Below are 144,179 nucleotides of genomic sequence, written 5' to 3' on the forward strand. Positions count from 1 at the left end.
ACACACACACACACTTTTGGTGAGCCTTATTTGCAGTCAGAGATTTTTCTCAAAGCACAAAGCACTTTGCTTGGGAGCATGGCCCAGAACCCTCTCTGACAGTTGGCTACAATTTGTCATACTCTGTGGCTCTTCCACAGGGGGATCTTTCAGCACCACAGAAAGGGCAGGTAGCAGTTTAGCTTGGCCAGTATGTGGGAACCCAGGAGCACAGCATGGCTGAGGATATCTGCTCCGTTCATATTTCTTATAATGCATTCCTGTAGGGGCCAGCAGAGCATCAGAGAACTGTGCCATGAAGCAGCCGAGAGAATTCTTTCCAGCTCTAAAGACCAGAGAGAGGCTTCCTGCCTCTCAAGGGTCCTTTTGCTGTTTTGCAACAAGCTCCTGATCTCTCCTCCTTGCATCTGATCAACTTCCACACTTCCTGTCAGTCTGCTTTATGTATCCTTTCTCCTGTACAATGTACAAGCACCTTGCCTTCAGATCTATCTTCTGCCAGGGTTCAGTGGGGCACTCTATGCTGGTTCCTTTTTCTTCACAGTACTTGATGTGTGTGACCCTTTCCCCCATCCAACAGGTGCTTTTGGTTTTGTGGCAGGATAATAAGGCAGGAAGGGAAAGGTATGAAGATTATCATGTGGGAGAAAGCAATGGTAGAGAAAGGACAGCCAAGGGCTAACCAAGAGCCATGCGTAAAGACAGAGCAGGAGAAAGGCTCATCTGTGAGTGAGCATGAGTGACCCATAAAGGGTTGAGACTCTAGTGAACCAGAGCCAGCGGGCTTCTAAACCTCTGGGTTCTGGCCTACATTCTAGAGTGTACCTTTCCTTTCCTTAATAAATAAGCTGTCTATTTCTGCCTCTATCTATACATCCTTCACCCAGTAAGAACTTGGAAGTTGCAGCATGTGCCTTCCAGGCTCTGATCCATGCTTCTGACATTTCATATTTACCTTTGTCTTCTTTTCTCACCTTCCCTGGATCTGGTGGATGTTTCCCGTTGTTCCCCAAAGTCAGCTGCCTAATGAACATGCATGGCTTCCCTATGCAAAGATACCAAGGAAAGCTTTGCTGGCTGGCTGATTCTGCTAGGGATGGGAGTACTTACCTACCAACTGAGCTGTGGATTACACATCCAACACACCACACACACACACACACACACACACACATACACACACACACACACACACTAAAGTAGCCCTCATCAATACTGAGAACAAAAACAAAATAGTGAACTGGAATCGAGTTCTGATCCCAGGGATACAATCACAGTTTCAGGATTCCAAATAGACACTGCAGACTATAGAACCATTCAGTTGGTGGTGTCCAATTGGCCATGAGAGAGTGTGCTTCTTCTCCAGTGGCTGACAGGACTGATACTTCAAGAAGGAGGCAAGCACTCACTCACTCTCATGATAGCTTTGGACAGAGTAAGAGACTAATTCTAACTTTAGCTTCCTTCAGAGCACAGGATTGAGGATGGAAGAGTTTGGGACGCAGAACACCGCACTTCTGCTGTGGTTGTGCAGCCTTTGTGGGAGGTGATTCTGCCAGGGGGGGTCCTACCTGCTTATTGCTGCCACTCTGGAGGAGGCTTCACAGTGTGCAAGTTCTGTTTCAGCGCAGGAAAGAGAATTATTTTCACTGCTGACTTTGTAACTGGTTTTGTAACATGGCTTTGTGACTGTGGGCAAAAGTCTTCATGGATATAAATCACTCTCCAGAGGATGAGACCTACCAGAGAAGGAAGGAAGGGGGAAAAAAAGGAAGGGAAGGAGGAATGGAGGGAAGAGGAGTGAGGGAGGAATGGAGGGAGGGAGGGAAGGAAGGAAGAGGTTTGCTCACAGACCCCGTATTGTTAGCACCAGGAGCACTCCAGCTTGCTCTTGACCTCCCTCCCCCCACAGTTACCACTCCCCTCCCATTCTCCCTCTCCCCTTCTGCCCTTGAGAGACACTGTAGTTGTGTGGGTGGGTGGTCGGACAAGTGGGTGGATAGACAGACGGAAGAGGGAGTTTCCTTCTTGGGATTCTTGTAATTGGTATGTGGTTTACATTCCATTCATCTGGAAGACTGTGATATTAATCGGAAACAGCTTGAGCTCGGCTTGCCTGTCATAAGGATGCTGAACTCAGGCAGAGGTCTCTGTTTCCCTTCCTACAGGTCAACCCCCTCTTCAAGTGTCTGTCAGCTTCAGTAACTAGCATACGTGGCTGTCATCTGCACCAAAAGTAACATTACACACAGTTCAAAACACAAACAAAAGCAAACCCAAGCAGTGCAAAGAAATGTCCAGTGGGGCTAGAAAGATGTCTCAGAAGTCTGGACTGCTGGCTGTTCTTCCAGAGGACCTGGGTTTGATTCACAGCACTTGGGTGGTGGTTCACAGCTATTAACTCCAGTTCCAAGAGATCCAATGCCCTTTTCTGGCTTTCACTGGCATCAGGCATGTGTGGTACACAGACATACATTCAGACAAAGCACCCGTACACATACAATTAAATTAAGTTTAAAAATAAATGTACAATGAAGTTACTGGTGGTCCTCCCCTGAAGAAATATTAATAATTGTATGCTTGTAAAAAAAAGTCTGCTTTTCAACCAGTAAAGATTATGTATATTTTATTTACATAAAAATAATTTTTCTATACCCATAGCTTGAGCCCTTCATAATTTTACTTACTACATATTAAAGGTCTAGTTCATTCTATTGCACTGCATTCTACGCTGAATTCACATATACTGATAGCTGTAGTTCAAGCTCTGTAAAAAATACGACAGACTGGGTAGCTTTATGAACAGCAACTCAGTTTTCATAGTTCTGTAGGGTGGGGTATGAAAGACCAAGCTCCTGTCAGACTGAGGGTCTAACAAGGACCCACTTCTTGGTTCCTCGGTCTTGCTAATCCTTCACGTGTCTCTTCCTACAAGCCTCTGATCCCTTTGTGGCATAATCACCTTCCCCAAATCTGTTCTCCTAAAACCATCACAATAAAGAATAGGAATTGAACATGGATTAAGAACCATTCAGTCAATGCTGTAGTGTTTGGGGAAACTGTTGTCTTAACATGGCATAATTGCTGCCATCTTGAAATCAAAGTGACTGCCCTCATGAAACCCTCACAAGACTCCCTCCTGCAATGTATGGCTGATCCACAGGCTGCTTGTGTCCTTCACTTTCTAGGATATCTAAGTAGCTAACAGTTGCTGAAGGAGGAAGGGACTCTGGCGGTATAGCTGCCTTAGCTGCCTTTAAGTTACCCATGATCCTGTGGGAAGCCTCTCACACATACTCTTGTGTGCTATCTTACGTAAACTCATTGTTTCACTGAGCCGAACTTGGATGGAATTACTTGTTTGGTGTATTTTTGCCCTCTCTACCTGGAGTAAACAGACATAGACTCCCCAGGAAGTCATGCAGCACTTGCTACCTGGACACGAACACACCAGAATGAGAGATGACTGGGAAGAACAAATGCATGGCTCTTGCTATGTGTGGTAAGACACACAGCTGAGGCCAAGCATCTGAGGGTGGCCTATCTATGGACTGATCTCACTATGGGCCCCCTGCCTCCTGTGGTTATGGTGGTGTGACTTCTTACTGTGGCCACAGTTGTGAGGTCCCTGCTACTATCAGGTAGTAAGGCTGAACTGTCTGAATGCAGAATACACTAGGGGGAAATCCTAGATGGTTGTCTTCTCCTATAAGGTATGAAGTGACACTCCTCCTTGACACATGGGGTCCTCTGTGTGAAGACGGTGAATGGTATACTATGTGTGAATCAAAAACTGGGTCAAGAGTTAAGGATGGCACTGTAATCTCTAGAAGTAGAACAGATTGTGTGGGATCATAAGTAGGCTACAGCAGCCCTTTGTGGTCTCTGCTATGGCAGTATAACATGCAACTGAGCTGCCTCTCCAAAAGGAACCCACCCATGGAAAGGGAGAAATTTCATGGAAGACATCATCCTCCTCATTAGCCTCTGGCTTGGTAGAGGGTATTGGACAGCAAGGAGAGAGATAATGATGTGCAAATAAAGGAGAACACCACTAAAGTCACATCCTCAACATAGAGAAGGGGAGAATCCATGATTCAGCATGTAGACAGGACCTCAGTCATAGTCCAGGAAACCAATAATTAGGGAATACTTTACCACTGAACTGCTTGAATTGGAAACAGCTTTTAAACAAGAATTGAAAGAGGCTCTTAGAACCTGGCTAGAGAAGTGCAGATAGAATCAGCCAAGTGTCAGGAAAGCAGAGAAGTGCAGTAACCTAATTCCTTCCTCACCTTTCCTTGAGACAAGGGTGTCAGGACCTGAAGTGCTGTGGGAAATCAGCCCCTATGAACTGTCCCAGACAGGCCATTTGGGATCCTTGGTTATTTCCAGCTGAGGTCCCCAAAAATTTCAGACTGGAAGACATGATTAAGGGAGCTGGGCATAAAACAGACAGCATTTGATTCTCAGTTTGGGACCAGATAGCACCATGATCATCAGACAGTTAAAAAAGAAGTTAATTTACAAGAGACCTCAGACAGCAAAGTCATATAGGGCAGTATGGGAGTTTAGTGGCCTTGTTGATTCTCATGGCAGGCCGTGGTCTTTTTGAGGTAGAAAAGGGTATGGAAGGTCTGAGAAACAGACCAGCAGGTTAGGTTAGGCCTAGTGGCACACACCTTTAATCAATACTCAAGAGATAGAAACAGGTAGATCTCTGTGACTTTGAGGATTGCCTGGTCTACACAAGTTCCAGGATGTGGGGCAAGTGAACCGTGCCACCAGACAGAAGAACTGGTAAGGCTGAGCTGTCTCAGACCCCTGGGAATCTCAAATTGATTCCCTACCTGTCTCTATTTGCTCTGGAACATGTAACCACAATGCCTCACTGAAGACCATGGGCACTGACTGGGTCACACAGCATAAAAACCTGGAGTTTTCTCTGCTAATGATGTATCTAGATAGAGCAATGAGCTTCCCTTCCTGGGCATTCCTTCCCCAAAAGGTATTTAATCCCCGGTTCATCTTGACTAAGGTGTATGCATTCACAACTGCCATCAAAAAACAGTTTGGATCTTCATCAAGGATCCTCACGGCTGGGGTGGGAGGGACGGGGGGGGGGGGGATGGAAGGGGGGGAGGGGAGAGGGGGGAGGTGTCACTCCGAAACAAACCGTTCTGCCCCCAGGCTCAGTCTTCCCCTTTCTGCCTGGTGGTAGAGGTGCCCTTCCCTGAGGGGACGTGCTGGCCAAGGACCCCATTCCCAACTCCCAGCAGTGCCCAAGCGGTGCCTGGGTATACAGGAGATTGGGAAACACAGCAGTTGTCCCAGCCCCTGCTGTTTCCCCCCTTCCCTAGAAGCTTGCCAGCTCTCTGGTGGTGTTCCAGGCACCCCAGTGGTGAGGCACACAGCCGGCACTAGATCAGCCAGAGTTCTGTAGAGAGTCTATCTACAAAGCCAAGAAAGTAAGTAGTCAGTGGGTAAATTGAGTTTGTAAATTGCTAAAGCAATCAAGAGGGAAAGGAAAAGCTAAAAGGAGACTTCAGTAGATATAATTCAAGTGGGTACCGTCCTTTTCTAGCATGAATGAGGCCCTGTTCAATAATTATTGTTCAATAATTTTGGAGTAGAGGCAGGAAGATAGAATTTCAAGGAGGGAGGGAGGGAGGGAGAGACGGAGGGAAGGAGGGAGGTGAGCAGACAAAGGATGCGTCCAGGTCACTGGCGGATTTCTGAGTTCGAGGCCAGCCTGGTCTACAAAGTGAGTTCCAGGACATCCAGGACTACACAGAAAAACCCTGTCTCAAAAAACCAAAAAAGAAAAAAGAAAATGAAAAGATTGGTGACAAGCCAGAGTTCCTAGGGGAGAAAATGACAAGAAGCCAAATTGTCTTGAAGCCAAATTGTCTTGTGAGTTGTTAGTGCTTGTGAGTCCCGAGGCTATAAAACCCAATCAATAATTCTACAAATAAATAAAGGAAGAAGCTGAAGAGAAGAAAATGCTGAAGCTTGTCCTAAGGGTTGGTAATTAGCCCTCAGGAGTGTGCTGTGCACATTTCTCTCCCATAACAAAATATAGTGTGTGTGTGTGTGTGTGTGTCTGTGTGTCTGTGTTTCTGAGGGGTCTGACCAACCTAGAATCTTTTTAGCTTTAACAGTCAAGTGTGGCCAGAGGATAGGCAGTGTCCTCAGACTTTGCCTTCAGGATATCAGAACTGGAGTGCTGGATGATGAGCTGGTGCCAGCATGGCAAACAAGACCAAGGCTCTATTCCCTCTTGTCTCAGGTTAGAGGAAGCAACAGAAGCCAGCCCTACTGTGTTCTCGGGGCTGGGGAGACTCACAGAAGGCTTTGGCAGTGCACTGGAATGACTTTGTAATTATAGAGTGCCAATAATCACCCACATAAATATGCCCATCTTTGAGGAAATGGTCCACATTTGTAATAGAATCTTTTCATGCTGTATTGAACCTTGATATTTGTGTACTTTGAGCTTAAACCCTTAGCTTTAGACTATCAAGACCATATGGCACAGCAGTGGCCTTCAGACATCCTGCCCATCCTTTGTACAAAGATCTTGCCATGTAGGTGGCATGCTACATCTGAGATTCTTTTACAGATTCTGAAAGGCATCTAAAAGATGTATAAATGTATCTAAAAAAGCAAGGAGGGGAATTTGGTCCACTCAGGCTGCATAGGCCAGGCACAGCTGGGAAACTCTTGGGTGATTTTTGTTGTATCAAAGGTAGATGGTACCCAACAAGATGACTGAGAAAAATCCTACAACATTCAGTGCCTCTAAAAGTAAGCATATTTGTTACAGAGTTTAAGTTCAGAAGGCATCCTATATGGGTGAGAAAGGCATATCTAGAAACCATAATGTTATTGAATATATCCCAGTGCCAGGAGTAGGTTACCTTCCTATGAGTTGCTGGGGTAGGAGCAGAAGGGTGGATGCAACTACATATATGATGCAGGCTATAGATACTGCTGCTGATTGCATGCCAGAATGATTACCGAGAGACTACATTGTTTTCACAGCATGAAGAAGTTGGGCTGGGTCTGAGCTGAAAAGTCCCTTCCTCTTGGCAAGCTTCGGTAGTGTTGGAAGGGGGTATAAAGACTGCTGGTAAAGGATTGTTGCCAATGGTCCTGATTATCTATGACCCTAAATGTTAATACTATTAATACTATTTCTATAGATAATATGTACCTATGGGTGCAACAGTGGTATAACTGATATGGGATGCAACCAACTACTTTTCCATTGGATTTAATGATCACTCGTCAGGAAGGAATCTATGTTTGCACTACAATCCAGACCTCCCCCCCCCCCCCCAAAAAAAAAGTCTGTGGCCGGAGAAGTCATAGCCCCAGTGAAGAAGATACAATGTGTCAAAATGCCTTCTAAACATTTGTGTTTGCAACCAAAGTCTGTTGTTACTGTTGGTGCTGGTTACTACAGAACCTCAACACTAGTCATACTGTTGAAAACATTTAACTGTTGCTGAGGCATGGTGGTCCCAATGCTTCCAGCCATAAGAGAAAGAAAATAACAAGACTTCTATATCACACCTCCTCTCCAAAGCTCAGGAAACATGGAAAAGAGAGTAGAAACAATATAAGAGCTAGAGAAGGGTTAGAGTGTTGTAGAACTGTCCCTCAAGGACAGCATCTTGACATCTGAACATCTTGCCATCTTGGAATCTGAACAGTTTTGATGACTTGATTACTGAGGCACTCAGACAAGGTTGAGCTGGTCACCATTCTCTTGTGGAAGGGAACAGCTCACTACATCCATCCCTAATGGTTACAAAAGCAAGTCACTGTTTTCGAGGGTAAAGAAGACTCCTTGGGAGTGTAGCTGCCCGTAAACTGACTATACTACAAGTCACCCTTTTGTCATGCAGCTACAGTAACCCTACCTAAAGTCATTGATTCATCGATGTGGGTGGAATTATTTCTTTGGTCTGTTATTTTCTTCATCTGAAGTGAATGGACATAGGCTTCCTAGAAAAAGTCATAACGCATGGTTCTTTTGTGGTTTGTAGTTCTTAGCTGAGACCAAATTTGTATGGTAATTTTTGGGCCAGAAGATATCCTTAACTGGAATTTGGGACCCACCAGTAGTGGGAAGGAGAAATTGGCTTTGTGTACTGGTCTGTCAGCCAGTGGCTGAGTACCTGGCCTCTGAGTGATGTCCCAACTAGTTTTAGGAAACAGGCAGAGGTGCATTTTAGGCTGAGCATCACAGCCAATGGTGCTAGAAAGGGTGAGACATTAGAGCTGCGGGGGGGGGGGGGGGGGGGGGGGGGGGAGGGGGGGCAAGAGAACAGTGTGGGGCAGATGATAGCACAGTCTGCTTCCATTTCGACTGCCTGTGGATGGAAGATGATGAAAAATCGCATCTGTGTACTGAATTTGCCCTGATGCATTTTCTGCGTATTTCCTGAATTATTCTGTACACAGCATATACATCACATTTGGGTTACAGTTAGTTTAGAGACGATAAACACTTGAACACTGCACTATTTTACACAAGGAGTTTGAACACCCCCCCCCCCCCGCCCAAATTTTTGGTCTCCTGAAACGGGCGTGGCGTGGGTCATAAAGAACATCTTTCATGGGCGTCAGGAAACGATTTCACATCCAGGGCAAGCTGGGGAGGCAGAAAGATAGGAAATAGTTACACCAGCATCCTGCCATGGGAGCTCCCTCTACCTCCTGCTTCCAGCTAGCCCTAGGGCTGTCAGCCAAGCTAGAGACCCTGCAAAACCACTCCAGAGTTTATGTCAGAACAATGGCAGCCATATGCAGGCAGTCTCTAGACCAGGAACTACTTTGGTCCATCACTAATCCCCACAGCAGCTGCCCTTCAGGTCTGATCCACACTTATATTGTATAAATAGGAAACCGGAATTTTGTGCCAGGAAATGTATCTCAGAACCCAGAGCAGCTGGGTGAGCTTGAGCCAGAGCAGGAACCTTGGGTGGCAGCCTATGGTTGGCAAGAGGTAGCTCTGGCTGGGGAATGGGCAGGCATTGCACTAGAAAGGCCCTTTGGGCCTTGTCCTCTGTGAATGGAGCCATTTACTGGTGTATCCGTAATGGTGGGGCCGACTGAGCTCCTTGGCAAAGCCCTTGGCAGGCCTTCCCCAGTGGAATGTCCAGAGAGAAAACGTCCCCTGTCCTCCCCTGTGGCCTGTGTAACCTCCGGCCTGGTCTGCGCCAGGCTGTGCCCCAGCGCCCCGCCCAGGGGTCTTGTTTGCTCTGGCAGACAGGGAGCCCATTCAGCCCCTCGGGTGGCACCGGGGGTGTCTGGCCTGGGAGGCCTGGCTGGGCTCCGGCAGGCTCAGTGGCCTGCGGGGTTCCAGAAGCTTCCCCAGGCTCCAGTGGGGGCGGGGCGCTGACTTTCTTCTGGCCGCTGAGAATTACTGACTTTACAGGTCCGTCTTGCTCCATAAACCAGAAAGCCACTTCCAGCTGGTGGGATGGAGTCTGGTGGGCGGGTGTCTGGTGCCATCCTGTCCCGGCTGGGAGGGGTCCTCAGCGCCGTGGAGGAGCTGTGGTCTGTCACAGCCCCTGGCCAGGCAGGTTTTTATGGCCTCAGCTCTGGAGTGGGGAACACAGGCCACATCTACAGGGATAATATTTGCTGTACCTGGTCCTGATGCTGAGCCCACGTTCCTGCATGGCCATTCCAGTTTCCTTTACTCCTGGGGGTCTGCTGAGACTTACTTTTTGAATAGGGAAGCACTGAGTTAGGCTCAAACCACAAAGCACATGAAAAGACTAGATGACTCCTCTTGCAAGCTGCCACTGTGAGGCACACAGGCCTGGAGCCAGTGGGAAGCCTAGAGGTCCCTGTTGGCCCCTCAAAGGGACAGCAGACCCACCTGAAGGAACACTTGCAGCTCCAGTCCTCTCGGCCAGCTTTCCTGGCTGCCAGCCACTGCTCCTGCATAGCTGAAGGTTATGATGTTTAAATATTAAAAATGCTTAGCTAAATACGCTGGCTTGTTTTCTTTTGCCGATAGTAACAGTCTGCCCACAGAGCCCTTTCAAACCTCTTCAGTGTTTAGAAAATGGATAAGGTACTCATTCAGTGACGCTTAAGTTTACCAGAGCCAGGAATGAAGCCCGGGATTTCATGAAGGGAGAACCAGCCTGGGACCACACACAAAGGCTGCTCTGCTTCCTCCTCCTCCCTGCCCAAGCTGGCTCGCTTTCTCTCTCTCTCTCTCTCTCTCTCTCTCTCTCTCTCTCTCTCTCTCTCTCTCTCTCTCTCTCTCTCTCCTTCCTCCCTCCCTCCCTCCTTCCCTTTCTCTCTCTCCCTTTCACTCCTCTCCTCCCCTCTCTTTTCCCTCCCCCTTCCTCTCTTTCTCTCCCCCTTCCTCTCTTTCCCCCCTCCTCTCTCTTCCCCCTCCCTCTCTGTCCTCACTCTAACAAACTGGCCATGACTGGCAACCAGAAAAATCCATAATAGAAGTCAGAGGGGGGGCTTCCAGGGCTTAGGGGGCCCTTTGGTATCCAGGAGATGAATAAAAAAATGGATTACCAAAGTGTGTGCCCCTATAACTAAAGAGAGCACACACACACACAAAAAGCTGGGGCCACCCCAAAACAGCTTTTATGAGACACAGGAGCCGAACAGAATTATTAAAATCACCTTTTTGTGGGGTTACAGAAAGAAATACATTCTCTCCAAGAATAGGACTGGTTTGGGCCCCACCCACCACCTGCCCCCTCCCACACTGCCCTGAGACATTTCTCCCCCCCCCCCCCCAGTTGGAGGAGTCCTTTGGCCTGGCTGGATGTAGTATTTGCGTTTATCAAATAAGGACCTGTTGGGCACGGGAGACTGGGACTGTGGGAGGAGGTGATTAGGTGTGAACTTCTTTAGGAAACACGAGCAAGACTATTTACTTTCTCCTCACTAGTACCCATCCTTGACTCCAGACTTCAAACAGGAGTAAGCTGGATCCAACTGGAGCCCTGTGGGAACTTGGAAAGATGTTGAGTTTCTTTTATTTCAGTATGAGCTCCAGTGTGTGTAGAAAGAATGAAGCAGTTAAATTCAAGAAGTATTTATGGCGCTGCTGAGACGAAATGAGGCAGGACTTGGCACTAGAGGCCAGCTCTGGGCAGCAGAGCCTGGAGCACAGCCACTGCGGAGAAGCCCTGGCCCTTTGAGCTGTGGCAGGGCAGCTTCTGATTAAAGAAGTCGGCTCACACATTTTTGTTGTGTGAATCAGCTTTTCGCCACTGTAGCAAACACTCAGGATGATCAACTTATAAAAGACAAAGGTTTCCTTTGACTCTCAGCTTTAAGGCTCTGGACAACAAAGGACTCCGCCCAATTCGTTGCGCCTGTGGGAAGGAAGGCATCATGGTGGCAATGTTTGACAGAGAGTCCAATCATGTTGCAGCCACAGCTCAGAGAGTGAAAGAGAGGATAAAGAGGAGACAGGGGTCCTATCATTACCTCTAAAAGGCATTCCCCCCAGGGACTTAAAAACCTGCTACCTTGAAGTCCTGGGGAGAGGAGGGGTATTTAGCTTAGATAGACCAGTGCAAGGGGGTTCTTTCTCTGCAGTGTAGTCTGCCTGAACATAACTGTCCTATCAGATGATGTTGTATTTTGAACATCTATCAGTATACATTGTACTAAGCAAGATAGAGCCATCAAAGAAGTATGCAAGTCAGTGTAATCCTCAGTAGACTTATGAGCTAACTCTAGACATGTGGCACACAGTAATGTCTTGTCAGGGGCAGACAGCCTATATACCAATGGTTGCCCAAGGTTCCTGTCACCTAGGAACATTGTAGAGTGTCTCGTGTGTGTGTGTGTGTGTGTGTGTGTGTGTGTGTGTGTGTGTGTGTGTGAGAGAGAGAGAGAGAGAGAGAGAGAGAGAGAGAGAGAGAGAGAGAGAGACCCAGGGAAACCATGGATCAGTGGTGTCAGGTGCCTTTCTCAGTTACTTTCCATCTAATTTTTTGAGACAGGGTCTCACTGGACCTGGAAGTTTCTGATTCAGCTAGGCTGGCTTGCTAGTGAGCCCCAGGGACCAACCCTCCTGTCTTTGCCTCTCCAGTGCTGGGATTACCAGCATACACCATGCTGATTGGCTACTCACAGGAGTCTTGATGAGGTGATGTATAATATATTGCTCGCACACTTGTGGTGCTGCTGGCATGAGCGAGTCTACTTCCTTACCATGTGAGAGCCTGGGACACACTTGGTACCAGTGCTAAGTGACTACCTCTAAGTCTTACAAAGTTATTGTTGTCTACTTAGCATTGTTTAGTGTGTACTTTTTTTACTTATATAAAATTACCCCTTGCCCTGTGCCTTCACTATGCTAGGCAAATGTTCTATCACCAAGATACATTTTTTTCCCTTCCCTTCCTCTCATTTTTATGACAGGGTCTTGTTAGGTAGTCCCAGCTGGCCTTGAATTTGAGACTTTCCACATCAGCTTCTTAATTACATTACAGGTGTGAGACAGCATGCTTCTCTCTCTCTCTCGCTCTCTCTCTCTCTCTCTCGTGTGTGTGTGTATAGAAATTTAGTGATTTTCTTACACCATTTAGTTTTGTTTAAGTACATTCTGGAATGTAAAAAATCACCCAGTATCATGGCCTTCAGAATTCATCTCCCATTGTTAAGTAAGTCACAACAATTCAAGAATTACTCCTACTATAGAATAAGAAAACTGAATCCCTTGTGGATTAAATTCTTGCCTGAGGTCACTTAAAAACACACAAGCTTGTCCCCACACAGACTGGTTCTAAAATGCGTAGCCTCCATCACCACCATGTGGATCTCACATACAGTCAGTCCATGCCTAGCCCAATCATTTGATAGCTTGTTTCTTTTACATAAAAAATTAACTCAAAATACCATAAACTGTGTAGTTATGAAGTTTGGTTTTGGTTTTGTCTGTTTGGTTGGGATGCTACTTTTTGTTTATCTCATATCAGACTTGAAAACAGTTCATACCCCTACCAGTTTCAAACAGGAACTGGGAAGACTCATCTCATAGAATACTTGGGTACTGCTTCTGAAAGATCCCTGAGAGAGAGGAGTCCCTTACTCAAGTCTTGGAATGTCACGGCCACCCAATGATTCACAAGACACCCATGTAGATGCAATCAGCATCCTCCCGGAATGTAGACTGTCTCCTGGGGCAGTGAAGAGCTAAAATCTCACATTAAATTCTGCTTTCTTGGTGGAACTAGTGAACCGGCGGCTAGCCTGCATTCTTTCGCTCAGGTCTAGGGGGTCATAAAAACTTTCTATATTTTTCATAAGTTTTCTATACCTTTCACTTCCTATTGCACCTCCTACCAACATCATCTTGATGATGGTCTACTACAAGTGGCTTGTTTAACTATTTTTCAGCCAGGAGTTAAAGGGTGCACCTGTAATCCCGGCACTGGGGAGATGGAAGTGGGAGGGAAATCGAGGAGTTCAAGGTCATCCTTGGCTACACAGAGAGTTTGAGGCCAGCCTGGGCTACATGAGACCCACGGAAAATCCCCCAAATCAAGCAAACAAAAAGCCCAGGAGACAAAGGCAGGCTTTCAAAGCCAGCCTGGTTACCTGGCCACATGCTGTCACAAAACAACATTCCAGTAGACTGCTCTAGTAGTACAGCAGTCAGCCTAGCTAGTTCTTACTTCCTTTGCAAGGAAGATAGGCCAGGAGAGAAAGAAGAAAGGCTTTGCTTTCATTCTTTCACAGACATCAGTTATCACTGTATGAAGAGTAGTTAGTGTCTTGTAGCTTCTCTGTTGATCCAGAGTTGCAAAGATACACAGACGTCTGCAAAATTTCATTTATTCTCCAACTGGAGTGTAAATCAGTATACGGACCCTTTCCACAGAGCTGAGTCATGGCCTCATTAACAATATAATCCTTGGAGCCCACTTGTACCCATAAGCCCGGCCCTTGGAGGCATTCATAGCTCAAGTTCAAGATTTGGTCTCCTGTGTCTAATAACTGCCCCCCCTCCCCAACAATTCATGCCCCATTTCACCCCACACAAAAAGAGGTCATGATATTTAAATGGAATTTTAAAATGCCAAAACCACACAAAAGAATGCAGGCCTGCGTGTAGTACCCACATGCTAAGTAGGAGATCTCCACCCCTAGCCCCCTGCCACCCCCCCCCCCCTGCAGAGCTAGTCCTGTATGAGCAAGGGCACCAAAGGCGACACTACCTTAGCCAGAGAAAGGCTGATGGCGCCATTAACAGCTCTTGCCAGCAGTTACCTCAGACAATGTAAATACAAAACTGGTGCTTGTGTTTATTTAAAGTTATTGGCATCAGGCTCATTCCTGGTAGACAAAGATTATCTTGTTTACAGCAGTATCCAGATGATGGACAAGACTCTGTTTAATATAAATCTAACTATGCAGAGGGGGGACCCGTTAGAATAAACAGTTTCCCTGAAGCAAAACAAATCCTGCCAAGACTCAAGCTGGAATTCATTTATATCCAGCTTCAAGTTGACTTGTCTCAACATTAAACAACTGAGGGGCAGAGTGCTGAAGCTGAGGTCCGAGGGCGTGATGGACCCAGTTTGGAGGGTCTCATGCTTTGCAGAGGTGTTTGCTCCTCTTGGGGTGTGTTATAAAAGGGAACAAAGGTGACAAGAGAGACACTATTGTCCTTTCAAAATCCTGTGATCTGATGGAACCTTTGTGAGTTTTATAAAGTAGAGATAATCCTAGACCTTCAGGGTGAGTGCCCAGCTCCCCAGCAGGGGCTAGTGCTTGACACAAGGTCCTGAGCTCTCTCCCCCATCCTGCTTCAGACCTGGCTGGACTTGGAGTTCAGGCTCCTATGAGAACAGAGTCCGTCCAGAAACAGCATAGCCTCCTGGGATAGACTCATCTAAATGAAGACTAAGTTTTTCTGACTAGCCAGGTCAAAAGAGTGGTGACTCTAGATGACATAAGGTGGTATAGCCTTCAGCATAGAAGGCCTGCCTGGCGAAGACAACAATACTGGGAAAGGGGAGGATGGTGAGAAGTTCTGGCTGACAAGAACAGCTTGCTTGGCTGAAGTCAGAGCCAGGAGGTACCTGAGAAATAAGCAGTGTGGGGGTGGGGGGGACAGGATAGGAAGATGATTGCTGTTAGATGACTGATGTTAGACATCTGCGCACAGCTTAGAACAGACCACCCCAGCCCAAACGGTTCCAAGGGGAGGGGTTTATTCAGGAGATAGGGCAAAGGTGGGGGAAGAAGCTGGAAGAAGGGGGTCAGGGGGTTCTGCCTGTTTTATATGGGCGGTGATGTACCTTCTCCCAGGTAGAGGTGAGGTAGCCAGGTAGATCCTGGGAATGTATGGAGGTTGCCTTGGCAACGATGTGTGGGGTTGCCTAGATGTGATGTCACTGGGTTTGGAGCCTGATACCAACAATTGTGACCCTGCCTTAGAAGAGAGAGCAAATGCTACTGACAGGTCCCATGCTTCAGCCCAGCACAGGTTGTGACAGGCACAGTAGAAGCTGGCAAGGATGTTTACATTAGTAAGATTCTCTAAATGAACAGAAAAGATGGAATGCATGTATGATGTTTTAAAAGTGTTTTTTAGGCTACAGCATTCAGTATGGGTAGTCCCATAATATCTGTCTCATACTGAGGAGGCCCAGAATCCAGTAGTTGCTCTGTCTATGAGCCTGGATATCTGGGCTCTGGTACTCACAGTCTGGTGTGGGATCGCTGGAGAGCTGGGGTCTTCAGTTTACCTTGAAATCCCAGAGAAGTAGGTTCCAATATGCCTCAACACCAGGATAGACTGATTTGCCAGTCACAGTAAGCGTAAACCGGGAAAAACCGAAGGTTCCTTCTCCCACAATCCTTTTATATGGGCAGCCACAAGAAAGTTTGGCTCAGGTTTAAGTTGTTAGGTTGGGTCTTCCTGCTTCAAAATAATCTGATTAAGAAAATCCCTCACTGCAATCAGGATATAAAGTGAATGAATAAATAGATTAATTAAAAAAAAGAAAAGAGAAGAGAATAAAACTTCTCGCAGGGGTGCCTAGCAGCTTAGGTTTTAGCTGACTAGAGATGACAGCCAGCACTAGCCATTGTGAGTCCTCCCCTGTCAGCTTGACACAAATCATATTTCCTTATGGTTTTCTTAATTTCCAAATAACAACAATGGTTAGGTCATGATTTTGCCTAATATGATGTAACTATACCACACAGAACTGAAAATGCATTATGTATTTTAGAATAGGTGGCAATCGCCTCCCCCCAGGAATGCTTAGTTTTTCAGCACCCCATAACTTGAATGTGACACTAGCCATCGATATTATCTCGATCAATGTTACATTATATGCTGAAGAAAGAGCGAAGGAGACATTGTTTTCAGTATATGTCTATGTACTCACAAATGCTCACTTAGCAACATATGAAGAGGCACTCATGCCGATTGTATGGCAATCCTCATTGCTGCAACTGACCAGTGGCCTTAGTATTTAAGACCACCTTCCTCTGCTATATATTCTGCATTTCCTCTGCCTTCAGCAAGCACCTCAGCAGGTCTTGGCTTTTTCCTTGGAGGAGTGACCCATCCCTTCATTCATGAAGGGTCTGTGCCCTTCATCACTTAGTGTGGGTTGGGTTGTTGTAGTTTCCCATTGACATTAATCACAGGACATGGTAGCATCAAGAGACACCCTAAAGGATCTCCTGGTCTCCAGATGTAATCTTCTTTACATCCCCTATAGACAATCAACCCAATGTCCCTTGGTAGTCCCAGTCTGAGCTTTCAGTTCATAGGAATGTTTGTTGTCCCCAGGCAAGAATCCTCCCACCTCTGGGACCAAGAATTTCTAGGCAAGCTGAACGTAAAGTCATGGGAACAGAAATAGAAAATTTCCCTAGTGGGGGCAGTAGTGAGTAGAACTATTCCCATTTCCATTCCTTAATTTCTGGATCTGTGACTGCAGGATCTAGAAGAAGCAGTACCATAGATTGGATACTGATTTAAAGCATATGCCACCTTCTGCAGTACACTGCCCCAGCCCTCCAGGGTGCCACTAGTTACTCACTGGAGCAGCTTGGGGTGAGGCTACTGTTCAGGACCTTCCTGACACTCAAGTTGTTTCCTTTCTGGGCCATAACCAGCCTTCCTCCAGGAATGCTTCAGTTCCAGGCAACTGGTACACACCCACTCAGCTAGACTTGCCACCTGCCTTGACTCTGTAACCAGAACCTGGTTCGTTAGTCTCTTACCACTGCCACGAGTCTCCATTTTAACCAACCTTCTACTTCAGCCTTCACACAGCCACTTGAACTCTGCTGTGGCCTCCTTAGCCCTCTGTAGGCTCCTGTAACCTAGATATTTATCTAGAGATATAAAATGTATGTATAATGTGTGGTTTCAGAGTTAACATCAGTAATGAAGATCAGAATGGAAGAAACTGCTTTCCTTGTAGGCTCTCAGGGGGACCTGGAACTGGCTGGCAAATTGCAACCAGTGACACAGATGTAGCTTGTGAAATCACTGTTACTTAATACAGATGACATTTGGGAGAGACCCAAAATGTGTCCACCTGTTTCTGACACAGCCTGCTATGATACAGCTTCTAAGCACCTGTTTCAGTATCTTCAAACCCACATTCATAATAGCATTTTAAAAAATACAACAATCTTTTTTTTATTTAAAAAAAAGATTTGTTTATTGTATGTATGTGAGTACACTGTCACTATCTTCAGACATAACAGAAGAGGGCATCGTATCACATTATAGATGATTGTGAGCCACCATGTGGTTGCTGGGAATTGAACTCAGGACCTCTGGAAGAGCAGTCAGTGCTCTTAACTGCTGAGCCAGCTCTCCAGCCCCCATAACAGCATTTTTAAAAACCATACTTCAGGCAGAGACAACTCAAGTGTCAACCAACAGCTTCATGAATGGATATAGTGAGCAGTACTGTTCAGTCTTCAAAATAAGAAATTTTAAACACAGGCAACAACAAAGAAGGAAGTTGGGGATGTTGTGTTAGGTGAAAAAAGCCAAAAGGACACACTGGAAAACACTCTCTAGTTCCAGCTCTGCCAGTCACCTAGAATCATACAGTTCTTATAGACAGAAACAGAATGATGGCTGCCTGGGCTGGAGAGAAAGAGGGGAAGAGGCTCCTAGCAACTACTTTTGAAAAGATGTACCAAGTCCTCACTCCTCACAGTGTGAGCCAAAGTGGGATGAAAGCCTGTCACCTTTGCTGTCATTTTGTCTCTGCACATTGACTAAAGGCACAGAGAGATACTACCGTCCTTTAACCTTTCCTCCTGGGAGTCGCTGTGAATCCCAGGAAGTGCAAAGCCTTACAGCATGGAGTCATCCCCATGAGGATAACTACCTGTAAAGGTGAGGCTACGCCCTCAGCAGGGAGGAGACAAATAACCTAACAGTGCACTGACTGGAATGCTTTGAAGGATGGGCCACCTTGCAGGACTGGAGCTGCCAGCAGCAATGGGTTGATAAGTGAGACTGTGGATGGCAATGCAGCAGGAGATGCAGCCAGCTCTGATGCACCACATATGCTGGGTAAGACCCACAGTATGGCATAGAAGACAGATGGAGTTTATTACAAAGCACAGTGGAATAACCATAATGAGAGGGTGTGAATGCACATTGGCCAAAGGGACCTAGGGTGCTGACCTAGAGTTTAGTTAGGCAGTCTCAACTAGTTCTGAAGCCTCTAGAACTAATAACTCTTTCTGAGGGACAGTATCCTGTCCAGGTGATTGGCAGGCCCGTCTGCCCTGATTCTTATGTTTGGAGACAATGGTATGTATATACCATTGTTATTTACTAGAAAGCCTCTGCTTAGAATCTTAGGACTTTCATGGAACTTGAGAATGTTATCTTTACTTCAGAGATACTGAAGTAAAGATAGAAACACAAGGATAATTTGGGGGACATGAAAAGGAAGAGGAGTCCCCTGAATTATAATTCAGTCAAAGCCTCTCACCAGCAAAAAAGCAATTAAGCACATTTAACAGATGTTTAAAATCTCTCTGCCCCTCTCCCTATAAACCTATGGTTTTTCTAGAAATCTCACCAGACATCTCCATTGATTGCAAAGAGAAGTTTCCTTGATGAGGGGTGAAGACTACACTTATCAGGTTAGACTGTGGAGGAGGACATGGGCAGTGTGGCTATGGAATAGGACTGTATTGGTAGGGCAAAGAGTCCTGTGCATGGATGAAGTTAAGGCAGGACCTGGAGGAAGCCACACATGTCCTGTAAGTGACATTTGAACCATGTTTCTGTAAGTAAGACTAATAGTTCATTGGTTGGCTGAGCTGGGCTTGGGTGGAGCCCTTTCTTTGGTCTATTGATACCCTATTTGCCCAGCCATAAATTGATGCTTGTTTCTTTCTTTTTAAAAATTTTGTTACCATACTATTATTATTATTATTTGTGTGTTGTGTGCCTGAGGAGACCAGGAGAGGGTGTTGTATCCCCTAGAGTTAGAATTCTAGGTAGTCATGGTGTATGTCCAGGGAACTCAGCTCTGGTTATCTGGAAGAACGACGGGTATTCTTAAACACTGAGCCATCTCTTGAGCTTCGGGTTGTATTTTTTACATAGCTTTTAGATTTTTTTTTTCTGTTTTGAGATCATTCATGAAGGAGGCATAAGGAACCTTGCACAACCCTAGTCACTGCTGCTCTATTCATATAGCTGGAAATTGCAAACAACCCAGATGTCCCTAAACAGAAGAATGGATAAAGAAAATGCATGTAGCACATTTACCTAATGGAACATGACTCAGCCATTGGAAAAAAATGAAATCAGCTAGGGAGTGGTGGTGCACACCTTTAGTCCCAGCACTTGGGAGGAAGAGGTAGGCAGATCTCTTGATTTCAAGGTCAGCCTGGTCTACAGAGTAAGTTCTAAGTACAGCCATGACTTTGGAAACCAAAAGTAAGTAAGTAAATAAATAAATAAAATTCAAATTAAAAATCATAAAATTCACAGGCAAATGGATGGAACTAGATGAAAAAAAATCATCCCAAGTGAGGTAACCCAGACCCAGAAAGACAAATATACTGCGTATTCTCTTACATGTGGGTACTAGCTCTTAAGTTTTTGATAAACAGACTACACACTATATAACTAGGTAGAGAGTAAGGGACTGAGGAGGGACAGACAGATCTTATAAGGAGAGGGAAGTGGAATAGACAGTATGGATGGATGGGAAGGAAACTCAATGGAGGGATCCAGTAGAAAGAGGGGCAAGGTGAGGAATATGATGAGAGATAGCTAACATTAAGGGCATTTGAGGGGTAGTATAGAAACCTAATACAGTAGAAACTTCCTGAAATGTATACATACTTAAAGGTGATCACCAAATAATGGGAGACACAGAACCCCAACTGGACATCTCTTGTCACCACATGAAGCTTCCAGTACTGGGATTGGGCAATCTAACTGAGTTGTTGGCCATAAGGGTCCCCTAGGAACCTCCTGGCTGCTCCCAAGACTGTGGGCTGCTCTCCACTAACTGACAGCAAGGCCCCATTAGTGAAGCTAACACCCATAAACTCACTAAACATGGAGAAGCTGAGCTGGTGAACATAGAGCCTTCACCTCTGTGTGCTACAGCAAGCTACCAAAGGAGAAACATCAACACCAGTCTAGCCACAAGTCCTTTGATCTACGGTGTCCTGCCTGTAAAACATGCTAGAACAGTGGTGGCACAAAGCTTACGTGAGTAACTGACAAATATCTGACTTGACCTAAGGCTCACTCCACAAGATGGAACCCATATAAAATGACTTCCAATGACATTCTGGCAAACTCATTGATCAGTGTCTTGCTGAGCCAGCAATAGAGAAGCTTCCTCCTTCAACAGATGGGAACAAATATAGCAACCCACAGTCAGACGTTATTCAGAGAGTGATAGACCTTGGGATGTTCAGTCATAAACTGAATATCTTCATCGAATACCCTTTCTGCCCCCACCCCTGCCCACCGGCTCCAGAACCCTTAGGAAGAGAAGGCAAAAAGAGTGTTAGAGCCAGAGGCGATGGAGGACACCAAGGAAATGAGAACCTATCCTAAGTCAACAGCATCAACGAGCATGTGACCCATGCATAGGGCCTGCATGGGTCTGAATAGGTCTGCACCAGCGGGTGTCCTAGAGCTGAAAGGAGTGGTATGTGCATGTCTCCATCCCTAATCTAGAAGCTTGATGTCTAGTTGATGACCACTTACCAATGAAGACTTGGTTTTCTCCAAGGGAGTCTCGCTGGGGAAATAAACTACTCTTAAGGGTAGGCTGCTTGACCAGCAATGGATGGCAAACAGAAAGTAAACTCAACAGCATCTCTGGAGGTTCCTGATCTCATAATGTCACAGCAGGGGTTTTTCCTCCCTCCTTCCCTTCCCTCCCTCCCTTCCTCCCTCCCTCCCTCCCTTCCTCCTTTCTCTCTCTCTTTTTCTTTCTTTTCTTTCTTTCTCTTTCTCCCTTTCTTCCTTTAAAATTTGTTATTTTTTAAAGTATTTAATAGCTATCACCCCTATCTATCTATCTATCTATCTATCTATCTATCTATCTATCATAAATATCTATACATATCATCTATCTATCCATCTATCTATGTATATCTATCATCAATATGTATCATCTATTTATCTTAAATATCTATCTATCTATCATCAATATCTAAGTATATCTACCACCAATATCTATCTTTCTTCTTATCTTTCTTTTTTATTATTATCTATCATCAATATCTATGTATATCTATCACCAATATCTATCTATCTATCTATCTATCTATCTATCTATCTATCTATCTATCTATCTACTATCTATCTACTATCTATCATAAATATCTATATCTATTGTCCATCAGTCTATTATGTATCTATCATCTATCTATGCTTTCTCTTTTACCATACAGGTCCTTTTTATATACCTTATAGCTTCCAGTTTAGTTTTTTAAAAAGGATTCCTAAGTGTGTAAACAAGTAGGTCTCTGCATCTATATCACTTGCCTTTTTTGGGGTTCTTTTCCTTCTGTTTGTTTTGTCCTGTTGTGGTGTGTTGGATTTTATCCTATCTTATAATACTGCATTACATTATTCTAGTCTATTGTTACCTCTTAGAAACCTGTTTGTTTTCTAAAGAGAGAGAGAAAGGGGGTGGCTATGGATGGGAGGCATGGACAGAGAATGGGAAGAGGAAAGGGAGGGGGAACTGCAATCAGGATCTGTTACGTGAGAAAATAATTGATTTCAATAAAAGGAAAAAAGATAGGATGGATAATCTTCCTTGTCAAGTTTACTAGATTTGGTCACCCCCCAAGACACTCCTCTGAAAAGTTTGTAAGGTGTTTCCAGGAATGTTAGCTGAGAATCCATATGATCACACCTGCCCTCCATCCTCCCTCCATATGATCACACCTGCCCTCCATCCTCCCTCCATATGATCACACCTACCCTCCATTCCCCCTCCATATGGTCACACCTGCCCTCCATTCCCCCTCCATATGGTCACACCTGCCCTCCATTCCCCCTCCATATGGTCACACCTGCCCTCCATTCCCCCTCCATATGATCACACCTGCCCTCCATATGATCACACCTACCCTCCATTTCCCCTCCATATGGTCACACCTGCCCTCCATTCCCCCTCCATATGGTCACACCTGCCCTCCATTCCCCCTCCATATGGTCACACCTGCCCTCCATCCCCCCTCCATATGATCACATCTGCCCTTCATTCCCCCTCCATATGATCACACCTGCCCTCCATTCCCCCTCCATGTGATCACACCTGCCCTCCATATGGTCACACCTGCCCTCCATCCCCCCTCCATATGATCACACCTGCCCTCCATTCCCCCTCCATATGATCACACCTGCCCTCCATTCCCCCTCCATGTGATCACACCTGCCCTCCATTCCCCCTCCATATGATCACACCTGCCCTCCATTCCCCCTCCATATGATCACACCTGCCCTCCATTTCCCCTCCAATTTCTTCATATTTCCCATCACAACCCTTTCAAACATCATGATTTTTTTAAAAAATAACCCACTAGGTCCAGTTCAATTAGTGTTGTTCACATGCCTATGGGTATGGGGCTAACCACTGGAGCATTAAAAACCCCACCAGTTACCACATCCTCAGCAAAGAATGATTCTCCCTCCAGCAACTATTAAAATATCTTTAATAAAATCTCCAACTCGGCTTCTCTGTGCCAGTGAGTCTTGAAATTCTTTTCAACATGGAAGCTGCAAACCCTGGTTTGTCTGAGTTGAGATGTCTAAAAGCTTTGTCTGCTGAGGGTGGCCATATCGAGTTGTGCCCACCTCTAGTGCTGATGTTGACCTCTGGCATGTAGAACCAGCCTGTAGCCACCCAAACCACATACAAGTCTGTAGCAATGACAGGTATTCCCTTAGAACACCTACCTCTTCTAGAAACTGCAAAAGGGATCCCCTTTGTTCCCTGGGATGTTCTCTCAGTTGGGATTCAGAACTGAATCCCTATGGTAGCAGTCAGCATTACTAAAAGACCCTTTTACCTGAAACATACCAGTGCCTGTCTCTGTCTAACCTGGAACAGAATGTGTTAACTTAAGACATCATGGAGCTCCCAGGCCAGACAGTGAACTGTAGGTTCAGTGAGAGATCTGTCTCAAAAAAATATGGTGGAGCTTATTAAAGGAAGACACTTGACACTGACTTCTGATGTCCACACCTGTGCACATGTGTACCTGCTTATACGTGTAAACACACATAAATATGCACAACATACTACACCTCTGCCCCACCACCACCATCACACACACACACACACACACACACACACACACACACACACTGAACATGCTTGACAGATAGATTCTCTGTTAAGCCTTGAGAACTGAGGCTCTGTCTTACCCAGAGGAATGGAGCTATTCCCAGGCTGTTAACTGAATGGCAGAGTTGGAGGGACCCATAGTTAGGGGAAGACAACAGCATGTTAGGGATGAGCAGAACTGTGTTCTGGCCATACAGAGGCTCCCTCTGGCTCTGCCAGTCACAAGCTCCTGGGGGTGGTGGTGGTGGGAATGCCTGCTGGTTTTAAGTTGCTTCGAGGACCAGTCCTTTTGTGCTTGGCTAGCACTGGAGTATGACATGAGTGACAAAGACTTCCAGAGGACAACTATCAAAGCCGATGGATAGGCTGTGTTTGTATAAATACACAGACAAACCTACCAGGGAGATCAATGGTTGGAGATAAACTCTGAGAATTCCAGGCAAAGATAAAGAAGCCTTGACACAGCCAGGTCTTCCCAGAGTTCACAGCAGATGTCTGAAGAGGGGCTGCTGCTGGCACTGAAGCTATGAGGGGAGAGGAGGCTGCAGACAGGAGCCAGGGCCGAGGCACAAGCAGCAGCTTTTGTTATAATCATTCAGTTTCTAACCCCTGTAAGCCCTCAACTTCCACTGCCCCAAGTGATCTGCAGATCTAGGGGCCCTGGTCTTTCCTTGGCAAGAATGTTAGCTATGTAGAGTGCTGGCCACCAGGTGAGTGTTCTCTCTCTCTCTCTCTCTCTCTCTCTCTCTCTCTCTCTCTCTCTCTCTCTGTGTGTGTGTATGTAAGTTACCAGTCACTGACAGTCTGGGAGCCTGTGATGTCAACTTTTCTACTCAGAATGAATGTATTCTAATAGTTCCCCAAAACTATTCCCCAAATGAGGAATAGTAAGATTTTATTTTATGAGAGAGAGAATACCAGGGATGTAGCTCAGTTGGTTGAGTGCTTACCTAATATGGACAAAATCCTGGTTATATCCACAGCACCATGTAAACCTGGCATGGTGATACAGGCCTGTAAATTCCAGCACTTAGGAAGTTCAAGGTCATAGTGAGGGTCACAGTGAGTTCTAGGACAGCCTAGGATACATGAGACCCTGTAGAGGAGGAAGGGGGAGAAGAAAAAATAGGGAAAGAAAGATCACACACACACACACACACACACACACACACACACACGAGAGAGAGAGAGAGAGAGAGAGAGAGAGAGAGAGAGAGAGAGAGAGAGAGAGAGACTTGACTCAAAGTGGTCAGCCTTCCTTTTCTGGTATGAGACCCCCACAGAAGGGCTCCTATAGCAGGCCTAGCTGGTATCACTTTGACGTGGTTGTAGGCAGTAGGTCTCCAGGGAATATGGAAACAAATGGGTCCAGAGATCTTCATAGTGACTTCTTATTTACAAACAAATTGTAAACACTCAAGCAAGCTGGGCCGGGCCTTGGGGTCTGGCATGAGGCCTACCCATCTCTTGGATCCTTGGGCTTGGGCGCCTTGGCTTTATAGCACTTGGAAAGGCACTTGATTGGGGAAGGCTGATGTTGATGCTGGGAAATTATTTTCTCCTGGATTCAAGCCCTCATTTGCTTATTGGGAAAGAGACGGCATTTATCCTGGCTGAGCATCAACAGCAGATAAAACATTCTGCTTCCTCTCGAAGCTGCCAGGCACTCAGTACAGACCTCTGAGTGCCTTGGTATGGAACAGCAATCCTTCCCACCTCAGTCTAGGGCACTCAGATCATCTAACTCTATCTGTACATGTCATATCTGTCACTTGGCCTGTGAAAGGTCTCTGCCAACTCTGTGAGCCTTGTTTGAGTGATCACTGTTCTGTCTCTGGCATTTAAAACTATGCCTAGGGCTGGGGCTGTAGCTCAGTCGATAGAATGTTTACCTAGCCCAAAACCGTTCTATCTGTAACACCACAGAAACCATGCATGGTGGTGCAGGCCTGCAATCCCAGCACGCAGGAGGCTTACACCATCTCCTTGTGTACATCTGGTATACCAAATGTCCATCTGGTAAATTTACATTTATAATCCCAGCAATGGGCAGTGGAAGGCAGAGACAGACAGATCCCTGGAAGCTCACTAGGCAGCTAGCTAGTCTAGCACAGTTGGCAAATATCCAGGCTAGTGAGAAATCCTGTCTCAACCTGAAAGGTGGTAGGCACCTGAAGAATGACATCCAAGGTTGTCTTCTAATTACTACATGTGCTGTGGCACATGCCCTCCCCCCCCAAATAAATAAATAATTACCTAAACAGATAAATATATAAGCAAATATAGAAGGAGATAGAATTCATCAGGCACAGTGGTGCATGCCTGAGATACCAGCATTCAGGAGATAGAGGCAGAAGGATCAAGAATTTGAGGGCAGCCTAAACTATTCAGTGACTTTAGAGGAGCCTAAGTTAACACAGCAAGTCCCTGACTCAAAAAATACAAGACTGGAAATATAGTTCAGTGGTAGAACCCTGCTCAGCATGTGTAAGGCCCTGGGTTCAAACCTAGCACCACACACACACACACACACACACACACACACACACACCACTCATACATACCACACATGCATGATCATAACACATATACAAATTTTTAAAAACATAACTATTATTTCATGGGAAGGAATGGATACCACAGCTCTCAGCAGGCTTCCAATCGAGTAGTTAATGACTGGGAAAGCTCTAGGCTGCCCTGTGGTCCCTAGTTGTTCAGAACATGGTGGTTAGGTTAGGGTAGGGGAGATGTGAGCAACACTCAGTGATGAAGTATGTGCTCTAGACTGGGCTAGTCTGCATAAGACACTCTTCAGGCTACTTGCTCTCCATCTGTAGGAACTGGCTAACACTGAAGCGGGCAGTTCCTATAAGGCCTCCAACTTGCAGTGTTATCAATTCTGTGAAACAAACAAACATGATTGATGGTGAATTCTCTCTGAGGGGCAGACATGGTGGTGCAAGTGTTTCCAAAGTAGAGACAAAAGTACTTGAGGTAAGCTAAGACAACTAGAGGGCAGGGACAGGGTTGGGGGGAGGGTCAGGATGGGGTGAGATTTGGGGTGGAGGTTGTGGGGTGAAGGTCAGGGTGGGGATGGGGTGGGGTCAGGATAGGGATGAGGGCCAGGATGGGGGTGGGGTGGGGTTGGGATATGGATGGGAGTTGGGGTGGGGGTTGGGTAGGAATCTGGATAGGGTGGGGATGAGGGTCAGGATGGGGGGGAATTGGGGTAGGTTAGGGTGAGGCTCAGGGTGGGGATGGGGATTAGGGTTGAGTGTCAGGATGAGGATTGTGGAGGTCAGGGTATGGGTGAGGGTTGGAGTGAGGGTCAGGGTGTGTCCCGTTTTTGTTGATCTTGAAATCGGACTCTTCCTTTGGGTAGCTTTTCCGATGGCCTCTGCAATGGGGATAATTGTTTCTGATGACCTCTCCAGACTCTTTACTAGAAAAACATTTACACAGAAAATTTCATGTCTCAGAATAGAAGGTTCCTAAATGCTCACAAACTGAACACACTCAGGAAACACAAACCTTGAACAAGGGGTCAATGGTCTCAGTTACAGGAGGCCTCCAACATCTTCTCACTTCCAAAGCAGTTGTTTTTTTCTTTATGTTGTTGTTTGTTTGTTTTAAACCTCAGTGTCAAATAGCTGTGATCTGGGAGCAGAGCAAAGCTGCATCAAAGTGAGTGGACTGATTTTCATTTGATGCAATGATTTGTTGCTGAGACAGAAGAGTTTCATTCACCTTTGTCTTGTATGTCTGTATTCTCTTTATCTTTAAAGCTTTGGCCAGAATGTCCACTGTCCTAATGAAAGAATTACAGCATGCTTCATCCCCAGAATCCATAAATGTGTCTCTGGCCTGCTCTGTAATAGCTCAGTAAAATTACCACTGCAAACTCATTATACATCCACAACATAAACAAGCAAATAAACCACCAAAAACCCAAACAAGCAGACAGCTGCTGTCTGAACCTCAGCAGGCAACAGTGCTGTTCACGTGATTGTATGCAGGGACACATTCTTCCTGGTTTTACAGAATATGAAGCTTGTCCTTTATCTATCTTAGCGATTTTCTGTTTGGGAGCAGAAGCTGCAGTCCATATTAAAGGTGGGTTTTTCTTACCCACTTCAAAGATCAGGATTAGAAGTTGGCCTTCCCAATTTGAATGATTCTCAGAGGTGCACCCTGTCGTTTGGGTTTTAGTTAATTCCAGAAGTAGTCACAGGTGGCAAGGCAGTGGAAAAAGAACAGCCGCGATGGAGCCGCACCAACTACCAAATAACCCCAAATCTCAGTGTGTTTATTATATATCGCACAGGGGGAAGAGTCAGCCAGCCTTGGTGAGGGGTCTCTGTAGGCCATCAGTCTGTAGGCCATCAGTCTCAGGCTGTGGTCATCCCAGAGGGGAAAGCTGCAGTTGTTAGGTTTTTAACACTCAGACCAAAGGAAGGCTTTGCCTATTGCAAGCCTGACCTGAATGGGGAAGGATTTGCCATTCCCATTGGTCTGCTACATCAGATCCTTGGCATGGTTACACAATGTCAACAATACACATTCATTCACTCAAGGCTCCTTGTGTAGGCTGTGTGTGGCAGCTGCCGAGTGTATATGGCATGGTTAAATGTGTATAGTATGTGTCTAGCTAGTGTATATGTTCTTAGTGTACGGTGTGTCCTTGGTGTGTGTACCTGGTACATGGTGTGTGTACCTGGTGTATGGTATGTGTACTTGGTGTGTGGTGTATACACCTGATGGTGTGGTTTGTATACGTGGTATGTGGTGTGTTTAGCTGGTAAATGATATGTATACTTGGTGTGTGTACCTGGTGTGTGGTATGGTCACCTGGTGTTTATACTTGGTATATGATGTATGTACCTGGTATGTAGAGTATGTACCTATTGTATGATGGTATGATGTGTGTAGATGGTGTATGCTATGTGTGTGGGTATACCTGGTGTATGATATGTGTGTTTGATGTGAGGTATATGCACCTGGTGTGTGGTGTGTATGGCAGGTTTGGTGAGAGGCAAATAGCATGTGTGCACCTGGTATATGATGTGTGCTGTGTGTGCAAACAGCAAATGAAAGTATAGCTGCAGGCCTCAAGGAGTTAGTTGAGGCTGAACAGCAGCTACCCACTTGCTGCTGGTGGGTGTACTTCTGTGTAGAGAACACCCCGAGCAGCTGGCCCACAGGCTGACCCTTCCACAACACATTCTCTTGCTACACTCTCGCTTCTCTTCCATGTCTCTCTCCTACACCTTGTACTCTGTACTGTGCAGTTGGCACCCAACCCAGACTTGCTCCCAGGCAGAAGCTTTGCCAACTGGGCCTTGGGAGCTGTTGGCTGAGCAGGTGGCAGGAAGAAACTTGCTCTACACAGTTGTTGCCACTTTCCCTGGAGCAACCCTCACTACAGGTAACTTTTTTTTTTTTTTTTTTTTTTTTTTTCCAAGACAGGGTTTCTCTGTGTAGCCCTGGCTGTCCTGGAACTCACTCTGTAGACCAGGCTGGCCTCGAACTCAGAAATCTGCCTGCCTCTGCCTCCCAAGTGCTGGGATTAAAGGCGTGCACCACCACTGCCTGGATTCAGGTAACTTCTGATGCTCATTTGTTTCTTGAACGCCTGAAGCTGCTTCAACAAACTAGCACAAACTGTGTTCTGTGCCAGGTTCCAGAACCAGGGAGACCTTGTGGTTACTTACTTCCAATTGCTTAGAGTGGCTACTCCTTGACCATGGCGGCTGTTAATGTAGAGTACTGTATCTGAATCCCTTTGCTGTGCTGTGTTTTCATATGGTACCTCTGCTGAAGCCTGTCTTGTCCACTAGAGTTTTTTTTTGAACAGGGTCTCACTGTGTAGCTCTGGCTGCCTGGAACTGTCAATGTAGATCAGGCTGGCCTTGAACTCACAGAGATCTGCCTACTTCTGCCTCCCAAGTGTTGGGATTAAAAGTGTTTTACCACCAAACCAGGCCTTCCCACTAGACTCCTAACCACAGGACTGCCACAACTATAGTAATAATTTTTAAAATGTTATTCTTACTAAATTTTACTGAGATATCAATACAAACAAAACATCAACATAGGAAAATTGTATATTTACTGAAGAATAAAATCATCCTAATAAAAATCTCAACTGGCGAAATTTGTCCTGAGACATTTTGTGCAGGGGCAGCATGGGCCAGGTGAGACAGGCTGCACTTGGTTTAAAAACTGAATTGTAATTGTGCAAATGAATGGGATGTTCTGTAACCATCAAACCTGGGGGATCAGTATGTGCCTCTCACTCACCTCAAATACACCATGACAATGTGGATTAGCCCAGAGGAGCTATGGTAAGTGAGACAAGCCAGGTACAGAAGAATAGACATTGTGCCCATGTGCTCCCTCTTTGAGGTACAAGCTGAAAAGCTGATCTCAAGTTGAGAGAATGGTGGTTATAGGGGAAGAACAGGGGCAGTGGATACAAAGAAAAGTTAGGCAGGAGTAGGGCTGCAAAGATGTCTCAACAGTCTAAGAGAACTGGCTGCTTTTGTAAGATGATCTGGGTTTCATTCCCAGCACACACATGGCAGTTTACAATCATCTGTAACACTAGCTCAAATGGATTGGATGCCTTCCCCTAGTCTCTGCAAGGCGGAGGCATACACCAGATACACACACACAGACGTGCAGTCAAGCATTCATACATATACAAATAAATAAATAAATAAATAAATAAATAAATAAATAAATAAATATTTAAAGGTTAGGCAGAAGGAGTTAAGACAAGAGAGTGGGCTGGAGAGTAAAACCAGAAGGTTTACTCCACAGTAACTGCAAAAAGGAAAAAAAAAAGTCGAAGATGAAGACAGAAGCTCCTGCATTCTCTCAGCTTCTGCCACCGAAATTAAAGTACATATACCCTAGCTGGACATTTAAGATGTTAGTCAGACATGCACTGCATGCCTCTATGTATAACTATATGTTACAGATAGTGTGCACAGAGAAGCCTGTTATGTGCAAAGGAGTTGATCTGGCTGATCTGTGTGATAAAGCCCCAAGCTGCTAAACTCCTGTTCTGGCTTGCTCTGGCCCTACCTAGAATGTATCTTTTCCTAAAGTCTCTTGCTTTGTTTGCTCTGTGTCTCTGTCCATCTCTACTCTAGGAACAAGAACCTCCTGTGCCCAACTAGCCCTGCTACCTGTTGATATCAAAGTTAGTTCCGGTGATCAACTTAACAGTAGGGTGACTGTTGATAAAGTACTTGCATAGCTTACAAGAAGCCCTGCTTAGTAAGTTATAAATTGGGTGTGTTATCAGTTCAAGGTCATCTTCAGCTACACAGAGTTCAATCTATGCTTCACCAGATCCTATCTAAACCACATAGCTACAAAAGAGGACTTCTAATGTTTTAGCATAGAGAAATTAAGTCAGCCTTTGGAAATGGGGCAACATTGCTTAAGAGTGCTGCAGACCTCAGGCCTGATGGTCTCTACTCTGTCAAGCTCAGTCTTAAGCCGTAACAACAGTGATTAACTTGTGATGTTTGGGACAAATTTTAAAAATAATAGATTTCTGTTGGAATGGGAAAGAAGCTACAGGAAGAGTTAGGGGTTGGGTGGAAGTTGTGATCTAAATACATTGTATTAATGTGTGGGATTACCAAAGAATAGATAAAAAATTATAAAGGAAAAAAGCGCCCCCAAAATAGATTTCGCTAGGAAGCCTAACAAAGGGAAGATCTGCAGTATACAGTGATAATGGTAGAACTTTGAAAAGGCAAGGGTCAGATTAAAAGATACTTAAACAGAGAAAGCCCAAGGACTAACTGGCTTCCTGGGAAGAGTCTTTAGGGAGAAAAATGAATATACCAGCAGATTCTGTTATCATTAACTGGGTCGGGCGTTAAGGACAGGAGGAGTAGTTGCTGCCTTGATGATGAAGACATCCTCTCCTGACACAGACTATGAGGAATCCTGAGATCTGCCAAGGGACTAAGGTGAAGCTACTAAGTAGTCTTGAGAGTCAAACCATTTGCCACAGGCATATGCTTATACAAAATATCAATGGACAGGAAAATCCATAGACCTGTTAGACCAGACCTTTTAGTATCTCTCTCTTTCCCAAGCACACAGTCCTATAGACAGAATCCCTTGACAGAATTGTAACCAGGTATCCCACAACCTTGTAACTGAATTTCAAAGTTGAGTTCTCTTTTTCCATCAAGACTACCGCCCCGCTCTCCTCTCAGTATTGCCCATATCCAAGGAAGCCTTGAGTTATAGCTAGTTGCCACCAGTGTTTTTCTAGTCTCCTATGGGGACTAAGAAGTTAAGCAAGTAGAAAAAGATAACAGGGCCAGAAATGGGGTAAGGTTCAGTGCTCCATTCTGAAACAGCACCATATTTTTGGGTAGATATCTGAAGTACAGAAAGCACTGAAAAAACAGTTGCTAGGAAGCAGACTTATAATCATGTGGCCCAAGCCTAAGAGACCCTGCTGATTAGCTAGACATTGTGACACAGTCCTGTGACCTCTAATGGCATAGGGCCAAGAGTTCAAGGCCACTCTCTCATAGTGATTATGAGGCCAGTTAGGATACAGGAGATCCTCTCAAAATAATTAAATAAAATTTAAAACTATCAGAAACTGGTGAGGAATGACAGGATGCTAGTACTTGCCCCCTGACGGGAAGCAAATCTTTGTCCTATTATGGATCTATATAAGAAAAAGAATAAAAATTTTATTAGAAAGCTGCTAATAGGCACATATGCCAGAAGATACAAACTCAAGCACTAAGTATTACATGTAATAGGTAGTTGACCAGAAGCAGATGCACACATCAGCTACCAAATCAAAGTCTCCTACTCACTGATATCCGGAGTCTCTGCTTCAGGCCACAGGAGAACGGTGAGGGTCAGGCAAGGTATAGAGTCTTTGTTAACTCCTAGGTGGAAAAATAGGGCTAGGGACCCAGTGATACCATTTTTTAGGGTGGGTGGGAGGAGGGCTGGAAAGGCCCACTGTTGATTCTAGATTTCCTAGCCACAAATTAAAGACTGGGATCCCACTTCTCCCAGAACAATGGGAACCAGGACTCTTTTACAAGCAAAGGACATGGCCAGAGATTGGCAGGCAGGGATGCAAAAGCATGGGGGTGGGGTGTGTTTGAGGGTTCTGAAGAGCTTGTGTTGGAAGGAGGGACAGCAGAGTGCCTCAGTCTGTCTTAGACTTGGGGTATCTCATGGACAATGGTAGTCAAGAATAATGTAATGGCTAGGGGAGGGAGGGACACTCCATTGTTCAGAAGCCAAATGTGGAGGGCTGTGCTAGTCTGACTTTAACAGCCTGGTCTACTTACTAACTACAACCTAGTGTTCATCTGCTCCCAGGAACAGCTTACTGCTGCAGGGCCTTGCACTCAGGACAGTTGGGCTTCTGGGAGATTCCCAGGTAGAAGAGACACAGAATTGGAGCAGCTACTGTCAATATAGGGCTGTGTGGCTTCTATGCCCAAATTTCTTCCTCAGTAAAACAAATAACACCTGCCCAGGAGAGCTCCAGGGAAGATTAAACGTGAAAAGCACTTGAAATGTTAAACAAACGACAAAGTAAATGTTCAATAAATGTGAACTGATGTAGTTATTCCCCAGCCCAATCCCCTTTACCCTCCCTAACAGAGGAAATGAGAGGTTTACTACAACGTAGGTCCCTATGCTTCAACAGGCTTTGGGGATGCAGTGTGGAAAATGGATTAGAGAAGGAGGAGGCCGAAGCCTGGGAACCCGGGGAGAAGTCTGCAGGCATCCAGATGGGAGGTGGAGGGACAGAAACTCAGGCTCTTGGCAGTGGGATTCAGGAAATATTTCAGAGACATTCTCTCCAGGACGTGATAACAGGTTGGGAATGGAGGCTTGGCAGAAGGTGCTGGCTTTGAGGGAAGCTTGAAGGTGGGAGGGCAGGGAAGGCAACCGCAGGGCCTGTCCTAGAGGGTGTGTGGCCAAGGGTTGGAAGCCCAGCCAGCAGGTCCAACAAGCGCAAGGGCAAGGCGTGCACCGGCTTGGGGAGTGCTTCTGGACGTGGGGGGCCACTTCCGGGGCAGCTGGCCGGGGAATCTTAGGTGGATTCGCCAAGGTGCTAAGTCGGATTTCCTCCTGGGCCAGCCTGCTGTGTATTTGCTAGGCTTGCCTGGCTGAGTCCCCAGGGCCCTCGCTAACACTGCGCCTGGAACCGGCCAGGAGTTCCACCCTGCCAGTTTCCCACTTCCTTCCTAGCTCTGCTTTGCAGCTCTGTCTAGGTGCTTGTGGGAAGGGGGACGCCTTCGCCTGGCAGCTTCCCAAGACTGAGCTTTGGGGATCAGTTGAAAGTGATTTAGACAGCAGAAACCCCGCCTCCGGCCAGCAGGATTCAGGACCTCTAAGCCTGAGGTCCACTCGCCCAGTCAACTGTGCCATGCTGTGTGCCTCGCGGGGTCCCCACCTGCTCCCGCTTATTGACTGTCCATATATCCGCTTGGACTCTCTACCGACCACCCGCACTAGGCGACCATCCCCACCCTCCTCCTGCCAGGATACTATAGGGTCTCCGCAGGATGGCTGATGTGCAGCGTCCCCCTGCTTTAGGGCTTGCACTCTTCAAGCTCCTGCACCTCCAAAGCTGGACCACCCACAGCTTCACGCTGTGAGGGATGCGGGAAGCCGCCTGGCTTGTGGCGGGTGGCAGATAACGCGCCCCCCACTGGCTTCAGCTCAGGAGTTTTCCACTGCTACTGCCAGAGCATAATTCCATTAGCCTTTCTTCTCCTTTAGGGCAGATTCTCTGTCCTGCCAAGGGGGAGAGAGAGCAGAGCTAGGACCCAGCTTAGGCTTTGTGGCTCCTTTCTGGAAGTTGCCAGCCACCGGAAGTACACAGAAGTCCTCATTTGGGGCTCACAGTGTCTTCAGTTTGTCCGCAGAGTACGGCCAAGCTCATTTGGCTGTGGTCCATCTTGTTGCAGGCGGAAAAGGAAAAGCCCAGTTGTACCTTGCCTAGCCTTGGAAGGTCAGCCGCCTACAGAGTGGCAAACCAATCCCTGGACGATTCTGACTTACCTAACAACCTGGGGGCACCAAATATCCAAGAGGTTAAACTGTCAACAGTTCTTAGTTTGACTAATCCAAAGACTGGTTCCCTACTAAAAGGCTCCTTCCTGCTCCCGGGGGAGTGGAGAAGAAGCCCTTGGAAGCCTATTTCTTCTTGCTTTCGTCAGCGGGAGTGCTTCACCAGGGTTGATTTCTGCCCATGCAAACACAGCTCCCTTCTCCTATATGCCCTGCAGCAAAGTGTGAGCGACCATGGCTCTGGTACACAAATTCAAGTTACCTCAAATACTGTTCCAGTATGGTAACAGGTTCATGAGGTTCTTATCGTAACAGAACAAAGAAAGTAATAAAATACTCCAGTGTGTGTGTGTGTGTGATGAGAGAAACACACACACACACACAGAGAGAGAGAGAGAGAGAGAGAGAGAGAGAGAGAGAGAGAGAGAGAGAGAGAGAGAGAGAGAGATAGAGATAGATATCTGGAGATCCTGTTCCTTCTGAATGGATAGCTCCTACATCAGTCCTGTAAGCTCAGCTGAATGTGAACAGGTGCCAGCCTGACACTTCAATGTGCCAGTTTCAATGCCAGGAGCTATACAGACATCAAACTCTTACAGATAGGGCCTCCTTGCCTTTATCTATAGCTTTCACTTACACACTGTCACCTACACGGCTGTACCTATCACAGACCAGAGAAGCTGAGAAAAGGGTACTAAATAAATACAGAGTATGTAAACCACATATATTAAAGTCAATGAAAGAGGTTTAAATTAAAATCAAGTGTTTATTCATTTACTTTTACTTAAGAAATACAAAATTAGGCTATAAATCTTTATTTGTATTTACTAAATCATAGTAATGTGAAAAGTTAAGGCATTGGTATCCTGGCCAAAAGTAAAAACCCCATTTCTTTAGCATCACAGCACTCTGGTTATAAAAATTAGCATTTTAAACATAATACCATATATTGACTCCTAATTATTGAGTCCTAATTTTAACTTTTATCTAAAATAATTTAATAGTAATAGAGCACAATTCCAAGGAAGAAGGGAAACAGTAAGTTCCCAACGCCAGTGAGGAGAGTGCAGTGGCTGCCACTTGACTCTGGGGTATTATGGAATTTAAAAGTGGAAGGCTGTATGTGCTGGTCTGGTTCCATCTTGTTACCTTTCACCTAATAAATGGGCACATACAGGGAAAGTCACTCATGTAAGGCTATAGAATCACACAGGAGGGAAGATACCCAATTAATAATAGTTATATTATGACAAGTTACAATATGACACAAGAGTGCTTGCTGGTTTGTATGAAGTCCTGGGTTTGATCACCAGCACTGCATAAACTGGGCGTTAATCATTAAAACAGATATTAGGGAAAGAACCCATGATAACATGCTAGGCTGTTAGGATGACACTAAAGCAATAATTTAATACACAAGTTTGCAAACTAGTGTCCAGCGTGACCCATACGTGAACATACATAGCCAGGGCAGCGGCAGCTCATCAATACTTAACTTAGTCCTACTCTTTCTCCATATTGCTTATGCTTTCATCATCAACATCTGAGCTAAATGTCTTCCACAAAAACTTCTCGTTTGCTTTCCAAAGGGAAGCTTCTAGCTCATCTTTCCCTCTGGAGGCTGTGCTTCGAGGTGCTCTGGTACACAGTGTCTCAATCACTGCCAAGTCAGTAAGCTTGCTGAGACTGTCATCATTCTGCTCATTCAAGATGTCCCAGAAATCTTTTGGTCTCTGCTTTGCTTTTGCCACAGGTCCTGAAAGAACGTTCTTTGGCAGCTGTGTGGAATCTTCCCCATGGCTTTTAAAGAGGTCATTAAGAATAGAGGTGTCACCAAGTAAGACTTCCACAGGAGTGTTTTCTGACACTGGGTTTTCTACCCCTTTGTTTCTCAACTTGAAAAGTGGTCTGTTTCCTGAACTGGATGCTCCTGTGAGGTCCCACTGATGTCCTGGGGAATTTTCTAGCTCTGTCTCCAGGGCTTCAGACTTGCTGTTTGGACAAAAGAGTGCCATGGTATCCTTGGATGTGTGGTCCTTTCTCTCACTATGAATTTCTTGAGTAAAGCTGACAGGTGATTTCTTAATCTCTGCATCACTAGAAAATGTGTCTTCTCTATGGGAACCATGATTCTGAAATCTGACTGATTTCCCTTCACATATTTTTGGGTTGTAAACTTGAGACATTTTGTTGGTGGAATCATTACATGATAAAGTACTACCATCTGAGGGCCTTTCTTTTAAAAGAGATTCTTTTCCTTTAGATTTATTCCTCACCCTCTCTTCTTTCTTGTGGACAGATTTCATCAACTTTGCAGCAGAATCTATGAAGAACTCCTTTACCTCTGGGTGTTGAAGACTGTAGAAGTCTCTGAGCATTCTCTGTCGCTCTTCAGATGTGGCACTAGTAACTTGTTCAGCAAACTCCTTTACAGACAGCTTATAATAAGAGGCCATTTCTTCAAACTGCTTTCTAAAGATAGGACAGATAAAGCCAGTGGTCATTTTTTAATTAAAATTTACATTTTATTTTTAAAGAGTTCATCAGGAAGCTGTTGAGATGGCTCAACAGGTATAAGTGAAGAGCTGCATTCAGTTCCTGGAGCCTAAGTAATGGAGGAAAGTGGGTGAACTCCACACAGCTGTCCTCTGGCCTCCACACACCGCTTTGTGGCACATGTGCCTGCACTCACTGTAATGAAGTTAAGAATATTTAATGTGCTCATTAGCCGTGACAGGACACACAAAGGTAAAGCAATGTGCCTCGTCCCTCTGGAACATCAGCTTAGCTCCGTCCTAGGAGAATAAGCTTCTTCCCCAATGCTACCAGAAATAGTCTTTTAGCTCATTAAATCATCAGCTTTTTAGGTAACTCTGATTTATACTATTATATATTTCCTGGGAATCATGAGAGCCCAGCAGGCTACTCTTCCAGTCAGCCAATTTATGACTAACATGAGAATCATCATTTATACAATCTGTATTTGAGAATCTATATAGCAATCAAGTCCTATAGAATAATATTGTTAAAGAATGGCTTTGGTAAATGGAAAATTCTAGAAAAAGTAAAATTCCCCTTCCCTTTCTTTCACAGTATAGAGTTTCATGACATTTTGTTGAGCTTAAAAGAAAGTTCTTGGGCTGGAGAGATGACTCAGTGGTTAAGAGCACTGACTGCTCTTTCAGAGGTCCTGAGTTCAATTCCCAGCACCCACATGGTGGCTCACAGTCATCTGTGATGGGATCCAATGCCCTTTTCTGTGTGTCTGAAGACAGAAACAGTGTATTCACATACATGAAATAAGTAAATCTTAAAACAAAACAAAACAAAAAACAAAAAGAGAGAAAAAGCTGTGTAAGTGTAGTTCTTTTCCCTACTGATTCACCTTTAGTGCAGATGGCTAATGTTGGAAGCCAGATACTACTTTCTAAGCATGGTAGTGCACAACGGCCAGCCTGGTCCTCAAGAGGCAAGAGGACGGAAAGTTGAGACAGTGTGGGTTATGTAGGATGACCCTGTTTCAAAAGCAAAGAAAGCAAATAAGCAAAAAGAGTGAGGTGTTATTTGAAGTGAATTGCTGTCCTATAAGATACTAACAAACACTTCAGTATGCACACACACAAGTGGGCCTTCTGGAACCCTGGTAAAGTGGAGGTAGAAAATTTAGGTTCCTTGAGTCACAGACTGCTGCTCTGCACAGGGAAGGATTTGAAGTTTGAATTGTGCCTACTCCCTAAACCACACTGAAGTCCAATGTGAGAGTATTGGCAAAAGGACCTACAGGATTAATGAGAGGTCATGGAAGAGCATGAAATCCCTGAGGGTTAAGTTTTCCTAGGGTGAGAGAAAAAGAGAACTTTAAAAATAGCACAATGGTATTTTTAAAGCCCCAGTTTTGAGCCAGGCTTGGTAGAACATGCTTGTGATTCCAACACTCTGAATGTGAAGGCAGAAGGATTGATTCTTAATCATCCTCAGCTATATGGTATGTTTGAGGCCAGTATGGGCATCACCAGATCCTGTCTTATCCCCATCCCCACTAAAAACCATGAAAAAAAATATATATATATTTGCTGATGCTGTGTTTGGGCTTTAAGTAGTGAGAGTTCAGTGTCTATAGATGTGTCTTTAGATAAAAACTGAAGCCAGTGCTGCAGTACATGGTAAGGGCCCCACTCACTGTACACAACAGGTCGACCAGTTTTTACAGAGTCCTGTTGTGTCCAAGCACTACTGTACAAACTACACAACAGCAAGACAGCCCCAGTCTCCTGCCTTATGGAGTTCTGTCGGCTAAAGCAGTCAAAGCAATACAATCTCGTAGTCTCGTGATGAAGGGTAAATTCAGCTCTACAGGTGCTCACAGTGGGTGCTGAAGTATTTGCTGGTAGGCAGGGAGAGTAGGGAGAGGTTCTCTGCTGTCACTTCAACCTGTCAGGTAAGGATGAGCCAAGAACCATTCAAGAACTAGTTCTCATGGGACCTAGAACACACCAGAACAGGTGAAAAAACAGAACTGGCCAGCAATCATGGGTCTCCATTGGTAGGTTTTAAGGCTGAATTTTCTTCTACATATAACATTTTTAGTGTAAAACAATGTTTTTTTAAATGTATGTTTGTAGGAGCTTTAACACTACTTCCTTTTGTGATTTCTTGTTCACTTGTCTCTGCCTCCACTGCCAGGTAACAGTCTCTTGTGGTTGTCATGCAGCCAAAGACGAGCACCCACATTCTTCTGTGGCTGAGAGGTATGCCATGGTTTCTGGAGCTCATTCATGTCTTGTCATATGTTCCACCCCTGATCAACAGCCATACCACCTACAACAATGTAGTTCATTCCACCAGTAATGCTCCCCTCCCCCAATTTCTATCCTGGAAACTGCCAATGTTCTTGTTGGAAAACAAGCATGTTCTTAAATGGTTCCACTGTCATGTCAAATGAAGTTACTATTCTGCCCTTAGTCATCACCAAATCCATTTCTAGGACCCAGTAAGTGTTTGTACTCATTTACAAAGAGTTAGTAACCAGTGGGGTATTAGGTAATGTCTTTAATGTATCCAAGACTTGGTGATGTCTCGGCCAAAGTAATTTTATTTCTTCTGTGCTAAGACAACACATAACCTCACCTGTGATCCTGGGGCAGGTCACCCCTGGGAGGAGTGATTTTTTTTTTTTAATATTTATTTATTTATTTATTTATTTATTTAATGTATTTGAGTACACCATTGCTTTCTTCAGACACACCAGAAAAGGGCATCAGATCCCATTACAGATGGTTGTGAGCCACCATGTGGTTGCTGGGAATTGAACTCAGGACCTCTGGAAGAGCAGTCAGTGCTCTTAACCGCTGAGCCATCTCTCCAGCCCGAGGAGTGATGTTTTAACACTACTTAACCCAAGGAGCCTATGGCTGTTCCTTATAGAATGATTTTTGGCCTTCTCACTAATTTTCCTAATTCTGGGAAATGCAAAGTATAACAGAAACATAAGCTAATCACTTTTATGAGAACAAAAAAACTTAGTAGAGTAGCTTTAAAAAAAGTGAAAAGAAAAACCAAGTTAGGAATCCATTAGTGTATCTATCAGAAGTCATGATGACAAAATTTCAAAGCACTTTTCCACATGGGAAGGAGCTGGACTGTGTCTGACACCACCATGTCACTACCTTACTTTCTGAGTCTGGATGTGCCGAAAGCCCTAGAAGTTTATCACTCAGCTAATAAAAGGTACAGCCTCAAATGTGACTGACTATCACGGCAGCAGGAAGGGGTGGGGTGTCCAGGCACTCTAATTAGTGTCCTGGATTTCTAATACTACTCTTTACTTTTCTCTAGCGTGAAAAATTTCCTCTCTGGGTTGGGTAGAGAAAACAGTGAAAGTAAGCAAGAAGAAATCACTCATATATCTGCTTCCTTTTGAACAGACACCACTATAGGGACCAAGACCCATGATTCTTTAAAGACTGGGGAAATGTAGTCAGTCTTCTAGAAGAATCACTGACAACAATAAAAAAAAGCATACCCTGCAGAAAACGCTGTTGCCAGGCAAGCCTGCCAGGCAGGTAAGGGGCTGCCTCATGCCAGCTCTATGGGTTACGGTGGGGCTTGCTACTCCTTTTCCAGGCAGCTCAGGAACCAACTGTAAGCAAGAGCAGGTATCATGTCCACTGTCCATAGAGGTCATGAGAACCAGACTGGCTGCAACACCCCACCCACTGACTCTTGACACCATTCTTGGTAACATTAATGGTGTGTGGAGATCTCACTGGCTCACTCATTTCTTCACCTGACCCCTGAGGACTGCCTGAATCCCATGTTTGTCTCTACTTCTACATCTCTGTGATCCCAGAACTTAGGAGTTATGGCAGGAGATTCATAATACCAGCCTGAACTATTCCAGCAAATTCCAGGCCAGTCTGAGCTATTTAGTGAGATCCTGACTCAAAAGCATTTGCTTTTATTTTTTTAAATATAAAAGTTCCCATTTTCTGAAGTTAGAATGCAAGGTATAATTATACATTACGTATCTTATTATGAATCAGTATTTCTTTTGAGAATTGGCCTGCGGTCTAGCCACAGAAAAACATACCTGCGGATACCTTTTGGTGTTTCTCCGATGATGAAGGTAGTATGGTTTGTACGGTAGACATCTTTCTTTTTCTGGATTACAGGGTGGGATATGAACAGAGGAGAGGAAATGCCTCCATCACTTGGTGGTTGATCTTCCTCTGTAGGTGTCACTATGTTTGCGTTCACTTTATTTTTGTATGTCTGAAAAAAAAGCAAGTACAACCTAAGCCTGAAAACAGTTTTGGGTTGATATGACAAAGAATGCTACACTTATTTCCCAGGCACTTTTTATAGTGAAGCAGATCACATTATCCAACTGAAGCAACTATTGGAGGATGTTAGTTAACACCATTAAAAGGACAGAAAAATGTGGTACTGTCTACTGTCAAGGCTATAGGTGTATTGACACACAGGTTGATCGCTACTACCCTAAGGAGAATAACCAATGATTAAATGAATGAGGCTCAGAACTGGTCTGTTTAGGCCAGATGTGGTTGTGTAGACCTATAATCTCAGCAATTTAGAGGTAGAGGTAGGTAGATCAGGCACTGAAGGTTATTCTGAACAACACAGGGCTACTAGGTCAACATGAGCTGCCTGAAACCCAATTTCAACAAGTGAGACAGGACTAAAGAGACAGCTCAGTAGGCAGAGATTCTTGTATAAGGCCCTATAAGTAGATCCCACAAGGCAGGAGAGGACCAACACCAAAGACCTGTCCTCTGACCTGGATATGTATGTTATAGCACACACGCATGCACTATAAATAAATATTTAAAAATAAAAACAAAAATAGTTCACCTAGTTTTTAAAATTTTGCTTTTCTAAAAATTATGATGCAATTTATGTTTAATTTTATACAAGCACATAAACTAGAAAAATAAACTGTTATGTAACAAAAAGAAAAACTAGTTTTTAAAGTCCTACTTGTCAACCTGTGTTAGGCTAACGAATATTCAATATTTTAAAACACTGTCTACAGTTTGTAAGTTATAAAGAAAACCAAACTTACTTTACAATAATTTTACAGCTGTTTGTTTGTGTAGTGACATAAAATAGTGGGTAAGGAAAAAAATGTTGTGTGCGTCTAATCTCAATGTGTGACCAAGTGGAAAGTTCTATTCCATTCAAAAAATAAAAATAATAGATACAAATTTACAACAACAAAAACATATTTAAGTTTAAAAGTGAGAAAAATCAAGCCTTCTAGGTTCAAAACCAAAGAAATGACAGAGCAATGAGTGTGAGCCCAGCAGCCACAGGTTAGTACTCTAGAACCCTGCTTGAGGACCTACAATGGAGCTAGCTGGGGTATGGACATGATTTAATGCCCTGGAATGAAAAAGCAAAGAAACAGGCTGGGAAGACAACTTCATTGGCAAAATGTTTACTGCACAAAGACAGAGATCTGTACTAGAGGCTGGCTAGACAGCTTGGAGGGGTGAGGTACTTGTTGTAAAGTCTGATGACCTAATTTTGATTCCCAGAAACCACTTGTGGATGAAGAGAACCAATTTCTGAAAATTACCCTCTGACCACTGTGGCACTAGCACATATGTACAAATGTATCTTAACTAAATAAAAAGTATTAATACTTCTACTAATAATAGAAGATCCAAGTGTGATGCACAGAACTCATCAAAGCTGGGTGCTGTGGTACACACTTGCAATCCTGATGCTGGGGAGGAAGCAGTAAGATCCTAAGGCTCACTGTCCCCAGGATGACAAGACACTTATGGGCACATATGCCCACTCCCACATGAAAAATATACACATAGCAGAGACGCAACGCTGAAGACGTAGCACAGTAGTAACATGCTGGCCCCAAACATGCAAGGCCTTAGATTCCATACCCAGCACTCCCCTCCCCACAAGAAGGACTGCTGACTTAAAATTTTAAAGCTGGACAAGCCTAAACAGGTATACAGAATGGAGGCAGGGGCTACCTTCTTACTCTAGACAGAAAGAATGATTAGAGACAAAACCGAATGGCCAGTGGGTGGCAACTGGAAAATCTGATTTTGTATATCCTGAGTTGTAAGAAAAGCTATGCTGAAAAATCACATAAAAAACTGGCCAAGAACCATTGAAAACCAGAGTCCGATGAGGTGCAAATACCAGAACAGAATAGGAAGGTTTGTGATTTGGTGGGGAAAAGAATTCAGAAACTAATAGAACACTAAAACCCCATCACTGCTAAGCCACAGGTGCAGCCAATATGAGAGCTCTATTGCAGGATGACAATGAATAGAATGACCTGAGGGACACTTTAGAAGAACTTAGCTGGAAAGATTAAACAACCAACCAAGACAAACAAACAAACAAACAAACCCAGCAAGGCATTGTATAAGCACACTTGAGACAGATCAAATACAAACTTTAAGAAAAATTTTAAAACAAAATAGAAAGAATATATGGGTTAAACAGCCGATAAACAGATCTGCAATGATAGTTGATAAACTAGGAGAATGAAGTGACTTAGAATGTAGTACAGGTATTGAAGGGAGAAGAGACAGAAAACATACCTTGAAATTCAAGGAAAGAATAGAGAAAATGGGAGATAATGCAACCAAAGGGCAAAAACTTAAAGAAAACTTCCAATTAAAAAAAGGAGAGAGGAACTTTACTAGGAAAAATGAAAATAAATGAGGAAACATTCTAAAACCTACTGGAGGGAGAGAGAGTAAAAAAGAATCAGCAAATGTAAGTAATGTAAGTAATGTTTCTACAGAATAGGGCAAGGTCTTCAGCATGCACACAAGGCAGCACCACCTAAAATCACACACCAGTCCAATGACAGCTGATGATTGCTGAAGCCAGGCCCTTTAGTATGGGCCTGTACTCCCAGCTCCTTGAGAGGCTAAAACTTCCAGACATAGAAGACCATTTAGAAGCTGTGTATATTTAACCCCTTCTTTTTCTTGTTTAATGTATATAACTTAACTTACATTCACACCCCTCCCAACTCCTTCAAGTAACTGTATACAAACCATTTCTAATGAAGATAAACAGATGCCTCAGAAGCAGTAATGATGCACATGGACAAGCAGTGCTAGGCAGATAGCTGACAGCAGTCAGTAATGCTGAAAGCTGCTCTGCTAAGGTCATCAGGTTTTTTAACATCAGGTTTTTAAATTGTCTGAAAATATCAATAAAGAGAAGAAAATACTGATCTTTAAGATAAATCCAAAAGAGATGTTACGTATTTATTTCCATTAGAAACAAGATGAGGGCTACAAGTTACTGACAACTTCTGATCTCTAGAATGAATATTCATTATTTTAAGAGATGAGAATGTTACTATGAGTATAAAGAGAATAAGTAGAAAGAGCAACTGAGCCAACCAAGACCTCTCCTTCCTCTTACAGTGTGACTTTTGAAGCCATGGAGATGGAGCCTGGCAATGGCTCTTTTTACTTGTTTATGCAATTGCTCTTTCTGACATTTCAAAGCTCACATTTTATACACATCTAAAGAACCAGTTTTATAAATCCTTCAGGAATTCAGCCTTTGCAAACACAGATGCTGGACATATGGGTCATTAGACTTTTGTGACATATTCCACAATTTAAAACAAGATTCTTAAAAGGAGAAAAATCATTTTCCTTCATATGAATTCTACAGCCTATTTTTTATTATGTTTAAAAAGGTATCATTTCAGATTGCTACTTAGTAGATAAACTTACCATTTTATTGAAATTAGGTTGTAGAACATAAATTCGTATTTAGCCTGACTGTATTAAGATTTCAAGAATCTATGTGCTGTCACAGTTATACTAAATTATAAGTATGAAAAGAAGGTAGTGAATTATATTCTGATTGCTGTTTAACAAGTTACCATGGTATTACTGGCTTGAAACAATGTAAACTTCTGACCTTACATTTCTGTAGGTGTGTCTGACACGGGTCTCACTGGGCTAAAATCAAAGTGCTGGCAGAGTTATGTTCCTTTTCTGAGGCTCTATGGGACAATTCATTTCCATACTTTCCTAACTCCCAGAGGCAGACCACAGTCCTTGTCTTCCTCTAACACTTCTTTCAGGGTCACAGCATGCTATGAGTACAGCCAGGGAAGATTCTTCTTGTGAGAATGAATATGAATATACTAAGCCCAGCCAGATACTTACAGCAAAGGATTCTTGTCAGTTAGCTGGTATCCTTAATGGTATCCATCTAGTTAATTCAACAAGGTAAGCTTGATTCAACCTGAACTGCACCTACAACCTTAATTCTGTCAGCAGGTAGGGTAACATTAATGAGCTCCAGAGTCTGGCCCTGGCAGGAATCTTAGAGATTAGGGGACTTTTTCTTACTAACGGTCCTTTGCCAGTGTCCACACTGATCCTATGAAGGTTCTGGGACCACAGAGAAAGGTACTCTTGAGCCTTTTGAAGCTCCATTTGCAAGGTGTGTATGTGAGCATTCACACATTTCTCAGACAGAAGAGCCTAAGATGTTTTATCATTATCTTAAAGTATATGTAAGCAGAAAGAATTATGAACTGCTGGTTTATACAGCTCCATTTATATAGTTTAACATTATAGAGACAGAGAAGAGGCGAGCTAAAAGCACTCTTCTTCTCTGGGAGAGCAGGCAAACAACTGGATCACTGTGTTAAAACTGGATGGAAAACTTTGCAATTAAAAGGTGAAGGAAGAAAGCAAAAGCCTGTTTCTGCACGGCCATAAATATTCCCCTTTCTACTGATTAGTGAATTGATTGAGACATTGTTTCAGTATTTGCCCAGGTTGGCCTTGAACTCAAGGGACTCATAGAAGTCCCATATTAGTCTTAAGTTCCTATTTCCTTGCCTGTCTCCTGTATGCTACAATTACAGACACAAACCTGGCATCTCTAATATTTTCTCCAATTTTTTTTTTTTTTTTTTTTTTTTTGCAGTTTATATATGAAATGCTCCTACAGGCATATATGTGTTTGAACATTTGGTCCCCAGCTGGTGACACTGTCTGAGGAAGCTGTGGAACCTTTGGAATGTAGGCTTTGCTGACATAGAGTATTAGGGCTTGCCTTAAGGGTTACAGCTTGGCCCTGCTTTTGATCCCCACCCCCCTTCCTGACCTGCCACACGCTTCTGCTGCCACGAACTCTGACATGCCTTCCCACCATGACAACTGAAGCTCTGAGCCAAAATCTGTCTTAAGTTGCTTCTGTCATGTATTTTGTCACAGTGACAATAAAAGTAACTAATGCAGCTGCTTAAAAATATCAAGAATAGGGGACTGGAGAGATGGCTCAGTAGACAAGAGTACATGCTGCTCTTGAAGAGTAGCGGGGGCCTGAGGTGGCTCACAACCATCCATAACTCCAGTTCTAGGAGATTTAATACCATCTTCTGACCTCTGTGTGCACCAGACATGCATGGAAAACACTCATACACATGAACTGATGATGATGATGAAGAGAAGGAGGAAAAGGAAGAGGAGAGGATGAGAAGGAAGAAGAGGAAGAGGAGGTGGTAGAGGAGGAAGAAGAGGAAGAAGATGAGGAGGAAGAAGAGGAAGATGATTAATCTTAAAGCTGGGCATGGTGGTAGTTCCAGCACTCAGGAGTAGAGGTAGGAGGGTTGTGAATCTGAGGCTAGCCTGAGCTATGCAACAAAACCTTGTATCAAAAGAAAATTAAATCATCTCAAAAGAAAAATTAATAAAAATATTTCATTACTAAAGTACTTTCTCAAGGTGAAGGTACTAACATACTGATGGTTTGGAAGCTGCCACTCCACATAAATTCTGAGTTCTAAGTATGATAGTAAAAATAAGAAAGGCGTTATGAAAGTAAGACCCTTATCTACTGCTCACCAAGTAGGAGAATTTCTGGTAAACTCTTACTTTAGAAAACATCACACTTCCAACAGCCAGTCACTTGGTAAACTATGCAGCTCTGTTAGGTATGTTCACTATATTATCTACATTAAAAAAAAATCAAATCTAACTTTGAGAGTCTTTGTTAAAAAATAAAACTTACTACACAAATTTAAAAATGTAGCAACCATTCCTCAATATAAACAAAGTTAAATAAATCTGATAAAAAGATGTACTAAATAAAAATCAGGAGGTTACTCATAAAAATAAACTTACCAGGACAGTAAAGTAATAATTTGAATTAATAAGTACTAAGTAACATCTCTTCCTTCTCTGGGCATGGGGAGTCTACATAGAACACTCAGTTAAAAGTGGGAAAATTCCCATCCCTTTAGAATTTTAGATTAAGACAAAAGGTAAACACTAGGCTAAGCTAATTATGTGGACCCTAGTCTTATTTATATCACTAAAACTTTAAATATGGTGTTGTCTTTACAAAAATAATTGCTATTCAAATTCAACTTCAGTAAATAAAAGTTAGTCTATATAAAACACTTCTACAAAGGACAATTGTTCTAATGTAGGTTGGCCAAACCAGTCTTCCTATCTACCAACAATTAAACACTAAATTTGGAAATTGCAATAGCTTTGGTAAAGCAATCAATCAACTTTTGATTTTTCTGATTTACCTATAAAATAGGCTTCAAAAAAATAAAACTGCTATTTAAAGCTGGATAATGCAAATATTCCTGACTTGTGATTTTTAAATCATAAAAGACACGTGAGGATAGTAACTAAGAAGGAACGTGTGTAGGGATGTGTTCACTGTGTACCCTCCCTTCTCTCTCACATTACATAAGAGCATGCCCAGTTGAATCTTATGTACTTTGTACACTCTGCAAATCTGAAACTCAAGGTAATGCAAATCAACCCTTTTCCACTTAGAAAGATAAAAAGGGGTGGGGGTGGGGTGGGGGGAAAGCACAGAAAATCTCCAAAGCAAAACTTGAGAAAATAAATGAGTCCATACTAGGTCTTATCAGCCATAATTCTGAACAACTCACATCTTACTATAGTTTTAGGCTTACATTGGTGATAGCATGAAAGTTATTTATGATCCTGTAACAATATGAAATAAAAAAAATCCTTGGATAATCTGGATTTTATCTTTCTAATGTTATTTTTACATCCATTTATTTATTTTGTATTCACATGCCAGAGCATGTGTGTGGAGGTCAAAGGACAACTTTTGGAGTCAGTTCTTTTTGTCTATCACAAGGTTCCAGGGTTGGTGGCTTTTACCTGCTAAGCTCTCTCACTAGCCATTATTCCTTTAGTAAAGTACATGATCTGTAATCAAAGCAATAGACCTAAGTCAAGGGGCCTTACTTTTATTCAAGCAACAGTTTTGTATTCCAGACTCAACTAAAAAAAGAAAAGCTACAGACTTTTCAGTATGAGAGGGTTGAGAGGTCCTCCTACTTCACAGCTCTATGACGACATTTGCTTTTTCTGTTTATTCAGCCATGTATGGAATGTATATATTAGAAAACAGCTCTGTATAGTTCAGAGAATATTTATAAACAAACAAACAAACAAACCTCCTTTTATTATTAATTGAAATGAAACATAAATTTGGAGGTAAGCTGCTAAAGAAAGGCTCTTACATAGAAATGAGAACTTAACAGGGAATGGCCCTCATAACCACATCCTGTAACAAATGGGTCAAGAGTTTAAAATCCAGGAGAGTGAAGAACTGGTTTTTTTTTTTTTGGCCTGTTTTATTCTTGTCTTTTTAAACAAACAAACAAACAAACAAACAAACAATACAGGTTTTTCAGTGAAGTTGCAGGAGGCCTTAGAACTAATGAAATCCAAGCTGGCCTAGAACTTGGGTACTTTTGCTTTGGCCTTGTGGTTATATAAGCTTGCCACCATGAGTCCAACTTTTGAAGATAATCATGAAGAATCTTGTTGTGGTTTGAATGAAAATGGCTGCCATAGGTCTATAGGGAGGGGTACTACTGGGAGGTGTGGCCTTGTTTGAGGAAGTGTCTACTGGGGTTGGACTTTGGGATTTCAGAAGCCCAAGCTGGCCCAGTAACCCTCTCTATTCTTGCTACTTGCAGATCCAGATATAGAACACTCAGTTAACTTTCCAGCACTGTGTCTGCCTGAATGCCACTATCCTATACATTATGACAATAATGGACTAAACATCTGAACTGTAAGCCAGCCCCAATTAAATGTTTTCTCTTGTAAGAGTTGCTGTGGTCATGGTATCTCTTCACAACAATAAAATCCAAACTAAGACAAGCCTTTAGTTTCTATTTTACAGAGAAGGTATTATAGATAATCTCTCTTGGAACTAATTTTGGAACCACATTCATAACCAGTACACAGTATCTCCCCAGCTCACCTCAGCCTACACATTGCAGAGGAAGGCTGCTCACAGTGGTGCACAGGCAGGGTAGCCTGTCTGTGGCAGTTCCTGTATCAGGAACTACTGATATCTTTGACTAGGCAGATGAACAATGGATCTGGCTATGGAGTTGCTTACTTTCAGAGCACACAAGAAAAGTGGATGTATCAGCCATACTGATGTCCTCAAAGCCAGGTGGTCAGGTTTAACCAGCAATGGCAAACTGGAACTAAAGGGAGATTTTCAAAGGCAGTGGAAAGTCATGATGGTAGAAGGCTAAACTCAGAATGCTGGTTCTAAGATGAATGGAGGGCCTGCCTATGCCAGGAAAGTCTGGGGCCTACAGCTCGCTCCCAAGGCTAAATAGTTCTAAGCATACTCTAAGGTCACCATCATGTGTGGCCTTGCCACTCCATCATCCTGATCACACCAAATATGCCATGAAGAATACAAATCAAGTGTTCTTTCAGTTTCTGTTTTCATCAAGCCTTCAACTGTGAAGTCTGAAGCAGTAATGTTTTGTTTACACATCTGTTCAAACAAAAGACTTAAAAAGAGATCTCTCTGGTTAAGGGCCAAATTGTAAGCACACACAAAGGCATAAATCGCTTATCTTTGCAATGCAAGGAATTGGGAGAGCTTTCAGAACAGATAGAACAGTGAAAGAAGATGCATGCAAATGGCAGCTGGACCTAAAGTGATACAACTGTGTAACAATCTTTGTGCAACAGTGAAAACTACTAAAATTAATTATGCAATGTTATCATACTGTAGGTCTCTGTATTCAACAAAAACCTAAGGCTAAAAGCTACTCCTGAACCTTAAACCATTGTCTAGGAAAAAAACTAACTGGTTAGAGGATCCAACCCAAATACATACCGAAGCTACATTTTCTGCATATGTTTAAAACTGACAGTCAGGTCTGAAAACATAAGCAGATTAAAAACACAAGTATGTTATGGGAGGAAGAGGGGACTGAGGTTGGCAACTTTAGCTCCTTTCCCCCAGGAGGTACAATAGCTGCAATCTAAAGCAACCTTATTTTGTGTGGGTTTCATGACAGGATCTCTCACTTTTTGTGTGTTCTAGGCTAGCCTAAGAGTCAGCATGCAGCATAGGATGGTACTGAACTTACGATTCTGCTTGAGACTCTGGAATGTTGGCACCATAAAGATGTGCATCTCCACACCCACTCTGTAGTAAGAAACTTCACAGAACTTGGCTGGCAGATAGACAGAGGTGCTTGTTACCAAACCTAATGATCTGAGTTCAATTCCCAAACCCCACATGGTAGAAGCAAAAATCGATTCCTTCAAGCCCCATGTACATGTAACACATATACAGACACACAGACACACGGTGGGGAGGCATACATGGTAAAGCACACACACTAAATCACAGAACTGTGGGAGACAGAGGATGATGTCACGTCCTCACTCACACACAGGCAGGGGCATCTTCCTTACTCCACTCTCCACACACTCCTTTATCAAGCAGGCTTCCTTTGCCAGCGCTATGACCAACAATGGTGCATAGCCAGCATGCATGGTGCTCACACCTGACTAATCCTTCTGGATCACCTGCCACTGTGGCCACTGTGATTTGAGCAGCTGAGTTGGAGTTTAACTGTAAAAATGATAACAGGGATCTACTTTATGCTGTATTTTAATGTGGGGTTATCAGTAACAAGGGTTTGCTGAATACCCAGTCTCTACTGCTGTTGCTAAGTGGTGGTGGTCATGTTTAGAAATATATGTTATGGTCTTTATCCTCAAGTCTTATACATAAAGAACAGATTGCACACGAGGTCAAGTTACAGTAAGTTCACATCACATTGAATGCACTTGATATCCTAATTTAATTCTGGCACCATCTCTCCCAAGACTAGTGATTCCTTGACTCCAGATGCCAATTGCAAGCCTTATTTTAGCACAGCTGTGCTTGTTAGAGAGCACTCGCTTCTGCTCACTAGTTTATTACTCAGGATATTCCACACACTGAAGCAATATGCAGAGGCAAACTTGTGGGGAGTGTGGAGCGCCCATGCCTACTCTGGGTGTGCCACACCACAGCAACCTCCACATGCTCAGCTATTCAGAAGATCAAAACCCACTCTCTTTGGGTTTTATGGATACTTTACTGCACATGCATAATTGCTAGCAGGCTGAATGGGGAAGCCAACAAGGCCTGTCTCACTGTTCTTCATATCCTCTTCCTCTAGAAATGGGATGGGACAGGACCTTTCTGGAATGAGGCTTTAAGTCAGGGAATTTCTGTTAAGTTGGCCCTAAGACAAAAAAGTGCTGGTAGAAGATGGGTATATAGAACCCACTTTGGAGATGGCATTATGAGTCAAACAGTGACCAAACCCAAAACATGTGTGTCAGAATATCACAATTTCTCATCCATACAAAAGACCTTGGTCTGTATACACTCAGGGGTATCTTTGAGTAAGGTGATTTCTAGGAAAATTATAAAATTGTTCATAGAAAAATGATTCAAACCACTGAAAGTATTTAGAACACAGGCCGGTGTAAGACTTGGTGGATGTGCCTGTTCACCAAGTGCAAAGGTCCTGAATTTATCCCCTTTACTAAAAACCGGACCAAACCAATTATATTCAACAACAAGATACAGACCTCAAGACCAAAACAGTGTCTGAAGCCACTGGATCTTGACAAAACTAAACAAATTTTTTGAAAAAGTATTTATTCAGATATGAACTATAGGTAAAATAACATTTTAGGTTATTAAAACTGAATCTGAGATAGATTCTGCTTAGAAAATCTAAGCTTAGAGCTTATTTGAAGGTTACTTCTTATAGGCACCTAAAGAATGCTGAGAGCAGGGAAACTGTGCTCCCTAGGGATAACCCCTTATGGATCTCTAAAGCCAAGCTACTGCTCTGAAACCATATACATATGATTAACATTACACAGAATAAATTACGTATGTACTTATATTTTTAAGCATGTGTGTGTGTGTGTGTGTGTAGCAGTAACAAGTAGAGAAAAAGAGGCAATGATTTTGAGAGGGAACCAGGAAGGAACAGTACATGGGGAAGATTGGAAGGAAGAAAGAGAAGGGGGAAATGATATAATTATACTTTAATTTTTAAAAAGAAGAGATAAATCTTAACCCAACTACACCATTACTATCAAAAATCTATTTTAAAGCAAAAACTGGCCACACAAAATTCTTCTACTGAGTGAAAAAGGAAAAGCCTAAGAGGAAGGGTGGTTTATTTCCAGCTGAGGGAGAAATTAGTGGAGACCTAGGGAAGAGAGAGATGATACATTTGTGGTGGTATATTTTGGAAGGCAGAGAGATTTGGAAAATATAAATGCAAAGCTGAATAGTATTCCAGGTAAAGGAAAAATACAAGTATAAATCAGGTTCTCCAAAGGAAAAGACTAAGACACACACACACACACACACACACACACACACACACACACACGAAGGGATTTATTACACTGCCTTGTATAAACAAAGGTTAAATAATCCTACAATGGCCATCCCTAACTGAGGAAACAGAATGCAGTAGTTGCTTAGTCTAAGAAGCTAGAAACCTTAGAACAAGAGGGATCAATGAAGCAGCTCCAATCAGGAGCTGAAGGTCTAGAAGCCCCTTAGAGAGTTGCTGATGGGAGCTGGCATTCAAAGGCTAAAGAATGGCCAACATCTTGATGGCCACTCAGGAAGGATTAAGTCAGGACATGAGGGAGCTTTCTCATCTAGCCAGAGTTCAGGTCCTACTGAGGGCAGATCTTCCCCTTCAGGTGACCAATCTCCATATCAATTGTCTGGAAATACCATCAAAGGCACACCAGAGGCTGACTACTAATTTTTTTGGCATCTCTTAATCCAGTCATGCTGATAACTAACATTAACCATCACAATGTCTAGAAAAAGTAAAATCATGCCTTTGCCAAAACCTTTGGTAGAGTTGATACTCTTTACAGTCTTGTCATGTTTATTGTGTGTGTGTGGTGTTTGGAGGTCAGAGGACAACCTTTTTATCTCTAAGCACAGTTTCTTTGTTGTTAGCTAATGTGTATGTTCATGGATATGCCTAAGCCCAGGGTAACTGACCATGAGCTTCTGATCTTCACTTCTCATGTCTCTATGGAAGCACCTGGATCACAGACATTTGCTACTACAGGAGGTTTTATATGAGCTCTGGGGATTCAAATTCAGGCCTCATGCGTATACACCAATCGCTACTTTCTCCAGCGAGCTACATCTCCAATCCTTGGTGAACTTCTTGAGTCCAGACAGAGTTTAATTCCTTGAAATATATATTTTAAAAAGTATGAATTCAATCTAGTTGTTGGCTTGTTTTTTAATAGGTCTAATTAGAATAAATTTTTCAAAAATTAGATATATTAGAAAAATAAGATTAATATGTCACCCATCAGAAAATCAAATCTGAAACTTCCAAGCATAGATCAAAGGAAGTAAAAGGAAAACACAAGAAAAGACAGTGAGCAAGGCAACAGGATGGAAGCTGACAGCCATTTCTGAGGCCTGAAGGAGACCCTTAGCTTCTCATTTTAAAAATAAGTAAAATGTGTAGATATACTTCCTCAAAACTCTTCAAACTGAAACGTAATGATCATTTCCCAAATTTTATGTTTATACAGTAACTCAGAATTTCATGTGCAGAGGCAATGTTCTTAGATACAAGGCAGTAGGTGTTTCTATTAAGTGTCTGTGTCTGATACCATGGTTTGCACAGAGGGTTAAAATAAAAGCACTTGTCATCCCTTAGTTCACTAGATAGAATCACTAAGAGTTCAATGAGGCTTTTTACCTCTCAACTTCTAACCTATTTGCCAGAAGGCATTATCTGAAGAAATGACATTTTGCAAATTATTAAAACCTTATAACTGTCTAAACCAAGAAGTTGCTCAAAGTCAATTTCTCTCTACAATAATAAGGATCAACAGCTAGGAAAAAAGTTAGAATTGTAACACTTCCTAATAGAGAAATTACTTACTTTTGTTTATCTAATCCAATGTTAGCTAAGTTTGTAGCTTCTTAAAAAAATATGTACATAGGTTTTCTTTATCCCTTTTCATAGTAAACCAGCCATAGTTCAGGGCAGGTTCTTAATGAAATTAACCAGGTAGCTTATAAAGTATTCTAAAAGCCTTATTGGTACAATGAGCAAAAAGTAATAATAGATAATTATACAGATCCACAGAAGAGTTTACCTCTCATGTAATTGTTAAGCAATTATCATAATTACAATAATAAAAGTCTATGTTCTGTTTTGAGTAATTTCAGCACTTTTTGTGCAAGGAGGTGTATATGTTTTGGACATTAAGAGGAAGAACGCCCCAGCTATACCACTCCTGGGCATATACCCAAAAGATGTTTCAACATACAACAGGGACACATGCTCCACTATGTTCATAGCAGCCTTATTTATAATAGCCAGAAGTTGGAAAGAACCCAGATGTCCTTCAACAGAGGAATGGATACAGAAAATGTGGTATATTTACACAATGGAGTACTACTCAGCTATTAAAAACAATGAGTTCATGAAATTTTTAGGCAAATGGATGGAGCTTGAGAATATCATCCTGAGTGAGCTAACCCAATCACAAAAGAACATACATGGCATGAACTCACCGATAAGTGGATATTAGCCCAAAAGCTCACAATACCTAAGACACAATGCATAGATCACATGAAACTCAAGAGGAGGAAGGAAGACCAAAGTGTGGGTGCTTTGGTTTTTTTTTTTTTTTTTTTTTAAGAAGGAGTAGCAAAGTACTCAACCAGAGCTCAGGGTCTAAACCTCCAGCCTGAGAACAGAAAGGGAGGGACTCATGGTTCTACTTGTATAGATAACTGAGGGTGGCCTTGTTAGGCAACAGTGGAAGTGGAGGGCCATGGTCCCTGAAAGATTGGATCCATAGTGTTGGGGAATGCGTGAGCAGGGAGGCGGGATTGGGAGAATGGTGGGAGCACACCCTCATAAAAATTGGAAGAGGGGGTATGGGATAAGGGGTTTTGGGGGAGAAAGGAAGAGGAGATAAGAGTGAAAGGTAAATACGTAAAATATCCAATAAAAAAAAAAAACAGATAATGGGTCTGGCAAAAAAAATTTAATATTCTCAAGAGAGATGCAAATTCTAATTTCCCTCAACAATTAATTGACAAACGAGGAATAATTTTACAAAAAGTAGAAGAAGCTCTCATTAATTGATATATTATATAGATTGATTAACTGTTGGCTATTTTATAATAGTCCTTTGATAAAAGAAATTATTAATAAAGAATTATATTTCTTTAAATAATGTCTTCATGACTCTCTTAAAAGTATCCCCTTTCCAGGAAAAAGACATCGGGACAGGTATGGCCCTCAGGCCTCACTGGACAACAACAGGAGGACTGGAGCCATTACAAGGTCCCCTTTAATTACTGGAGGTCAGGCCTCTATCCCCACCTTGGCAAGATTAGAATCGCCACAACCCTTCTATACTTGGAGAAGGGAGGAGATGTCAGGGGCAGCCCTGCTTATACACTGAAGGCCTAAAATCAGCCATAAGCCTAAAATCAGCAATAGGCCTGACATACATGCCTGCTAACACAAAGTCTTGGGTCTCTATGGAAAAACACTGAAACAGATATCTATAAACTATTGTAAACAGGCAGCTTTTGTAGAAATCTACCAGCCTGAGTAGTCATAGACCTTGTAAATAGGCAGCCTTGGCGGATAGTACCAAATTAGATAAGGACAAGTGAATCACAGGCAGAGTCATAGTGACCTGACCCCTGAACCTTCACTGATACTCTGTTCTGAAAGATATCTGCACTCCCCCTGAATACCTATGCTCCTGTGTCATCCCCTTACCCACATCCTGAATTTTCATGTTTATAACCCCTGTGTTAAAAAGTAAAAATTATGATTTGATAAAAAAAAAAAAAAAAAAAAAAAAGAAATAACACACAGTGTCCCCCTGGCTCTGCTGACTTAGCTTCTGACAATCCATTTCCTGTTCTCAGAAATACTTTGAATTATAAAACATTATTGTGGTTTTGGTAGTATGCTGGGTAAAATAATTTTTATTGATTTCATTTTAAACTTCAAAGTTTGTAGTGAGTTAAAATGTCCTTCAACATAATTATAGGTCATATTTATTTTCATATTGTAAAATGCTAGTTAATCTGTTGAACATTTTAAAAAACTGGATTCCTTTTTGAGAATTTCATATATGAGCACTGTATTTACATAATTTTCCCTTTCTCTCCTTCCTCCCACTCTTCCCAACCCCCCATACTTTTTAAATAATCTTATTATTTATTATTCATATATGTATATATGTACACATGTCTAAATATATATGTATATACAAATACTGATAAATAAAATGTTTTGAGTTAAAAAAAAAAAAGAGGAAGAATGCTACAGGTTGTCCTGGACCCTCGTTGTAAGAAGGAAAGACTATGTGTACAAGTAGCACTGGGTTGTCCTTCTCCTGCTTAATAATGAGTATTCTTCACTTAGATAACACACTGTGTCTGTGGAACAGAATGTTACCTACAATATTCCTCCTTTCATGCCAACAGTACCATAACCTCATGCATATACACAGGGATCTTAGAAACCTTAATCCTACTTGTTACTTGGGGGAAAAAAAACTATCTGATAAAGCTACATAAAGTTAATATTGAGATAAAAAATAGACTTATGGAAAAATCCTACTAAGAGTTAATTCTGTTAATATGCTGAAACCATAAACTTTACCTACTGGACTACCTCATATGCTAGTAAATTACTTTATACCATTGACAATTCAGTATCCCGAAACATAGAATTACAGAATGTGCTGTTTCCCCAACAATGTGCTCATGCTAAACAGTCCATCCCTCCTTATACAAGCTGTATAAACACACTGCAATCAAACCCACCAAAGCTCACAAATCCCTGCTTTAAGTAATCTACAAAACATCAGTCTAACACATATACAAGAAAAGTTCCCGCTAACACAACATTTTGCGTTTACAGTATTCTCAACAATACTTAAATCTGCATTGTTATAAAAAAGACACTCCCACCACAGCCTGACAACTCGCTTAGTTCTCTCATTTACAGAACACTGCAATAATATAAAGAAGGTTTTACTATTAATCCAGGTTTTACTACAAAGCAACCCATTATTTTTCTGTCAAAAGCTGGCAGGAGTGCCAAGTGTCTGTCATCCAATTCAGGGGATTAAGTCTTCTTTTATAGTCTGATACTTGTACCAATTTATAAAAATACAGATATAGTTTCTTAGAGTTGGTCACAGTCTATATTTTGGCTTGGATTCAGGAGCAGAGGTTGACTATGACAGCTGGCAGGAAACTCAGGGGAGAATACATCCTCCTCCTTTAGTTACCATATCTCTGTTGCCATAGTGATTAATCCTTAATTGAATGCTGTCTTTGTACATTCTTTTCAGAAAACTTTAAGTAAACTTAAGTTGAGGACATGCAGCTGATTGAGAAAGGAGGCACTGCATCACCACAGGTGCAGCTAAACTGTGTGACACACACCACAGGCCCAGTGAAGTCTGTGATACACACACCACAGGTAGAGTTCTGTGACTCACAACACAGGCCCAGTGAAATCTGTGGCACATGTCACCACAGGTAGAGTTCTGTGACACACACATCACAGGCCCAGTGGAGTCTGACACAGCACCACAGGTACAGTGAAGTTTGGTGATACAGTCCATGTAATAAAAGAACACACTGATTCTAATAAAGGCATTATCATTCCTTCAGACATTTAAAACCTTTCTTTCTGATATGAACTGAAACACAAGACACATGGGTTTTCATTCCAAATATCCTAACTTTTAAAAGGAGCTCTTTACAAAGATGGTTTTAAAATATCAGAGTGTAAATTTCATTTTTTTGTTATGGTTGAGTAGTATTCCATAGTGAGTATATACCACATTTTCATTACCCATTTATCTGCTCAAGGACAGTTAGGTTGTTTTCATTTTAGAACAGCAATGAATATTGCTAAGCTGTATCACGGAGTAGGATATCAAGTTCTATGCCAAGGAGTTATATCACACATACATGATATAATGGGTCATATCATACTTATTTTTAGCTTTTTGACGATTCTTCATACTAAGTTCCATGACAGGGAAGCTACACCCATATACCCCAACAACATGGCTACCTAAACAAGACCCAAAATAATGACATCAATATGACTATTTCTGACTACCTCAAAGAAAATCTCATGGAGTCCCCTAGACAAAGAACTATAGGCAACTAATATCTGCTAAGAGAGGAAGAATTATCTCCCAGGGATGTGACCCCTGAGTCACATCCAGAGTCAGCCCTGGAATTATATATACACAATAGTAAAAACAAATTTAGCAAGTTGTATTTATACTATTTATATGTGTGTGCGTGCGCACATATATAAGCTATATATGTATTCATGTATATATGTGTATATATATATATATACATATATATATATATATATATATATATATATATATATATATATATTCAACAATATATTCAACAATAATCAAAGAAAAAGAGGCCATCAATATGACAGGGAGTTGGGTAGGTATGGTAGGAGATGGAGGGAGGAAAGAAAAGAAAAATAAAACTAGTATAATTAAAGGTAAAACATGTTTGCTTGGTGGTGGTGGCACACACCTTTAATCCCAGTACCCAGAAGGCAAAGGCAGGTGAATCTCTGTGAGTTCAAGGCCAGCCTGATGTACAGACTGAGTTCCAGGACAGCCACTGCTATACAGACAAATCCTGTTTCAGAAAAAAAGAAAAAGTAAAACATGTTTTTATTTTGTGTACTATTTCATATAATTTGTATTATCAGATAGTGAAGGCATAATTACAAATTTATTTTGAGAGAGCTTTTAGTTTAGGACATCTATAAAATGTTCTACAAATAAAAATACGTATAAACTATAAGGATCAAGAAGAAACATGAAAAAGCTAGTGTATTTTAAGCCTTTCCTAAAAACATGGGTGAATTTTAAAAGTAGATTCAGTTTTTGTTATTTTGGTTATCAATTATTAGCTTAAAAATACTAAGGAACTCTGAGGGATAACAGAAGTTGTCTAGTACTGTGTGCCTATTACTTCTTATATAATCCATTTGGTATATATATTTCTTTGCAGGTTAGCTAAAGGCTGTGCATTAGTCAGGGTTCTCTAGAGTCACAGAACTTATGTAATATCTCTATATATTAGGGTAATTTATTATAATGACTTACAGTCTGCAGTCCAACTAACTCAAGGAGAAACTCAGGAAGCTCCCATGAGTCTAATTTTCTTCTTTTAAAAAAAGTCTTATTTTGGGTCTGGAGAGATGGCTCAATGGTTAAGAGCAGCACTGTCTGCTCTTCCAGAGGTCCTGAGTTCAAATCCCAGCAATCACATGGTGGCTCACAACCATCTGTAATGGGATCCAATGCCCTCTTCTGATGTGTCTGAAGATTGCTACAGTGTACTCATATACATAAAATAAATAAATCTTAAAACTTAGAAAAAAGAGATAGCTAGGTAGAATATATTGCTCTATCTATCTATAGTCTACCTTTCTCTCAATCCTTAAATTTTAAATTCACATTTCTGTAGTCATGAGTTTTACTTTGCACTCTGTTTTTATTGTTAAGACAGTCTGAATCCTAATGAAGGCAGTTGGAAAGTTCAGAGGGATTTCCCCCTTCTTCATCTTTAAAAGCAACATTACATTTTATCACTGTTATATGCAACATGTACTTTTAGCTCCTACCCATAAAATAATAAACATTAAGCTTTTAGATGAATACACCAATGAATACATATTTAAAAGCCTTTGATGAAAATGGTCACATATAAACCAAGAATTTTATATATATACATATACATATACATACATATATATATATATATATATATATATATATATATATATATATATATAATTACATATATATGTGTGTGTGTGTGTGTGTATGCATATGTCTGTCTTTATTTCCATGCAACAGCAATGGAAATAGGAAAAATCCACAGGTTTATTACTTTAACATTATGAAAATAATAGGAAAAATTCACAATATTTATTACTTTAACATTATGAAAATCCTTCATAAAAGCCAATATAAAAGCCTAGAATTTTGTGAATGTAGTTTTTAGATAAAAAATAAAACAGTACAAACAAAAAAATTGAAGAAACTGAATTATATATATACTTTTCTTCTTTCATAGAAGTAGTAGTTTGGGGTTATGATTTAATATGCACAACCCTTACAGGTTGTTTTAAATTTGGGGACATAAAAAAGTGAAAGTATTAGTCAACTCAGTATTATTGGGCATTTTAATTTAGATTTGTCATTTAATTTGTCTTATTTACTTTTCTTTGCTGTGATAAAATGCCACGATGAAGGCAATGTATGGAAGAAAACAGGTTTATTTGGGGCTTAGAGTTTCAGAGGGTTAGAGATCATGACCATCACTGCAGGGAGGCTGCTAGCAGGCAGTCAGGCAAGTGCTAAGGTAGGCAGAAGCTAAGAGCTCACATCTTGATACATAATTCAAAGGCAAAGAAAGAACTCTGTGGATGGTTAGAGTCACTTGAAACCACAGAACCTGCCCACAGGGACACACCTCCTTCAACAAGGCTAATCACATCTCCTAATCCTTCCAAACAGTTCCAACAACTGGGGACCATTATCATTCAAACCACCACAAATCCTCAACATCTTCTATGATTACAACTATTATGTTATATGGATTTTTAATATTTAGCTGTGTGTCTGTTAACAGATTTAACAGCTATTTTGAGGGTGTAAAGAGGACCCTATTGATAAACTTTTGAGAGAAGCAAGGTAAAAACTAACTTTTCTTACCTTAGAACTGCAAACTGCTACATTAGCAGGGAGCTGGGAAAACTGCTTCAACTCAAACACATCACGTGTTGCCCATCTGCTCATGTGGTTTTCAGCTCTGCTTGATCCGATCACATTCTGATTGGAGTGGATATATGCCACTTCCTGAACACCATCTAGGAGGCAACAATGTTTATCATGTAATTCATCACCATGAAGCAATCAATAGGGTTCTAATTATCAACAGCCCACTAAGAACAGGAAATACCTACTTTGTTATTTCCTCTATTTTTTTGAGACAGTCCTGCTATGTAGCCCAGGCTAGCCTCAAACCTGTGATTGTTCTGCTTTAACCTCCTAGCTATGCATGAATGCATGCATGCCCACCCCACTTTCCTTCTCTATTTCTAGACAGTGCCTTACTTTGTCTCCCTGGCTGGCCTGGGGCTCATTATACAGTTCAGGACAGTCTTGAATTCACGGAAATCCACCTGCTCTTTAATCCCCAGTGGGGACTAAAGAGTGTGGCATTGAAGTAGCACACCATGACACATGGGTATCCTTCATTTATTTTAAAATTATTACCTTTTTTGTTTTCTTGAGACTAAGGCTAATAACTCTGTAGTCCAGGATAGCCTATAATTCATGCCAATTCTATCTCAGGCTCCTGAGTGTTGTTAAAATCACAGGTATAAACCATTATGCCTAACTTCTTACTTTATTTTTAAACTTTAAAAAAATTTATGTTACTATCACAATGTTTTCAAAAGTAAATGGAAAAGAAGTTCAAATATATCGGTCCAGGCTAACTTGGAAATGACCTTCTACTTTAATCAATGTGAAACCGGCTGAGATTAAGTAACAATTTTTAAATTTAAATCCGAAATAGAGATTTGTCTATGCAAATCATGGTTAATGGTCCTCTATAGATTTTTTTCTTCTTTGTTAATTTCAAAATATTTTCACATTTAAGGAAGTGGCCTAGGTTTATCTGCTCTTTAAAAAAAGTACTTGATGGCACTGACGGAAGGGAGCATGGGGTTTATGACCAGGAAACTGGGTTTGATCGGTGGGACTGGTTTTATTGTTTGTATTTTGTCCTTTTTGTACACATGCCCAAAGAATGTCAAGATGAGAGCTTTTTAGGAAATGAAAAAAAAATTAACTCATAGCTTTTCTCTAAAAGAGATTTTAAAAGTAGCTGTATTTTTTACTGCTTTGCTTCTAGGCTCTAATAATTTATTTTGAAATTGTGGTCATAAAAGAGGAGGCTAGAACTGAGGCCTGTAAAATATCCCTCAAACAGCCCTGGCAATGACCTCAACACTCTGATGTCTTAGCCCTGCACTCCCTAGCAATCATCAAGCAGAAAACACAAGATACTGCTACATCATGTAATTAAAAGTTATCAGGAAAACACTTACATGCTACATAAAATACCACTACTTTCAACTGCTGATACCTGCAGCTAAAAGGCTCAAATGATTATTTTTAAAAGCACTGTAAGAATTCCTTAAGCCTCTGATTTCACTCTAGTAAACCAGTTGATAATCCTGTACTGAGTTAAAACTGGTACCAAAATATACATATATATCATAGGAAAAATTTAAATGAGTCATAACCATAATAGAAAGCCTAGTATGTAAATAAATACCATTTAACAATTAAGGTGCCTGTAGCACCTTATTTCATATTTGTCCACATGATTTATGGGATGTTAAGTAAGACACTTGTAAAGCAATGCTAAAATGATCGCTAAGCAGTCTGAATAGAGGTTGTTCATTCACTCAGAATCCTCACGTGAACTCAAATAGCAACTTGGCAATACAAGTAGACACCTATGGACCACATGAAAACAAAATAGATGACAAGACACCCCATGAGCCCGAAATTACAATCAAGTGGAGGTAATCTGCCAATAGAAACTATAAAATAACAGTTTTCAACTTGTGGGTTGACAACCCTTGGGGGTGTCAAATGACTTTCACAGGGGTCAACTAAGACCACTGGAAAACAGATTCTTATAATTCGTAACAGTAGCAAACTTACAGTTATAAAGTAGCAATGAAAAGAATTTTATGGTTGGGGGTCACCAGAGCATGAGGAACTGTATTATAAAGAGCTACAGTGCCAGGAAGGTTAAGAACCCTGCTATATAGTATCAAGCATCTATGTTATGGAAGAGAAAAGCAACAGGGTGTGGCATATGACAGACCTAAGAACAGGAGCAACATTTTGAGAGAATTAGAAGGCACAAAGGGTCACCCAGAGGTAAGCAGCTTCTGGGAAGGCTTCTGCTCACCAGAGTTGAGAGGATCATAAGAAGGCCTCAGGAGGCACTTAGCAAGCTTACTATATAAATTCTCACACTGGCCCACTAACTAGTGCTCCTGCCCAAACAGAGCCCAGCAGAGAGAAGCAACGTGGTGGGGGCCAAGGGGTAGGGGAGTAATCAGAGTGGGCAGAATAGTAGGATTCAACAATAAGCAGGAAAAAAAAAAAAAAAGAACCAAGCAGCAGAGACATCCTTGCCAGAAATGAAGGGCTCAAAAACAGATGAAAACCACAGCCGATGTTAAACAAGATTAGAACATGAAAGAAGACACAGATTAACAATATAAATCATAATTAGAATAACTTGGAAATGAGTGATAGAATGTCCCAAAAAGACTTAGATATTAAGAAAACTGTTCTTTGCAAATGAAGACTAATCTAGAAGAAACACGAAGAAATATGACAAAAAAAAAAAAAAAACCTAGACAAATGAAAAAATTGAAAATAATTTTAGAGTGATGAATTCTCAAGACAGGCAACAAAGATGGAACATCTGAATAACTGAGAGATGTGAACAAGTAACTACCAACAGCACAAATGTTCCTGAGAGACCAAGAGGAAACTATACTTGCACATGAGAATATGGACTCAGAATACAGACAAATACAATCTGGTGAAACCACTGGACAGCAAAGTAACCTGGAAAGGAAGTAATCTTCCTGTGTATTGGAAGGAATGAAAATAAAGCTGTGTACTGAAAATATGCAACAAAGTGTGAGTCAAGGATTTATACTTAGGACACAAACGGTTATCACAAGAGAAGCAGAGGAAAAAAAAAACCCCTCAGTAACACTGTCTTAAAAAATTTACTAGAAAACAAAGTCTACATGATCCACATGCTTTAGAGACACTGACACAGGAAAAAAGGAACTGTAACATTTCTAGTTACCTATATACCATGAGGGAGTGAAACCAAAGCACCAAAGTAAAGACTGTATAGACATGTTAATGTCTCTGAAAGGTTAGACATAATGTATCCATTGTAAAAATGAAAAGAAATGGAGATGGTATGTTAAAAAAAAAAACAAAAAAACCTTAAAGAATGTTTCTAGCGATGCTACTGTAGTAACAACACTGAGCAAGTGCTTTCCTACTGGATACACCTCCAGCCTTTACTGTGATACTATGCCAACTGATCCTTTAACTATTATGTAGTATGGAACAAAACAAATAAGCAGCTATGGAATATTATAAGTAAATCAATCTGTGTATATGAGCAGAATAATCAAGATGAAATAGTATTTAAATATAATAGACAAGAAAAACTTTGTAATTAACTACCAATATAAATATGAAAATATAAAATATAAAAATAGAATTAATGAGGTATAGTCATCATCACATACAACTACATATAAATATATGCATACATATTCATACATGTATATATTAATACATAAGTGTATTAATATACATATTAAGATATATAATTACAAGTATACACACACACATACACACACACATATATAAATATAAAGGCATCCATACGAAAAATATGACCACTGAAAAGTTTCACAAATTCTGCTCACTCACAGATAATACAGATATCAAGCATGTCTGACTGCTGAGAATGGTAAGCAAAATGCAGATTGAGAGAAACTGTAAATAAATTCTATGGTATTGAGAGGATAGAGGAGGATTCTGATTGCAGACTACATAAAATGAACTAATTGGACAAGACTAAACTATACTATCACAGAATATACATCCATGTAACAAATCCTTGGCAATATATGTAAGGAATGACTATACACGTCAGTAGTAACTGTAGAGAAATGTTTTCAGAATGTTTAGTTACCTAATATTTTATCCATTGAGTCACATATTTGCTCTTGATTGACAACTCTTTCATTTAAAAAGCTTGCTGGTTTTCTTGGTATAAAAGTGTTATTTTTCTTATCCAGGCCAGGCAGCTTGGGGACCAAGCTGGTTTTATCTTTTACAGTTTCTGCTCTGTGACTTAGTTTAGTGAAACTCAAGTGGTTGACAGATGAATTGTCATCAGAGGATGAAAACTCCTCAATAACCTGAGAGCTACAGTCTCCACCTGCTGCATACACTTGATTTGCTTCCTTTGCCATAACGGAAGAATTATCAAGTTTCCTTTTGTTTTCCTTTTTTCTATTAAATTTCAAGGAAGCAGTGGTTCTTTGCCTTCTTATTCTTGACTTGGGGAACATGTCAATGTCATCAGACTCATCGCTAATATCATCTGTACCTTTTCTTTTCCTAACAAATTCCGAAGTCATGCTCTCAAGACACAAGAGATTTGAAGCTGGTCCACTTCCTCTGCCACTGTTCTGTCTGCCATCACCATGATTTACTTTCATAAGGTTTTCTATTTCAGAATCTTCAGATTCATCTAGGCGTATATGGTTCTTAGGGATTCTCTGAGTGGGATACTGTGTGGGAAAGATGACATCACTGTCTTCTGACTCTGTGTCACTCTGTCCCATGCAATGATGTCCAGCTGTCCTGTGACCCTTTGTTTCATCAACAGATTCAGAAGAAACATTCTGTTCTAAAGTCTTTTCGCTTTTATCAGAAACACATTTTTCATCTGGAGTTTGGATGTTATCTGATTTCTGATGTTTTGAAGTACAAACAGAGTCCCAAGTCTTCTGACAAGCAGCCTGTCTGGCTTCTGCTGAAAGGCACATGGGCTGCTCATCAGAACTTTCTTCACTGGAGATAGAGTTTCCATCGCTATCCTGGACTGACTTACACTTTGCCTCAAACAATTTAGAGAATCCACACTGTAGCAAACTGAGCTGTGCAGAGGGGCCTGGAGTTCTACTGGAGTCAGAGACTTTGTGTTTAGCAGTCTTTCCCAAAGAACAGCCCAATGACTCCTCATCACTGATGTCACTGTAGAGCTCACAAACATCTGTGGGTTCTTGACAGTCAGGGTCTCTAGGCTACATGAAAAGCAGATAGAAACATTAGAAAACATGAGGGAAGAGTTGTATGCAGTGGCCCATGTTTGCAGTAAGAAAAGCAAAGGATTTGAAAAATTGACAGGAGGATCAGGGGTTCAAGATCATCCTCTACCTAAAATTAAAGGCCAGTCGTGACTATATGAGACCCAGTCTCAAGAAGAAAATTTGCTACAAAATTATATCCAATTTCCTTTTCACAGTAACTCATGTTAAGGACAACCTTCAGTTCCCTAAAATTGAGGCTTAATTTGTTGAGATTTTAGGAAAGTTATCTGATACTTCTGCCAATATTTGACATTTGTGTTTATCTAAATTAAAAAAAAAAAAAATTCAACCTGGGCCAGCAAGATGGCTCAGAGGGAGAGGCACCATCACCAAGCCTAACAAACTGAGCCTGATCCCCAGGAACCAACTTGGTATGCACATAAAATAGGTGAATAAAAATAAGTTTCTTAAATTCAAGGTCAGTCAGTTCACATCAATTTAAATCTCAAAGAACGCCTGGCGGTGGTGGCGCACTCCTTTAATCCCAGCACTTGGGAGGCAGAGGCAGAGGCAGGCAGATTTCTGAGTTCGAGGCCAGCCTGGTCTACAGAGTGAGTTCCAGGACAGCCAGGACTACACAGAGAAACCCTGTCTCAAAAAACAAAAAAAAAAAAAAAAAAAAAAAAACAAAAAAAAACCAAAACCAAAAACAACAACAAAAAAAACCCAAAAAACCCTCAAAAAACAAAAAAAAAAAAAACCAAACCAAAACAAAACAAAACAAAAACCCCAAAAAACAAAAAACAAAAAAACCAGCAAGAATAGCAGCGTAAAAATCTTCTGCATGTTTCCTGTATCTTACACCTAAAATGCCCTCTGTTAACAGCATAGGTCTCATGAACTGGTGAAGAGATCCTAAGGTCAGAAACTCAAAGAATTCAATACTTGCTCTGATTTACAGAATGGTTTTGATACACACTAATGGTCATTTCTCTATTTAACTCGTCCTTTAGTAAAATGATGATGATGATGATGATGATGATGATGCTGATGCTGGTGTGTTTACTTACACAGGGTGTTTAATTTGGGGTTGACTGCTCTTGAATTTGCTTTTTATGAATATTGATCACTTTAAATAATTAATTTCATTTACTTTGTGTCCCTGAGTTTTTAGAAGTTTCTCTTTTTTAATACTGAAAAATGAAGGAAAAGAGTAAAGGAAAGATGTCACAGTCCATATTTTCCGGTTACTCACTGTTTCTAGTTTCTGTGCTGAAGGTTCCCCTTTCAACCATGTTGTGGCTGTCATGATGCCAGCTTCCACTTGGCCTTCTCTCTGTAATGTCCACAAGGAAGAATATAAATACAGGGTAAAACCAACCAACCAAACAAAGAAAAAAACCAGCAAAGACAGGCTAAGTGTGAGAGGATTTGCATTCTTAACAATACTTTCTCATTTGCTAAGTAAGAAACTCATACAATTTCACAGAATACAAAACTAGTGCCTGTGTTCAATTTCACTAAAAGCACTGTTGGGAGGCACAAAAGTGTCAAACATCTGACCAGGAATCCTGTCTACATCAGCTGCTCTTACCTAATTAGAGTTCACCATAACACTGCCGCATCCAAGCATCAGAACGCTGAGTGTACAAACTGCGATGCCCCAGCTTGTGTCACCAGTGCATTTGCTGCTCGTATCTACTACAGAACATTACTGGGCAATTCAACTACTTGGAGTCAGTCATTATGTAGAATACTAGACACTGCAGAGCAGGACACAGACAATACAGGCCTTCTTTCTACACACATGTGCTCATCCTTAGTGATCACAGAGATGACGTTATATGTAACACCAACAGCACATGTCCATTATGTGAACGTCCTCCACCTTCGCCAGTGCTCATCATGAATGACTCCCGGAGCAACATGTAACACTCACAGTACATGTCCCCTGTGTGAATGTCCTCTGCCTCCATCAAGACTGGCATTGCTCAAAGACAGGGAGTAATTTTTTTTGAACTTTATTTACATTGCTTACTAAATGAAGTACAATTAAAAATTTTACTACAAAGTCCCAGAAGCCAAGGGAAATAATCTGGAGCTCTCCTTCCTTGGCTGATTCCTCATCTATGTAGTAAGGAGATGGAAAGGGTTGATATTCCAGGGCTTTATGATCTCCACACTAATATCAGCTGGAAAACAGGTCAATATTCTCAGTGTTCTGGTAAATTAATGAACTAAAGGAATTTTTAAAGCCATGTAAGTGTCTCATTTTAAGAATAAGAAACATCTGTACTGAGCATGAACATAGTCGAGAGTTTGAAATATTGGTGCAGAATTTTTATTGGGAACAGAAAATAAAAATCTCTCAGAGACATGAGAGTACATCTCAGGGAGTATTTTGTAACTTCTAATCAAAACATATTTTACAGTTTTGTTTATTTAGGGAAAAAAACTTAATTTTTTTAGTTCTCAGTTTCAACAGCTGTTTCAGACTAATAAATCCCTCTCAACTCTGTCTGTTTATAAATGGCCATCGAGGCCATGCTATCTCACATGTAGACTGGACTCATAATGCATGTATATTATCCATAAGCCTCCATGAGTAAGTTTCGGCTTTGAGGTACAATTCATTTCCCATTTCTTTAAATGCAGAAATTCTAAACATGTATTTTAGATAAGGAAAACCAGAAATTTCTCTGAAAAGAAAACAACAATCGTATTTCAGAATTCCTGAATGATAAAACTGTACTTAAAACATTATTAAAGAGGTCACAGAACAACTTCACACCTCCAGGATGTCTCTCGTAAGACACGACCCTTGGGACCGTAGTTTGAAGAGGTTGTGGACACCAAAGAGCTCTCCTCGATGCTCTTTTGATCCTTGGACTGCTTCAAAGTATCGCTTGGCATTTTCACTTCCAACCACCACACAGTGAAGTTGCTATAACAGAAAAATACAAGATAGTTTTGAAGTATTTGCTCCAACAGTATGTCAGAATTTCCTGGCACTCCCTGCATACACACAACTTTAGCTGGGGCTGGCTGAATAGCCTTAGGGAGGAGATTTTGTTTTAATTTCCCTACAGATGTTGCCATTATGGTGAAATAATAATAATCTGGCCACCTCACTGGAACACGCATCTTACATTTCCTATTTTATCACTGAATCAAGATTCCATTATAAATGTTTAGTAATAAAAGCTAACATTTAAATATACTTTTCTTCTTTAAAATTATTACATTAAAAACTAATATTGCTAGATTATATCACTTATGTTACAATCTAAAGTAAATATACAATCAACATGCTGATGCCAAGCTAACTCTAGATTTAAAACTTCTTGAGAAAGTGCCATCCTCAAGAGTTTTAAGAACACCAACAATTAGCCATTAAGGATGTATACTATCTTAGCATCACTGCATGGATGCACTTGCTACTGCTGACTATCACATCATAATGTAAACATGTAAAATGTAAACATGATCTCTGAGAAACCCTGTGATATATGAGTTCAAATGGCCCAGAAAAAGAAGAAAAGTAATAGCTTCAGGAAGGAGAAAGCAAACATGGAAAATGTTACCAAACAGAAAATTTGGGCAATCTGAAGTTCTGTGAGCTATTTTTCTGTAAATTTTTCTACATAAAATGGTATGCCTGGTGTACATATGTAATCCAGGAATAGGAGACAATTTCAAATGCCAAACTTGATTACATATGGTGCTCCAAATGAAGGAACACAGGTGCTGGATAAATGTTATTTTAAACCACAGATTATATGAGTCTGTGCACGTGAGCATAGCACAAAAATCCAAGTCCTTTTACCAAAATCTAAGTACTTTTACTTAAAATGGCTTGTTATATACTTCTGGGCATTGAGAGTGACTTTCTTGTGCATACCAGCAAAAAATGTGAGCTATCTTTCTTGTTTACATTCAGTGTTTCCCTCTTTGGAGCAGACAACTGTTGACTGCACTGTGCTCAGCTGAGAAGAGTACATGCTAAGGCATCTATCACTTGGTACTCTAATCCCAGAAGTCCTTTCTTGTGTTAGTGGTTGACCCTGCAATGAGAATGAGAAGTTGTGTCTGATTTTCTGGTAGTCTGCCCCTGACTGAGTCTCTCTGAATTTCTTTCCTGTCTTTAAGAGCTCCCTAAACAATTTCTGGACCCTTGAGAAACTTTCTGTGTTCTAACATATAGCTATTTTTTCTTACTTTTTATTCTTTTCTCCAAAGAATGTGAGGCTCAATATATGTATGTTGATATGCATTCTTGTTTCAAATTCTAGGCTATCTTCAAACCATGTGTTACACCTTTTCCTTATATGATCACTACCTTATCTTTGTATATATTATATAAAGTTCTAAACACTAAATTACACTGTCTCCTGAAAATTTTGTTATATATTATTATACAGTACATAATAAGCCATTTTAGGTAAAAGTAAAATGCATGTAATAATAGGTTGAAAGAACACTTACATGATTAAGGAAACAGTAATGAGGACTAGTCTAAGACAGTACGCAGAACAAGAGGTCCTAAGGAACAGCCTCATGTTTTTCATGAGTGGTTAAGCTAGAATAGAAATTCTCTCAAGTACTTGTGTCATATCAAAGACCATAAGCCAAATTGTTTCCTTCAGACCTAAATGATTTGAGAAAATACACAAACTGCTGTGCAAATCCTATTTTTAGAATGAAGAAGTTAGCATGAGTTTTAAGATTGGATCATTTTTAGTAACTACCACCACATGTGACAGATGTTTGTTCTTAAATAGATGCCAGCCAAATATACAGGGAGCAATTCAAATTTAATACTTGTAATTAAACTTGAACCTCAGTCCAGAGCTTCTCAAGTGAGCAGTTCTAAATGAATAAATGTTTATTTATAGGTATAAAAGGAACATAAATTAATATCCTACACATTATTAAAGAGCCAATGAGATTTCAGATGAACACACAGAGCACCAAGCAGCAGCAGCTCAAGGGGCACAGTCTCATTTACTGGGCATCTCTTTGGTCAGCTTCCCTATGGTGTATCTCATATCTCTAAGGCAGTGCTTCTCAATCATGTCTAGGCACATATAGAAGAGGGTGACATATGAACAACAGTCTGAAGTGAAAAGAGGAGGTTCGTTAGGGCTGTCAAGTGGCGCAGACATTCTTGTTGCCATGAGCACCTGAAACTCACTCACCTGTGGCACACATACCACACCTGAAACTCACCTGTGGCACACATACATACCACACCTTGGCTCACCATTTGGGGATATGTGCCTCATTATTTAAATTGTGATCAGTGGACTAAGAACTGGCATTCCTGGAAGCTAGTTAAAAATGCAGTCTTGGGCTGTACCACAGACCTACTTAATCAGAACCTGTACGTCAATAAAATCCCTAGGTGATTTAAATGTACGTTAAGGTTTAAGAAATATTGCTTTAGGGGCTGAAAAAATGAATCACTGGTTAAGAGAATGAGCTGCCCTTCCAGAGGATCTCAGTTCAATTTCTAGCACCCACATGGCAGTTCACAACTGTTTGTAACTCCAGGTCCAGGGGATCTAACACCCTTAAACAGACACACATGCAGGCAAGTAAAACACTAATGCACATGAAATTAGAAAAATAAAATAAAATAAAATAAATATTGCTTTAAGAATATTGCTTTCAGGAATAAAATCCAATAAACTTAACAATTAATCATAGAAGCATATTTAAAAGTATATTTGATAATCTTAGTAAATTCCATACTAGGGTAAAATTTAAAACTTCTTTATATATATCTGTTCCTAATTTCTAAAAATAGACAGATGCTAACTTCTTACACAGATGAGGCATATTCTTACCTGCTTGTAGACCTGTCGTAAGTACATGATCTCCTCCACAGTCCCCAAGGATATTAGCCTAAGCACTTTAACATCTCTGCACTGCCCAATCCTATATGCTCTGAAAATTAAAAACAGTAAGTCAACTAAAACAGACTGTAAGGGAGCAGGAGGGACCAACTACAAAAGGTGTAAGGAAACCTGTGGCAAAGGGGGATACATTCATTATCTTAATTGTGGCGATGGTTTCACTGGTGTACACAATCATCAAAACTTACCAACTGCAAACATTAAGTAAGTCAAGTTTACCAGATGATGCCAATTATACCTTAATAAAAATGGTCTAGAAAAAAGATTAAGAAAGTACCCCCCCCCAACACCAAACTACAAATCAATCTTGTTAAACATAATTAATTGAAAAAGTCTATGACATTAACAGCTGATACCCGTCTCCTGGGTCTGAGTGAATCACTCAGCTACCAGGTTGTGTTACTGATCATGACACTAGTTATCACTCTATGCTGATTCTCCACAATAGTTACCTATGGGTCTGTTCCCTATGACTTCTCAAACAGGCTTTATTGTATGCTCTGAATGAAGTCACACCCCTAAACACCTGTAGAGTTCTTGAGGTGAATGGGTAAGACTTTACTAATATTTGGTATTCTTTCATAGAGAAGACTTTTGAGTCCTGTAAACCTTATTTCTACAGAAGGGAATAGAGGGGCTATAAAAAAAAATCAGAAAAGGATCCAAGAAAATACAGTGTGTGTGTGTGTGTGTGTGTGTGTGTGTGTGTGTCCCATTATTTTGTGTTAGACTGCTTATGCTTTTATTTCCACAGGTGAAACTTGAATGCATGTTATTTTGTACCTATACTTCATCAGGTTCTTGGTTCCTCAAACAGGGACTTGCAAGTGATGGGTCTTCTACTATGCAGAGATAAATATAAAGGGACTACTTTACAATACATAGGTAAACACCTTGATTTCTCTCTGTTCTCCTAGAGACTTAGTGGAAGGAGATGGTCTGGGAGGGGAACACACTGGGGGTGGGTGGGATAATAGGTCATAGTGGTATACATGAAAAAAATACAGAATTAGGAGCTAGGAAGGTAAGTCAGTCAGTAAAGTACTTGTCATGCAAACATGACGACCTGAGTTTGATCCCAGCCCCTACAGAAAAACCAGGTGTGGTAGCAAGTGCGGGTGATTCTAGCACTGGGTAGGTGGAGACAGCAAGATCCCTGGGGCTGGCTGGGCAGCAAGCCTAGCCGCTTTGGCAAGATCCAGGTCAGAGATAGATCCTATCTCAAGAAACAAGGTGTCACTCCTGAAGAACAAGTACTCATACCACACACGTGTACATAAAAACAAACACACAAATAGAAAGTACAAAGTCACACCAAATGTTCCAAGACCAAAGAAAGAAAGAGAGAAAGAAAGAGAGAGGGAGGGAGGGAGGCAGGAAGGAGAGTGGCTTCTGTTTCTCTCTGGATTTTACTTGATGGCATGGAATGAGAACCTGAAACTGTCACTGTCTGAACCTGAGGAAGTAACTAAGGTCACTTTGCCTCAGCTTCCTGCAAAGTAAGACAGGACAGTATTGAGCATCAAGTTAGAGGAGAGCATTAATGGAGGCGTGGAGCACCAGGCTCATAGTAAACATAAGTGCAGTTATTGCCTTCTGTCCCTGCTCTAAATGCATGGGCACAGCTTTATGTAAAAGGTTAATACTGAAAGAAAATGTTATTACTGGTTAGTAAGCCTTTCTGCCTTAAAAAAAAAAAAAAAAACAAAAAAAAAAAAAACAGGGTCTCCCTATGTATTTCTGGCTGGCCTGAACTTACTACAAAGATTAGGGAGGCCTCTACCTCCAGAGTGATGAGACTAAAGGTGTGTGCTAGCACACCAGCCCCCTTTCTGCCTTTTAGGCTCTTCTGTGCATTTGCCATTTTCAAAAATTGTATTATAGTCTTCTCAGTTAATGATTTAATTTTTATGTCTTGTTAATAATAGTAATTTCTTCTATAACTTCTTTGCTTTTTTGTTTGCTTGCTTATTTTCTAAGTTACACCATTCTTTTCATTTACTTTCAGTCTTTTCTAAGAAATTAATTTAAAAAAAGGGGCTGGCGAGATGGCTCAGTGATTAAAAGTAGTTGCTGCTCTTGCAGACGGCTTCACTCCTAGCAACCACTAAACTAGCTTATAACTATCTGTCACTACAGTTCTAGGTGATCCAAAGTCCCTCTTCAGCCTCAGTGGACACTGCATACACATAGTGCACATACATACATACTTAATACACTTAAATACAAATAAAATCTCAAAAGAATAATTAAAATATAAATTAATGTGACAACTAAGTGATCCACAGTTGATTTCACTAGTATTTATTTCTAAAAAAAAAAAAAAAAAAAAAAAAAAAACCACATCTCTTTTGATTTTATTTTCAAAGTGATAAAATAATATATCAAACAATGAAACCACAGAACAGTGGCTCTCAGCCTTCCTAATGCTGTGACCCTTTCATACAGTTCCTCATGCTGTGGTGCCTCCAATCAAAAATTTATTTTTGTTGTTACTTCATAACTATAATTTTGCTACTCCTATGAATCATAACATAAATATGTGTTTTTCCAATGATCGTAGGGAAACTGTGTAAGAGCTATATGTTGAAAACCACTGCTGGAGAGTCTCAATCCATCTGTAGAAGTAGAACATATAGAGGGTAGAATTGATCACTGTGAATTCAAAGGTACCAAGTGACCACTGTGTTCCATTTTTATAAGTTTTGCTCCTTAATTTTTTCTAGCATTTAAAAGTATCATTGTTACAAATTTTGAGACTTGATTGGGATATTGTTTCCTGAAAGAAAAGAAAAATTCTAATAGTTCCTTCTTCTAACACAGTCCTGATGTTTCTCTATAATTATGTTGGATTCCAATTCTTAACTACTGATATTTTTAAACCATCCTTCAGTGTTTGGGAGAATTTTTCCTTTATAATTAATGGCAGGAAGCCTCTCGGCCACACTGTCAATACTTTTTATGCCTGACTATGCACATTAGACCCTTCTGTGACCATCACTGACCTGCTGGCTTGAGCACTGTGGTCAGATCAGACCACCAAAGTATATTACTGAGTCCTCAGGCATCAGACTGCTTTCAGTCTTGCCTTACATACTAATATGTCAGTCACTAATCACAATCACAAGTCAAAGTAGTTTTCTTTCTCATGAGGTCCTAACTATAGCCACAGATGAGAAGTCTGGCCTGAAGAATGAGTCTGATTCCCATTTATTGCTAACTTGATTTTTTGGGGGGATTTGTTTTTATAAATCCTCTTATTTCTCACTCATTTCAGTCTTCTTCATTTTCAGAATTGGAAATATAACAAAGATAAACATTCCATCTCCCCAAATAATTGGCCATTATTTTTACTAAGCATTTGGCAGCTCTTCAAAATTAACCATGTTCAGAAGATGTATTATTAATTCTCTCTCCATCTTTTAGTCTATTTTTATTTCTGAACAAAGAAATGATGGTTGGGGGGGGGGGAAGAATCTTTCTTTCCTGTCTCTTTATTCATATTCTATATCTATTTGATTTCACTTTGCTTTACATATACATCCTTTTACCATATCTCTCTCTACTTTATTATCCAGACCCACTAATGGGTTTTATCTCAGCAAAGGCTTTAATTTCTGAGAATATTTCTACTAACTATACATACTTTTCCATATCATATTATATCATATTTGTCTTTCCCTCATTTTAGTCCCTTCAATGCCTGCTTTTCCTCATGGCTCTAGAAAACAAATTTATTCTATTTTTGTAAAAATTTCTTACAATTCTTACTTTCTCTTTTTGTAATTAAAGTCAAAATGCACATGGGTTACACGAGAAAGATGGTCTGGATTCCAATGCAGGCCATAGGTTTATTCAATTACTTCCTGTATTGTGTTCTGTAGAGATCTAGGATGACTTGATTGGCTGAGTCTAACACACCAAGAACTTTTCTAATCTCAGTGTCCTACTTAACTGATGAGATGGTTAAGGAACCTGCTCTAGACAAACCTTGGGTAAGCACAGAGCACAGAGAGGACTCTACACCAGTCTCCTACCACTCTTAGTTTCCCACATCCCACAAGTTGTCAATTCATGTCAGCAACTGTCAACTGGCAGTGTCTGTTCTGTTCTGCAGACTCTGGTGAGTCTCTCAGGAGTTTCTCAAAATTTCTGAATTACTAGTAACAAACTGTCCATCTTTATTTGTTATTATGGTCTTATGTCACATTAGTATGATTTGGAGATAGGAAACAAATGGCTACTAAGAAAGTTAGGGTCATTTTAAATATAAATTCTCACCAGTAACCACCTTTTCTAACTATCACTATAAGCAATTTATAAAGTTCAAGGCTGGGTTTTAGATGATAAGAATTCACAGGTCATTTACATTTTGTCAGTATCATACCTGTCAACAGCTTGAAGATCATTGGCTGGATTCCAAGTTGGATCAAATAATATAACAACGTTGGCACCAACAAAATTGAGACCTAGTCCACCAGCCCTGGAAAGAAAACAGCATAAACTGTTGTGAGGGATGGTGTAATCTCAGCACCCAGGAGGCAGAAGCAGGAGTCAAAGTTCCAGGCCAGTTTAGGTTATATAATAAGACCCTGACTCAAACAAAGCAACCATTCACAATACAAAAACCACTGTGCTACAACTCAATGATACCCATTTTCTGCAATCAATATAATACTACATTGCCATCTCTTATATAAAAGTAGGTAATTCAAACAGAAATATGCTTATATATCTATGGCATATTCTTTTTCTACAATTCAAGAAAACCCCTAAACAAATTGACCATTTGGATCCCTATAGATAGGTTGACATGCTAGTTTTTACAATTTTAATATACTCAAATACCATTTCTATAAGATTTTCAAATACAATTAAAAATAATTTTAGTATCTTCTAAAATAAATAGAAGTTATAGAAATATTTGTACAATACACTGGCTCCACGTAAATTTAGAACTTAACCCAGGTCTGATGTGCTTGCATCACACTCACACGAGCACCAGGGATGATGTCTGTGCAATACACTCATAAGAATATCAGGACTGATGAGCTTCTTTTATACTCACACAAGAACCAGGACTAATGTGTGTCCATTACACTCACCTGAGTACATCTTGTGTAACAGTGGTTATGTCCTTTTCATGTTGTAAAATTTTTAGCTCTGCATTCCCCTCTTAACAGGTAATTTACAACAGTGATAAATTTGTATACAATTTAAAAGGAATATGATTTTATATATGTATACATATATACATACATACATATATACCGGAATACTATTCAGTGCTAAAAAAATGAAGTTTAGAGACTTACATGAAAATGCACTTATACTATTTAGGAAGATCACATAATTGCAAAAAGAAAAAAACCCCACGTGTTCTCTCTCATGCATGGAATCCAGCCAGTAATGTATGTAATCAAGTATAAAACATAGAGAAAGGAGAACAAGAAAGGCTAAAGATACGGAGATGAGGAAGAATGAGTGAGGTGATGGGTAGGAGTCATAAGAGATGATGTAAAGACAATTATTCTTCTAGTTCTAAGCCAGTCATGGATATTGGGGTTTTGATGGTGGATAAGTGCATAAAATATGTTCAATAATGAAGTGTAAAAGTTAATGTAAAGCTCCACAGCTTCTGTTCTGAATACCTATTCCAACTGTCTAACAGTTTACTAACTCTTACAGACTTTGGGTCTGGCTAATTTTGATGTGTGACATTAAATAAAAGGAACAGCAAAACTGAATCTAAGGAAAAGGGTTTTTCTTTTGTTTTCCTAACTCTATCTCTTAAGCCTTTTGCTCAGCAGTTTCCCACTGTGTCAGGAATATCATCCTACACTCAAGACTATTCGCACAATGATGCTCAAGACAAAAGACAAAAGTTGGTGGTTATAATCCTCTTCCTTAAAACGTGCGCCAAATGACAAGCAATTCACATTGACTACACATCCTCTTCATAGAAGGAGTCATGCTAGGTATTTTCATATCTTTAATCCTCCAGATACATTTGGGTTTTTTTTGTTGTTGTTGTTGTTTTTTTTGTTTGTTTGTTTTGTTTTTTTTTTTTCAGACACAGGATCTCTCACCATGTAGCTATGCTGTCCTGAAACTCACTATGTAGACCAGATTGGCCTGTGTCTGCCTCCCAAGTGTACATCAATCGGCCTGGCTTTCCTCAAGGTAAGTTTAAACACTTTTCAGGTAGGAACAAAGGGTCTCCTTAAATAGGCTGAGTCTGTATTCAAACTGAAGCATTCTCTTAAATTTTGGTGCTCAAGAGAAATTGAGTTTTATCTTTTTAGAATTACTTTCCAGAGGTGATAGCAAAGAAGATTTCAGAGAGTCTTAAACCAATGGCAGAAAGGTGAGACAGGGAAAGAGTTTTGGAAAAGATAAGAATAAAATCTTAGTATGGAAAAGTCAGAATGAAGATGGGAGAGATTCAGATGCCCAGTAAGTAGAAGTTACAGGAACATCTGTTTAATAACCTCCCAACTGTTCCAGGTAGGCTCTTGATGGAGAAACCAGGCATGGATTCATCTCAGACACCCTAGTGAACTCAAACAAGTCCTGTGCTAATTAGGGGAACAATCTTCTCAGGGACTGAAAGTACAAATGACACCTGGCTGTTTAAAGCAGAGGCAAAGGCTTTTAGAAACAAAGAAAATCTTTAATCTAGATCTCTGATGAGATGATTCTCTGATATAATATAATTTAAAGCCTACTTGTAAGTCACATGGCTAATTATAAGGACTTATATAAAAACAGTGTAATACAATTATTCATTTCAGGCCAAGGACTAGTTTTTGAGACAGAAATCTCATGACCATGCGCACTGTCTGTGTCTAAGAATGCCTTCCACACTCTACTCTTGTACCAAGTGAACATATCAATTTTAACTATATTTAATGTTAGACAAAAATATCTTGAACAAATTGCATTTTATTATTATGTATTTAGTATTATAATAGGTCAAATCCAAAAAACCTAATGGGTAGAAAGGAAATATAAAAATACTAACTTTCCTCAAAGTCATTTATAAACTCAATGATTTTAGTTTAAACAACAACAACAAACTGTAATCCCAGGTGGGAGAGATGATGTAATATAGTACTCATCTATGAAATTCTCAAAAAAAAAATTCCAAGAAAAATGACAGATGAATTTTCTTTAAACATGTTTCAAGAGCATTTACGGAAATCTAAGAGTTAAAGTGCTAATATTCTAGGAAACAAAGATAATTCAGAGAAAAATAAGATTAGAAAGCACAAAAAATTTTGGTTAAAAATGTGATTGTTTCAAATGAAATATTCTATAAGACTGGAAAATGACAGTCTCACAGATTCTAGAGCAAGAAGTACAAAATGTGAAATATCCGACTTAATTAATACATGAGGTTTTACTGCAAAGCTGAGACAGCCAAGAAGACAGCAAGCTCAAGGCCAGCTGAGATGCATGCATTGTCTAAAACAGTGGTTTTCAACCTGTGGCTTGTGACCCCAGAGGACATCGAATATCAGATATCCTGTATATCAAATATTTACATTACAATTAATAATAATAGCAAAATTACAGTTATGAAGTGACAAAAAATAATATTATGGTTGAAGTTCACCACAACCTGAGGACCTGTATCAACAGGTCATCGCATTAGGAAAGTTGAGAACCACTGGTCTAAAACAAAACAGCAGCCAAAGAAAGTGGAAGATAAGGGGAGTAATTCCTCATAAAAAAGATGAAGAGAGAATTATCTGGGTCAAATCCCAAAGTAACCATACAGAAAGTGGAAGGAAAGGAAGTTGTTTAAAATAAATATAAAAAATGGAGCCAGGGCAAAACAAACGACCATCACCCAAGATAAGATTCAAACATCACTGTTAAGTTTCAGCAGATTGCAGAGAAAGAAAAATTCTTATGAGACCCAAAGGGGAGCGAGAATCAGAGTGGTATTTAACAACACTAAGTACTAAACAACAATGCTGTAAGGCCTTCAAAGGCCTGAAGGGAAATTATTTCCAATCTAGACTTCTAGAGTTTGCCAAAGTATGAATTCAAAAGGGCAGGCAGATAAATGACATTTTCTGTATTCAGGGGTGCAGACAGTTACTTTCTGCACACTTCGCCTTACAAAGTTACTTGATAAAACTTTCCAAAACCACAATGGAGTAAATTAAGAATGAAGATGACATGGCAAAGGATCCACTGCAATAAGATGGTAAAGAAGGCTGAAAACAACAGTTTTACCAGGCCTGGAGAATAATTAGCTCAGTCAGAAATGATGAGATCAAAGGCTGTTGAGTGGTCTCAGCAGAAGAGAAAATGCAAAGGGGAAAAATTGATAGAGGGAAAAATGGGGCCAAAAGGTCATGACCGAGATATAAACGGAACTCAACTGTGCAAACCTAAGACAATGGACCAAGAATCAGAACACAGCTGTTTGGCTGTGGTCTGACTATATCCCTTGAACTAGCTGAAAGGTAACAAACAGAGAATTTAGCTTAGCTCTATTTAATCCAACATTAAAGAATGTTCAGAAAAAAAATCACAATGCAAGTGCAGGATTTTGTTTTCCAAGTTTTTAGAGCAACCTAGTTACTACTAATCTAATTAAAATTGCAGAACTTAAAAACAGTAATACCCCCAACAAAGTAAAAGACAGTAGTTAACAGATACAGACAGGAGACAAAGGTCAAAGACACGGTAGATGTGGCTCTTTACGTAACAGCTCATACCAAGGATTACTTCGTGAATTCAGTAACACAGAAAACGTTCCTTTTGTCTTGGTTAAGACAGTTAACATAAGGCATAGGGAAACCACGTAAGTGGAGAACCACTGGTCTCTGAAGCATTTCCACCAGGAAAACAAAATAAAAAAAACTATAAAACGTATGAAGAAACCATCTACCAAAAGCATGAGTCTGAGTAAACAACCAGATGATTAGTATCCCCAAGTACAAAACTCAATACAGTAAGTTACCTCTAATAAAAAGGCTTTAGGGGATAGGTATGGTAGTGTACGCCTTTAAAAAAAAATTAAGAATAGCAAGATGGCTCAGCAGGTAAAGGCACTTGCTACAATAAGCTGTGGAACCTGAGTCTGATGCCCTAATTCTGCGGTTCTCAACCTCTGGTTTGAGACCACTGGCGGTGTGTGTGTGTGTGTGTGTGTGTGTGTGTGTGTGTGTCAAATGATCCTTTCACAGGGATCACTTAAGACCAGTGGAAAAGACAGATATTTACATTGCAATTCAAAACAGTACCAAAATTACAATTAAGAAGTAGCAACAAAATGATTTTATGGTTGGGGGTCACTACAACATGAGAAACTGTATTAAAGGGTTACAGCATTAGGAAGGTTGAGAACCACTGCCCCAATCTCACATAAAAGTAGGAGAGGACTGACTCTACAAAGGTGTTCCTTTACCTCAACACATGTACCATGGCATAAGCCTTCCCCAACAACAATAAACACACACATATATACATATATACATAATTTAACAATTTTTAAAAATGTGACTAAAATTATGAAAGAGGTAAAAGCCTAGAAATTACAGAAAACAATATGCAAATAAAATGATAAGGTGGGTTCATAAAGCTCTAATAGGGTTTTTAAAAAAGAAAGATTTTCTTTCAACACTAGGAATGTGTTGGGCGTGTAGGACTTCTTCAGACACAGTGAGATCAGAGCTGCTGGCTGTTTTCAGCTGGGCCTGAGGTGATCATGGAGGGCTCTGTAGTGCTGGGACCTCCATCCATGTGTTTACATATGACTCAAGTTAAGAATGCTACAGAGCTTAACCAAAGACCACCATGTGTAGTCATACTTTGTACATAAGGACTCGGGTGAGGACATGCTGGACGTCATCCACAGCAATGAGAGTCCAACGCTTCAGCTGCAGGGACTCAATACAACAGCCTGTGGCAGTTACACCAGGGCAGCCTCACTCCTCATCCCTGCACTCAGTCAGAGTTCTACTTTTACACTTTGTAGTTTATTTCTAAAGTCCTCTTGTTCTCTTTTTGAAAACAGTGATAGCAAATCTATAAAATTCTCACATACAATGCCAAAAATAAAGTATTTATTATGACCCAAATATCTTCCTTAGGTGTTTCTATTGTTTCTGAAATCTGTCTCGAAAGAGTGTAATTTTTTTTAAAGCCATTCTAATTAGAGATTCATTAAATAGGTGCTGGGACAAATTTATTCCTTATAAAATCCAGCAGCAGCTCCAGCTGGGACAAGGCAGAGAAGGCAGCAGTGGTGAGCTCTGAGTAAGAGATCCAATGGCTCTGACGGTGGGACATTCACACTGCCTAGGAATTCCTGGGAGTCAACTTTTCTGCTTTTATTCTTAACTCTTAATCTTGTCTTTACAAAGGGAATTCCAGAATGATAAGGAAATAAAAGATTGCTATTCTGTTTATAACTGCAGTTTTTACTGCTTCTTCATAATCAAATAAAACAAAGCAACATTAGCCTATTCATTGAAAATTAATCCCAAAATAGTTCAGAAAACAACTGGATGAAATCAAGCTATCACGTTTTACTTTATTTTCTTACATTGTGGAGACAAGACAAATGTTCACATCCTGTGAGCTGTTAAACTCCTTGACAATCCTGAGTCTTTCCTCGGACTTTGTGTTTCCATCGAGCCGCCGGTAGTCGAGGCCTGCGGCCACACAGTACTGCTGCAGCACGTCCAGCAGCTGCAGGAGAGAAAGACAGAAAGCAAAGTCTCTGGTCACAGGTTCTGCCCAATCACTGAGACCATGGTTAGTGAGCACTGGCCATTTGGCTCACCGTTTCTTTCTTCTACTTAATAAGCGTTAGATATGGAGTCCTGGGTATCACTCTGTGGGAGACTGATTCCCTATGTGCCAGATCTAGGCTCTATTTCCAGTATCAAAAAATAAATACTTTTCCTTCTTTTTAACCCATGTATTTCTTCCTGTTATTCTAAAACAGGGAATGTTTTCTTTTTAGCAAGTGTTTAAAAACAACAACAACAAACTGAAGCCAAATTAAAAAAAATTATTAGTCAAAAAATTTATTTAAACCATTTAATTTATGTCATTTTCTAAACTCTAAAAATCCTAGATATCTCAAAAGAACTTAAGCAGAAAATACAGCTTTACCTCTGAGTTTCAAAGGATGGTGGCACCCCTGTCTAATTTCATACATAACTAAATGTGTGGAAAGGTCTGAGTTGCTTCCCTCACTACAATATACTGTGTGGATGAGGAGAACAAGACAGTAAATCTGCTACTTCCTTATGCTTAGTGCCTAGAAACCTAGGCCAGCCAAGCAAGAACACTGTGGATGGAACTCACCTTGGTGGAAAAGGAGAAGAGAAGAACCTTATCTCTGTGTTTCCTAAAATGATTCAAAAGCTGCTGGAGGACCTGGGAAGGAACACAGGGCATCACTGGGCCAGTGCCAACTACAAAATTACACATACAAAAAACACTGGAAATGTCTTGAAAGTGTTCTACATAACACTGACTGCAGTGGTCTCTGTTAACTCCATTTATATATTCAAAATTAACAAGTCCACTATTTATCACACCACATAGTACTCATTATACTGCTGTCATCTCGACTTTTGCAATACTGGGTACTAATCCATAGCCTTGTGCACGCCAGACAAACACTCTACTTCTGAGCTATCTATCCCCATATTGCTTCCTATTAACATTTATATAAAGCTAATAGCATTAAAATTATGATTATCATTATTATTTATGAGGTATACAACTAGTTAAGAACACTGGCCTGTTATTGTTAACAGGAATCCAGCTTGTGTTAGAGTTCACTAATCTTGTTTATAGTTCCAAACTCTGATGAATGTATCATGTTTTCACATTATAACATCATAAAAAATAGTGTTACTGGTTAAAAGTCCCTTTCTTCTCCCAGAACCCCTGATCTGTCTCTGTAGTTTTTCCTTTTCCAGAGGGCCACACAGATGGAATCACACAGCAACACAGCATGTGTCTTTTCTAGGCTAGCTTCTTTAATTTAGCAATGTACACCAGAGTTCTCCAAGTGTTCTACTATTTTTTGTTTTTTTGAAAGAAGGTCTCACTGTGTAGCTGTGACTTGCCTGTAACTTGCTATGTAGACCATGCTGCTTTTTAAATGAATGAGAATCACCTGCCTCTGCCTCCAAAGTGAAGGGATTAAAAGTAATGCACCATCATGTCTCACTCAATTTTTATTATTAAAAGCTATTCCATTTTTGTACCAGAGTTTATTGGTTTGCCTTTTGAAGGACATCTTGTTTCCAAGCTTTACAAATTATGAATAAATCTATGTGGTGCTCTTATGTGGGCATAAGTTTAGTAAAATTCACTAAATTTATCTCTTAGATAAATAAAAAAGAATGTGACTAATGGATAACATGGCAAGAACATTTTCATATTTTAAATATGAAACACATTTTATAAACGATGTAACTGACATTACTGAAAGTGAACGCTTTAACAGAAGTCACCACACTATTCTTCAGAGGGACTGACTCACTCTGCAGCTTCACCTGTGCTGAAAGGTCAGCAGCATCTGGTGCTGCCAGCGGTCTGGACTTCGCTCCCTTAGCAGGCTTGCAGTGTTTCCTATTTCATTCTTGCAGGTGTTTAACAGTGGGCAGCATCTTCCCTTGCACTTACTTGCCATCTGCACTTCATTTTGTAGTAAGTTATCTGTTCAGATCCTTTCTCCATTTTTAAGCTAGATTATTTCCTTTCTATTACTGAGTTTTAAGAATACTCTGTATACTTCGAATACCAATTCTTCATTAATTTTGAGAAGATATTCTGGTCTGTGCTTTATTCCCTTGGAAGATGATAATGTATTAAGTCAGAAATAGGTTGAATAGAAATCTACTCCTGTCATTGACTATGGCTTCAGATCTGTTGTAATTTGGAGTATTTAAAAGTGAAAGCAAAAATAAATAATAAGAGAATGTTTTTTTCTGATTGCAGGTCTTCATTAGGCCAATTTAAAGGAAAAAACTCACTAAATGAATAATCATAAATTAAAGAGCTCTTACCAAAAATTCAAAACTGACAATATATCAATGTATGTTAAAGCTTTAATAATACAGATTCTTACTTGTCCTCCATAGCATATGTCAATCTATCTATGAATTTAAGAGTATTCACAGCAAAGAACTTTTGAAAATAAGTTTCTCAAATTAGTCAGTCTTAGAAAGATGAATGTGGTACACCTTTTTGTCCCATAGCACTGATCTGGGTTCCCTAGTTCTTTCTTGCTCTCTTAGTAAGTGGATTTGTGATATATCACCTAATGGATAAAAAAATTCTCAGTCAAATAGTTGCACCTTGTGATTATTCCACTGACAGGTAACTGAGGTAAGTTTGCAACTGACATCGAGCCAGGTAATTGCTGTAGCTCTAAGGCTGTGACAGCTAAACAGCTATTATGTGCCCAGAGCCTCTGCAGTTGCAGGCACACTACAGGATAAGCAGAACCAGATCTTCACATGTTGGAATCACAAATCAAGAACTTGAAGATCCTAACCTCATAGGCAGTAAGTCTATAATAAGCCTATACACCCATAGTGTATTTATATACACTAAATCAGTATATACCACAGATAATGACGTTAATTAAATGTTATAAAAATAGTCCTTCAATACATATCCCCAGCTATTACTGTCAAGATCCGTTTGACTGTCAATCAAGTTAGATCCGTTTGATTGTCAATCAAGTTAGAAATTGCGAATCAGTTGTTCTCCATAGAAACCAAGATGTCTACCCAGCTTCCAACAATCAAAATCAGAATAAAAATGAAGTCTAATCATTATCTTAACTATACAGTATAATTTCTAAAAATAGAACTCTAAATGAATCTGGATTTTTTTATGTTGAAATTTTATAAAAAGCAGATTATTATATTTTAATTACTTGGAATAAATCATGATATTCTCATGAATACAAATGAATTGATTTTTACAAATAATTTTTAATGCAATCCTCTTTACTACTTCTACCTATTTTGTTTCACTAAATTTCTAGGTTTTAAGCAACTAAACCACATTAAGCTTATCTAGATTAACTGCTAAAAGTATTTCTAGATGAAACACTAATTAACTAATTTGAATTACTTCCTTTTTATTCCCTTTACCAAAAAATAAAACATTTTACCAAGGGTGGAAACTCTGAACCCATAAATAAGGATCCTTGATAGCTATTGAGGAATTAAACAAACTTCTTATAGGAAGCCAGAGGCTATCAGCAGTTCACAACACTGTGACAGATACTGTCCAGAGACCTAGGTCAGGGCTACAGAAGCCGGGTTTGCTTTCCACTCCCCTCCTTTACTAACGCAGTACCAAGGACAACATGGTCACAGGTCAGTTCCCCTGTGTAGAACAAATGTCATTACCTTGCAATTTTACTATTTAGGTCAGCAAACAAAAATTTGAGGCAGAAGACTCAATCTAGATATAGAGCCTTGCTCTGTACACATGTGAGAACAGCATATATTTCAAATGTTCTTATGCCCAATTGATTAGTAAGGAAAAGCTTGGCGCATGTTTGATGCCACTGCCACTGAGAACCCATTGTGTGCTCTGACCTATATGTAGAGCTCACGAACTCCATCTCTTCTCACTGTTTGGGTGGCTGTCCTGATTAGCTAGTGTGCTTGCTGTGTCCCTGCATAAATCTTATCTTTTGTATAACATCCCTCTCTATATGCACACTGAAGGAAGACTACATACCTTCATCTTTCCACTATATTTAGGGTCAGAAAGTGTTTCAAAGGCTGCATCTTTGCTTTTCTGCACAAAATCTGGGAATCTGGAAAATACCTGATTACATATCCTCTTCGTAAGTGTTTCCTTAAGAGAAGAAAGAAAAAATTTCAATACGTATTTAAACCTGAACAAAAAAAAACTTTATAAAAAATTTCTATTTCTAAGACACAGAAATGTAATCTACCTTCTTTAAGTGAAATTAACAGTTCAGAAAATCCTAAAGCTGTATGTTGAACATGTATGATTTCAATGAATTCTTGATACTATGGATACATATACTATATCATTACTTCCTCAAGATTTCCAAAACAAAGAAATAAACATTCCCCAAAGAATAAATAATACTATACAAGACTACTGTACCAGACTCTTAGTAGATTTCAAAATTAATTTAAGAACATCAGCTACATCACAAGAAAATATTGTTAAATAAAGCTAAGACCTTATTACTGATGTCATGCTCTAGAGTAAGATACAACTGCAGTTACCAGAACAAATGCTTCTATTTAAGACTTAACTTGGAGGGACTGATTTTGACAGTTTAGAAAACAGATTAAACAAATATAATTAAACACAGTATTAGCAGAATGGAACTGATTTATCAAGTAATTACACCAAAACATATAAGAACAAAACATAATCACTGTTAAATCATAAAACAGCTATTACTTTAAACTTAAGCTTTTTCTGCCTGATTAAAAATTTAAGTGCACGTTTCTCGATACGTAAGTTTTACTTAAAAAAAATTATTAGTGCTGATGTTGAAATTTGAACTCAGCACCTTGCACATGCACAACATTATGTCATTCAACTACTAAATTTTAAAATAAGCAAGTCAGATTTCTCTTCAACCTTACCTAAAACACACTTAAGAGTATTTAGCTAAGATAGTGAGAAAGAGAACTGGAAAGAAGCTGTGTCTGAAGAAACTAACTGACTGATAAGAGCTGAAATATTGTGGAAAGACTAGAATATTACAGGTTCAGAAGTTAACTATCTTATGTTTGGTGGAGTTTAGCCCCACATCCCTAACAGCTATTTCGTGCCCACCTCTGTGTCAGAACTAACATCCTGTATCTAACAGAATAATCCTTTGGAATACTAGTGCCTACCAATCCAAAAGCTAAGAATGTTATCAGACAGCATCCTGGACCTACAGAGAAGCTTCCCAATCTTGTTGTACCCATCTCTCTGATGTACCCACCAATATTTTTATAAAATGTCTCTATTTCTGACTTCCTTCAGTAAACTAAAAAACTTTATAAAACTACTTCCATGTTAAAATAGGGATTTGGTGTAATCTAAATCTCTGTTTGCAGGTTCTGGTCACTAAAATGGCTCCAGAATAAAGTATCTCTTACTCTCTTTTAGATGAGAACTATGATTTTTGTGTCAACAATACTGTACAGTATCTGTTTTATATCAATAGTATCACAAAGACATGTAAAGTCAAACCTGATGTTTGGAGGTGCTAGCAGCCTGCAGCAGTGCAACATGGTTAGCTACTTTCTGAAGCACAGTCAGGTAACTAAGGCACAAGGTTTTCACTGTGTCACCCTGTGAGTTGGTCTGTAACAGAACAGTTAGAAAACACAAACAAGAAAAGCATTAATAACACAGCTAATGGCTGGAGAGATGGCTCAGAGGTTAAGAGTACTAACTGCTCTTCCAGAGGTCCTGAGTTCAATTCCTAGCAACCACATGGTGGCTCACAACTATCTGTAATGGGATCTGATGCACTCTTCTGGTGTGTGTTTGAAGACAGCTGCAGTATACTCATCTAAATAAAAATAAATTAATGAAAAAATAACACAGCTATATGACCAATTATAAAATACATCACTTAGTACTTATTGTCTACTTATCTAAGACAGTAAAGGCCAAGTACTTAGAAGGATATCCATGAATTGCTGACCTAGAATCACTCTTGGTGATGTAGTGACCATAATGTAGTGATGTTTATTTAATAAAAGGACAGTGTCCATTCTGGATGGGACAGTGACAGAAACGCTGCCATTAAGGGGGTACTAGGACCAACACTAGGAGAGTCACAGTGCTCTAAAGAACATTTTACTCTCTACTTATGCTATTACAGCCTGGAAGAAATGAACATATCCTAGAGACACTTGTCTCTCAATCTATCAGACTACTAAAACAATGGAGCATTAAGAAAACTGAAATTTCCCCAGGAATCTCACACTGAGAGGAGGAAAAGGCTCCAGCCAGAAAGGAAACTTAACTCTCAGAAGAGATGTTCCACATAGTTCTAACAACTTGACAAACCACCTCACAGGCTGAAGCCAAGGCACTGATGAGTCAGTGGTGGGCGGGGCCTCACTTTGACTGACACTGCTTACACATAATAAAAAATAAGTAATCCAATTACTTATTACTAGGTAACATTGTAAAACATTACTGATAAGTTGTGTTTACATATGTGTATGTGTGTGATGCAGGCATGCATGCACCATGGCATGCATCTGAAGGCCAGAGGATAACTTTAAAAAAAAAAAAAAAAGATTTATTTATTTATTTTATGTATGTGAGTACACTGTCACTGTCTTCAGGTACACCAGAAGAGAACATCAGATCCCATTACAGATGGTTATGAGCTACCATGTGGCTCAGGAATTGAAACTCAAGACCTCTAGAAGAGCAGTCAGTGCTCTTAAATGCTGAGCCACCTCCCCAGCCCAGAGGGTAAGAGCCAGTTTTAAGAGCCAGTTTCTGCCTTCCACCTGTTTTGAAGCAGGTTCTCTTACTGGACCACAAGCTCCCAGCATTCTCTGTCTGCATCCAGATCTCGTGAGGGAGTGGTGGGATCACAGAACCTGTTAATGCAACCTGAGTGGATTCTGGAGATCAGAACTAAGCTGTCAGGCTTGGCCTCTTGATAAATTTTTAAAAATATAACTTCTAAAGTTAAAGAAATGAAGAAAAGTTGTGTCACTGACTCAAGAGCAAACAGTAGAGATGACTGGAAACGCTTGCCTTGTAACAGCACTTTCTGCGCTTCTGGCCACTGCCACAGGTACAAGGCTGAGAGGATGTGAGGATTAGAGCCACATCTTCTGTTTCTAGCACTGTTTGGTAGACAGCTTTCTGGAAGTCCGTCAAAGAACAATATACCATCTGTACACAAAGGAGAGGATAACTATTAGGATTCCTATAGTGGTGAGAAAAATCATCACAAAGGCCACTGGATTTGAGGGCCAGTGCCATCACCCACACTAATTACCTCTGTCTATGTCCTTATAACAATTACTCCACTTCCTCACCCCACTTTCTGTGGGGAAACATGTTTATAATAATTTTTCTGTACTTACTGTGCAGACTATCACCTCACCTTTAAATAAACATCATTTGTTCTTGTTTTCACTTAAAAGAAAAAAATTACATAAAAAAATAAATAATGTGGCTACCTTATACATTCTCAGTATATCATGGGTCTCCTTAGACATCTCTACCAGTTTATCATGGAAACAAATCACGATAAGGTAAAACAAAAGATTTAGAACATTAGTATAAATTATAAATGCTATGAAATACTGAAAAACTGACAAAAATGCCAAAAACTTCATTTTACTTTAGTTACTTGTTTTGAGCATCTTGCTATACATTCCTAAAATTAGTGAGGAAAATAATTAAATACATGCAAAAGCAAACATAACTTGCTACTGAATGTCCAAATCCAAGGACAAAATATTATAACAAAACAATGCTGCCAAGTTATAAGGAACACAATTCCCTTTTACTTCTGGCAGCACTAAAAATTAAGAAAATTTTCCTCAACATGTATGTAACCAGTGTCAAAATTAAATATATCTAAAACAGACCATAAAAATGTAAACAATAGGAACAGTTTTTCCTTATTTTTAAGTATTTTTAAGCACTTATATAACTATAATGGGAGAATATTACAAAAAAGTATGCATTCGGTGAAAACAGGAATATCTTTAAAAACAATGCTACAACTTTAAAAACATGTCTATAGAATATAATTACTCCTTGATGCTCAATCTTGGATATAAAAGTATGTAAGAATAGCAGAACATAGGAGATGACAGTCAGTGACTAAAATATACAGTGTATTTATGTTAGTATTCAACACTAACAGTTATGAAGTGTTCCTTAGGTGCCATGCATTTCAGAACAACAACCATGTGAAGCCCGCCTGACACAAACAACACTGGTCTCAGTGGGCTGCTCAACTGAGGAAGCCTTTAACTGGGAGAGCCAGAGCCCAAGTTCTAAATCTTTAGGCAAAGTTCTCTCTTGATGTATTTGTTTGTATTATTCCTACTTAACAAATTGCATATGTGTTCGCGCACACACACCTCTGCATGCAACATTTTAAAAAGCTGAGGTTCACAAAGTACTCCAATATAATATTTGCTTTACATAAATATCACAAGTCACATATCAATTTTCTCAACCTCCACACTAGTACCAGCCTTTATTTTCAAATCTATTTTTACAAGGTATTCTAAGCTTAGAGTACATTTGATACCATTACCACAGTATGAGTTAGATTTAGCTCATAATAATTTACAGAATATTTATTCTACTGCTAGAACTATTAAGAATGACATGTTAAACAATCAAGGAAATGTAAAAAAAAAACCTAGACAATTCCAATTTTCTTAAAATAGTAACTATTATTTTCTTACTAGTTAAAAATTAGGTCAGTAGCATAACTACAAACAGCATTTCATATAAAGCCAACACAGATGAAAAAGCTCTTAAGCACTTTAGTCCTGTAACTAGAATTAAGATGCCAGAGCACACCGAACAGTACTGTGTGTATGAAGGAAAAACTCATTACAAAGGGAAGCTCTCCCTACCTTCTTAAGGAAGAAATGAATCAAAAGCCTTGATAGGACATGAGGATTTCGTATGGTTTTTTTTTTTTTTTTTTTTTTTTTTTTTGCTTTGTTTTGTTTTCTGAGAAAGGGTTTCACTGTGTAGATCTGGCTGGCCTGGAACTCACTATATAGAGCAGGTTGGCCTGAACTCAGAGATCCACCTGCCTCTCTGCCTTTTGGTGCCGAGATTAAAAGTGTAAGCCACTACACCTACCTTAAGATGTGTGTTAGATGCATGCTGTCATGGCTTAGTTCCCAAAGGCTGCCGAGAGGTCCACAAGCCAAAATTCACCTCAATGTCCTTTGGCACCACTGGGAGATGGTAGAGCCTTTACAAGGAACCAAGGTTAGTGAGACTGTGTCCCTGAAGGGAACACTGGGTTCCTGGCCCCTTCCTGTCTCTTTTTTTCCCCCAACATTGTGAGGTAAAAGCTGAAATCTCACATATAAAAAACTAATTTTACAAAAGTAACCCTAAAAAGAGATGCAATGCTTTTTAGGAAAACAGAAAAAAACAGTGACAAGAAATTAATAATATACAGAAATGCAGTTCTCACCCGGTCCTCTTTCTTAGGCAGCTGACCCTTGATAAGAGTCTTGGTACGCCTGAGAAACCAGCCAGACATCTTTTTTGCAAGCCTGTGCATGGCTTTTCGGCCAGTAGCAAGTTCTCTTTTTGTTGCTGTGTGTCTCTGGCCATGTTCCACTGGGTCAGAAAATTGTTTCTTGAAGTGAATTCTGCTACCTAAAAGTCCTGGCACAGCCCTTCACAAAGGCAGTAAGAAAAAAATTTAACAGAGTTACTAATTTATCTAAAAAGAAAAGCATTCAATTCTATTGCTTGTAAGGGATATATTCAGTGGTTACTTCATAACAACAAAAACAAGATCCAGGCAAACAGCATTCCTTCTTTATGACTGTTTATAACTGAAGATGATAGACTAGTAAGTAATTCAGCATTTATTTACTCTGAGGATCAACAATAACACACTAAGACTTTTCACTTTTCCAACACTGAAACCTGCCTGGGAATAGGTATTTCTGTAAACAGTTAAGTGACCACCTTCCTAGGGGAGGGAGCTGTGATTTAAAGAACCAGCTATCAGAAAACAGGGGCAGCATTCAGCTAACAAATACTATCCCGGAAATGTCCACGCATTTCACTCACCAGTCCATGACACACCAAAGCTCCTTCATGTTGTTCTGAAGGATAGTACCAGTGAGGCCAATCCGGACCTTACACTTCACAGCCTTCATAACTTCTGTAACTCGAGCTTTTGGATTCTTGATTCTATGAGCTTCATCTACAATAATAGCTGACCATTCCAAACTGTAAGAGAAGCGGATGGGTAGAAGAAAGAAACAGAAAATTCCCTTACCTTAGACATTTATACAACAGGTTTTTTTTATAATCCCTAATACCTTCATCCTTTGATGATCCTACTGAGATGATCCTCATCTGCCTAAGTGACCCTAGCTCATAGAACACCCCAGTCTGGAGTTGGCCAATTAGGTGAGATTAGCTAGCCAGGGAGCTCCAGAGATCTATTTGTCTTAACCTACACATATGTGCCACGATTTTCAGTGGGTTCTAGGGAATCAAAGTCAGGTCCTCATGCTTGATAGCAAACAAGCACTTTATTAAGTCACATACCCACATGACAAGGATAATGAAGTATAAAGAACATTAACTTAGATATATAACAAAATTAAAATATGGGCTCAAGCTGTCATGCTATGTGAAACTTACTGAAGTGATTCACTAGTGTACTTAGACAATGTGTATATTCATGTGCGTACAATGCGTGAACACACATACACAAACATGCATGAATGCACACACATGCTTACACAAAATGATCTGTGGGCTCTAAGTGTTAAGTGGATAAATACTCATATACTTTTGTCCAACTTTTCTACAGATTCCTTAATTTAAAGGTACAAAAAGACAGAACCTCTCAAGAACACAGAAAGGAAGAAATAGAAAGAGGACAGACAAGATGGCTTTGAGAAACAGAAAACGGTCTGTAGGCAGCAGCAGAGCAAGTCAAGGACCACTGATGCATATGTGTAGTTCTTAAAAGAACTAGGGTGGAGATACTAGATGACTCAGGAAACTGGAGTCACATAAATACCCAACTGTTTGCTCAAGAGGTTTAAAAATAACAATTCTCACTCTACAATACAAACAAGAAAATTATTCTCGTAAGAAAATAAAAGGCAAAGTATGACAAAAATCATAATTTTCCCCGAGAAAAGGTAGATACACAAAAATCTTTAAAAACTGTAGCATAAATATGTTGTCAGAGATGTGGATATAACAGTTGGATATGATGATGCACACTTGTAATCCCAACACTCAGAAAGTGGAGGCAGGAGAATCAAGAATTTAAGGCCAGCCTGAGGTATACAGAAAGGTCTGGCTAGCCTGGGTTAGATGAAACTATCTGAAAACCAAACTAAACTGAACAAAGTGGGGGAGTGAGGAGGATGGGCAAAGGAGAGAAAGACAGACAGACAGCCTGACTGAATAGTATTTGTAAGAGCTCAACGTACAGGTTAGGAGGGGTGTACAAAAAAATGCAGTCTTATTTGGCTTTTTAGACATATTTAAATCTATGAACACTTCATAAAATATAATGAATATAATAGTAATAATTATATATTGCTCAACAATAGTATGCCATGCATTTGTCTACTCTATGGATTGTTTATTATAAATATACAAAGTGTCAAACATACAAAATAGTACTCACTGAGATCAAACATAAAACTTTTAAAGTATATCAAAACAAAGACATTTGAACTAGTAACAAGTAACAATAAAAAAGGAATGTCCTCATTTCACTATTTTTATAAATATATGGTTTACAGTTACATAATTTTTGGAGCTCTTAATGCTTGTGTCACATAAAATAACCACTTAAACATTTCTTTAGCAAATATATGTTAAAATGCAATAAGCATCGAAGCATAGAAGTTAAACATGAAATTTATATCAAGGAACACACTTGAAAAGGACAGGTAAATATTAATTAAAATATGACTATTTGTAAAATAATTTATTACATTTATCTAATTGCACAACATCTAATTTTCAGGTAACATTCTGATTTAAACCCTGAGGTCTGGAGTTAAGTTGGTAATCAACATTAAAACCTCATGTCCATCACTGACTTGACTGTGTAAGCTTGGACAAATTACTTAATCTCTCCATAACCAAGATTATTATCTTCTTCCAGAATCCATAAAACAGTAAAATATAAACTTATCATGGGGTAAACATCCCAACCAAAGCCTACCTAGTAAAATCTAAGTTTATCCACACTGCATTAAATGTGAATGGTCTAAACACCTACCTCACAAATGCAAAGACTGTCAGAATAGACATTAAAAAAAATCAAAGTTCAACTAAATTCTACTCATAAATAAAGTCACTAAAAATATAAAGAAAATTTTGCAATACAAAAATGAAAAACTATAATACGCAGTAGGCATAAGAGGACTGTTGGCAGTTATATTAGTATTACACAAACAATATAAGAAATAAAAATAAGAAGTAAAATTAATCCATCAGAAAATTAATCCATCAGAAAAAAAATTTCGAAATGCATATGAATCTAAAAACATATGACTTAAAGTTATAGAACTGAGGAGATATAAATAACTATATGATTTCAAATCTCATCTCAGAAATTATAAACCAACCCCAAAGAAAATAAGCAAAGACAAGGAACATCCAAACTACACAGATCAACCAGGGCTTCTCGACATTTAGAGAACACTACACTAGCAACCGCAGAATAAACTACACAGACCAACCAGGGCTTCTCGACATTTAGAGAACACTACACCAGCAACCGCAGAATAAACTACACACATCAACCAGGGCTTCTCGACATTTAGAGAACACTACACCAGCAACCGCAGAATAAACTACACAGACCAACCAGGGCTTCTCGACATTTAGAGAACACTACACCAGCAACCGCAGAATAAACTACACACATCAACCAGGGCTTCTCGACATTTAGAGAACACTACACCAGCAACCGTAGAATAAACTACACAGATCAACCAGGGCTTCTCGACATTTAGAGAACACTACACCAGCAACCGCAGAATAAACTACACACATCAACCAGGGCTTCTCGACATTTAGAGAACACTACACCAGCAACCGTAGAATAAACTACACAGATCAACCAGGGCTTCTCGACATTTAGAGAACACTACACCAGCAACCGCAGAATAAACTACACACATCAACCGAGGCTTCTCAACATTTAGAGAACACTACACCAGCAACCATAGAATAAACTACACAGATCAACCGAGGCTTCTCGACATTTAGAGAACACTACACCAGCAACCATAGAATAAACTTTTCAGGTGCACATGCATTTCAAAGAAATAATTCCTATCATGATGTCATGTGCTATATCTCCTTTTATCTAAAAGGAGTAAAAACAAAGACTCACAATGCTAATATTGGTGAGACTACGAAGCTACAGAACCATTATTCAACCCTGTGAAAGTACAATGGTGTAATCACTATGAAAAACAGGTTTGCAATTTCTTCCATTTAAACTTGCACTTACTCTAAAGCCCAAATTTCCACTCTCATTTATCCACCCAACAAAAATAAAAAACATATCTCAAAAAGGGCTTCCATAAATATATTTCCTGACATTTTATTTGTAATAATGGCAAACTAGGAAACAAATCAAATAAGTACTTTCAAATGAATGGGTAACAAAAAGAGAAACATACTCATAAGATGGAATACAATTCAACATTTAAAAAAGTAATTACTGATTTACTGAACGGTTCAGATAAATCTTAAAAACATATTGGACAAAGGTGAATGAGAAAACTCTCAGCAGAATTGCATTAACAGAATTCTCCAGAATAGCTTGAAACAGTCTGTGGTGGCAAAAATCAAGGTGTGTGTTCATGGTGAGAACTGTGCAATGTTTAACTGTAAGGAGGAGGACAGTTGGGGTAATACAGATGTCTTCTCCCTTCCTTGGGATAGGGGTTGAGCTCAAGTATTCATTTTCCAAAACAGGTGTCAGTAAACTGTGGCTGTTGGGCTAAACCCAGATTGTGAATAGTTTTTCATGGTCAACAAATTAAGAATAGTTTCATACTTTTACTAAGTTGAAAAGTAAAAAAAAAAAAATCTTCCATAGAATAGCCTCAAAACTTGTATAGCCTCAAAATATTTACTAACTGGACCTTTACAGAAAAATCTAACTATGCCTGGTCAATATTCATGTCACTATATAAGGTGCCCCTTAGTATCTGAGGATTAGTTCAGGGACCAAAATATGTGGATGTTCAAGTTTCTTACATAACATGACACAGTATCTACATATAATCTACAGATATCTTTCTGTATTCTTCAAATAATCTGTGTAATGTGTAATTACTTCAACAATGTAAATGCTATATAAAATATTATACTGAGTTGTTTAGAAAAATCATTAATTTCTTATAGACACATTCTTCTAGCCATGTGGAACCCGTGGGAATGGAGGTTATTGATTATTGTACACAATAGGTTAATTGTAACTTGTTAGGTTAATTCTAATGGAAACTTTCCACCTGTGTGTTTGAATAGCCCATTTTGGCAAAAGCAGATTCGATTAATCCTGTCATTTTCCAGATGAGATGACTAACTCAAATCCACATAGCTTTGTAGTATGTGCTTTTTAGTATATTCTTTTTTGTTATTTTTGAGCACAGGCTGCATTATGTTTGTTCATGTTGGCCTTAAATTCATGACCCTCTCACCTCAGCTCCAGAGCAGGTAAGGTTTCAGGTACGCACTATTTCATCTCACTACATTTTACTCTTGAGTATGTCTGCGTGATTTCATGCCAGGGCATTTTAGCTGATTTGAAAGAATCACTTTTAAGGTAGTTTTCTGCCATTCTCTCTTTCACTGACTGTAATTCACACTGGTTAAAACCATGGTATTTTAGCACTTAAAAGGTTTACTAGGAAACATACATGTCCCTTCTGCTTATATGATCTTGGTACTTGTCTGTTATCTAGTTTGACTTACAATCCTATGTAAATAGTACAATATTTCCTAATTACATCTTTAAACATGATTACATTCTAATATGGAGACCTATACACATGAATTGGGAATCTGGGCATAAACTAGGTCAGAACAAATCTCTTAGTTGGTTTTCTTCCATCAACATGGCTCAGCATACCAACAGGGGCTTTTTTTTCTCTATAACTTGCTGGAAATACATCAGGGGTGTGCTACTGATCCAAGGTACAGATCTAAGTGGTTTTCAATACTGCTGTAGGCATCATCTATGCAAAGTGCTGTACATGGGACTTGGGAGAAATCTTTCCACTCTCTTACTGTTCTGAGTTTAAGAAACACACTATGAAGTTGTAGGAGCTGTCCAGATAGAGTTAGCTATTACATACTATGGTTTATAACCCTGACATGAAAATCAGGCTAAAGGAACTTGAGTTTTGAGCCATGATTATAAAGCTGCACATAACTGATGTTGGCAGCACACTGACAGCACTACTCTCATGAGTTTACCTGTTAAGCTCCTCCAGACACAAGCGCAGTGTTTCATAGGTTGTCAGAGCAATTTCACATTTCTTCTGCTTTAAACGAATCAGCTCATTATCTTTTTTGCTACCATGTAAAACAGTAACTCTGAAATATCCCCAGGTATCCAATTCATCCTTCCAGTTGTAGAGGACAGAAAGAGGAGCAACTATTAAGAACATCTAAAAACAGGAAGAAAAGCATTCATGTTTTTAATAAGAACTCCAACATGAAATAGCACAGCTATCAATAGTTCCACTCTTTGATTTTGATGCTATAAGTAGCTAATTACTATAATTGATTGGTTTGCTAAATGTAGACCAAAAAAAAAATCCTCAAAAATATTCTTTGCTTAATTAGTTTTTTGTTAGAACAAAGAAGATAACCCACTGAAAGGAATAGTTATTTTTCATTTCTATTCTTAAAGGCACTGAAGAAGAGAAAAGTAACTCTCTAAGAGAGAGAGAAAAAAGTAACATTAGGATCCCAACAGTAAAGAGCTGTGCAAAGCAAATGGGCAGCCTCCTTCTCTGAACAGTCTTTTGGGGCTGCTTCCTTCTCTTTCCTACTCCCCTTTTCTCAGATTCTCTCAGTTGAAGGCATGAAAAACTAGAAAACTAAAGCAAGCAGGGAACCTCTACCTAGGTTTCTGTCAGTAACTACCTGTGTTTATTTCCACATACCCTGCCTTCCCATCTGTGGCTAGAGGTTAGCTGTTTATCTTCTTCAAAGTCAACAAGGTTTGATTCTACTCAGTGGCTCTTGTCTTAGCTTTCTATCAGTCTAGAATCAATGTGGTAAAACCGGTCCCAGCCTTCCCCACACGCCAGCTTTATTTTTTATAAAGGACCACTTTTAAAAACTGGCATATTTTCCAAAACAAAACAAAAATCAAACTGAAACAAGATAAAGCATGTTTTCTCCACTGCATATCTTTGGCTACCAGGCTCTTCCTTCAGAGCTATGTTTTCAAGACTTATCCATACTTATTACCTCTATCTCCAGTTCTCTACAGAACTTCTAGCTATTTGGAAATAAGCTACAGTCTGGATATGAAATGTTCTCCAAAGGCATGTGTGGTAAAGGCTTGGTTCCCAGGGTGCCTTGTGAAGGGAAACTGGACTATTGGGACACAGTCCAATACTCTTGGAGAATATCTCTCCTATCTTTTTCACTTTGCCCTCCATGAAGTGAGCAGCTTCCTCCATCATTCCTATTATGATGTGTGCATTGCCACAGGCTGTAAACCAAGAAGACAACTGATCATGAACCACAACCTCTAAAACTAAGAGCCAAAATAAACTTCTCCTTCTTTTACATTACTTTTACATTACCAGATAATTTTTCACAGTGACAGAAAGCCAGTTAATTCAGTTTTCAACTAGAGCAATCTAGTTTTCACAGTGGTGTTGGAGACTCCACTTTTATATTTTAAACCTGAATACAACTCTCATCAACTACTTAAAACCTTTTATGTTTTTATTTTTCTTTATGACCAATACTCCTAGGTCATTATGTATATGAGGATTATTGGTAAATTTTTCTAAAGGATTATACTTGCCCACTCCCAAGAGATGAAGCAATAAAACATACTATAAAATAAAAGGTTCTGTGTAATGTTTCATCAGGCCACTTATGACTTATAAGAAACAAAATATGTGACCATATTTGTAAAGAGAAAGAAGAAAACAAAAGTCTAGCTGAAGCTAACTCTTTACCCCATTCACTAAGTACAGGAGCCCCTTCCCATCTGGCTTCACTTCAAATACCTTTTGCTATTGTAGTTTACCTAAGGATTTAATTTTTTCCTACTTTCAAATACAAAATCAAGGCTCAAAATGCTCTGTCCAATTGTGATGCCTCTCTTTGAATTTTGTATAAGATTAAAATCATGGGTACAAACTCCATCTGTGTACTCAGGAGTTTTCTACAGTTCCAGTAGTTCCTACCCTTACAACTGCAGTGCTAACAATTTATCCCACACTTGTCACTCCAGAAGTTGACAAGAGATGTGTGTGTGTGTGTGTATGTATGTATGTATGTATGTGTGTATATATATATATATATATATATATATATATATATATGGATTTTCACAGTAGCATCACCATTTGCAATGCAAACTCCCATGACTGACCCTTCTTAAACCTGCTTGGCTCCTTGTTTTTCTTTCATAGTATTTATGTTTAATTTATTCTTAACTGTCAATTTGACATAGCCTAGAGTCATCTAAGAAGAGAAGCCTTAATTGAGGAATTTTCTAGATCAAACTGGTCTATGGAAATGTCTGTGGGAGCTGTCTTTATTAATGTCCTAGTCTACTGTGGGCTGTACAGTTCTTAGGCAAGCTATACTGTGTTGCATAAGAAAACTAGCTAAGCATGAACCTGAAGAGAGAATGAGCCAGGAAGCAGTGTTTGCCTCCAGGTTCCTGCCTCCAGGTTCCTGCTGTGAGTTCCTGGCCTTCAATACTAGACTATGACCTGAAAGTGTACATTTTTCTTAGAATCTCCAAAGTTTGATCTTATAAGATACTATTTTTAATTAACTTACTATGATTTATTTCATTAAAGACCAAACTACAGTATAAACTTAGCCTAAATATAATGAATCATTTCAAGAAGCAAGCACTTGAATGATTTGTGTCTTTTCCTTTAGGAATTCATTGGCACTTATTTTTCATGCATTCCTCAAAGACTTATTCATACCTGCAAAGTTTTAGAATGTATATAAAATAATCTCTTTCACACATACATACAGCCCTAGTTCAAATTACTAACTTTTAATTTGTAACATTTAATTCATTCATTGTTTATTTTTCAAGAGGAATGAAATCAGTCTTTTGGGGTTCTGTTTTGATTCTGGCATTATCTTTATTTTATTTATTCTCTCTTTTACAAAACTTTCTTCAAAAATGTATGCTACTTCAAATGGACTCTATGAAAATATATGTGCACTGCTGCCAACCAAACACAGAACACATCTGAAAACCAATCTGCACAGAGCTGTGCACCTGGAGAGGACTCCATCATCAGCAGAGTAATCAGTCCAGGAAGATGGCAGTGAGTACAACACCCCTGTCCCTTACAGACTGAGAAGGGCACACTGTACCCATGAGAAAGAAATCACAAAACAAACAGCCATAACAACAATAACAGAACCCAACAGATTGAAGCAGTTAGAAGGACTGGATCAATAAAAGCAATGCCCAAAATCAGTGGAATCAGTCTTTTGTCAAAAAAGTTTACTCTGCCACCAATATTTAGCTTCCCCTATAAAAATGTACTCTACATATGTTTAAATTAAGAAAAAATATTTACTAAATTTAAATTTATGTTTTTTATACATATGTGTATCACATGCATGCAGGAGCCTAGAGAGAGTAGAAGCATCAGATCCCCTAGAACTGGAGTTAAAAACGATTGTAAGCTATAGATGCTAGGATTCAAACCCTGGTCCTCTGTAAGAGCAGTAAATCCTCTTAGCTGTAAAGCTATCTCTCTAGCCCCAGGGCACATTTTTCAAAAGTGAACTTATTTGGTAGAATTCTACAATAAATATTAGGGCTTTGTGGGGTGGGGAGATTTCAAAGATGGAACCTTAGGTACTTCAACAAAAAGAAATTTCCCTTCAATGGACAAAAAATCAGTTCAGCATTGAACCACTATCTAACATATGCAACAGAAAAATAATAATTTTTATCTTTATTTTATAATTTATAATTATTTGGATCAAATTATAAGATATGATTTTGAACTCAAAAATCAACAAGTAATCTGTCAACTGAGTAACCAATATACAAATGAAACTTATGAAACCAAACTTAAAGAGATTAATGAAAACCAACACAAATACAATATAAATGAACAACCTCAGTCATAACAGAAAATTTAATATAAATTTCTCAGAACTCAGTTGCTGAAATAAACAAGAAAATCATATCAGAAGAGGAGATACAGCTGCCACCTGTCCAGGGCTGAGTTCTTTTTTAGAGATGGTCACTCACAAGAAGTCAGGATTCCTCATTATACTAAAGAAAAGTTTCAGGATAAGAAAGTATGAAACAGAGTTGTAGTTTATTAAGAAAAGTTTTCAGCTCAGGCTCAAGCATGGATTTAACACAGAGAAAGGTATTTAGGAAAAGGGCAGTACATATCCACATACGGACATGAGCTTCTTAAGACAGCTGAGCTTAAGTGCCTTAGTAGTAGCCATATAAATAATTTTGGTGGATATGAAGTTTCTTTGTAAAATAATTTCTAATTCCCTCCCCCCAATGGTTTTTTGGTAACTGAGATAACAGGGCATTTCCTGAGACACGCTGGACAGGTTTACAGGTGACACATGTTGAAGAAATCCTTACTATATTGTGTCAAAAGGTTTCCCCATAGACACAGGCTTTCCATTAACAAAGTTTATAGTCTAGTCAGCATCCCAAAAAAGAGTAAGGCAACTCAAAGGTCTTTCACAACTATTAAACTTAGGTCTTATGCAAAATTCATTATCTTGGTATTCTTATACGGAATGTCCCTATCGTTTGTATACAGACAATCCTCACAGTAAATCTGCTAATTGTGCTGGAATTCTTGACATTCGGCATACAAGAGGATCACAGTATTTCTAACTTGCCTTGATTATAGGATTAAGGCTTTTAACAAGGCAGTGAAGCTTGGTTAAGTAGAAAATACAGAACGATATAGCCACACTAACAAAGAAACAAGTGATATTTTCAAACAATAGAGTACACAAAATAAAACATCAAAACATTAAAAGTAATTATGGTTATATTATTCTGTAAGAAAACTACACAGAGCTAAGCCATTCCATCATTCTGTATCAAACAGTATAATCACTTGGAAATTTTAAGACTTCTCTTTTAAATAGTACTTGGGTAAATAGAACAAAATTGGAGCTGCAGATACTTAGAGAAGAATAATGAAAACAGTACTACTTTCCAGAATTGGAATGGAGCTAAAGTAGTTCTCAAAGGAACATTTACACATTAATAGAATTTATCAGAATATAACACAAATTTAATAAAATTTTAGCTACAGAAGATCTAATAAAGGTAATGTAACTGTGGCAAAGGATTTCAGTATATATGCACACACATAATTCAGTATAAGTGCATACACACAGTTCAGTATATGTGCACACACACACATAATTCAGTATATATGTACACACAGAGAGAAAGCAAGGAAAGGAAGAACAAGGGAAGGCTCCACTGTCACCTTTGTCAGCTACACAGAAGATACATTCCGCTTTTCCCACTCTCTCTCTCTTGCTGGAACATTCTGAATACATTTAACTGTGTTTACATTTTAAATCACACTATTTGTCTTCCTTTTTTCTCTTCCCAGTCTATTGTCATAAGTGGCATATAATATATAAGCTCCGTAGAACCATTTAGCACCACAAAACTGAATCCAGAGCTAAAAGTAAGCTTAAATCTTTGCAATATTTAAACACATTAAGGGTCATCACTCTAGGATAAAACTGAATCTGACACTCAGTATGCATGGATGCTGTTAAAATAGTAAGATAATTTAAATAATAACAAAAATACCAAAAATCAGTAACTTCCAATTTTTTTTATATAAAAATGACCTTTTTGAGGTCATTGGAGTAAACTTGGACTTCTCAATAATCTTGTGAATAAGGCTTATATAAAAGAAACTCCATCTTAGAACTTGAGGAGTATAGTTCATTACATTTATTAAATAATAACTGTTTTCATCAAAACATTCCATCTTTATTTCTATCCAATTTTTTAGAAACGGAGGACAGCATAAAAGAGCATAAGGAGACTGGGGAGATGACTCAGTTGGTAAAGGACTTGCTATGCAAGCACGAGAACCTTTGTTCAATCCTCAGCATCCATGTTTTTAAAAAACTGGGTGGAAATGAACGCCTGTAATGGCAGCATTGGTGAGGCAGAAGAGAGGGTTCCTGAGCCTCCCCGACAGCCAGTCTAGCTGGCTCAGCAAGTTCCAAATTAACTGAGAGACCCTAACTCAAAAACTAAGGTGAAGTCGACACCTGACATCAGCCCCTGACCCTCGTTAGCACAGAGACACTTGTGCAGGTTCTTCTGCGTACACATACAAACATGTACACACAAAAAGAACATAAATGTAACTCTACACTAATTTTATTGTTTTATTACAAATCTTTTATTTTGTCTACACTCACTCCACCCTAATCATGTCCAATCTTGTCTAATCTCAGTAGAGTCAGGTCTGATTAGCTACCTGGATGGGAAAAGTCTCTGGTTTGTATATAAACTATATATATTCATAAACACATTTATGAGTACCATTCATTATCACAAGAGCAGAGGCAGAGAGAAACATAAACCTAATCTTCTCAATTTTCTGATGTGAATATGCAAAATATCCATGATGTACATTTGCTACCAGTGTCTGTACTGCCTCCTTTTGTTCTTACATAAAATAAAACAAATTAATGAAGAACTGAATTAACTTTACATACATATGCATGTTAATTTAACAAATAAGTCATGGAAATACAGTCAAGTAATAAACTGAAACTCCTAAACAAGGTTAAGCTGAAATTCATCTTGCCAGTCTTGAGAAATAACCTGACTTTAACTAGTGGATAAAATTGGCAACCTTTTAAAAATAGTCTTACAAAATAAATAGTTTTATGTCCAAACTCTTGTATTAAAATGTGAGACACATTACGCTGTGTTTAAATGCTTCTGTGTTTGCACTGTCAGGTTTATGAGCTAAACACTTCTAGATATTCACCTTTCTGGCTGTAGAAGAAGGCTCCTTTTTCATACTTTTTAGTAAAAACTCTGGCATGTTATTTTCAATATCTTCACGAGTTCCCTTTTTATGTAAAACTGCAGCCAGAAATGAAATAACCTGGAAGAAAAAAAGACTTTTTCTATCACTATGTATAACTTTACTGTACACATGACAACCAATCAGTAGAACATTACAGGCAAAAAGATGTTAGAGGAAACATAAAAACATCAGTACTTTCTTTGAATTAACAAGCAACACATAAAGCTCCACACTGTCGTCTCATCTTGGGACAATTCTGCCCACCTAATGAGTTCTTTCTTGATTCCACCATATGAGATAGTACCTTAGCATTTGTTTCTGTATTTGTTTCCATACATGAAAATTACCTTCTCACAGCCTCTAGAATAAACTATACATTTTTTTCTTTTCTTGTAGAAAATAAATTCCTTGAAGGAGAAAGTATTTGCCTTACAAGTTTATCTAATGAATGACATAGGTAATTTAAGATAGGCTAGTACACTCATCATGTGAATAGTAGCTATTCTCCAAGAGTCAAATGAGAAGGATACAAATGAGAAAAGGACGCAGACCCCAACAGTCAACTACACAGAACACTCAATCAATTAGATACTTGTTGGTTCAAATGTTAGCTCTGGTTATTTGGCAACTATGAGAATTTCGGCAAGGTAATTAAACTTCCTAAATAGTTATCTGTAAAAAAGACAAAATTAGTATCAGGTTACTTTAAACATGTGGGGTGAATGTGTATGAAATGGATAGAAGGAAATAACTCATTACTTTAGCATAAATTATAAATTATAGAATTAGAAAAACTATAAAGGAAAGTTTGTATTTGGGGCTAAAGAAGGCAGCTGACAGAAGGTCTCATTCAAGCCCCATGTAGCCTAGAACTCATTTGGTAGTCCTGTCAAGGTGGCCTCAAACTTTAGCAATCCTTCAACTTTTCCAAGTTGTTACAAGTTACAAATTACAGGTGTGATGTAATTCTATACATTTTCTTGTCAGTGTACACCTTATCAGAAAATATTTTTTAATATGCAGATATCTATGATCTAAATCCCAAATGATAAAAGAATGGCAATGATATTTATTTGAAGAAATAAAAATTGATAATTTAAAATAATATCTTAAACTATAGGCTCATTAGTGATGAATATTAATTACTTGCCATGGCAAAAGTTTAAAAATTGACAAAAATTCACAAGTAGGTACTTCATAAAACTAAGACAAAAAAATTGATTTAAAAGAAGCTAGAGTAAATAAGATCAGATTACCTACAATACAGCAACAATTAAATACAAAGTAATAAAAAACAATGAAAACGCTATTCAGAATACTTTCAAAGTAAAGTAATAAGAATATAATCTAGGTTTTTATACTCAGTAACAATATTCAGGAATGTAAAGTAAAGATATTTCAGACAACTAAAACCAGCCAATTTATCACAAAAAGAACCACATGTAAAATATAAAAATATTAATATAAAATATAAAAGTAGTATAAGTGAAAAAACATCTAAGCACAAGTAGATGATTCTATGGAAAAGAGCAGCAGCACAAGCAAAATGTACGAGCAAGAAAAACGGTAAACAGGCAGAAAAACACAGTATCCTGACTTAAAAATAAAACCAACCAACCTTGTGTTGGCATCAAATGACAAAAATTTAGGCTACAACTATTTTATCTAAGTCAGGGTTAGGGGTTGGGGTAGTTACAGTTCCTAAGGTCCTTATTCTGTTCACAAAGAAAAAAAAATGCATGCTATATTTGATAAGTAGAAAACATCTATCATGAGCTCTGGGGTAATCACTAGGAAAAGATAACTACCTACTTAACAAGCAGGTTCAAGGCAATACAACACAATCTATCCAAAAAAAAAAAAAAAAAAAACAGTAAAAAAGAATGACATATAAATAAAAAATAAATAGTAACATTATAGCCCAATAGCACACTATGTATAAACAGACTAGATGCTCTACATAAAAATAAAAGACTGGGCCAGCAGGATGGCTCAACAGGTGAAAAGGCTTGCCTCCAAGACAGACTTTCTAAGTTACTAGTGGAAGAGAGCTCCAGAAAGTTGTTTGACCTTCACATGTGCTTGTATGTGCACAGACAGACAGCACACATACACACATTTTTTAAAAATATACATTTTTTCAAAGACAAGGATTGTCAGAGACAGCATATGTATGCAAGATAAAAAAAGCAAGGACAGAGAAGTTGTGATTAAAAATTGAAAAAGAATGAAAATAAAAACAGAAACCAAGAAAAATTGAAGCAACTACATTAATGTTAGATTTAAAAAAATGTTTAAAAAGACTAAAGAAACCGCATAGAGATCACACATCTACTACTCAAGACAAGATAGCGCTGTGCTGGGCTGAAACAGCATAGACAAGATAGGCGCTGTGCTGGGGCTGAAACAGCATAGACAAGATAGGCGCTGTGCTGGGGCTGAAACAGCCTAGAGACTCCAGCAATAGGCTGATTTGGTTACTTGGCAACATGAAACCCAGGGGTGAAGAGGACAGAAGTGACAAGGAGACAGACTGAAAATCCAGTTAAGAAAAAGTCAGAGACAAACAGAAAATGGTTATTAAAGAATCCAGAGATAGCTAGGGAGATGACTCAAGTGGACAAAGGCATATGTCACCATGCCTGATAACCTGAGCTCAATTCCCTGGTACCCGTAGGAAAAACTGCCACAAGCCATCCTTTGTGGCACATGTGCATGAGTGTGCATACATACACTCAAATGTGTGTGTGTGTGGTGTGTGTGTGTGTGTGTGTGTGTGTGTGTGTGTATGTGTATCCAGCCAGAGATGAATGGGATCAGTGGGAGCAAAGGAGACATACAACTACTCCAACCTAGGGCAACTTGGCTTTAGTTGAAAATACACCTAAAGTGGACAGGAAAATTAAAACCATGGAACTCTCTCAGCTTAATATATTAATTAAAGTAATGCTAACTATAATGTGTTAATATAATACCCAAAGGGAAAAGGAGGATGTGAAGAATCATACATGTGGGTCATGGAGCAAGACCTTAATGACAATTATCACTTCTATGCTATTTTTGTTTGCCTAAATCTGTCCAAAGCTGCACTGACATACAAGATTAGAGGAACACCTCAGTCAGGCTGCTACTCCACAGCATATTTGGAAAAGGTCGGACCTATTCTACCACAATCCAGGTCTATAAAGTCAGAATTTATAGATCTATGACAAATCTAGTATGAAGATTTACAAAACTAATTTTAAAAAATATCAGAAGTGCTTTACTGTGGAATATTTACAAAATAGCTTACAGAGGAAAAAAAAAAAGTAAATTTGTCACATCTAGAATAATAAAAGGCCATGACCTGCATTTCAGAGAGGGGTAGAAAAAACCAGTCAGGGGAAGCTTTATTTTCATAGACATTCCTTTCTAAACTCTGCAAGCAAACACTTTTATAGGCCGTCTTTCCTCACCTCAGTTACCTCATGATATAGAATAAATATGAGGCTGGGAAACAGCACCTCAAAATTCAAACAAAAGGCCTAGTCTCCCCAACCCACAACCCCCACAGAAGTTTTTTTCATTAAAAAAAAAAAAGACAACTACATTCCTTTAAAAAAAAAAATCTCATAGGACATAAAAAGAAACAGAGTGCTTCAGAATCAAACTTTTAAAAAAGTGCTAGTGCAGAGTGGAAGACTTAGTACAGCACTAAATGGACGCCTTCACCACAGCCCACTCTCAAAGCTCATAGACTGATGCTGAAGAGGAAATGGAAAGATTGTAAGATGTCATGGACAGCTCCAAGGAAACAGCATTTTCTAGCTGAAACAGGGCTGACGTACACATGAACTCAGAAACTGCAACGGCATACAGAAGACCTTCACAAGTTCAAGGCAATAGAAGTGGGCATTCCTAACCCAGCTATTTGCACCTAGCTCATCAGAGGGAAAATGGGTGTCACTTCAGTGGAGTGACATTGGATGTATCAACCACACTCCAGGGCAGGTCTTATCAACAGGAGTTGATGACCAACACAAAATGGATTCCAGGGGTTTTCTTTGCTTTGTTTTTCTTTTGAATGTGTGTGCTTATGGTGGTTGGTTGATTCCTTGGTTTGTTTGTTTGTTTGAGGAGAAAAAGAACATTAAGTTGGGAAAAATAGAAGATTTGAGGAGTTGGGAGAGGTGAAAGAATAATATTATAAATTTATAATTTATAAATATTATAAATTTTTTAAAAGTGAAATTAAATGCCATTTTGAAAGGAGCTCTAACTCACTTCTCCTTACAAACCTCTAGTCCTACAATATGAATTACACACCAAACCCAAACCACAATTTGTCTTTGAAATGCAAAGACTATTTTGTTTCTGTTTTAAAGAACTTAGGGCTCTAGAAGTTAAGTAACTTTTTACATTGTATATAGCATTTTTCTCTAAAAAATAAAAATTAAGAAAAAATATGATTCCCCAAATACTAATAAAGTACTGAGCATAAAACAATGAGACATTGAGTCACTGTCCTCAATTTTGAAACTTTACTATCTAGCTAGTGAGATAAACACAAAAAGCTACAGTAACAGGTGCTATTACAGAGATTTGCATAGTGTATTCACTCTTATACATATGAGCTTATCTTTAATTATAAAGTAATTAATATAAATACCTGTATTGTTTTTCCAAGTCCCATGTCATCACCAAGAATACACCCTCTTCCCTGGATGTAGTGTCTGTAGAGAAACTGAGCTCCCTCCCTTTGGTAATCTCGCAAGTACCTATTAATAGTATAAGGAATTGAATCTCCATCTTCAGATAATTGAAAAGCACTAGCTAATGATGGAATTTTTTGATCTGGGAAATAAGGTTTTTCTAAATCTTCATCATCAAATATAAAACTTCTAGAGTAATCTTTAGTTGCTTTAACTTCTTGAAGTCTTTGAAGAGGTATTTTCTTTTCTTGAAAATCTGGATACAGGACAACTGCAAAAGGCTTCCCATTTTCATCCGCAGTAATAGATTTTATGCTTGCTTCACAGAGCTTTGTGTTATCCAAAGAAGGAGCAAGACATCTTTCTCCTGGACACCAGGTGTCTATAAAAAGGAAAAAAATTAACTTTTAAAAAATCTTATGAAGTAACACCTTATTTACCTAGTGAGAAAAAAATTAACATATTTTCCAAATAGCTGAAACAAAATAGCTTATATTTATTTTTATAGATGTTTATCTAAAATATATTATCAGATGTTTTCCTATAATCACCAGTTTGATCTATTTTCTGTAGTTCTTATCCTGGCTATGTATCATTAAAAGTATAATTGCCAGGTTTAAAAATATATTGCCAGGAGACTACATCTGGTAATTCCAACCAATGGATGTGAGCCAGCCACGAACATTTGTTTTCACTATTTGTTTGGATGTTATTATTGGATTGGAACTACAACCAGAGCTGAAAGCAACTGATTTAAATACTCAGCAAGACTATTCTCCGTATATAATACAGTAAAAGAAGAAATAGATGCTTAAGGAGAAAACTAAAGTGTTCAGGACAGTAACGCTTTTGTGGCATGTGATTTTATTTTTACTCCATCCTTCCGAGGACACAACTAACTTAGGGAACTTCTCATTTAACTACAATGATGTCACAATCATCACAGCTTGCCCCTTTTGGGGTTAGAATACTTCAAATAGTAAGAGATGATGAGTTCTAGGGCCAGAGAGATGGCTCTGAAGCTAAGAGCATTTAAAGCTCTTGCAGAAGACCAGAGTTCAATTCCCAGTATTGACATGGTGGTTCATAACCATCCAAACTCAAATTCTAGGTTATCTAACACCCTCTTCTGATTTCCCTGTGCACAAGGCAGACATGTAGTACACATGTATATGTAGGCAAAACACTCATACACATAAAATACGTCTTTAAAAAAAGAGATGAATTCTAAGATCCTTTTTGTAAGAGCCTGTCATTCACTTAAGATTCTGATCTCTCTACATATGAACTTAGTCTGTGTTAAATATCCAGCCTTCTACTTTATTTTCTATCCTGAAGATACACCACTAATAGAGGAAAGGTCTTCTAAAATATGCTACTAAGTACATTTAAAGGGTAATAATAGAGGACACTAACTAAAAATAATTTTTCAAATGGAATTCCTCATTGCAAAAATCCAAGAAATATATGGCTTTATCTGTAAGGATAGTGAAAATTATTTTTCTTACACACTCTGCACTAATCCTACAAGACCATTAATGACTTCCTGGGATCTTCCCAAGCAGCTCCAGTTAAAGCTTCATAACATTTATGGTCACAATGATGGGTGTATTCTGTCTTAAGCAAGAACAGCTCAGTGATAGTCTTCATCAATTGTTCCTCAAAAGCATTATTCCCACTAACTTTGCTGAGGTGGTTTTACCATATAGTTAAGATCCTAAGTACACATGGAAAACAATGTGTTCTCCTAACCTATTCTTTTAGATCCTAACTGAGAACTATTATACTATTATGAAATTAACACCCTACTCTACTATACAGGTAAAAATGTGCAGGCCAAAGTATCTTCTTTCTAAAACAGTGCAAGCTTGAGCCTAAGCTAATGATACCACCACAGTCATTCTTAACACATTACTCTGTTTTAAATGATGCATCTCCCTACCTCAAATATACCCTCTCATTTTAAAGACCTGATTCCCTAATTTGACACTCAACATACATGTTTTAAACATCAATTGTTCATCAGACACTGGACCATATAATGGCTATAAAATAAAAACAATGTCAAAAACGGTAGTGAGTAGTTTCCCTGCATCTTACTAACTAGGATCATTTATAGACAACTTCTCAAGGTAGCCCTTACACCTCGCTTTCTATTACTCCTACATGCATTCTACTATAATCTCTTTTCTGGTTTTACATCAAAAGCAAATCACAGCTGGGTATGGTGGTGCAAATCTTTAAGCAGTCAGGATGGAGAGGCAGGAAGAACTCTTGAGTTCTCTGAGTTAGAGGGCAGCTTAGACTAAGAACTACAGAGCAGAAGAGCCAGGGCTACACAGAGAAACCCTGTCTCAAAAACTAAACAAACCAAAACAAACAAAAACTATCGTTTTCCTCTATGCCAACATCTCTGGAAAAAGCAAGAGCTAGCAAACTTTTTCTATAGTCAACTATTAGTTATTTGTTAAATTACAGCGTAGAGATTGTACATTCTCTTACTCTTTAAAGCAAAAAGCAGCCAGAGACAATAACCAAATGAGCATGGCTGTATTCTAATAATACTGTATTTTGAAAGGCAGCATCAAATTTGATTTAGTAAGTAGTTCCATGACTTTCCCCTTAGTACATACCACCACCACTTTGTCTTGAGTCACTCACAACCAATCTCTCTACCTCTAGTCCACCTTATTTTGTAGATAGCCCATTATTCTCTCTCATATTTTATGACCACAATAGCATTTACACTGTGTTTAAATATGTTTATTTGGTTTTGCCTGTTTTTTTTTTTCCACTAGAGATAACTTCCTTTTCAAGACTATGCCCTCAAGGAGAATGTCAATCAATCAATCAATTAATGTAGACGTGAAAGATGCCTAAAACATCAATGAACAAAACATATTATTCCACACCCTTCTCTCTCTATTCCTCTCTCAGATATACCTCCCACTCTACCATCAATTCATGAGTATTCAGTTAGTACTACTGTTTTCTAATACCATGTCCTATAGTTTGACTTCTTGAAGAAACTTTCTGTATCAGTAGTTTAAATATATTTTAACTATTCTAAATAGCTAATTCTTTATCTATACATATTGAAATAATAAACCCTCTAGTTAGTTAGACTAACACACAAAAGATAGTTAACAAACATAAGCTGAATTTTTAAGTGAAAACAAATTATTGATCTAGTGAGACAGCCCCTAAAAAACTCATAGGCATAAACGTAATGGCAAAAGGTGCTTTGGAAGAAGAGAACAGAGTGCTATGGCAAAGAAGTATTGGGAGACACATTTCAGAGAAGCTTCTCAGATAGAACTGTATGCGGAAAACGCCAGAACGACATCCTTTGTGGGCACCTTTGTACCTGACTTTGGATAATTTCTAGAACCAAAGAGATGAAGTTGGAGTGAGGAATAATGATTCTGTTGCTAGAGGCTGGAATTGCTGACCATGGGAGGACTTCTCTCTGAAAGGTTGGACTGGAGGTACCGTTCCTTATGACTGGGGTGCATCCCTCAATTCCAAAGTGCCTTCTTTGCTTGCTTCCAACATGGAAAACATACTTCCTCCTCAGAGCCTTTGAGTGGTGTGTTCTTCCCATCAGCAATTTTTTTCCCCTAAAATACCAAAGTGACTAAACCTTCTAATAGATTCAACCGAGGAACAAGCACACCAGTCCCATCATCAATACTTAGAAGATCCAGTATTTGCCTTTAACAGTCAGATCCATAAAGGCTTTTCTATTTATAGGCCCTTAATGAGGACATGACCAATTTTTAGCCCTATGAGTTCATCGTTTGTTGCTTACCCTGAAATTAGCACTGAACCCCACCTTACTTTCATATCTTCCTTAAAAGGAAAAGCAAGATTTATCGGATGATTCCTGGGCACAGAACACTCAACTGTAAATATGTTCTGTAAGGGCTCGCAGGTTGGCTTCACCTGTAAGCCAACTTGCTGTGAACATTGGTGACCTGGGTTCCAGCCCCTGAATTCATAGGAGAGAACTGACTGACTCACCCAAGCTGGCTTCTGACTTTCACATGCATGGCGCGCACATGCACAGAGTAACTTTGTAATCTGTATTGCAATCACTTTTATTAATAAAAGCTAGGGGGCAAGTCTGCATCCCTGATGACTTGTGAGATAGCTACATCTTCAAAAGTTCTTGGTGACCTACTAGAGGCAAAATCCTGCTTCAATACATGTAGTAGTAAACTGAACTAAATAGGCCTTTGCTCATCTACTTAACAAATCCCTGCTATTGACTAAGGAACTGGCATATACAAAGACAAAAATGACATTTACTGAACGCCATGGGTCAACGGTGGAGTCATCTAATAGTCACGAAAATCAATAGTCCTCATCTTGCTAATGAGGAATCTGTTCCCACTGCTCGGCACGTTAACTGTGAGGGCCAGCACTCAATGCTGGCTCCTGCGACTGAATCGCAAAGCCGAGGAGGACTTCCCGCGGTGAAAGGGTTCGAAGTCATCTGCTGTCAATCACGGGATCCACGCGGAAAGCCGATTCCGGAAGTGCCCTAAGGACGTGTGTCTGCGCAGAGGCGCGAGCTCGGAGCTCATACCTTTGCGGGAGTCCGCGCGGGGCTGAGGGACGGAGGGGTCCATCGGGCCAGGGGGAGGCGCCCGGCGGCCCCGCCGCTCTCGGCAGCGAGGAGGGAACCCCACGTGTGCCGACCGCCGGCATAGCCCGCCCGGAGCGCCGGCGTCACCTCAGTGACCAGCCAACGCTCGCCGGAGCCTGTAGATCTCGCGAGAACGAGCACTTTAGCGCTGCATCGCTCGCCTCCCTCCAGATATCGCGAGAAGACGGGCTAGCCTGTCAGCGGGCGGAAGCGACTTCCCCTCCGGTCGAGCTAGGCACCGCGCAGTCTGCGGACGTCCCAGATATCGCGAGAGTCGGTATTGGTCGCCGACTTCGAATCTCCTCGCTGGGGGAATCCGCGACCTGAGGCGTGTGTCATCCCCTCAAGGCGGAAAAGGACAGTTTGAGCCCTGCACAGACTGCTGATCCTGAGGTGGCCTTGTCGCTTTGGAGCTTCTGGAGGCGAGCCTTAAGAGGGCGTTTCCTTGGGTTTGCCTAGTTTATTGTAACTCACTCGTGCGAGTGAAAAACCAGCAGCCCGTGCACAAACAGGGCCGGTTTCTCTTCACTCTCTGAGACGAGAGCAGCCACTGTGCGAGCTCACCCTGAGGGAGAAGCGCACACCACGAGAGCCTGCAGCCCTCTCCAGCACAGCATTCTGAGCACGAGCTGAATGGATTTGCCTGTCCCGACATCTCCCAGACAAGCTCATGAAGCCAAATGTGTCTTTAATGTATCTTGTGGTTTTGTAGGGTCTCGTAAAGCGAAAATCCAAAAGTCAAGAGAAATTGCATTCCTTCTAGAAAGCGGAAGAATCTCCACTCCTTGACTTGAACTCGTCAAAGCCAAGGATGGTGCATTTCCTGAGCCTTCCATAGTGTTTGGTGGTTTTGGTTGGTTGGTTGGTTGGGTTTTGTTTTGTTTTGTTTTTTGCCTGGTTGTTTGTTTTTTGGAGCTCACAAGAATAATCTTATTTTCAGGTATCCACTCATAACTACATCAGAAAAGGCCCTTTGACGTGTAAGATAACATTATCTTCCTTACACGTGTAAGGAACATGGGTTCCTGGATTTAGAGACACAAATTTCTTTGGGGATTATTATCCTGCCTACTGTAGGATCTTTTTTGGATATACTATGCCTATTCAACAAAGAGATCTTCATTCTTTGCAGATACTAAGAATTAGTGACTTTTATAGGAGTGCTTTATCAAGAGTGTCACTTGTTTGCATAACAGTAGGAAAAAAACATTAAAGAAAAACATTTAGGAATATAGATTAAGCTAGTAACGACAACCTGAGTAAAAGGGAGTAACTACAAAAAAAAAAATAAGAGTTAAATAAAATTTTTTGGGAGGCAGGGGTTTCAAGACAGCATTTCTCAGTGTGGAGCCCTAGCTGTCCTGGAACTCATACTGTAGACCAGGCTGGCCTTTGCCTGTTGATTTAAGATGTGAGTCCTTACAGAGCTAAAACTACAAGTGATATGTTAAATCCAAAATAAACTTGGATTTAAATGAAGGAAATCATCTTGTTAAAGGAATACCCTTCTAGCTAACAAGAAGACTCCTTACCTGTTGAGTGTCTGTTATGTAACTGCATTGCCATGCTTGTCCTGCATAATGAAATGGGAAGTCATAACATGAAAATGTCCTAAAGAACTACATGCCTCATGAAGTTAAGCATCATTCCTGCCCTTAGGGTAGCTTTTGTTCTTGTCAGTTGCCTGTCATCCTCTTGTGTGGATGCTGAAGTTGTGAACCTCCAACACTAGGATACCAATTACTTCAAGGTGAAATTGTGATATATCTAATAGTTTCTGAATTCAATATAAGTGTTGTTTGATTGACTATATTGCATTCAAAACCACTGACAATAGATAACAACAAAATTAAGCCAATTTAGACTACAAAAATAGAACTGTAGTATAGCACTCCTAAATCATGTTTGATATGCATGAGACCCTAGGCTCAACACCTAGCACCCAATAACAGTCATGATAACATAAGCATTTCAAAAGACTTACTTGAATACCAAAGAGACTAGTATGATTAACCCTGTAATACTTACTTAAAATTGGTTTCTACTTCAACAAAATGATGGACTGGGTATTAGGTTTATCTTGTACCTTACTGACACAAATTGGTATAGTTATGCTCTAATTGTATTTTGAGAGAAAAGTTTTAACAGGAAGGGTGACATGTAGGAGGAGCTAAGGTGGGAGAAGTAAGGAGAGGAAGAGGAGGAGCTAGGAGACAGAGAGAGAGAGGAACATGGAAGCAGATGTTCGAGTGCCTCTGCCAGTCAAAGATAGTTGATATATCTAGGTTGGATATTGGATTACACTTCTGATTGTATGGACATCTTGTTATTGAGCATTACCAAACTTATAAAACCTTTGATTAACATTAAAAAAATTGTATAAAAGCAAAAAGGAGAAGGGGGGATGGAATAGAGGTTCTCTAGGTAGGGGAAATGGGGAAAGGGGATTGCATTTGAAATGTAAATAAAATATCCAATAAAAATAAATTAAAAAAATGGTTTCTACTTATGATCACAGTATAAAAGGCAAATATACTATGTGATAAAATAGATCTTTAAAATAATGGATTCATTGAAAAGCTCATGAAAAATAATAGGTATGAAAACATAAGAATGTTAGGTGAGTTTGGGTTGTAGCCTTTCTCCCTTGATGTATTGTCTCAGCTAATGGAAAGAAATGGAAAATGGAAGATGATGTTAAGTAATAGTAAGAGAAAAGAAATGAAGTAGATATATCCTACTTTGCCAATAAATAAATTAAATCTTAACATTTACAAATCAAGAGTTGGTGCACTTGGTAAAGTAGTTCTACCCTGCATGAAACCTTGTGTTCAATCCCCACAGTCACATAAACAGTGGTGACAAACACATGGGATATAGAGGCATAAGGATTAAAGTTTAAAGTCAGCAGCAGCCACATAGTATGAGGGCAGTCTGAGATATATGAAGTTGTGTCTCAAACAAAAGGCCTTGTGTGTGGTAGACATGTGCTCACTGAGCTATGTTTCCAGCCCTCCTGACTTATTCTCATATGATGTTTAAAAAATAGAAAAGAGATTTTTATATTTGAAAAACTAAAGCTGTGACTTTGATGTAATATTTCATCTCATGTCAGATAATAAGCCTGGGAATTCTACAGTGAAACACGAACTAGCGTCAGAAGATGGCTTGGTCAGTAAAGTAACCTAAAGTCAGATTGCTAACATCTTCATACAAAGCCTAGGTTTGGGTGTTTGCACCTATAACCGTGACGCTGGGTTTGGAGGGAGGAAGACAGGTAGATTCCTTAGGCTCACTAGCCAGTCATTCAGTGAGCTCTGGTTTCTGACAGAGCCTCTCAAAGGATAAGCTGGAGAATGATCAAGGAAGGTATGTAATATCAACCCCTGGCCTCCATGTGTGTATGCACATATATTTGCCTCCATGTGTGTATGCACATATATTTGCATGTATACGTCTACACATATAAATGGGGATTTCCTAGATCATGTGAATTTTTCACATAAAAGCACCAATAAATACTAGATAAAGTATTTTTGTAAGGCTACTCAAGATGTACAGCTTACCTCTCAAAATGTATTACATATTCACAGGACATCTAAATAAGGAACTGAAAGCTAGTTTATTGAGTTGATACTTAACAGTAATACTGCTATCCAGAAGACATTAGCCATGTTAGTTACATAATAGTCTTGGCTACAGAATACAACCTTCATCCACACAGGGCCTTATTAAAGCCCATGTTGGAAGTAAATGAAAAAAATTCTCCATTTAAAGTAAGAAAAATTGAAATATATCTTTTCAGAATAGAAAAACAAACAAACAAAAAAAACTCTAGACAAAAAAAGAGGATGTGCCTGTTTCAGCATCTTTTTTTCATGTATGCTGTTGATTTTCTATGATACTTTTCTATATCTACAGACATTTAGGATTTGCATTTGCACAATTCACACCATCTAAGAAATCTCAAAACAATAACTAGCAAATTAGTTGCATTCAGGTAGCTGGAAAAAACCGGTACATCTTTTCGAGAGAACCATGTTTAACACATATCAGGCCTCAGGGATAAAGCCCTATCAAGCAGTTTACAATCCCAAAACTGAGAAAAAATTATGCTATCATGAACAAGATCTAGTACAGAAAATGTACAACAAATGTAGAACCCTGGTTGTTTCCATGATTAGAGTAATAGGTATTTTTAAACTGTAGATAAAGTATTGATGTTTTTAAACTACTAGACAAGAAGTATGAGAATAAATAAAAAGTCAAGAAGTACCAGATAGCCAAACATGGTGGCATATATACTTTTAATTTCTGCATTCAGTAGGCAGGGGCATGTGGATCTCTGAGTTTTAGGCCAGTCTGGTCTACATAGGGAGTTCCAGGCTAGCCAGAGCTACACAGTGAAATCCTGTCTCAAAAAAAAGAAAAAAAATCCACTTTCAAGATAAATTTTTAAAAGATATTCTGGAAATGAAATTTTTAGTTACTGGCATCTAAAATGCAGTAGTGAGATAAAGGGCTTATGAGACATCTTAACTGAAAATTACAAACTGAATGATCTGAAGGAATGACCCCAACTAAAGTGCAAAAGTTCAAAAAGCTAAAGGGAAATATGAAGAGTGTGTATATAAATAAAATGTGTCACTGGACAGAGAAGTAAAATTTACAGAATAAAGTAGCAGAGACTCTTGAGAGTCCTTAAAAAGGTCAGATTACTTCTCAATGGAATGACACCAAGAAAAGCAGGCATCTCCATAGTAACACTGAAGCCTGGAGACAATGGGAGAGTGACTTCAAAGTGCCAAGGGAAGATAACTGCCAACCTAGATTTTAATTAAAGCGAATAATATTACCAGACAAGACCAATGGACTTTCACTAGAGACTCTTAAAGGATTAAACCAAATAAGAAGGGGTGATTAGCCTAAAAAAAAATTGGTAAAAATTGGTAAGCAATCACTGGCCTTATAAAGCAACAATCACAATAATAGAAACAACTTGAACATATAAAAATTAAGGAAAATAAGAATTATATAATAATAATAATGTAGAATATGACTACAATGCTATAGCTTTGGTGTTGCATACCCTCCAAAGTCCCATGTAGGAAATACTTATTCCCCAACCTGGGACTACTGGGAGGTGATGAAAACTTGTAAGAAGTAGAGGCTAGTGAGAGGACTCAGGTCACTGGGAGCATGCCCTTAAAGAAGGTATTGAGATCCCAGTCTCTCCTCTTTCTCTTTGCTTTGTGAACACCGTGAGGTAAGTAGCTTGTTGTACCATGCACCCCTGTTACGACATTTCAGACCCAGAAACAATGAGGCCAAGGCACCATCAGCTGAAACCTTAAAAACTGAACCAAATGTTCCCTCCTTTTTAAGTTATCTCAGATAGTTGTTACAGTAACAGAAAGCTGCACAGACAGTGACAGCATTTGAAGTGTTAAAAGAGGTTTTTACTGGAAAGAGGAACAGAGATTAATAAACTTCTGATGTCAGAAGTAAACATTAAATGTCAGAATTAATGTAATGAAATATTAAAGGGGCATACAAATTCTCAATAGGAAAAGATAAAACTCAGCCACCCCAATATAAGGCAGTTATTATAGAATAAATATGAAATGTCTCCCCCACAGTGAGCCACTGAATTCTTGATTCATAGCTGGCAGCCCTGGTTTTAAAGGCTCTGGAAACTTTAGGGAGTGGAGCCTTGTTACAGGAAGTAGGTCACTGAGATTATGCCTTTGAAGGTTATGTCTAGTCTTCTGTCCCTTCCTTACTCTCTCTCTGCTTCTGTCCTTCATAAAATGAAACAAATCCCACAGAAAAAAGAAGGCTTCTACTGCTGTGAGTTTAGCCTCACCATGACCCTGAAAACAATAGAGCCAATGACTACCTAACTGCAACTTGAAGTAAAATAAATCCTACTTCACATTATTGAATCGGGCATTCTATCACAGTGACGAGAAAACTGACTAGCACAACAGAGACAGGAAAAGATAAGTAAAACTATGATTAATGGAAAACAATAGTACAAGTCAACCCACGTGATTCAAAAGAAACAGGCATGCTGGATTAAGTTTGCCTGAAGAAGACTCATTGAGAATGAAGTCCGGCTGCTTGTCACAGGACAGGTGTAAATAAAAAAAATAAAAGCAAGATTGAGAGTAAAATCAAGGTGAACAAAGAAGTGCTGAGTACCTTATAATGATAGTAGGCCTGACAAAGTAAACTTTAATGCAGACAGCCTTCGAGATATGAAAACAATGTAAATAAGAAAAGGTGGTGTGAAGTTCAGTAGAAAGATTCATGTGTTTGAGGCAGGCTTACTCCTAGAGTTTATAGTGACAAGACGCACATTTCCTTTGGAAGAGATGTGAGTCATAGGTAAGAGAAAGCCAGAAGAGATTTCAAGATGACCCCAGTGAGAACTTCGACAACTGGCTTCTTGAGGAGGAAGTAGTGAATCTGAAGAACACAGAAGAGTGTCCAGGAGGAAGAATGTGTAAGATTTATACAACCTAACGGAAGATCATTACCACTTCTTACTTTATCTCACAAACCAATCCTGAGGAAATTAGAAGCAGCCTGGGAAGTAGGAGCACAGGCAAAGCATAAATCATATAAGGAAGCAATAACTTCTACATACTCACTGTAAACATCTTACAACAGGTCTGTTCTCTAAAAGGCCATGACCTTAAGGCTAAATGAATGTTGAGGTCTTTATTTTTTATACTTAGCAGTTACCAAACTGAACTTTTTAGCCATTTGTCTCTTCTTAGTGGTTAGAAGTGACCACAGGTGCTGGTGGTGCTGGTGGTGCTGGTGAAGAAAACAGGCCAAAAGAATCAAGGAATTTCCTGTTTTCCTTTCAAGGGTATGGAGAAAAATTGGCTCTCAACGTGGGGTTTGATTGAGCATCATATGAATAAATGAACTCATTCATGTTCATCCCCTGAGTCCTGCTGTTTTAACATCCATGAAGGCTGATTAGTAATAAAAATATCACATATCAAAATTTGTAATAATTCATAGAAAATAAGAAATGCTTACATTGAAAAAGAAACTAAGAAAATAGAATCAAAGCAAAAATAACAAAATTAGTGGAAGAATAATTTTTTAAATTAACTAAGCTGATCAACAAAGCCTAAAATTAATTATTTTAAAGGATTAATAATATAGACAAATTACTGATGAGATTCATTAAGAAAAAAGAGACTCACATATTAGAAATGGAAAAATAGGATAAACACTGAAGAATATTCAAAGATACTAAAGATTCATGTGATTACCAGAAATGATTTTATGCCAGAGTTTATTGAATGTCTATAATATATCCTTAAAAGGCATATCAAAAAGAGAAATAGGACTAGAAAGATGGCTCAGCAGTTATGAGCACTGGCTGCTCTTCTAGAGGTCCTCAGTCCAATTCCCAACAACCACTTCTTGCTCATGACTATCTATCCTGGGATCTACATGCCCTCTTTTGGCAAGTAGGCCCAACATTGAGATCCTAAGTCAACAGCAATAAAAGAAACTTGAGGGACTAGCTATATGGCACTGTACCACAGGTTCAGAGAGAGACCCTATATCAAATCCTAAGAAGGAGAATGGGAGAGGAAATGGCCAACATTAACTCATGGCCTACATATACAGAGAATGATGTACATGTGTAAGATATACACATGTACACACAAGAAAATCGTTCAGTAGCTGAAAATGTCTAAAAAGATAACATGGGAGGTCAAGAGATGGATTAGCGATTGAATAACACTTGTTGCGCTTACAGAGGACCTGGGTTCTGTTCCCAGTAATCACATGGTGGCTCACAACCCATTTATAACTCTAGTTCCAGAGGACCTTACAGAAATAATTTTTTTTTCAGAAAGAAAATAAGACAAACTCCAGGTGAATACAAAGGTAAGATATGTAACATTCCTCAACATTTTGTATTGGCTGATCCTTGAAAGCAAAGTCTAATCAAGACTCAGTGGCAAATGAAATTATAAACAAATCTTATTATATGTAAATATTCTAAGTAAAATACTACTCAGATGAACTTTATTTTAAATAATAATATTAATGCATGGATAATCAAATAGAACTTATCTCAAGAACTGAATATATTTTACAATAGAAAAATTTAGCAGTTCAATTTATTACATTAAAAAAATAAAGCAGAAGAACTATGAGAGTGTCTTGATGGGCAGGAAAATTTTATGATTCAATTCAATATTAGTAAAATGTGTTAAAACTAAACTCCCTATTGTAACTAATGGTGAAATGTTATGTCATCTCCATTTAAAACCACGACTACTTCTAGTCAACATTGTTTTAATCATTGTAATAAATCAATGTTGGATCTAAGTTATAAGATACCAGAAACAAATTATAAAGGCTATTGTTCATAAACAAGATTTTCAGCCATGTATAAAATGAAAAAATGTTGATACATGTTTAGAATAAGAGGATTATTGGGGAGCACAAGTCAACTATATTCCTACTCAGCAGAAAAACAAATTCAATAATAGAATTTTAAATTGAGTTTTTATACTTATTAACAAAACTTAGAGTAAATAGTCTAAAATATATTGAAGATATTTGTAAGAAAATGCTAAAACTTGAAAATCTCCAATAAAGAGAGACCTGTCATGGGAAGAAACCCAGTATGATAAAGATAAATCTATAGAAGAGTTATTTGCCAAATTACCAACTCAGTTTCCCTCAGACCTTAACAATGAGATTGTGAGGATTCACATGAAAGTGTAAGTGAAGAACGTCAAGGGCACCGTTGACCAGACTTCAAGGGGCATTGAATAAATAGCACTGGAACTGGCTGAAACTAAGTATAAAGTGCAAAAAAAATTTAATAGTTTAAATAAAGCAAGAAAGAAGAGAAAATTCTAGGTGTACAGATTTTCTTGTCAGCCCAATAAACCAACAAATACCAAATGAATGGCAAAGTACTAGAGCAGTGAAGGAAGCCTCAAAGGAAGCATGGAAAGGACTGTATGCAAAGCAGTGGCCTTTTGTGGTCACACCTGTTCTAGATCTTTCAGCAGGACTGTGATTTATTGTTTCTATGTCAAAATCTGCATGCTGTTGAAGCCTGTATGGTTATATTCAAAGCATTCCTTCTGGCATACTTTGATTTTATTTAATGTAAGAATTTAATTAACAACAAAATAAAAAATGTATAAATAGGATATACTTATAAAAGCTCAATATCATATATAGTTATGAGTATGATCAAAATAAAACACTAGTATATCCATATAAGGAAATGCTGCCCAACTTTGCTGGAAGATTGCTTAAAATGAAAATGTAAATCAATACATTAAAAAGATTTAAATAAGTTCAATAAATGAAGACTGGTCAGATAGCTTAGACAGTAAAGTTCTTGCCTTACAAGCATGAGTTGGGCCTGCAGAACCAACGTAAAAAATGTCGGTTGAGATCAGACACCTTCTGGGTGGTTATTTGAAAAAGAACAAGGAGTATGTAAGAGGGCTTGGAGGAATCCAGGTATGATTGATCGTGTGTGGCTGTAATCTAGCACCGAGGTGGCAGAAATACACAGATCCCAGCGATCCAGCCTAGTTTACTTGATGAATTCCAAGACAGTAAGAGACTCTGTGTAAGACCCTCGAAGCACCTGAGTACCTAGGCAACCCCCTTGAGGACTTCCAACAGCAAGGTCCTACACACAGAACACTCTTAACTGCCCTAGTGGCCAGACCCAACCCTGGCCTTAAGTTCAAGCTCTGGACTTAAAATCCTACCAATACCCACCCTGAAAATCTCCAACCTAGAAAGCTCCACCCTGGAAAGCTACTTCCACCCAAGAAATCCCATATAAACCCTGCTTCTGCTCAGTCCTCTGCTGCTTCTCTCCTGAGTGGAGGCAGCCGACCTCCTGGGTTTTTCCCTCCCAGTAAATCTCGTGTGAGGTCTGTTGTATAGTGTGGCTTTGTGGTATTTGCTTGCCCCCAACTGCCAGAATACCTTTCCATCTGAGCTGTAACATTTACACCCTGTCTCAAATTTTCAAATAGCAAATGCCTCCTAAGAGCGACACCTAAGGTCTCCTCTGGCCTCTGCATGTACATGCATGCATACTCCCTCATGCACATGCATTGTGCAAAATATGTAAAAAAGTGTAGGCTTAATCACACTGACATTTTAAAATGCCAAAACTAATTTTTGAAAGCTAACTTGAAAGTTGAATACAATTTAACGTAAAAGATTGATTAATAATACTTAAACTTTGTTTTTATTTGTCTTCCCTCATGTATATCAAACACATTGTAGCACAGGAAGTTAGCTAATATAAGTTCTTTTTTTGTTGTTGTTGTTTGTTTTTTGTTCTGTATTTAGAGACAGGGTTTCTCTGTGTAGCCCTGGCTGTCCTGGAACTCAGTCTGTAGACCAGGCTGGCCTCGAACTCAGAAATCTGCCTGCCTCTGCCTCCCAAGTGCTGGGACTAAAGGCGTGCGCCACCACTGCCCGGCGCTAATACAAATTCTATGGAAAAACCTCCCCAAAACAGGAAAAAAAACTAATTCAAACATGTGTTTGATCTGTAGTAAACATATGCAGACTGTCTTATTTGATCTGTAGTAAACATATGCAGACTGTCTCATTGTTAATTTTTGATCTGTAGTAAACATATGCAGACTGTCTCATTGTTAATTTTTGATCTGTAGTAAACATATGCAGACTGTCTGTCTCATTGTTAATTTTTAAATTTTTATTATTATTGTGTGTATGATTTGTGTGCCTATGTGGAGGTCAGAGGTCAACTTTTAAGAGTTGGTTTTCTCCACGTTTATATCTTTCTGAAGACTGAACTCAGGTTGCCAAGGTTGCTTGGCAAGTGCCTTTACTCACGGATCCAGCCAGCTAGCATAAAAAAAATGTGCATTTTTAAGGAATTAAACTCCAAAAATCAACTGTGTATTTACAGTAGAATTTTTCCTTAAAAATTTCAATTAATGCTGGGTGGCGATGGCACTTTAATCCCAGCACCCTGGAGGCAGAGGCAGGTAGATTTCTGTGAGTTTGAGGCCAGCCTGGTCTGTAGAGCAAGTTCCAGGACAGCCAAGACTACAGAGAAAACCTGTCTTGAAAACCAGAAAAAAATTAAAGTAGTTTGAATTGCATTTGTGTAGCATCAAAATAAGAGAAAAATGGAGTAAAGCATGATTTAAAAAAAAAAAAAAAACCTACCTGGATCATATTTTAAAATTATGGGGAAAATGCTTTCTGGCCTTAGAGTGGACTTTTCCAATACTCTGCATGTTACATAACCCATGGGCCCACTTTATGCCCAATGCTTCATGTGATTCCATATTTTTTAATTTGAGAAGGATATTTATTTTATTTTAAAGTTATTTATTACATCCCAAATTGCCTCCCTCCAAGTCTCCTCTCCCAGAGTTCTTCATACCCTACCTCCTCCACTTCACCTCTGAGAGGGTCCCCCCATCTCCCTTCCCTGGGGCATCAAGTCTCTACAGGATTAGCTGCATGTTCTCCCACTGAGGCCAGACAAGGCAGTTCTCTGCTACACATGTGCCAAGGCCCTCGGATCTGCCCATGCATGCTCTTTGGTTGGTGACTCAGTAGCTCCCAGGGGTCCAGGTTAGTTGACACTGTTGGTCTTCCTATGGGGTTGACATCCCCTTCAGTTACCTCAACCCTTCCCCTAACTCTTCCAAAGGGGTCCCCAACCTCAGTCCAGTGGTTGGCTGTGAGTATCTGCATCTGTCTCAGGCTGCTGGTAGAGCCTCTCAGAGGACAGCCATGATAGGCTCCTGTCTGCAAGTACAACATAGCATCAGTAATAGTGTCAGGGTTTGGTGCCTACCCATTAGATGGATTCTAAGTTGTGCTGGTCACTGGTTGGCCATTCCTTCAGTCTCTGCTCAGTTTTTGTTCCTGCCTTTCTTTTTTGACAGGAACAATTCTGGGTCAATTTTTTTTAATATAATTTTTTATTATTTTTTTTATTTTTTTTACTCTCCAGATTTTATTCCCTCCACCCTGTCCACCCTCCAACTGTTCCACATCTCATACCTCCTCCCCAACCCCCTATCTCTATGAGGATGTCCCCACTCCCACCCCACCTGACCTCTAAACTTTCTGGGGCCTCCAGTCTCTTGAGGGTTAGGTGCATCATCTCTGATTGAACACAGACCCGGCAGTCCTCCGCTGTATATGTGTTGGGGGCCTCATATCAGCTGGTGGACTCTGCTGTTTTGGTAGTCCAGTGTTTGAGAGATCTTGGGGGTCCAGATTAACTGAGATTGCTGGTCCTCCTACAGGGTTGCCCTCCTTCTCCGCTTCTTTTTCAGCTTTTCCCTAATTCAACCACAGGGGTCAGCAGCTTCTGTCCATTAGTTGGGTGCAAATATCTGCATCCGACTCTTTCAGCTGCTTGTTGGATCTTCCAGAGTGCAGTCATGATAGGTTCCTTTTTGTGAGTGCTCCATAGCCTCAGTAATAGTGTCAGGCCTTAGGACCTCCCCTTGAGCTGGATCTCACTTTGGGCCTGTCATTGGACCTTCTTTTCCTCAGGCTCCTCTCCATTTTCATCCCTGTAGTTCTTTCAGACAGGAACAATTATGGGTCAGAGTTTTGACTGTAGGATGGCAACCCCCTCCCTCACTTGATGCCCTGTCTTCCTGCTGGAGGTGGGCTCTTATAAGTTCCCTCTCCTTACTGTCGGGCATTTCATCTAAGGTCCCTCCCTTTGAGTCCTGAGAGTCTCTCACCTCCCAGGGCCCTGGTGCATTCTGGAGGGTCCTACCAACCTCCTACCTCCGAGGTTGCCTGTTTCCATTCTTTCTGCTGGGCCTCGGGGCTTCAGTCCTTTTCCCTCACCCAATACCAGATCAGGTTCCCCTCTCCCCGCAACCCCCTGTCCACTTTCCCTCCTTGAAGGCGGGTTGGTGTCCTTATCCCTCCACTGAGATCCCTGTCTAAGTACTAGAAGTAGTCTCTTCAGGTTCCATCTCCCCACTGTTGGGCATTTCAGCGGAAGTCACCCACATTGAATCCTGGGAGTGTCTCACATTCCAGGTCTCTGGGACTTTCTATAGGTCCCCCACTCCCAACCCCCATCTCTGTCAGATGAATATTTCCATTCATTCTCTTGGCCCTCAGGTTCATGTGATTTCTTTTTAAGGTAGCTTTTCTCTGAGTTATTTTAGAGAGCATCACTTGATCTTTCAAAATTGTCTTTGGAGTTTGTATCACTTAAATTCTTTAAGAAAAGAAAACTGAAAAAAGGGGTTGTTGTGTAGTTCAAAGTTTTCAATTCAAACTTTAAAACGTGCTCATATACTTTGTAAAAGATGAAGTTTTACTTTTCAAAAATGTTCCCTAGTGAGCAACACTGGCTGTCATGAAACAAGGGTAAAGGGAGTGCTGTAGTGACCATAAGATGTACAGACCTCAAGGGCTTGTTCTAAATGGAAGTTCAAAGGTCAATTTGATCACATTGTCCTAAACTCATTATATTTTTGAATAAGATGTGGGTTTCAACTGCATTTGATTGGAAGTTAAGGAATTAATTAAGATGTGAGAAATATGAAAAAATATGTAAAAGGCAAGTGAGTTTATTTTTAAACTGGATAATATTTTTTCAACATAAAGCAACTCTTTCAGGGGAACTGTTCCCTCTCTCCAACTTATGCATAGATTATTTGACAGGATGGCTGAAATATCCCACACCACTTATACACAGTGGAAATGCAAAACCCAAGAATTCATATTTTCAGGACTGTTAACACCTTCTCAAATTTCGATAATTCATTCAATTTCTGTAGAAAAACATGGGCTTTGTTTTTCTTTCTTCTAATTATTTATATAGCTCAGTTTTACAAATAGGTTCTCAGTATCTGAAGGCCTGCAGGAAGGCTGCCACCCAAAATTCATTTCCCCACTCTCTTCTCATTGTCCAGCATATTTACAACCATAGGGAAAATCTCTTTTCTTTTTCCTCTTACAACTTTTTTGTTGCTTTTCCTCAAGCTGCTTCAGTCACTAAGCCTATATATAGCACTCTGAAGATTTGTATGTCTGTTGAGCATAGACAGTTCTAAAATAACAGACAATGGTTTAGTGTGGCGGCGAAAGAGATCCACCTACCCCTGGATAAAATGGAAAAATCCTCTGAAAACCCATAATGTATCAGGACTAAATAATAATGAAGTATAAAGCCTAAATAGACCCATAAATTGACAAGGATATCGAATAAGTAATCAAAAACCTTCCAACAATGAAAAGCCTATAGTCATTGGTAGATTCTATCAAATACTCACAGACTAATTAATACTTATTATTCCCAAACTCAATTTAAAAAGCTTGCATACCCAGGTATGGTGGTGCATGCCTTCAATCCCAGCACTAGGAAAGCAGAGGCAGGTGGATCTCTGAGTTTAAGGCCAATCTGGTCTACACAGCGAGTTCCAGGATGATCAGGGCTACACAGAGAAACCTTGACTTGAGAAACCAAAAAAGAAAGGAAAGGCCTTCATAACTCATTTTCTGCATCACCCTGTTACCACAGCAAGAAAGAATCTATAGGAAAAGAAAAGTTCTATCAATATCCCTCTACAGAATACTTGCCAAACAAACTTAGCAGCATATTAAAAGGATTACACACCAAGTCCTAGTGGGTGTTATTCCTGGAATTCAAGAATGGTTCAACATCCAAAAATCAACACACTATACCACATTAACAAGTAAAGAAGTAGACATAGTCCCCTCAACTGATACAGACAAAGTATTTGGTATATTTTAATACTTTAGATAAAAAGAAACAACAAACTAAAACTAGAAGAAGAGTTAAACATGAGCACAAATAGCCCATAACGTCCACTTTATATAAATGATAAAAGGTTGAAAGTGTTTTTTTAATTAAGAACAAAAGACACCTGCCCAGCTGTCCCCATATTCCAAAGCCTAGGACCAGCCCAACCAGATAATGTTGCTTTCACCCCTCATCAAGCAAGCTCCTTTTCTTCTTCTTCGTCTGCCTACTCCTCCTCATTCTTCTTGTTTTTATTCTTTTTTTTTTAAACAGTAGATGGAGGCTAAATGTAGAGAGTGAGTGATCATGGGATACCCAGCCCCAGTTAGTACATCTACAGTGCACTCTCACAACTAGACCTAAGGCTCATGGAACATCATAGAAGGGAGGGGTGTGGAAACATTTTAACAGAAGTCAGAACACCTATTGCTAGATAGTATCTTCTGGAGGGTATGAATTTGTGTGGGAGGACACAAAGTAGTTAGAATGACGAGGAGTTGATATGATCAAAATGCATTGTACTCTTGTATGAAATTCCCCTCCCCCCACCCCATCCCAAAAATGGACAAAGAATATATAGAGGCAATTTAAACATATGTAAATCTAGGTGGCCTAAGCATATGTTAACAGATGCTCAAACTCATGAGAAACCATTTACTAGCCATCCGCTAATAAGAGATAACAAACATTTGAAAAGATGTGAGAACATATGGTAAACCAGTACCTTATACACACTGCTAGAGAAAGCAGAATTTAACTACCAGTGAGTCAAATTCAGTGCTCATCAACTTAAATGCATAACATGACACAAACCTAGGCGTATCTGGGAAGAGGGAATCTTAATTGAGAAAATGGTCCCATAAGATCATTATGTAGGCAAATCTATGGCAACATTTTCTTGATTAAAGATTGATGTGGGAGGGTCAGTTCACTGGGGGCAGTACCGCCCCTGAGAAGGTAGTCCTGAGGTGTGTAAGAAAGCAAACTAAGCAAGCGAAGAGGAGCAAGCTAGGAACCAGCATTCCTCCATGGTTTCTGCTTCAGTTCCTGCTTCCAGGTTCTTGCCCTGACTTTGACTTCCCTTAGTGCTGGACTGTGACCTGGGAAGTGTAAGCTGAAATAAACACTTTCGTCCCACTTTGGTCACAGTGTTTATCACAGCAATAGTAATCTAAGATAACCAGCTCATTCTTACTAGGTCTTTGTCACATGTTGACACACAGGAACCATGTCTTTGGTAGTCAGTGGCACACTATAATACCCCTGCATTAAAGGAAATCTTGGTGTACACTGAAGGAACAGGTGAGGAAAATGTCATGCATATAATAGAGTATCCTTAGAAATTTGAACTAACAGATGTCCACAGTGCAATATTAACAGATCTTTAAAATACTCTGTAAGTAAATAAGTATTGTGTCTATTAAAATATAGTACAACTAGACATTTTGAAAAAATGCAGCCAGACATTGCTTAATAGGGGACATATTCTGAGGACTGTATTGTCAGGTGATTTTGTCATAATGTGAACATCATAAACTTTATTTACATGAACAACAAAAGCATGGTGATGCAGTCTTGTAAGAATAACATTGTATGTGCAGTCTGCTTGCCAAAATGTCATGTACCACATGGCTTTGCATTTATGATATATATCAAACTTAGTAGAACAGATACATGAGGTGGGGAGTGGTAATGGGGAATGAAATAAGGAATAAATGCCTGAAGTATTTGCTTCTGGAACCCTAAAGACTGTGTACTATGAACCAAGGAATACTATTACCCCTGTTTTCTGCCCTGTGATCAATTGAAAAGATTGATAAGATGTGATCTCTTTACCTCTAAATGTACAATGTGTTAGAGAAAGATGACACAAGATACAGACGACACAAGATAGATACAGATGACATAAGATACAGATGACACAAGATACACTTAACCACATAGTAAAAGTATACTAAGCTCTGGAAACCATAAATGAGTGAACAAACAAACAAACAAAACCAGGCAAGTGCTATCAGGAAACTTGGAAGAAACTGGCATTCTGGAAGAGATGGAGCTTTTAAATGGCAATGAAGAATAGTTACATTTGATACAGTATGGTCAAATTTTATCTATTTAAAAATTAAGCAGAAAAATCAGAAAGAAAAGGTTTGTAGGAACTATAGGAGAGAAAGAAAACTTAAGTTCCCTTGAATTATCTACGGACTGCAAGAGAATAGCAGCAGGGGATCTTAAAGGCAAAGCTGAAAGCCCAGTGACTCCAAAAGCAGTACAGTGCCACTGTGGATTTGCCATCAACTCAGTGGAATCTCAAGGACAGATGGAAGCCATGTGACGCTCCCAGTGTGCCTACTAAGCTGAGCTGCCAAGGACATTTGATTATTGGCAATGACTTTAGGGATCAAACAGAGCTTCTTGATGTCTCCTTGAACTTTTATTTGACTGACTAGTGAAGGACTTAGCAGATTGAAGCTGCCTCCAAGAAACAGTGAAAAAAAAATGTCTTGGGAAATCCCTACAGCCTAAAATTAAGCTCTGGGTATTCTCAGTTTTTGTTCTGGCGCCTTCATTGAGTTTCTGTTCCTATTTCCATACTAAGATGCTCTAACCTTCATACTAGGCTTTAGTTTTACAAGTGCATCATGCATTTGTACAGTAGGTATGAAGACCCAGCTTTGAACCTGGTCAAAGGCTATATCTGGCCAGTGCGTGGACCAAGATGTTAAAGAGCAAAACATGAGCCCTGGATTTCCTGGACTAGTTAGCCCCAAGTCAGAGCTACCTGGGGACAGATAAATGCCATCACTCAAGCATCGAGGGTCTGATCTGAAGAAGCTGGGCAGACCTGACCTGTAAACTTGATCTCATTGTCATTTAACCTTAGCTCTAAAATTTAACAAGTGACAGAATGCTAAGATTTCATCTCAGTTGTCCCACCTTCTCTGGGTTCTCAGGTGTGAAGGTCATAGTGTGTGTGTGTGTGTGTGTGTGTGTGTGTGTGTGTTTGTTTCTGTGCAAAGCTTTTCTATCATGAACAGCTCTAAAACTCTTAATCTTATCTGTCTAATTACCTAGAAATTGACCTCTAGTATTTAAATATCCCTTCCCTGGTGACTTTGTTGTTGTTGTTTTGTTTTAAAGATTTTCTGTAGTTTGGCTCTTTTTGCAGTTGAGACTCTGAAACTCTTACTGGGGAGATTTTAGAAAATATATACTTTGTAGCAAGTGAGGATGTAAGGGGTCTAGTATATAGCTTCAGTTTTTAAAGGGTTTGTGTGTGTGTGTGTGTGTGTGTGTGTGTGTGTGTATGCATATATGCATATGTATGTAGGTGCATGTGAGTATAGGTGTCCATTGAAGCCAGAGGAGGAGGGTATCAGATCCTTGGGAACTAGAGTTCTTTGTAGAGTTGTGAGCCTCCTGAAATGGATGTCTAAGCAGCACTCTTATCTGCTGGGTCATCTCTCCAGTTCCAGTGCCCAGTTTCTTAACATCATTTCACAACCCCATGAGAAGTCCTATAACTAAATGTTACAGTTGTGAGCACTTTTGCCACCAGCAGAAAGTTTCTGAACACAGAATGTCCAAAATTTTATTCAAAATCAGAGATATAAGAGCCCAGAGAGCTTCTGGCAGCACTTGCCACTGTGTCTCTATAGGACGTCATGGCAGCCTTAGTTCTGAACACACAGCTGTACTCTTTGCACGATGAGTCTCATTACCCAGTGCCAAAAATGGTGCTGGAGATAGCTCAGAATTGAGACTATTGTGTCCTATGAATTTTAGTGTTTTTACTATTTATACAAAGTTTTCTAATCTTATCAAAACACAATAGCCTAATGATGGAAAAGTTAATATTTTTCTACCATCCTTCTTCAGTAGGTATCAAATTAGTATGTATTTCAGTAGATGGTGTTAGAATTCTTGATTTTAAAGTTTGTTTGAGGTCCTGACTTGAGCTTCATAAAAAATATCCAATAGGTCTAGCTTGAGATTTGGATAGAATTTCTGAATTTCTGAAATGGCCCTGAACATTCTTCTGCATTTTGTACAATGTAATTTAATTATATGAGCTGGCATCTTCAGTACTGACAATTTAAAATCAAAATATTGATCAATTCTGAAGAGGTCCTGCATCCTATCAAATAGTAGGCCAATATTCACTTCTTTATGTAAAAATAAATGAGCATGTCCACCTTGTTAGTGAACAAACACATTTGTTTCTGTCTTTAATAAATGATAGACATATACATGTATGCCAAAGAATCGCTGTAATTGCTTACATATAAGAAAAACTTATTCATACTAATAGATACTAGGAACTAGATAACAGTTAAGAAGTATATCAGCAACTATCAAGTTTTTATCAACTTGTTCACTGTTAAATTAACTTCTAAGCCGGGCAGTGGTGGCACACACCTTTAGTCCCAGCACTTGGGAGGCAGAGGCAGGCAGATTTCTGAGTTTGAGGCCAGCCTGGTCTACAGAGTGAGTTCCAGGACAGCCAGGGCTACACAGAGAAACCCTGTCTCGAAAAACAAAAAAACAAACAAAAAAAAATTAACTTCTAAAAGAGTAACTTACAGAAAATTGATATCTACCAGATAAGCACTCACCTCAAGGGCTAACTAGCTTTCTTCATAAGTCTCTAAATGAGTGATTATGTGGATGAAAGTCTTTTATTTCTGGCTTTCTCTATATAATACGTGTGACAATCCTGAGTCACAAGGTGATACAGAGTAACTTAGGCTGTGCATTTTATTGCTTCTTTTTTGCTACTGAATTTATGTCCTGGCCTGGAAACATATGTGCTGTCTCTGGCCAATTCACCTCTGTCTGATGCCTCCCATCCAGCTCAGAGCTGAAGTTTGAAAAGGCTAAACAGTTGTCCTAAAAAAAATATTATCCATAAATAGTCAATTCAGTCATAAGTATGCACCTACCATCTCAGAGGTAGTTTAGAGAACTAAACTGTCATTATTATATATCTGTAATGAACTTGACTTGAAGTCGCTTGCAAACCTTAAAATGTTGCTTTTACATATGTTCATGGCTTGATTGAGATGCTCACATTTGTTTAGAGACTGTTTTACTTTATGTTGCTCACTGATTATAGCATGTATTTTCCTCACAATTAAAAAATTGCTGAAGAATTTTTCATTTTAATAAATCAAATTCTTCATTTTTTAGGTATTACTAAGTCTTATCTCCATATATTCAGGCTTTACTCACTTATCCTACAGAAGACTATATTAAGTATAGATCACACAAGAGAGAAACATAATAAGGTAAAAAGATGGCCTCCTAACAGGAAAAGAATCATACATTTTTGAGGGCTGGTGAGATGATCCATTGAATAAAGTCTTTTGGCACCAAGCCTGCCAACCTGAGGGAACTCCTACAACCCACATGATGGAAGGAAAAAACCAATATCCATATATTGTCCTTTACCCTCTATCTGCATTCCCTCCCCCTCTCCCCGCCCCACACCATATATACAAATAATTTTTTTAAAACATAAAGAATCATTTTAATGTAGAATACCAAATTCTCAATGAAAAGGGAAAAAAGGGTGGTTTATAATAATGCAGAGTTTGCATATAAACAGTGCAACTCACTTGTTGACTTATGTGCTACATATTTTGCTAAGAAATCATTAGGCATGGAAGAAGCCATGTGTAATGTTGCACTTGTTTGTTAAGAAGCAGAAAGATTTTTGCCGAATAAGAGTTTATTTACATGCAATGATAAGAAAAAAAAGCTGATAAAATGGCTGCCAGTAAAAGCAAGTATTTAAGACAGATGTGGAAGACTCAGCTTAGAATTTATACAAAATGTACCCAAGAGGTAAACCAATCCAATGACATGATGACAAAATAATCAAATCATTGGAATGTGAATCACTATACAAAGTAAAGCCATAATTTATGAACTCAATGTCATAAAGAAAATGTGTGTGAGAGAGCATGTGTGTGCTTGAGTGCTGGAGAGAACATTGTTCTAAATTATAGGAGACTAAGACAAAAAGATAAAAGCCAGTATTTAAACTTGACTGTTTTTAAGGAATGTTGCACTATTTATTTATAAAATGCATTATGGACACTTGAGGAAAGTTGGGAAATAGATAACATTGCAAAACTATTAGTAATTACACAGCAGAACACCCTATTTTTAGAAGCTGCTCCTGAAATTCAGGGTAGAGTGTCAGGAAGTCTGCAATTTATTTTCACGTGGCATCACTAAGCATTCATGTACACACACATGCACACATGAAAAAATATTGATGCTTTAGTATTTAATGTTTGAATTTAGATGGCAGAGATGTGATGATATGAGCCTTTGGTTGTGGTTTGTTTGTTGTTTTGTCTTTCAATTTTTTTAACATAATAAAAATGTTTACGGGGAAAATATAAAATCATTTCTTATGAGATAGTTCTAGAATTTCTAGAAAAGCTCTGAAGAAATTCACTTTATGAAAGATACAGAACTAAGCTCAGATCTCCAGCTAAGGTGAATAGCCAGCTATCAGGAGGTGAGAAGATCAAGAGGAGTATAGTTGCCCTCCGAGAATTGCATACTAGGAGGAAGCCTGTCATTCTCTCCAATCAATACAGAATAACAAAAATAATGAAACAGTACCCTGTACAAGCAAGTTAGTCACTTCTAAATAGAAGGCCAAGAAAGTAAATAAATCCCTAAACCATAGGCATCTAGCCTTAAAATACCAGTTATTTACATGTCTAAATATCTTGTGTTCTCAGGATGAAGAGGATGCTAATACTCTAGAGGACCATATACCTTTATCTTCATGGAGGTCCCTATGTTTTTAATTATCTTCAATGTTAAAGGTTTTAGACCTTCACATAAATTTTAGGAGAAGATTGAGTTGAAGTTCTGAGGTAGTGACAGCGAGCAGGTTTCATGAGTGGAACGTCTTGAGTAACCACTGTACTGTTTCAGTAACAGCAAAGAAGTAGATGAACTTACCTGAGTAGTTGAGGGTCACATTGAACTTGTGTCTGGGCATCTCTGTAGTACTGCGGTGAATACAGAATGGTTCCCACTGCTCTGGTTTTATAGCTCAGGCTGAGATAGACTCCCAGGCAGTATGCTCTCTACCTGTTCAATGTAAGGGTGAGACACTGGGCTGAAGAATCTGTGTTCAGTGGTGGTGACAGTGCTGCTCTCTCTCTACAGCTGCAATTTGCATTGGTTTACCTAGGAGTTAACAGAGTGGTGGAGGAGAAACTGCTTATTTGGAGGATTTGGCAAAAGGCAATGCCAATCACATGCCTTTATAAGGTTTATGTATCATCCGAGTCATCTGTTATGGCCTAAATTAACACAAAAATTCAAAACTAAGTAATTGCTGTTAAAAAAATATTATTATTAACTTCACAATCAGCACTCAATTCTTTTGTTTTTAGTCATGTTCATCTTCCTTTGTGTTTCCTTTTATTCTGCCACCCCTTGTATGTTTCTTTTTTACTCTGCCCCTTCGCTTTCCATCCTTGTCTTTAAGACAAGATCTCACTATGAAGCAAGGCTGACCCTGAACCTGTAATCCTGCCTCAGCCTCCCAAGTGCTGGGATTACAAATGTGCACCACCATGTCTATCTTTTAATATGTGCTTTGAAAATCTCTCACAATTCACTGTAATTTTCAACAGGCCCTAGGATCATCTGCCAATACTCAGTCCCAGTCCCCCACAGCTCCATCTTATATTTGGGCTCTCTGGCACTCCCTAAGTGCTCAGGTGATTTGTCTCTGCTTCCAGATGCACCAGAATTAAATACAAGGTTCCCCAGGCAGCTGGGAAGGGAAAACCTGTGTTTTAATCTCTCTTCTATTGCCAATAATACAATACCATACCTAAGTTAGTAATAAAAAGAAGTTGAAAACTAGGCATAGATGCACTCCAATTATTTGGGTGATGGAAGTGAAGGGATCACAGGGCCAGCCTGGACTGTACAGTCAGACCTGGTCTGAAATGAGAAGTCGGGAAGGGGAATGGACAGTAGAAAAGAGGAGTGGAGGGGAAAACATGCTTACTTTGGCTCACAGCTCTGGTCCAAGGTCAAGGAGCTGTAATCTGGTGAAGGCTTCCTTGCTGGCAGCATGTAGATGGTGCAGGGTAGCACATGTTGAGAAATGTGTGTGTGTGTGTGTGTGAGAGAGAGAGAGAGAGAGAGAGAGAGAGAGAGAGAGAGAGAGAGAACTAGTCTCTCCCTCTTTCTATAAAGCTGCCATCATTAGGTCAGAGTCTCCACCCTAATGGGTTCATCCAACCCTAATCACTTCACGAAGGCTCCACCTCCAACAACAGAATCAGACTGGTTTTGCTCTCACTACCTCACATTGGGATTCAATTTCAACAAAAGGTTTTACATGGGATAAATGATACATGACAACCCAATATAACTGCTGTCTTTCAAGTTACCTTCAACAGAAGCTGCTTTCCACCTCACACATCAAAGTCTGTCTTTCATTCAACTGTACTCAGACACACCAGACATATGGCAGCTTTTCAGTTTCCTTCTCCTCGTAAAATCTGAAACACACATAAACTCTGGATCACTAAAAAAGGGCATCTTTTTAAAAACTCGTGTTACAATAGAAAATCATAGCCACTGGTGTCTTCTGCTCTTTTGAGGGACAGAGACTGGCAAAAACAAGTACTTGGCATTAACAGATGAACATTTTCAGAAGGAAACTTTCTCAGAATAGACTTAGCCAATTATAATTGAGGAGAAATCGCCTGAAGGAAACATCTGCATAGTAACTCATTTCTTCTACTGAAAGCTGTCAAAAGTAGGCACTGAGGAGTCATAATGAGACTATTTATCAGCAGTGAGCATGGTACTGAGTCATACAAGGAACATCAAGGTGGACTTTCCAGAAGCTGCAAAGCTTGATCAGTGGAGTAAGGAGGGGAGCTTTCACTCCATGGTCAATATACTGTCCAGAGGCTGGTGAATCGATAAGTCAGGCAGGGAAAGCAGAGCATACATCTGAGAGAGAATGGTTATGTTTCCCTCTTGTTTCAGAGAATGTCACTATGTGTGCAGATTCTCAGTTTACAGACATACAGAGAACAAAGTCCCTTGGGCTTCCAGCATCGCCTCCTTTCTTTCTCTCTTTCTTATGTTCCCCAATGCATACATTACATCTTTTGTGGATCATTCACAGTTCCTGCATAGTTGTTTGATTTTATTTCAATCTTTTCCATATTCTTTTGAATTTTTGAGCTTTCTGTTGTCATGGCCTTAAGCTCAGTTCTATCTGGAGATAAGCCTGTGAAATGCATTCATTTTTTGTATCAATGTTTTTCATCTCTGACTCATTCTTAGGACCTCCCCTTTTGCTTGTATTAGCTAATTGCTCTTACATGATAATTGATGATTTTTTTGTCCGAGCCTTAAACACATTTACATGGTTGCTTTAAGTTTTCAAGCTGCTGGTCCCAATATCCCAACCATGTCTGAATTTGGTGATAGTGCCTATTCTGTATCTGAGTTTGGAGGTTTTGTTGCTTTGGTTTGGGACTTCATAATGCATGCATGCACATATTTTTATATTTCACTACTTAATGTAGCTTGTTACTTTGTTGTTGTTGAAAGCCTATCATGAAATAATCCTTTAATGTAAAAAAAAGGGGGGGGGAAGGAAAAAAGAAAGGTCCTTTAGTGTAATGAAGGTGTTGGAAAAGCTATCTGTGGTCCACTGTGCTGTGCGGTCTTCTGGTAAGCCAGTGAGCCCCCAGGCTGTGATCATGCAATGCTTTTCAGTAATGTCCCATGCTTAAATGGTCAGAATTTCTACAGAGGTATAATGATGGGTGTGTTCTTCTCCTAGACAGTTAGGCTCTGCCAAGCCTGCCTCTGGGCTCTGGCAAACTAGCTCTCTTGAGGCAGGCCTTATGAGTGCTCTGATTCATTTTAGGCTTTCTCTTAAAGTACACAGGAACTTCCTTCAGCCTCAGTGTGAGAACCATGGTTCTCTAGTAAAGACTTAAAAGCGCACACGTGTGCTTGACCCTTTGGAGCACATAATTCCCAGACTCATCTACTCTGATGGATTTGTCATGTTTATGAGCCTGGTTTCCTACTTCAGCCCTGGGAGTTGCAGTTTTGCTTATATCTAGTAGGTTGTGTTCTCTATACATATGTCTTCTTGTTTAAGGTGTCTTAGTTTGGTTTCTGCTGCTATGATAATGGGAATGCCATTGTGGTAATGGCAATCTTGGGAGCTGTAAGTCAAAATATGTGTTTATACATCCCAATCACAGTCTATCATTGAGGGAAGCCAAGGCAAAAATTCAAACAGAGCTGGAACATGGAAGCAGGAACTAAAGCAGAGGCTGTGGAGTCGTACTTACTGGTCTACTCAGTATGGTTTGTTATGCACTTCTCCTGGGATGGGACCATGCACTGTGCCAGGCCCTCCCACACCAATCATTAAACATGAAAATGCCTCACAGACTTGTTGACCACAGGCAATCTGATGGAGACATTTTCTCAGTCGAGGTTCCCTCTTCTCAGATGACACTAGCTTGTGTCAAGTTGACAAAGAAAACTAACCAGGACACAGAGTGAGGAGGCAAGTTTACTTGTGGCATACATAGAATGAGATACTCAATCTTCAGTTTGTTTATCATTTTCTCCTCATTTAAAAAGTGATGGCTTCCAAGCTCCTTACACAGGGAACAAGAAATATTTCCTTTTTGTTTTCAGGAAAGGTGTGTGTGTGTGTGTGTGTGTGTGTGTGTGTGTGTGTGTGTAACATTACTGGATTTGTTTTCAAGGTGAATATTGTGAAGGTGTAAGGTTAGAATATAGCAGCTGCTCAGGCCACAGTTCCTGCAGCCACCCTTCCTTCCTTGCAGATATGACAGGCCCCTACTGAGGCATGAGACACTGTCTATGACTCTCTAGCTAACAGACATTTGGGTACTGGAGTTTCTCACCTGGGAGAGTGAGTTCACATTGAAGTGGGTACTGGTGCATCCTTCTTCCTATTGCCTTCCTACTTTCTGTCTGGGAATTAGAGAGTCTGGCTGCAGACTTGTACTGTGAAACCACCTCATCCTCAGAAACAGATCCCATCTCTGCCACAAGGGGCCTGATTTCCTTTCTCCAGAGCCCCATCACTATCTGCCTGTCTTTCTGTGGCATTAATGACTTCACTAACAAACTCCTTACTCCTAACAATCCTTCTCAATTTCCCCTTGAACCTGTATTTGAGACCTTTTGAATATACCAGTTTGCATTGCCTCAGTAGTTTTGAAAACTACTATTTTCATTTCAGCCTTTCTGTGATGTGAGTAGTGACCATGCATCGTGCCAGGGACCACTGGTGCTGAGCGCATTTTCATCCCATGCTCTATTTCACAGCAAAGGTCCTTTGTGTAGAATGGTCTGAGACGTTTCTTTCTGAAGTTATTTCTATATTATTTGTCTTATATCTCTTCATATACTGCCTGATTTGCCACGTTGACCTGATTTGCCCCGTGAGTCCTAGCTCTGGGCAATTCAAGACTGTCCATTTGCTTCAGCTGCCTTGGAGGACAATTTAAAAACAACCAAATACAGGCATTAGCTCACCCTGAACTTCTTGACATTACATGGAGATAGGCCTTAAGGCACCTTGCTAGATCCTTGACACATCTATTATGCCCAAGTCACATGGTGAATGCAGCACATTTCAGTCAAGGCCTCTGGTGCCCTCAAGTAGATCACAGCCACAGTGAAAGAATTTCGGATTTGATCTTGTGGATTTTTATTAAGTAGAAAATATAAGGAATAGAATTGACTCTTCTTTATCTGTCTCTATGGATTTTTTCGTGAGTGCTAATCCAGAGGCTGGAGACATAGTTCAGTGGTGACTAAGAACATGTACTTGTCTTGCAGATAACTCGAGTTCAGCTCCCAGCATCCTCATCAGGTAACACTCAACTGCCTATAACCCCAGCTTCAAGGAGTCTGACACACCCCTGTGACTTCCTAGGGTACCTGCACTCAGATGCACATACCCACACATATACACATAATTTAAAATGTAAATGTATTGAAAACTAATGCAAATTGTCACTTCACAAAGACCCTTGAGCAAAATTTAGCTCTTGACTCTCAATAACTTCTGAGTCTAGGTGCTAGTTTAGTTATTATGAAGCCACAGGATTTATATTATATAGGCCATTGGATCACAGAAGTTAACATGCTAGTGTGTGTGTGTGTGTGTGTGTGTGTGTGTGTGTGTACTTGTCTAGGTATGACTTATAAGAAAGCTGTTTCCAATTGTTTTCCCTGGGGACACTATTAGCCACTTCATTCAACTGAGATTCCCCACCCCACCCCCTTTTTTTCTGACAAAACTACAATCTACACATAGCCACAGTTAATTATGATAAAAACTGTAAACAATGCCAAGAACATGTAATGTATATCAAATATAAACTAAAAGCAAGAGGACACTATGAGTTATGAACTTAAGCTCACAAAATCTTTTTAAAAGGTTGATTCTTGATTTGGAGAATTAGGAGTAATTGCTCAAATCTCTTCCACTAATCCTTAAATAAAAATTAAAGAATTGGTTTCAAACTCATAATAGTTGGTTTTTACTAAGTCTGGAACAAAATCCTCATATACACAGAAATCAGTCATTATGAAAGTTATTTTTTGTAAGATAGTTCAGCTATAATGGTTTGAAGCATCTCTTCTAGAATACAAATCCCACCATTGGTTTCTTTAAATGGGTTTGAAGCAGAGGTTCTCAAGCAGTAGCTGGTACCTGGGGGTCTTATCAAAAACAGATTGTGGGTTTGGGCACAGTGGTGGATACCTGTAATACCAGAACTCCAGTACTTTGGAAGTAGAAGCAGGAGGGTCAGGAGTTCAAGGCCAACCTTGGCTACATGACAGTTTTTAAAATTTTAAAATTTACTTTATGTTATGAGTATGGGTGCTTTGCCTACATATATGTCTATGTACCATGTGTGTGCCTGATGCCTATGGAGACCAAAAGAGGGTATTGGAACCCCTGAAATTGGAGTTACAAATGGTTGTACAATGCCATGTGGGTGCTGAGAAATGAACCTGGGTCCTTTGCAAGAACAGCCAATACTCTTAACTGCTGAGCCATTTTGTGGCAATTTTGAGGGTAGCCTGGGCTATGTGAGACTCTATCTGAAGAGGAGGAAGAGGAGAAAGAAGAGAAAGAAAAGAGAATATGGGGAAGAGGAAGGAGAAGCAGCAGAAGAAAACTCTGATTCATAAGATCAGAGTAGGACCCAAGATTCTGAATTTCAATAATCTCTTAAGAAACGCTACTGTAGCCAACCTAGAGATCACACAAGTACCAAGAACTTGTGACTCTTTGCGAACCTCGTTTTTTGATGAAAACACAGCTGAAAATGTCAAGGAAGGCCATGCTTAGCAACAAAAGAGCAGTGGCCACATAGCCAAAGACAGCTGTTCTCTGGCCACAAGACTCTGAATGAACCCTGAGTGAATTCACAGGCAATCAGTCTGAGTATCGATGTGTGTCACCTGCTTTTTCTACTCAAGATACAGTGGGATTTAGTCTAAGTTGAAGTTTAGAGTTAATGCAGGTGTAAGGCAGATGTGTGTGTCTCTGGTAAACTCATATGTATATGCTTGGAAGTGCCTTTGACTGTCCCACTAGGGACGTGATCTCAGGAAGTCCAGCATGGGTAGGTAGAGGATTTGCATACTCAGCTGTCATCCTGGTTTGTTGGCACACTTTTCAGTTCCAGGAAAGTTCAGGTTCTTTTCCAGCACCAAGAACTAGAGGACAGGCCAGTAATCTTTGACACCACTCAGCAATTTGCCTCCTGATTTTCAGAAACACTGGAGTGATTTCAAATCAACTCTCAAATACATTTGTGTAAATGTGTAACCTTGTACAGAAAGAACAATCTGCAGCATGCACTTAGAAATGGGAACTTAAATTGTAGCAGATGTTTCTCTTTTTGAATGGGTTCTTGAATTCATTGGCAGACCCTTGGCAAACTGATGAATTAATTTGTTCAGGCCAGGCTTTATAAACCCTCCAATAATTCTTCCCTTTAAACATATTGACTTGATTGTTGAGATCTACAGCATATGGTTTAAACGTTTTAACCTTTCCTACTTTAA

The 144,179-nt window shown here is 39.6% G+C and overlaps 1 protein-coding gene and 1 long non-coding RNA gene across 5 annotated transcripts; both read right to left on the reverse strand.

Moving 5' to 3' along the window:
• Positions 1 to 35,692: 35,692 nt before the first annotated feature.
• Positions 35,693 to 115,377, reverse strand: Ercc6l2 (ERCC excision repair 6 like 2). 4 transcript variants are annotated; one of them, XM_034510561.2, is made up of 19 exons: positions 115,142 to 115,377; positions 110,508 to 110,932; positions 105,818 to 105,937; positions 99,033 to 99,226; positions 93,624 to 93,785; positions 93,013 to 93,220; positions 90,582 to 90,722; positions 89,046 to 89,159; positions 87,555 to 87,674; positions 84,141 to 84,212; positions 83,371 to 83,516; positions 77,191 to 77,286; positions 72,735 to 72,834; positions 69,677 to 69,829; positions 68,141 to 68,221; positions 65,760 to 66,879; positions 61,649 to 61,803; positions 41,536 to 41,717; positions 35,693 to 37,418 (listed from the first exon to the last, which is right to left on the reverse strand). In XM_034510561.2, exons 1-19 carry the CDS (start codon positions 115,182 to 115,184, stop codon positions 36,449 to 36,451), a joined length of 4,602 nt encoding a protein of 1,533 aa, XP_034366452.1. In that variant the 5' UTR covers positions 115,185 to 115,377; the 3' UTR covers positions 35,693 to 36,448. The 4 variants fall into 4 exon arrangements, 3 of the variants coding, with proteins under 3 accessions (XP_034366452.1, XP_034366453.1, XP_076794969.1); XM_034510562.2 differs by lacking the exon at positions 115,142 to 115,377 and adding an exon at positions 114,862 to 115,005; XM_076938854.1 differs by lacking the exon at positions 35,693 to 37,418 and adding an exon at positions 37,446 to 37,637.
• Positions 115,378 to 127,322: 11,945 nt separating this feature from the next.
• On the reverse strand, positions 127,323 to 138,191 carry LOC143443159 (uncharacterized). Its single transcript, XR_013111926.1, has 3 exons — positions 138,076 to 138,191; positions 137,010 to 137,240; positions 127,323 to 127,811 (listed from the first exon to the last, which is right to left on the reverse strand). It is a non-coding gene; the product is annotated as an uncharacterized LOC143443159 (long non-coding RNA).
• Positions 138,192 to 144,179: the final 5,988 nt, after the last annotated feature.

The sequence above is a fragment of the Arvicanthis niloticus genome, chromosome 8 (assembly GCF_011762505.2).
Source record: "Arvicanthis niloticus isolate mArvNil1 chromosome 8, mArvNil1.pat.X, whole genome shotgun sequence".
NCBI classification, from domain to species: domain Eukaryota; kingdom Metazoa; phylum Chordata; class Mammalia; order Rodentia; family Muridae; genus Arvicanthis; species Arvicanthis niloticus.

Bases quoted from the DNA above. Each gene is read 5' to 3' on its own strand.
- Ercc6l2 (XM_034510561.2), bottom strand. From the start codon at position 115,184: ATGGACCCCTCCGTCCCTCAGCCCCGCGCGGACTCCCGCAAAG. The intron at 87,675-89,045 runs GTTTGACTTTAC...TCTTCTCTTAAG, and splicing joins CTAGCACCTCCAAACATCAG to GAAACACTTACGAAGAGGAT. The intron at 41,718-61,648 runs GTAAGAAAAGTT...CTTTTTTTTCAG, and splicing joins TAGCAGTTTGCAGTTCTAAG to ACATACAAAAATAAAGTGAA.